General features: G+C 36.4%; 1 protein-coding gene across 3 annotated transcripts; it reads left to right on the forward strand.

Moving 5' to 3' along the window:
* Window positions 1–2,360: 2,360 nt before the first annotated feature.
* LOC131044888 (protein PHR1-LIKE 3) lies at window positions 2,361–60,118 on the forward strand. 3 transcript variants are annotated; one of them, XM_059219738.1, is made up of 8 exons: window positions 2,438–2,454; window positions 2,544–3,092; window positions 3,471–3,695; window positions 5,495–5,571; window positions 5,929–5,986; window positions 58,841–58,913; window positions 59,002–59,071; window positions 59,172–60,118. In XM_059219738.1, exons 3-8 carry the CDS (start codon window positions 3,491–3,493, stop codon window positions 59,853–59,855), a joined length of 1,167 nt encoding a protein of 388 aa, XP_059075721.1. In that variant the 5' UTR covers window positions 2,438–2,454; window positions 2,544–3,092; window positions 3,471–3,490; the 3' UTR covers window positions 59,856–60,118. The 3 variants fall into 3 exon arrangements, with proteins under 3 accessions (XP_057834346.2, XP_057834345.2, XP_059075721.1); XM_057978362.2 differs by having other exon boundaries at window positions 2,364–3,092; XM_057978363.2 differs by lacking the exon at window positions 3,471–3,695 and having other exon boundaries at window positions 2,361–3,092.
* The last annotated feature ends 84,061 nt before the right edge of the window (window positions 60,119–144,179 follow it).

Genomic DNA, 144,179 nt, shown 5'->3' on the forward strand with positions numbered 1-144,179 from the left:
TTGATTACCTCTTTCAATCCCGACCATTCATTGCCCTATTTTTGCTATAAATAGAGCTCTCATTCCTCCATTTTCATGATCCAAGTCTTTAGCATCATACTTATACTAAAATCCATCCAAAATTTAATATATCATTTGTGCTCATCATTTAGCCTCTCTTTTCAATAGGAATTAATCTAAATATGCATGTTTAGAGTATTTTCCTCATCGTTTAGCTTAATCATAGACTAGTATATCATGCTAGGATAGTCTTGTTACTAATCTTGTCATCTTATAATCTAGTTTATTGCATTTATAGGATCATGTATAGCTTAGGATGCATTTCATCTTAAAATCAACCAAAGCATCCCTCATTCTTGCATTTGTCATCCCTAAACCACTTTGCTCAGTGATCTGAGAGCAAAGACATTGGTTTGAGGGACCTTAGGAAGCTGAGCCATACTTCATGACTCCATAGCTTGCACCAAGAAGTCCTGTGGGTGTGTGAGCAAGGCTCCTTAGGCTTCATTTTTCATATTTTAAGTTCTACCGATCCACTTTTCCCACATACAAGACTAAGTCAATTTCCCTTAGCTCTAAGGGTTGGAAGTCAGAAGCTAAGAAGTCAGTGGGTCTGCATAATTCAAGGCATGCAAATAGCCCTATTGTGGAGTAAATCCTCCGTAGACTTGTACCAGCAGAGATGCTCGCCCCTCTTTTCCTAGAAATTTGCAAAAGGACTCCCCCTTCCTAAGAAATGATTGTGAGGACTCAAAAGATCTGCTAGGGGTGGTTATAGATGTTGTAGTTAACCAATTCAAAATGTCCAAGTGGCTCTTCTTAGAAATTAACCAAATGAACATTAACATTTGTTTGCTGAAGAGCAAAATTGTTGCTCTTGAGAAAGCAGGTATGCATAGATCAGAGGAGGATGAGAAGAAAAAGGCTTGCAATCCTAGAGCATGTGGCAAAGGATGTTAATTTTTTGAAGATTAATTATGAAGGCCACATTGGCGTGCTTGAGGCAAAGATGAAAAGAATTGATAGTAATCTCATCAATCTTATGAATATGAGTTACAAGCCCATCCACAATAGTGCTCATCAATCTTGTGAGTATTAGTTATAGGTTCATTCACAATAGTGCCAAGAGTATCAAGGTTTTGGTGGATAATTGGCAGAAGCTTCAGGTTTCTAAGTCATTTGAGAAGACTTTTATTGATCTTAAGAATGCTGATAAGGGTAAGTAGGTGATGGATGCTAAGGGTCCTTGTGCTTGTGCTTGGGGAAACCTTTAAAAATCTAATGAGTAGGCTAAAGTTGACTTGTAGGATATGTAGAACCCGTCTTAGAACCTGGAGTAGCTTGAGGCTGAGGTTGTAGAGGCTTTGAAGAATCTTCATTAGAGCCTTGGTTTTTTTTCCCTTGTTTTATCTATTCTGGTATGGTTTAGTGTTCAGGTATGTATTTTTTGAGTTTTTGTTGTTGGCGGGCTATTGTTTGGCTGTGTGTATCCTTATGGTAGTGTTTTGTAAATAGGGTTTTAGGTCCCTTCAAAACTTGCTTTACCTTAGTCAAAAACATATAAAGTAACGAACTCGACTTTACACACAATTACACTATTTATGAATATATAAAATATTAAATCATTCTCTCAAAATAGACCCAATGCTAAATTTGAATCACCATTAATATACAAATTTCATATGCTAAATAGAAATCAACATTAATATACAAAAAAAAAAAATTATTATAAAAACAAGAGTAAATACAACCCTTCAAATACTACTACCCTTCATATAAAAGTGAAACATGATTTCAAAAGAGATTCCTTAATATATACATTCTTATTTATATTTAGATATACTATCTTAACTTGAAAAATAAAGAAAATAAATTTAAGATCATCTAATTATATTAATAAACTTATTCTCCTAAAATATAATAATATTTTTGAAAGACCATGATAAATTTTAAATAACTATAATTACACATGTATTTAAATGTCAAAGGACATCTCAACTTCAATGAATAATTGTGCCCAAAAAAATTGCTTCACATACTGTCAAATTCAGGGTTAGCTTAGCTGGATCAAAGATGGAAAAAAAAGGAAAAGCATTTGATTAGTGGGATTTTGTTTAATTGGAAAAACGTCATCTGTGGAAAATTTGAAATGGGTCAAGATATACTTAGATTATGGACCCAAACTTTTGGGAGTTGGTGAGTTTGCCCAACTTAACATGAATGCTTTACACCTCTCTTTATCCATCAAATTGTCACTATATGGCGAAGCTTAATTAATATATGCAAGCAAAGTTGCCAATTTTATATTCCAAGAAGATGCCAAAACCAACACACAAACATGGTTTTCACTTTACTTTTGAAGAAAAATAATTTATATTTTTCTTTTCATTTGGTTTCACGTAGCTATTGTTGTTTAGCAGATGCACAACATGCAACCAATCCCATACACAGCAGGTAGTAACCAAAACAAAGCTCTCAAAACACTCCAAAGAAACTTTTAGCTAGTCCAATCCTTAATTAGTACTTTTATATTATTGTTGCAGGCAATTGCTGCTCATAAACAACATATTAAGCCTTGCAATAAGTCAGTAATGTGAAAAACAAGTTTCCCTCTTTTTTCTGTGCTGGGACTATACAGTTGTCTATTGGGCAGGCAATGGGAAGCTGTGCTTTTATTTGGTGGTCTCAGATTTTACAATGGGGGACGCTAGCTGACTTCAAAATGTATATATGTGTCGGATAGCAGAAGCTCTGTAGCTATAAAAGGATGAATACATGATCTGATAGTGATAACCCAATTGATCAAAATCCTCACTTGGGTTCTCTTGGATTGGACAATGGAGCACAGCTGACCTGTACCCACTTTCTAGCAATGAGTTCTTAGGGCAAACAATACTGGTTATCTGTTTGGGCCATGTAATACTGCTCATTGATACCCACTTTTTAGTACAAGTTTTTGGTTTGAGCATATCAGGGTGAAGTCCTCTGTCTGGACTGCTATTGTTATGGACAGGGTTTGCAGTTGCAGAAGAAGAATATTGCACTAGTCTGAAGCGCTGCAGAGCACCAGTAATCAGATACTCATTCATGAGGCAAGCTGCTATACCATTGTGGAATCCCCAGTAACTCCTACACTAGAATGATTATATTGTACTCTTTTAGCTTTAAAAACAAGCTCCTGTTTTTCAGGGTTCTATGGAGAAAAATAAATCTTGTTTTACATTTTACCTTGCAAAGAAAAAATATTAGTTTTCACGTTTCCGTGCAAAAAAAAAAAATAAACCTTGTTTAGGTCTTCGTGCAGAAAAACTGATGCAATTTAGGTTTCTGTGGAATTTTTTCCTTTTCCGGTTTCAGGTTTCTACGAGAAAAATAATAAAAAAGCTCATTTTCAGGTTTTTCTTGTTTTTTTGGGTCTCTTCAAATGTTGTACTAGATGCTAGATTTTGAACTCTTTCCATGTTGTGTAGTTTTGGGCTTTTTGCAGAAAATGTATCAGGTAAGCAATTCAAGCATTTCTTCCCATGAGAAGCCCCAATCTTTTGAGGACTCACAGGGAGGATCTCTCGAAGGAACAAGTCTTCCTGTAGATGCTTGCCTGGTTTTAACGACAGATCCCAAGCCACGTCTCCGGTGGACTGCAGAGCTTCACGAGCGTTTTGTTGATGCAGTTACTCAATTGGGCGGTCCTGACAGTGAGTTTACAAAATAGGCCTTACTTGTTTTGTACTATACATTTGAAAGCTTGGCCTAATTTTTAGCCTGCAAGTATTCAAATTTTCACTTTTGAGGATGACAATATAGCACAGAAAAAAATACATGAAGAAAGGGAAATAATTTAAAGTGATCTAGCTCAAGTTAAGAAGACAAACTCCGTTTTCTTGTGCATTAGCCAAGTCTAGAAGATTGGTCCTTTTATTTGTGATTTGATCTCCACTCCAAAAGGCCTGAGCAGGGCCTTAATGAGAAACAAACTTCTGTCAAAGCTTTTGGGCACTCCAGCAGTGCGGTATCTTAGACCAGGTGCCTACAGCTCAGTGTAAATATGTCGTGTAGCTGGATGTTAATATGCTTCGTATCTGAAAGAAAATTGAGGTGTTTATTTTATCTGATGGATGCGATGGTTGCCTCCACGGTGGGGCATAGAATACCTGTCAGACGACCAGAATACCCAAGCTATTCAACTCCAGGTGTTAAACTGTAAATATGTTTGCCTGTCAACTAACTGTATCTAACAACTGGTCAATCTGTCTTTTAATTTCATCAATCAAGATATGCCTCTGCAGTCTGCACTACAATCTTTGCTTCTTGCTGTAACTTGATTCTCACTTTTTCCATTGGAATTGCAACATATTTGGGCTAGATTTCATGAATCAATATTTTAAATTTTTTGCTTCGGCAAAATTCGTATCTTTTGCCAAATCTCTTTCGGAGAATATGTGTCGAAGTTTTGTGGATAAGTAACTTATATATTATCCATAAGAAATTCAGAAAATGTCTTCCTTCTAAAATCTTTGTTCTAAAGAATTCATATGTTTTAAAATAATTATTTTTATGAAATTCTAAAATCTTTGTTCTAAAGAATTCATATGTTTTAAAATAAGTATTTTTATGAACATTTTATCAAATTTCCATTTTTTCGGTCTTCTTCTCATTGAACATTTTTGAATAATTCAAAGGAAAACAACACATAGTTGTATCATGAAAATTGTCAGGTGGTTAGATTATGGATATTTTTGAGTTGTTTAAACATAAGTGACCATAACACTCCATAATTATTTTTGTTCTCTCAATTGTGATGACAATATGTTGACATGCTCAATGCCATGGAAAACTCTCCAAAATTATAACTGTTATTAATATGAATGTTAAGATAAAATATCTGGGAATGATCTCTCATGGAATAATTACTTTTTATAGCTCATATTCAGAACATGGATTAGTGATTAGTTTGTCAACATTGGCAAGGTTTATAAGTTGCCTCTAGTCAAATTTGTGTTGAATTTTCATATGTTCTAATAAAAAGTGAAATTTATTTTCAATCATTTTAATTACTGACAAAGTTGCACAATTCTCATTTCATAGGTTTGGGAGGATGTGTACATAGCTGTATAGCTTTTTTTTCAAATCCTATATCGATTGTTGTAAATTGTTAGTGATTTTGAAACTGTTATAATTCTGATTTTTTGGATTTATGCGGAAATTGTTGATAGCTCGAGGCAACTCACTATAATAATTATTCAATATAGTTCAGAACTGAAGAACATTTTGCATAAACATTTAAAATTGCAATATAATTGTAATTCTCCATAATTACGTGTTTCAGCTTTACTGCTATAATTGCTGTGTTGTTATGTGATGGGTTCTTGTAAGTGTTTCTGTTTCATAATTTATTTTTGGCTAGATTGTTTTTAAGTGAGCCTTTTGTTAGCGTATAGCACTAGCATCGGAGATTTCTTTTTTGCTCTCTCTTATAGTTTGCACCAATCTGCAGAAGCTACACCAAAGACTATCATGAGAGCCATGGGTGTGAAAGGTCTCACTCTTTACCACCTGAAAAGTCATCTTCAGGTATATGCTCTTTTTCTTTGGAATGAGCTTGGGCAAGGTCAGTCATTCATTTCTTTGATATACATTCTTGTAATTTTACATGGTTCAATGGTAGCAACAAGATAAATTCCTTAAGCTATGTACGACAATGTCAAGATTGTTAATTTAAATGCAGAATGCATATTCTTTGCCCTTAATGGAGTTTGAGTTTATGCAAATAATTAGTTACACATCAAAATCTTCTTGGGTTCTTTAACTATAGTTAGCATGGTATTCAAATCTTTAAGCACTTCTCTTCTCCATCAATGCACTTGATTTCCCTCATTATCCAATACACTATTAAAATTGTGACTTTTTTCTTTTATTATGTCTTCACAGAAATACAGGCTTGGAAAGCAGTCATTTAAAGAGCTAAATGATCCATTGAACAAGGATGGTAATGAAAATTCTGAATCACCTGACTACTTGTTTTCAGCATCTATCTATCAAAGTTTGTTAGAAAACATTGTTGTCTAGTTGGTTGAAAATTTTTAGTGTTGATCATCTGATCTGGCCCATTGGCTACCAAATTGACCTGATGGATAATATTTATGCAATAATGAAGTACAACTACAACCCAAGATTGGGCCATGTCGTTTGAAGTAACCTAGCATCTAAACAAAATACAATGGGCTTGTTAAAGATCTTGAGGAAAGAAAAAACAACTTTCTATAAATTAACCTAAAAGCTTAATTTGGTCAATGTTCAGGGTCACCCTCTCGGCAGCCAGAGACAATAAGTCATTGTGAGTGGGAAATGCCAATTCAATGGAAGGCAATTTTTTTTGAAGACATTATGATAGTTGAAAAGGTTTAAAATTACAGGATTACTTTTAGTTTAAACTTATTTGTTGGTGCTTCAACGTTAATTTGGCATCATTCCAAAATGGGGAAGCATAGGGCATATCTTTTCGCAATTTGACATTCCTGTGGTGATTTGACAAGATAAAGACATTTTGAGGAGACATGTTTTCAATACAAACTTAACTGTTTCCAAAGACACAATGACAAATTTATTTATTTTGTTGAAATTCTCCATAGTTTACTTGCCTTCATCTTCATTTAGTAGTTACCACCATTAAAAATTTGATTTATTTTGAAGGGTATTGTGTTACTAAGATTGAATGGGTTCAAAGGTATGGGCACACAATATCTAGTATGCCCGCCACAAAAATACAGCTGGGGAGCATGCGTATGCATCTAGCATTGCATAACTGGAAATGGAAAAAAGAAGAAAATAATTTAGGACAGATGTAAGCTGTAATCATGATGTGGTGTCACATTTGTGTGTGAATGTGCATCATAAAAGAAAATGCTGTGTGTTTGATGGTTGAATTAGAGTAGGAGGTGATAGGCTACAATACTACTTGAGTAGAAGATGAAAAGAGAGAAGTAAGATCTTAGTTATCTGAGTAGAGAGATCCTTATTGCAAATGTTGAAGTGAGTGCTCATTCTTGAACTTTGCATGGTCAGGTAGTGGTGGAGGATCAGCTGAGAGTTCATTTGTGGGATTCTCCTTGAAGGAGTACCTTTAGGATTCATATCCCGATGCTGAGAACCTTCTTTTTGCAAGATTTTGATGTGACAAAGTAAGGACTGCAGCAGATGGAAACCAAAAGCTCAGCTATTTTCAATTGAATAAAACCATACATTTTCAAATTTCTCTTGTGAATAGAGTAACTAGCCACTTGAGAAACTAAACATATGGCATAACTGCCATTCTTTACCATGTATAGAATGAAATGTCCACTAAGTTGCCAGGACACTCACAGGTGGTCAGGAATGTTGATTTTCCACGAAACCCCTGGATATGGTACAGCATGGGAGTTTGTTTACATAAAATATGAAAACATAAACAAAAATAAACTTAACCTTGTTTTGTGCATAACGAGTATTAAAGATTAAAAATCACACATATTACATATTTAATAAACAAAATAAACAAAAATTCACATAATTTCATGACATCCCATATCGCATATCATATTTTGAAAATATCAGAGATTGCTGAAACTTAAAGCATAGTTCTTGCTGACTTTTTTTGTAAAGTCTGAGTCCAGTCAGCAATCTACTTGCTAAGTTCTCACTGAGTTCTTGACTTCTAACCATGCTTCAAAGTTCAACCTTGCACCCTTCTCCTTTCTGCAATTGAACAAGCAACAATAATGGTGCACCTTGCAGCAGTAGTTCGATAAGGTATGAACGATGAGTAGGCAGTCACACTCTTTGGATATTTGCAGCAGCAGCAAGAACAATAAGAGTTTGAGATAGTTGCAGTTGTAGTGAGGTAGTATGAAATGTGTTGTCTGTTTTTGGTTATAATTTTTTTGTTTTAGGGTTAAGACTGGGTTGAGTTGGTTTATGTGAGTAAAGGGTGGATTTGTTTGTGTTAGCTTCTTCTATTTGTTTTCTGTTTGTCAATATCTGAACTGATTTGGGATGCAGGCCTGTTCTAGAAATGCCAGGCTGTCTTGGAAATCCAGTTCGTATTTTTTAGATGTTTCTGGTAACAGCCTGTTGTTCATGCATTTCTAAAACAGAGGGGTTTCTTCTGTGTTCTGCAAATTTGAATGTCCACAAATATGTAGAACCATCATTGCTCACCTTTGCCTTTGCATTTCTAGATCTGAATTCACACTATCCAAAATAATGGTTAACAGGTTGTCTATTAATGGCAATGGAATTCTCTCCAGACTCTCTACCTGAAATTTTATTTGCACATTGTAGAAAAGCAATTATCGCTTCTGATAATTCAATGGCTCACATTGTGTTAGCTTCTTAACCACTTGTGTTGGTGGTCCACAGCTGTATTGTATTTTATATCCCTTTGTTGTTGTTTATTCTGCTTTGTGGCTCTCTTTAGGTTTTTCTCAAGTTCTAGATCTTTCTATCATAAGCTGGTGTACTCTTGAGTCCCATTGACCTACTTTTGGTCATCTGTGGACATTAATATTATTTCCTTCTTTTTGTTTTTCTTCTATGTTTTTTCTGTTTCCTAATGCTTTGGGTTCAATGCTGAAATTGTCATGTGTAGCTTGTTTGTTACTGACTGACCTATAGCAAATTTTAAGTTCACTCAACTCATATATTTTGTAGTTCTTATACTTCATGCAAAGTCGGTAGGTTCACAAATTTACCCCAAGCAAGGAGAATTTTCGTTTGTAAAGGGGCAGAAATCTATCACAGACTCCACCATATCAACAATAAGTTCCAGCTCAGATCAACATGTATTACCCTAAGTTGTTTTCTGTGTGTCCGTGATAGTCTCATCATATTTCTGCATTCAGTTAACCCACGTTACATTATTAACCAAACCTCAGAGAAATTCAGAAGCTGAATACAAAACCTTACAAAATGTAACGCATTGATTTACATAGAAACGATACATAGCTCGGGCTTAATGGCAGTTACATGTAAGGTTTAAGTATTTGAATCATCCGGCCATGGGCAGTGTAAGGTGTAGCTTAACTAACTCTTGCAGTGTTGTCCAAGATTTTCATTGTATGAAGTTATGAACACAGCAAGGTGATTGACAAATATTCTCATACTTGTGTTGCAGTAACAATGTTGTAGCTTAATATACAAGTGTTTCTTTTGGGATGACCAGCAAAATATTATAACGGCCAACATTCTCTATTGTCTCACAAAATCTGTGACTGGAAGATGGAATCTTATCTGCATGCATGCAATTATTAGATCTAGAATACAATCTAAAATTGCCTCACAAAATCTGTGATTGGAAGATAGAATGTTCTCTTCAACCATGCAATTATTAGATCTAGAATACAATCTGAAATGATAAGAAATGATTTCAACAAGGATCTGTTTGTGGTGTTCCATATTCTTTATGATTGTGAATCCCTTGAACAATTGCTTTTAATGATGGGGGTGTTTGTTAACCTGTGGTTTCATAAGCAGTGGGTTTGTAAAATCTATTATTCTTATTTATAGTTTGCACTATCTTAACAAAGACAAGATAGTGTACTTCTTTGAGGGTAATCTAAGGTGTATGTCACTGTCTAACATCTTCCTATCGTTGCGAGTAAAAACTTTTTGATTGAATAAACAAATTACCTATTAAGATTGTGCACTTCTCAAGAAGATCCTTGTGGAGGAAGACTAGAATTAGTTCAACACAGGCTGCAATGGAATTTGAAAAGAAACAGCAGAGTTTCATGATTACAAGTTTGAAAAGAGTTTTTCATTTCTTGTAATTTACTAATAAATAGTGGATCTTATGGTGTCACAGCATACAGTTACTATTTAACAATCATGTTTTGTGTCTGGAATGGTTACCTCACCAATGAACACAATGCATATTAAATTTAATTCCTTTTGCAACCATTCCTTTGTTTATGTTAAAATCAATTTAGCATTATTCTTATGGGGTCTTGAGGCTTGTGTTGAAAGCAATGCTAGTAATGAAAAAAATGATTTTTCGAAATGCCAAAGTAAACATTGTTCAAACAAAAAAGGCTTGTCTACATGTTTTTCAAGAAAAAAAGTAGTGCCTAAAATATAAAAGCATCCTCCATTGTCAGGATCATAGTTCACAAACTTGGACTTGACAAAAATTTGATAAGCCCAAAATTGATTCCAATTTGGCAGCTCGACAAAACTTGACAACTTAAATTCTTTAAAAATCATAAATTTTATGCAAAACACAATTACTAAATGTGTCAAATCAACTTGTAAAATGTTGGGGAAATGTTTTGTATTAGATTTGAATACAAAAAGAGTATAGTTTTTTTAATCATTGTGTACATACAACAGCCAACTGATAATTATGGTATGTATTATAAATTTATGATGATGGTCACTGAAAATTATCATCATAAATTGCATATACATTCAGGTTACAAAAATTTCCAATTTTCTCATTTTGTTTTAGTGAAAAAATGGGGTGAGAGTCTATTTCTTGTAATCAGTTGTGGCTCCACTCTTTTAATGGATTGTCCTTTGCCTCATGTTCAAAATCATATGTGATGTCTTCTGCTTTTGTTGGAGCAACACCCTTTATGGCTTGTCTCTTGAAATCAACAATCTTGTCTTTTGTAAACAAGGGGGTGTTCTCATTTATTACAGACTAGTATCTATGCAGATCATCTCTTCCAAGTTTATAAGTTCTTGAGCATTTGTGTCCACATTTCTTGTGCAAACTGTGAAGGTTGTATTGCACAAAAAACTAGGTCATTGAGGTGTTGTTGAGTCAATGTATTGCACTTCTTTTTGTGAATGGCCTCAAATGAAATTTCTTTGTGCTCACATCCAAAAGTGGTACAAGGCTGAAACAAGACACAAAAGACTAACTTTTAAGGCTCAAGGTATTTTCATTTCAATTTTTTCACAAACAACTGACAAATAAAATATTCAAACATTTGTAAATAAGCAATAATTGTAAGGTTAATGTCAACACTTAATTATTACATGATGTTTGGGTTGAACTCCCTCATATAACTAGTGACAAAGAAATATGGCTCCCTTTAGTTTGCTTATAAACTTGCAACTCTGAATGATTAGGTCCCTAACTCAAATTTGGGTATAATATTTTTTATTTTGTGTTGAGAGGTCCTCAATAACCTCCCCATTAATATATGTGAAGTTATTTGAATTAAAAAAACTTGGGGTGAAGGTAGTACTTTGTTACATAAATGGGTTGGTAGAGTTGATTGTTCTACCTTTGATCAATGATCTCCCAAATCAGATGAATTTGTCTTTATCTCCCTTATACTTTTTCCATCAGATTTTGTGCCCTATTTATCAAGCACAAAACTTTGAACAAAGATTTCAACACCTATGAATAAATTAAAGATACAATTAAAGTAAATGCTTTAAATATTAAAATTAAAGGATTCAATTTCAAATTTGAATTGAATTTAGAAGTTACCTTAATATTTCTGTAGCTCTATTTGTTAAGACATCATTAAAATTTGTTTTTTGTGATTCTGTCTCCATCAATTTTTTTGAATACAATGAATCTGGTCATATTTGATTTACAAAAAAGTTGCTTCAAATTACAAATGCTTGGTTATGTAAAAAATTTACATGCAAACTTTGTCACACTAGCTTGCACAAGTTCTTTCCTTTTGGTGTGATCTCTCATCAAGTTGAGAAATCAAGGGTGATTTTAGATGTATTTTGTGGCATTCCTTGCTTCTTCCACAATTGGTCAGCCAATCATTTTTGTCCATATCTCCCAAAAGAAGATCAAAGCAATGGGCAACACAGAGGGTTCAAAAAAGTGATGGATGCCTCTCCTAAAGCAAATTTTTTGTCTATATGTATATTAATGCATCATTGATTACAACCTATACTACATTTTTAATGTTGACCTCTTAACATAATCTTCTTTAGTAGTAGACTCATTTTTTACTTTATTGGAGATGTTGGACATTGTTTAGTGCTGCTAAAGTTAATGAGACTACAATTCTTTGCATTTGTTCACCCATCTAAAAATATAGTACATCCAAACTTGCCACTACTTTATTCTTCTGAAATTGATTTTGCATTTGTGACAACATTCTAGAGTAATTGCTCAATTAGGTCACATAAAAAGATGCTTTGTACTCTTTTCTTGCAATTGCAAATGTTGTGACTGAATACTCCCTGTAATCTAAAGTTAAGCATCTTTTGTGCCCTAACAAAACATCATAATTGTTGGCTTTTGCTCTCAAACAGTGAACCTTGGGTTTAAACTCTTATAGGAGAGAGAAATTGGTTCCTTCCCAAAGGAACCATTGTGAGACAATCTCATTGCCCCTGACTGTCATCCCCCCAATAGGTGAGCACATTCTTATTCAAAATAATGGAATCATCATAGTCATCAGCTAAATCTCATTTGAATGCACAAAAATTGAAGCATAATCATTATCTTATAGGCTTATCCAGGGAATCGTCCTCGGGCCTAAAACACCTGCCATAGTTTACGGGACATCTTGGTGATGTGGGGAGTTAGATTTTGCAGGAAACATCCTCGGTACTAGTGGATGTCGAGGCTTGACGTTGGGGACGTCTTATTGCTCCAGGGATGACAAAGGATGTTTGGGATGTCCCTCTACTGTCCAGTGGATGGCCGAACATCTCTAGTGTCAATCCTCTATTTAAAAAAATAAACAGTTCAGCCTTTAAAAAAACATTTTTTTATTCTTTATGTGGTACCCCATGTTCTGGCTTGCCCTAAAGGAGGAATAGATGTTCATTTTCTTTCATTTCAACATTCGTTTGTGAAAAAAAATGGAGCAGCAGGGTTTGAAGGGAGAATTTCTTCCTTTGAGAAAGGACAGAAGGAGCCAACTGCAAAGGAGATTCAATCTAGGGCAGCGGGGCTGCAAATTCTTCAAAGGGGTAAGTCTTTTATCCTTTCATTTGATTTTTTTCAATTTATTTTCAAAGCTTGAAGCATGAAATGTTTGATTTTTTTTTAATTTTTTGCATTTTTCAGTTTAAAGTTTCATTAAATCTCAAAAAAAAGAGCAGCAGTGAGAATGGTTTTAGTAGTGACAATGAAGTGGAAAAAGTTGGAGGAGATACAAGTACAAGTGTTCAGAGTGGTAGTGGACAGTGCCAAAGGGTCCTTTTAAATATATCTCTTCTCCAACTTTTTGCACCTATGGATAAAAGGGAAAAAAAATCAGGGGGAGTAGGGTTTGGCTTTGTCACATCTGCAAGAAATTTTTTAAAGGTAGCTACACAAGGTTACGGTCTCACTTTTTGGGTTTTACAAGCTGTGGAGTAAAAGATGTCAACAACTAAAATAAAATGAGAAGATAGAGTGCCATAGATTGCACATGGAGGTGGAAATGAGGGCTCAAGGTGTGGCAATGTGGGCACTTCTTTTGTGAGTGCACAATCATCTATGCCTATGCCATCCACGATTGGTAGCAGTGAAGTTGTCACAAGAGGAAGGAGGAAGATGAGTGGTGGTGAGAAGCCAGGGACAATCGAAACTATGTTTAATGTGTGAGCACGAGATGCTAAAGAGTCCTCCATTACCAAATTATTTTTTGCTCATGCTATCCCATTTCATGTGGCCCATTCCTTTTATCTCAAACAAATGATTAGAGATGTAGCCTCTATGGGTCCCTCATTTGTAGCTCCTGGAGTTCGTAAGCTGTGTGCTACCCTCCTAGACAAAGAGTATTCCAAGGTTAATTTTCTAAAGGAGGATATGAGAAATTTGGATCAGGATAGGCTGTTTTATTGTGATGGATGGGTGGACTGATATTAGACATCAACCACTCATTAATATCATAGTCATATGCCTTGCTGACTCTTATTTCTTAGAGTTGTGGATTGTTTAGGGAAGCAGAAGGATTTTGACCAGTTTAGCCTTTGAGAGATGCCATAGGGGAGGTTGGGCTCGCCAATGTTGTATAGGTAGTCACTGATTCAACACATATGTGCAAATTGGCTGTTTTGATGTTGGAGGGTGCTTACAAGCACATCTTTTGGACCCCATATTGTGTTCATGCATTGAAAGACATAGGAAAAGTAGATTGGGTGAAGCAAGTGGTGGTAAAAGCTAGAGACATTCAAATGTTCATTTGCAACCACCACACCTCACTTGCTCTCTTTAGGACATTTTCAAAGGAGGAGTTCTTCAAACCCGTTGAGACAAGATATGTCAATTACTTCATTTTGTTAGAGAGGATGCTTGAGGTGCCTAAGCCTCTACAATTGATGATGGTGAATTCAAAGTGGAGTAGATGGCTTAATTTAAGCTCTACCAATAGAAAAGCCACCAAACAAAAGATCCTTGATGATGGTTGGTGGTCCAATGTGAGTTAAGACATTGCTGATTTTATTAAATTGTTGATTTTCCATATTAAATTGCTGATTTTCCAAATTAAAACTCTGATTTTAATTTTTTAATTTTATTGTTCAATGTTCCATTTTTCGAGGTTTCTAACATGTCAATTAATTTATTTGAACTTTTTGTAGATATTTTCTCTCTTTCATCTCACCTATTGTCGATGTTATTAGATATGCTGATACAGGCTCTCCTAGTCTCGGGCAAATATATGAGACATTTGATAGCATGCTTGGTAAGATAAAGCAAACAATTTTGGCTAAGGATCATACTTTGAGATTATATGAGCAACATATTAAACCCATTGTGATGCGGAGGTGGAACACAATGAACACCCCATTTCATATGGCAGCCTTTTCTCTAAATCCTTGATAACATGTATTTAGAGGAGTCTTCAATACTTCACACACAATTCCTTGACTTTGCAAATCTTCAAGGTCCAACATTCAGTAGATCAAAGGCAAGGTTGGATAGAGCTATATTAGCTCAAATTGATCCTATTGGATGGTGAACACGGCATGGGAAGCATACACCTCAATTGAAGATGCTTGCCACTCACCTCCTTGCATAGGTTGCTAGTTCCTCTTTTGTAGAGAAGAATTGGTCCACATATGGCTTTATCCACTCCATCAAGAGAAATAGAATTACCTCTAAATGAATAGAGAAGCTAGTGGTTGTGCATAGTGCTCTTTGACTTCAGGATTGTCAGAGTCCAGATTTACAATGGGATGTTGATCTTGAAGATGTCACCTTGGTTGATGAGGAGACGACATTAGTGGGATTGGTTGGGGTTTCATTGGATGAGGTGGACCACCATAGTGGGAATGACTCAAAGGAGGACTCTAATTTTGATGCAGTGCTAAGAGATGCAAATGAGGAGCAACAATGTACTTTGTTTTTTCGTATTTACTATTTCCATATCATAATCGAAAGTGAAACTATATGGCAACAATGTAGCCTTTGAGCATTTTGTTATAACTTATAAGTTTATAACTTGTATGCTATTTTATAATATCACATGCATATTGATAATGATTTCTGAAAACTCTGAAAGAAATTTGATTCTTGAATTAAGTATTATAATTAAGGTTTGAGTTTTGATAATTTGTTTGACTTTGACTCTCATGTGAACTCTCAATCTAACACAAATGTTATATATTAAGGTTTTATAATGTATATATATATGCTTTATCAATGTTTTCATATGAATATTTAAAATTTCCCTATATTTTATACAGCCGTCACCTTTGCCGTCCCCTAGCCGTCCCCAAAAATGGCTCAAAAAATTGGGGACACGGGAATAAGTCCCCTTGTTCCCCCATCCCAAAAACTTTGGGTAACATAGCTATCTTTTGAGAAGTCTTTTCAACTGAAAAGCCATAGTGAAGAGTAATGAAATGTTCCCAAAGACACAATGAGAGCCAATCAATGATGACCATTTTTTGAAGAAACTTGTGAATTTGAATAATAATTTGGTCACTTCAAGCTTCATTACATAAACAAGCACCAAAACCTTCAGCATCCAAACCCATGTGACCAAAACTTGAGACAAGTCACTGAAAATAGTCATGCAAAGACATCACAATGTTAAACACGAAGTGTATGTGCTTCAAAAGGTGAAGAAAAATGCTATATCCATTCCTTCTGTGAAGAACTGCTATGTATGCCTCTTAATCTTGAATACCCTCTCCAAGGTAACAAACTGGGATACACAATGATCAAAGATAATTGAAGTCAAATCCTCTTTGGATAAAAGACCTCCAAGAAAGGAAAGAAACAAGTCCTCTTCGGACATATAACCTACAACATCCTCCCAAACCAACTCTTGGAACTTGGAGGCAAAAATGAAATCAACTTTTTAGTGCTTACTCCATGGGATGGCCTACACACACGAGCCCCCCCATCTATTAAATGTAGTGAAGAGCTCATCACTAAAGTCAAATACCCCAACTCATAAAAAAAATGCTATCTTGATCATTGGTTCTGTCACTCTGACCAAAAACACATCTATGCATGGTTGAACCAAGATGACAAACATTTAGGATTATGCTAGCCCAAAATGATACCTCTGGGCTAAAGCACATCCCTTGGCAGGTTGAAAGATAAGGCCTAGGCAATAAAGTAGACGATCATCCTAAAATAAGGGAGGCTCATATGCTAGATTCATAATATCCCAAACAAGAGTATTCAAATGTCTCTACACTAATGCTTGTGGGTGTCTCAAATGTTAGATTCACTATATGTGAAACAGTAATATTCAAATTTCTCTATTCTAATGTCTCAATTAATGCATTTTATATTAACAATCTTATCTATGTCTGAAGCCTTCACTGGAACAACAGGAAGACTCTGCAAACAGGACCTAGGTGACTCCTCTTATACATCAACAATGTGAGCACTAGAAGAATGACTGAACTTGGGTGCATCCTCAGCAGAAATTTCAACATTACTAGAAACAATCTCATCATTCTGTGAAAACATCAATGATGTAGCTTATCTTGAAATTGCATTGTCACCTTATGAAAGAACTGTTACAAGCTAGGGTTGCCGTTGCACCAAAAGATCGACCTGTCAATGCCTGATACAACCACTAGACTTATAGATTCCATAGGAGGCTGTTAAACCATGTCACGAATCCCTGTGAGGGACGCTGCCCCACTGCCAACAATCCCCCTCACAGCATCACTCGCTGCAGCTGCGTGATTTGAAATTGTGACCAAGCTTTGATACCACTTGTTACAAGCTAGGGTTGCCATTGCACCAAAAGATGGACCTGTCAATGCCCGATACAACCACTAGACTTATAGAATCCACAGGAGGCTGTTAAACCATGTCGCGAATCCCCGCGAGGGACGCTGGCCCACTGCCAACAAGAACCTTAATAATACGACTAAATAAATCTCTGCACTAGAACCTGGTGTCTCAATCTTATCTACATCATTAATCTGAATGATGGGGGTATCAAATTGCTAGGTGTATTCACAACCGAGTCTTGACATAACAACAGTTGTCTTGGAATCTTGAAAGCTTGTAAGTCTTAGCTTTCCTAGCAATCTTATCACTAGCAGTCACTTAAAAGTTGTTGCTTATACAGTTTACCACAAACTTCTCTGGTCAAAACTCAACCTTATAGACTAACCGAAATATTTGATAAATAGATAACAGATTCAGTCTCAAGTCAGGTACATGATAGATATCCTTAATTATGCCATCTTGCACAGCATTACCACTACCAACATTGGAAAGAGCTGAGTTATCTGTTAGATAAAGCTTAAGAGATTTTTTGTTAACATAGTCCATAATATTGAAAAAAATACAGTTTCTGGTTACGTACTATGTGCAAAGTTTGATTGTCATCAACATTTTGGGTCGCTCAAGTGGGTCAACATCAGGATGGATTCATATGATTGGAACCTTGGTATTATTTGCTTTGCTAAAATTTTGGAACAAGTTACTATCCTTGGGTAAATGATGAGCAAAACCAAAATTCATAATAAACTGACATTTGGAAGTCTGCCCAAAAAACAAGAGAAGTATGAGCTAAAGAACACCAATTTAACTTTTACATTGTGCTTTCCCTGGCTTGCTTCAAGCTCCTTGATTTCTTCTGTATGATCTTTTTCTTCTTATAGCAGGCATCCTCAACATGTCCAAGTTTCTCACAAAAGGCACATTCCATTCCTTGTATACCTTCTCTTTGTCATGATGACCAAAGTAATGACCATACCGAGAAGTGAGAATTTGTCATATTCTTAATGTCATTGTCTCCTTTGGTTTTCGTTTGAATGTATATTGCTATCATGTTCATGGTGTTCCCTTGATTGTGTATCTCTATCGTGGTCACTGTTTTTCAAAAAATTCTACGTACGTTTCCCCATAGTAATTTGAGATAGCTGTTTTGAACCAAGCACATATATAATAGCGAGCCTTTCATATTCAGCAACTGATATAGAAGAAATGGCATCAAATGACTTAGTCTTTTATCTTGTCTCGTAACAACCTCATTTAAGAAAAATGTGGAGAGAACATATGATGGAATGGTCTCCATTTAGCATGAACAACCTCAATCATATCTCTGTATTTACTCCTTGTCACTTTGTTGCAATTGAAACAATGGTTACTCCTCATGAGACAAATAGTTCTCAATGATTTCAGTTTCAAATGATAATGGATTAAATGTGGATAGCATGGGGTTCAAGCTGAAAGTTGTTGATCAGCAGTTATTGAAGACAATTTCGGCTTATCAAACATCTCATTAGGAGTTTGATTTCTTTACATGAAAATATAACTTAGGCACAACATGGCTCAACAGTGTGCCGAATTTCAATGACCTAATCCACTTCATTGTAGAAAGCATCCTACTTATCCCCAATAAGTGAGACTTTTTCAACCTCACATCCTATTCTCCACAAACATTCGGTCTAGAAAAAGATCTCAATAGAAAGAAGACACAGACTGACAATTGTATCCTGGCGACAAGAGGATCAATGGAACTCCCCAGAAGGATTCTCCAACAGCTAACAAAATATGTATCATTTCTACTTCTAGAGCTCAAAACCAGCTTCCCACTATTTCTAAAAGTGCTCAAACAGATTTCGCATGTGAAGTTTAGGGCCTCTAGAAAGTCAAGTGCTTAGTGCTCAAACAGTACAAACTGATGCTCATGCAGTTGTAAATTTTAATAATATCCAGAAGTTAATTTATATTTTTAAATTTTCACAAAAGATAAAAAATGGCAGGAAACCACATGATTGCAACGTGTTGCATGCATTGATCTGCTGACTAGATGTTGACTGCACCAGTTAGACTGCTCCTATGGACTCGAATAATGATTGGGGAAACTAAACAAATACGTATAAATGGGCAAATGTTTGGCCACTAATGCTTAGGCATGTCAATTGACTCAACCTGGGAAATTTCTGGAACATGCTACCTAGCCCATATGCCCAATCAAAACATGCCTTGTGACACACAAAGTATGGTACTCCACCACTTTGCTAATGCAAGCAATCTGATTATTTGAGAACTTTTCTGATAAATAAAAAATGGACCATCAACATTTTTATTTTCAGGAATCCAAAATTGTAATCTGATCTGGTTCCTGTTGCATTGAAACAGGCTTCCTCTATAAATCCTTTATTTCTTATATAGACAAAATCTTGCACCAGAGGAACTATATGAATCTAATGTTTTTAAATCGCTCCTTTCTCTGCAAAAACTGCAGAACTGAAGTAAAAATGTTTCATTTGCATATGAAAAGCATTAGATCTCTCTTATTCATAAAATCGACTCTTTAGAGAATAAAAACTGTAACCTAACACATGAGATATTGGCACTTCCTGCTCTCACTTTATAGCAGCAAAGCACCAGAATTCTGGGAGTTTTAACTCCTAAGCTCTGGTACCATATTATATTATAAATACAAACACAGGTCCATACCAATCAAAGATATAAATTCCATAAGTAATAAATGCTTGTACATAGCAGTGTTTAAAGACCAAAAAGAAGAAATCACTTGATAATATAAGAAATGTAATTGGAATAAATTGGATGAAATGGTGAGGCATTGCCTCTTTTTATACACCACTCAAATATATGACTTGAGGATAGGCTGATCTATGGGGGACTTATCCCAATACAATAGTAAAGTATGACATATATATTGGTCCATTAACACACGTAGGCCCACTAACATATTTACCATAGACAAGATACATAGATCCAATTAGATGAACATGACTCAAAGTTATACTGTTAGCATTGGTAACTCAATGGGATCCAACAAGATGTGTTTTACATATTGTTTAAAAAATATTTTCATTGTACAAATTTAGCCCAAACGAGCATCTGAGTCGACTGAGACAAATACTTAGCTCCTAATGAGTAGTACAGTACCTAGCTCCTTATGAGCAGTGTTGTGACGTTTTCACACATCGCCCCATTGCAAATGGGGACCCCCTACTTTTTAGGCCCTCCTGGGCTTTTGGCTTGCGTTTTTGGGGTCTTTTCGCAGCAGTCTCGCCAGTTTCTCTACTTTGCAAGTGTTTGGGGGTCATATTGATTAAATCTATTTTTCGTTTGAGCGAGTTTGGTGAAGTCTAGGGCTCGTTTGTTAATTTTAGGGTTTCTGCCTTTAGTCCTAGATTTTAGGGATTTTTGTTAGGGTTTTGGAAAAACTGAACTTATAACTGGAATCAGGACCCTTCAAGGAACCTCCCAGTAAAATTTGAGCCAAAATGGAGCAACTTTCTATTTTTAGAAAGTTCCTATTTTTAGGGATTTTATTGAGTCCCAAAATGTCTTCATTTTGCCAAAAATCAAACTTACTATTTTTAGTAATTTCTATTTTTAGTAAGTTTTTATTTTTAGTAAGTCACCCTGCGTCTTGTTTTGGGCTCTAACTCTGACATTTTGGAAAGTTTCTATTTTGGGAAAGTCTATTTGTGGCAGGATCAGGCTAGTAGACAACGAAGAATCAACATGCACAATCACTTCTAAATTTGGAAAGTTGAAAGCAGACAGGCAGGGGTCTAAAATGGCTCAATGTGAGAATCATCCCTAAAGTGGAAGGCACAAAATTGTTCTAAGTCTGGAAAATCCACCTTCAAAGTGCCAAAGTGGCATCTCAGCACAAACAGTGGTCAAAATTTGGCTAAGTATGGGAATCTGTTCAGGGATGGAAAGCTTGAAAAATCATCTAAGTCTGGAAATTCACATCAATCCACCAATGTCATCTTGATCCGAAAATGGCCTGAAATTTCACTGAGTCTGAAAATGTGAAAGATCTTCCAAAATCCAGAATTTGCATCATGATTCCTATGGACCTGAAACCACTCTCAAACATCCTAACAATATATATGAAATATAACTTAAAGTAAAAGAAAGGAAAAAGACATACTTAAATGTTATATTTCATATATATATATATATCCTGATGAAGAGCTTGGAACTTGTGAAAAGCATCAAAATCCTCCATGCATGAAGAATTCCGCCCAAGGAAATGATTGGGCGCTAGATGGGGCAAGGTCAGGAAATGTTTAGAAATTCATGAATCCCCCACAATGGTGAAATTCTGTCCAACTGTGGATTTGGGCGCTGTTGACGTGTATTTTATACACAATCATACACAGAATAAAATACCAATAGGCATCTTATCCTCTCTTGAGAAAATAGTCTCTAACTGCTGAAGATTCGCGTAAAGGATCAGTTAGGTAGACTCCAAGGTTCTTTTAGTAGGGTCTCTACGTGTGGACAAGCTTTTTTAGTGGTATGATGTGATTTGTTGTTTCCTCCAAGGGGTCTTACGCATTCTAAAGCTCGAAAATTTTACTAAACTAAAGGGAATTTTCAAAAAAATAGCAAAAAGATAGGGTTTAAAGAGGTCTAATCTAGCCTAACCCTATGAATGACTTAGTATGGACGAGATTTGGCAAGACTCAACCAACTTCAATTTTGCCATAAGATAACAACTCAATTGAAATTAGTGCGATCTTCTAAGGTAATATAATGGTATTCAATACATCAAAGATCAAGGACACTACTACGAAGGTATATATCCAAGACACAATGATAATTGAAGATTAAGGACTCATAATTGAAGATTAAGGACTCAAAGTGTTCTCCAGTCGACCACACAAGGCGTTCCTACAATCAGCAAGAAGCTAGTGGTTTGGATTACGAATCCTACCAAATATCAAATCTCACACTTAGTCTTTCAAATTAACAAACTACTTCGATTGAGCACGATTCAAGTGTATCAAACAACCATGAAGATAACTCAAGAAATTTGCAACAAAACACCATAACTTCAATATTTTATTGATTTCCAAGTCATCATGTACAACAATTGCTTGAATTTCTCTCTTCAAGACTCAATCTTGCTACAAAATAAAATTGCTTCTAACTCTAATCTCTCTTGACTATTGCTCTATTCCTCTATTATCTATTCTCTATTACACTATTACTCAATGAAATGAAAAATGGGGGTATAAATAGCATCCCCAGTTACAATGAAAGGTCCAGATTGAAAGTAAATCAACGGACAAGATCATGACACCTAAACCCTAATTAGGGTTTGTTACAAATGACCTCCTTTTTACTGAACAATATTAAATACATAGCCAAATATTAAATTCGGCACAAAAACCTAGGAGGTATCAACCAATGAGAAATAAGATGTCATGTCATCTGTAACAACCTTTCATCTAGAATCTTATTCCCTTTCCAATTCTCTTTCTTAGCATATGCAATGAATTTTGTCACGATTCCTTCGATTTCTGTGATTGGAATCTCGGGAAGATTCTTGATACTTTCTTCTAAGTGGATGACCTGATCGAATGCATCTAGAAGAGCTGCGTCCCAAGTAGGTTCAAGTTCCTTCGTTCTATCAATCAGGAGCATGGTGGCAAACATCTGATCATACTGCTCATCTGTAACATCTGCGTCCTTGCGAAAGATGATCTTGATTCTATCCTCAAATTCCTGCATATCCACATCTGTCTCGACCTCGATCCTTCTGCCAAGAATGGTACGAAGTACCTCAAATACTCTGTCCTGGATCGGATTGATCACCTCCTCAACTTGACCACATCTAACACTGATGTCCTCGAAGAGAACACTCTTTATATGGAGTAAGGTTGACCACTGAAATAAACTGTGAGAATCACCTTCCAAGATCCTCTCTTGCGCTAAAATTCTTCTGGATGTATGTCTTATTACTTTCAAGACAGGGATGACAACGTCCTTGGTATGGGCAAATGCAGCTACTGTTGCCATCAATCTGTGGATTATCTCAAGAACTTGGATAGCCTGATGAATAATCTTCGTCATCCTTGTAACAAACTCTATAGCTACTGTATGAGATCTATCCATCCAACTACATGTACGCTAGACCAGGTTCCTGAATCTTTCTGCTTCATTGATCGATTGAAGGGGCAATGCCTGCACTGGTGATCTAACTGGATCCTGACGTCCCAAAGGTTCATTGATGTGACTGAAATATGTCCTCCATGCACCTCTCTCTCTCTCAAGCTTTCTATTCTTTTCCACTTCTTCTCTAAGCTTGTCCTTCAATGCCTCAAATGTGTCGGTGGCATCATGTAAAGTCTGCTCTGCTGTGGATGGTCCTAACTCAATAGTCTGTATATCATAATCCTCTGCTAGAATCTTACCCTCATATTTGTCTGCTGCCGGCGTAGCTATCTGCAATTTCCTAGATCCAGTCTCATCTCGAATCATCTTGGACATCTTTGTAGCCTTCTTCTTCTCTGTTATCACATGTGAACATCCAACAAGGCTCTCTAAATCAATTGCATTGTCCTCGTCCTCAACTACGATCACCTTAGTTAATCTTTCCTTCAACCAATCTGGGATATTCGATCTTGTCTCTTGAACTTGAATTTCTTTATGTACTATTTCTTCTTGTCTGGGAGGAGATGTTATTTCATTATCTTCTTCTAAATCATAGTCTTGGAGAGATCCATCTGATGAAACATGCTGTGCCTGTCTTTCCTCCTGCCTGTCATTCTGTACCATCGACTCCATGGACTCTTCCACTCGAATTGTTCTATCCTCTGGTCTGGAAGAAGTACCTGGTGTTTGATCTTTGTTGGCACCTTGCTTTTTCTTGGAAGGCTCTTTCTTTTCTGATCTTTCCTTTCTCTTCGAACCTCTCGGATGGAGATTGCCCTCACTGGCACATCGAAGGTTACCTTCACCTGAATTCCTAGGATTAGGATTGCCTTCACTCACACTTGCTCCACCTTCGGCTGGTTTCTCTTCCAAAGTAAAAGACATAGCTATGCCTTGTTCTCTCAACTTCTGATGCTGAACGTCTACCCATTTGCGAGTACAAGACAAGACTGGTGCCATCAAAGCATCTAAATCCACGACCTCGGGCTCATTCCAATCCAACCTTATTGTTTTGCTTTCTCTATCATAGGAAGACTGGATGTGCCTGCCATTGTCCTGAGCTTGGTCGGCCACTCTGTAAATCCTGCATTTCCTGATGAAATCCAAAGGCAATCTAGAATGTATCTTTCGTTTCACTTCAAGATCATCTAGGAGGTTCATCATAAAATCTTCAATTTGGTGCTCATGTTTAAATCTTCTGCCGACTGTCTCCTCTAAATGTCCATGTGGATCAAAACTATATCTCCAAGCAAAAGATGAAAAAGAATACAAGGCTAACTCCTTCTCTGCGTCATCCATGGCTAAGACGTTAGGACATACCTCAACTGAATTACCCAAAATAATAGGTACCTGAACTCCATTCTGATGTCTGTGTCTGAATGCCTTCACATATGCTGCCAACTGCCTTGTTACCTCAAGTAACACAATTCTATCTGTCGGATACCTCGGCAACATGTATGGAGGTAAAGGACATCCATGCACTCTAATGTAAGTGAATTTGGGAAACTGAATGAACCAAGCACCGTACCTCTTGATGAATTCCTGGGCATCCTGAGATAATCTGTTGTGAATCCCTCCTTGCAACGTCCTTGTGATGTTCATCGTGAAAGTATCATTAACTAACTTGTAGTTTTTCCCTGGCGGATGATGCAAGTAGGAATAGGAATCACAAGCTCTGACCTCGCCGGGTCCTCTTCCAATCATTCCTCTGTGAGGTAGTCCTGCGTACTCAACACTCCTGATCAAAGCATAGATGACGTATGAACTCATGTGGAAGGACTTAGTAGCCCTGAGTCTCCTCAACTGTACGTCTAAGCAATGGCTAATCATCCTAGCCCAATGTATCGTACCTTTACCCTGAACAATCACCTGGATGAAGTAAAACATCCACTTCTCAAAATAGAAGGCATGAGGTGCTCCTGTAACTCGGTTGAGCATAGTAATCAAATCTCTGTACTCCTCCTGGAAATCAACCTGGTGCGGTGTGTTCGGTACCTTGCTTAGACGGGGACGACTCTTGAGTAGCCAGTTCTTGTTGATTATGCTTAGGCAAGCATCCGGATCATCATCGTACACTGATCTGGCTCCTTCAATGCTCTTGTATATCATGTCCCTGTGCTCTGGAAGATGGAAAGCTTCACTTATAGCTTCCTCTGAAAGGTACGCTAAAGTGTTTCCCTCATTGGACACAATTGTCCTGGACTGTGGATTGTAGTGACGGGCACACTCGATCATCAACTCGTGGCACTGAATAGCTGGAGGAAAACCGGCCGCCTTAATGATGCCACTCTCTATTATTCTCCGGGCGACAGGTGATGGCTTGCCAATGTAAGGGACCTCTCGAAACTTCTTCGTGCTAAAGTTCCCCAAGTTTGTATCTCCAATGTTGCTCCACTTCGACACGATCTTGGTCTCCACTTCTTCGGTCTTCTGATCTTCTTTCATGAGAGCCGAGCGACTGGTGGATGCTCCCGCCTTCGGGGTCGCCATACCTACACAACATTTCATTATGAGAACCATATTTTGCAATGAATAACGTTGATTAGAGAGATAAAGTTTTTAGGAAACCTCATGATAAGTCTCTAGAGTTATCATTTCCTAAAAACAAAAGATTGAGCAATGAAATTCAAAATTCAAAACTTCAAAACTTAAAATATGACGATGAATAAATAAAGCAATAAAAATCAAATCGCCATACCTTAATAGAGAGCTAGCTCTAGAATGCAAAAAGACAAAAGATCGCCTAGGCAAAATTGATGTATAAATGATCTTTAAAGTTGTCTCCTCAAAAGATCAATTTCGCCACCTTTGTCTTCAACGTGATCTTCAAGTTCACCTTTGGTGTGGTCTTCAAATTCGCTCGAATTCGCTCAAATGAAGGTCCTTAAATATCGCACCACCCTTGATGTAATAGCGCCACCTTGGATTTGAATGGAATTCGCACCCCTTCAAACACACTTCGCACTATCTTCCTTCTCCTTAATTCGCATGTAGAGGGATAAAAATAATGATGTGAAAATAATAGTTTTCACTCTCCTATATATAGCGCTTGCATCTCTCCATGCCCTTAGGCCGACTTGGAGATAAAACAATTTTTTAAAATGATTTTTTAATTAAATAGCAAGGCCGACCTCCATATATGAGCGCTCAAATTCGATTTTATTAATTAATTAATGATTAATTAAATGCCTTTCGTTTTAATTTATAAATTTCGATTTTTAAATAAAGGCAAAATAATTAATAAATGATCAACGCCATATTAAATGCTAATTTAAATAGGATTTTCAATTTTATCGAACTTAGCATTTAAGGAAAATTTGAAATGCTTATTTGGCGCCAAAATTATGAAAACGAAAGGGACGTACCTCATCGCCCTGGTCCCTTGGAGAGGGACAGGAGCGATCCATGATTTTGTCACGTTTTCAACGTTCATCTCCTTCCTTTCCGCGTTCAATATCGATCATTCTGATGGGTCCTTCGAATTTGATTGCCTTGCATGTGCGCATAAGTGCCTTTGGATGCTCATCGCCCTGGTCCTTGTCCAAAGGACAGGAGCGATCTCCATATTTTCACGTTTAATATGCATCTTTGATCTTCGATCTTTCATTGTGATGTCTTCCAAACGCCGTCCTTCACCTTGCCCATCCTCGCCTTGCCTCAACTTTGAAGGAATATGAGTGTTTTTGATGGGATCGCCTTGGTCCTTGTCCAAAGGACAGGAGCGATGTGAGCCTTTTAGCATGTTTGACAATGTTTGGACGTTCAAGACTCTTGCATGTGATCTTCAAACGATGTCTCGAACCTTGTATGATCCTATGAAGTCTTGACTTGGCATGAACTCGAAACAAAACGAAGAGTCCAAGGCAAATCGCCCTGGTCCCTTGGAGAGGGACAGGAGCGATATGGTCCCTATGTACATCTTGGTGATCATTTTACGTTCAAAATCTTTGTGTATTACCTTCAAAAGGCACCATGGACCCTCTAAGACCTTGCAAACCCTTGATCTTACGTAAATCTTGCATGAAATGGCCAATATATCCAACATCGCCCTGGTCCCTTCCTGAGGGACAGGAGCGAACTAGGCATTTTGGGACCCTTGTGGACGTTTTAAAATATTCAATTTGTATTCAATGAGTTCATCTCACGCTCTTCCTTGCCTTTGGATGTAAACTTGTCTTGATTTTTGCCTGGATTTTGCCCAATGAAGGACATCGCTCTGGTCCCTGGGAGAGGGACGGGAGCTATAAGGTACTTCGCCCTGGTCCCTTGGAGAGGGACAGGAGCGAACTTTTCATTCTGGACCATTCTCCTTTGTGTTAGCACTTCAAATTATATTCATTTGGTAAAGCATCTTCCTTTGGACCTCTTCAAATCATCAAGTCGTCGAAATTTGACAAGGACAAGGCAAAATTTGATTTGTAGCTCCGGTCCTTCACTGAGGGACAGGAGCGATTTTGCTCCTGGAGGCGTTTCTGTGCTCATGGAAATCTTCAATTTATATTCAATGGAAAGATCTCGCCGTTCTCCATCACTTCCAATTTGAAATTCGTCTTGACTCTGCAGGAATAGCGAGATATTTGAGAATGAGCTCCCGTCCTTCACTGAGGGACAGGAGCGATTTTGCTCCTACAGGCCAAAATAACATGATTTTTCACATTTTAACATTGCACAAGGCAAAAACAAATCATTTCCAATGCCCAGGATCAAAAATCAAGAAGGTCAAAATTTAGTCAAAATATTCAATCGGACAAAAATTCACATTTCACTCCAACACTTAGACAAATTTAAGCTCTGCATCAACATTCCAATTGAACATTAGACCATTCTGGCGAATTCATTGCATTCAAAATTTGCATCCTAGAAAAGGAAGCTCAAAAACTCTCAAAAACGACTGGATTTTGGCCTGAAAAGACAAAAATAAAAACCCTAAGGCTTGACCCTAAATCCAGACAACTAACTGACTAACAAAATCCTAAAAACGAAGGCGAAAAACGAGGGAAAAACGAGCAAAAAGAGGGGGTCCCCATTTTCAATGGGGCGATGTGTGAAATGGTCACAACAGGCGCTAAAAAGAAGGTTTCAAGGATTCACAAAAAAGTTGTGAATTCCACCACTTAGTGAAAATTCCGCCCTACTCCAAGGGAGGGTGCCAAAGTGGAGTGCTCAAGGAGGGAAGGAAAAAGTATGAACTCCATGACCAAGAGCAAAATCCGCCCAAGACATTTGCGCGGTGCCAAAGTAGGGTATGCATGGAGAGATGGAAAAAGTATGAATTCCATGACCAAGAACAAAATCCGCCCAAGACATTTGCATGGCGCCAAAGTAGGGTATGCATGGAGAGATGGAAAAAGTATGAATTCCATGACCAAGAGCAAAATGTGCCCTAGCACCAAGGAGGGGCGCCAAAATGGAATGCTCAGGGAAGACGGACAAGGAATGGAATTCCTTCCACAGAGAGAAATAGCGCCTAGACATGAGGGAGGGCGCTAAAATGGATGACTCATGGAAAACTTTGAAAATCATGAATTCCTTAGCCAAGTCAAAATGGCGCCTAGGAACAAAGGAGGGCGCTAAAGTAGTATGCTCATGGACAATAGACAAAATGATGAAATCCTCCTCCATGTTGAATTTCCGCCCAAATCCTGAGGAAGGCGCCAAAATTGAGGTGTCATGGAGGAAAGAAAAGGTTGTGAATTCCTCCTCCATGGTGAAAATCTGCCTAAGCACTCAAGAAGGCGCCAAAACACACAAGGCGTGGAAGATGGAGAAATTTCAAGATTCAAGGGATGATGGATAATTCAAACAAAGTATGAATTCCTCCTTCAGTGTGAAATTCCGCCCATGTATATGAAAGGGCGCTAAAATGCCTAGGCTTTGGAAAATGTGTAAAGGATGAATTCCTTCATCAAGCCAGTTCAGCACCCAAGTTCAAAGACAGGAAAGGAAGGTTTAAATGATGAATTCCACCATGCAAAATGAATTCCATGCTCAAGCCGGAAAACTAAGAAAATTTGTCTAAGACATGAAAATTTCTAAGGCAATGAAGGAATAAAGGATGAACTGATATTGAATAAGAAATTTCCCCTCGGGAAAAAATTGAAAAATCCATTCTCGGGCATCAAGAATCATCCGAATTTGAAAATGATGGTAGATTTGGAGTCGTGAGGGAATTCTCTCCCTTTTGGACTTGAAACCCTAATTTGTTTAAAATTCCTAAAAAATAGGAGATGGTGAAAATTGATGGAAAACCTTCTTCAAGCGAAGAAAGTTGAGGAGACTTCAAGAAAATTCTTCCTGAATTGAATTTTCCCTCTCCAACAATTCCAGATATGCAGGAGCAGATATATGACGGCGGGGTCCACTTGCATGGCGAGGATCTATTGAACACGTGGCAGTAGAGTGGCGCATTCATTACCGGAATATTTGATCAAATGGCGACCTGGTCATTGCATGTTGAATTTATGGCAAATTCCTTTTGCATGCAGCCGCCACATGTGGAAATGATGGAGCATTTATGACATAATGGGGTGATTTTTGCATGGATGAATATTCAACGCATGTTGGGCGAATTTGAAGGAGGTGGTGCATTTAATGCGCAATGGATGCTATTTTGGGTACTTTTGAATTAATTGTATATGGGCATGATGGGTTATTAATTGGGGATTCCCACCTTGTTGCATCTTGAGTGGAGAATCTTTTAGGGAAAACCCTAATTAGGGTTTGCATGTAATCATGGCTTGAGGCCTATATAAAGGGGTGACCCCCCTCATTTGTAAAATAGGAGGGAGACTTGTATGAAATTGTTGCAATAAGTTTCGAGATAATAACAGTGAAACATTGTTCTCTGATGGTGTCCACTTAAATTATTTTTTCAAAGCTTGCATGGTTTCACCTTCCTCACTTAGATTAGGCATAGTAAAGTGCTTTGATTTCAATGGAGAATGTAATGGTGTTTGATGAATTTCCATGGTTCATACTTTTTGCATCTTGCTGATTGTAAGTTGCAGTGTAAAGTTAGTCTGAGCCCCCTAAATTTGTGCTAAGTTTGATTGTGGATAGTCGTTTGGATTGTGCCGTTTTTGGGTATTCAAATGTACTTTCTCAATTTGAAAATCCTCTAGCATCCCCAGAAGATTGCACCGGTTCTTGCGGACTGCAGAGTTGTAGTTGATCTTGGCGAAGCAGAGCTTGGTTTATTTGGAATTTGTCCACTAGAGCACTATTCATTGTTATCACTGCCCTTAGGAGTAGATTTAGATCCTTCTATAACCCTTTCCCTTTTACTTTCAGTTCATTTTAGTCCGTTTGAAGCAGCAGCATCGCAAAATTGCCATATCCTATGATGGAGTTCCAACCACAACAAAGAAGTGAAAGAATGATGCAAATGTAAGGCCCCTTGGATTACCAGCAATCACATCAGCCAACTAAGTCACGTCCGTAGCATAAAGGAACCTTGGAGTCGATTGTTTGAACTTCTTGCAATCTTAGCATGCAATCGCACTTTGATCAAGAGAGAGTGAAGTGATCGTTAGGCAACTTTATTCTGTGTTCGACGTTGTCATAAAAAAACACGTCAACAAGCAGTACAATACCTAGCACCTTACAAGCAATACAATACTTAGCTCGTAAGAGCAACAACTTGTAAATCATTAGAAGAAGCCATTCAGTGGAAAACCAAGTCATGACTCAGAATTCCATCTTAGATATCACTTTGGGTATTTGAACTTGGGTCTCCACAATGAGAACCCAACATTTTAACCACATAATCTCAACCCTTGGACATTTTGCATTTTTAACACCTTATACAATTTGTATTTAAGATGTCTCTCCACATCACTTGGGTTGTATGTGGATACAAATACTACTTGTTTATGTGTTTAAGCAATATTCAATCTAGAATCTAGATTCCAAGTGAATATTGGTGTTAATATTTGGTAGTGGGGGTGGAAAATCTTGCACTCATTGAAAAAAATGTATTTTCTTCAATACGTTAGTAGTAGATAGAGAAGGAAATAATGGTAAACATCAGATTAAAAACTATTTTTGCAGTCATGGTGATCCAAATTATCTATATCTTTTCCTTTCAGATAAATTTAAAATGGTGCATAGTTTATCCATAACATATGAAGAACAAGGGATCAGTGAAGTTTGTATTCTGAGAGAGTAGCATGAAGAAACATTGAGGATGCAAAATTAGAGCCAAATATTAGAATGGGAAAGATCCTGACTTGTGTAGCCTTATAAAAAGTCAATTATTTGGTGGTTTCATACACCTAATTACCATAATGATAATTGTAGTATATCAGTTAAAATCTCAATCAAAATATTGGTCAACGCTATTTTTATAAAAATTGCAATATTTTTTTGAAAATGTCGAGAATTTTGCCAAGATCTGATTTATCATAATAGTTTGAAGATATATTTTTCTGTGCTCTGTTCCACTTCCGATCAATAATGCTTCTATGGTTTACTCATGCAAATGCTAGGTGGTGTCTTCAGCCTTGCCCATGGCCCCATATAGATAAATCATGGGGGTTTTTGTCTCCATCCACAAACCATAGAACTCTAACTAATGTTCTGACACCTTAACAAGAGAGCATTTAAAATCAGAAAATCACATTAAACCAAGTTTCTTTTTTCCCCAAAAATTAGCAAATCAGAAAATAAAAATAAATTGTAAAAATAGAAAATTAAAAAACAAAGATTTTATTTTAATTTAAACTTACCTTGATGAACTTATTTATGTGCTAGGCAAACGAATCATCAAGAAGGGTCTTCATGCCTCTCTACCCTTTGGCCTCTCTTTGAGTAAGGATTATTGAACCACTTGTCACTCACAACCGTTTGCTTAAGAGATGGAAATGAAGCTACAATACTCTACAATATGATAAAATTGGTGGCAAATTTTGTGATGTCCAACTGCATAAACTCCTCTCTGGTGGTGTTCTTCTCATAAGATTAAGGACCTGGGTGTGGTTGTAGATGTATTTTGTAATGTTCCTTCTGTCTTCCACAATGATTTTGACCCAACCAAGTTTGCCTATATCTTCAAGAGGCCAATGTAATGGGCAACACAAGGGGTCCAAAAAGCCATAGGGCGTTTCACTTCAAGAAGTCTATCTGCTGCTACTTGCATTAGCCATCACAACCTGCAAAACATACTCCAAACCAACTCCATAACCATCTCATCCAACATGTTGCATTAGGTCTTGACTTTTTCACTTAATTAGAGGCATCAACTGACCTAAAAAACACCAATTGTTCACTTGAAACCAAAAAGAAGTTGATTAGTGTGTGGTTTTTGCTATTTGTCCACTTGCCAGATAAAAATGGTGCAGCCCTACTTTGCCAAACTGTCGTTTGCTCTTCAACTAGAATGTATGTATTTTTAATCTCATCCTCCAATAATGAGCCACTCAACTCGAGAAGGTTCAATGCCTTGAACACCTTTCTTGCTACTATCAATGCAGTGATCGATCCCTCCCAATAAGGGCTCATCACAACATAAGGTGGTATGTTGTTGTAGTACCGAAAATTGCACATGCTGACTTGGCCTCATCATGCTTTTCTTGATTCCTAGCAGTAGCTTCCAATGAAAAGCCATGTGTTTTTTATCGTGAACTATGGCTGCTTGCAGCATGGGATTCATGGGCAAATGCAAGATGAAGAGCCTCCTAAATTTGCCTCTGACTTTGTAGAACTTAAGACAGTTGCAAGTGCATCAGTTGCACTATTTTCTTTTGCCTCTAAGATAAAAGGAAAGCCTTAACCTCTTACTCAACTTCTTCGTCCACCAACATCTTGGCTACTGATCCATATAAGGTAAAATTTCTTCATGCAACTTGAGCTCAAATTACAATGCATATCACCATTCTTGGCTCTGGTCTTGTTTTCCTGCCATTTTTGTTTCCCACAGATACAATTTTTCTTTAAATAATTAAATGATACCCTAGCAAAAAGAAAAGTTACAAAATTTAAACAAAAACCCTAGTAGCTATTGTTGAGACATGGACCAACTAGGAGTCGAACCTAGGACCTTCCATACACTGCTGGAGTGCTCTACCACTGAGCTACTGGCCCCTCTTGGACCAGTCCATCATCGGTCCGGGTGTGGCTTATTTCCAACACCAACAGCTATGCTAGAAGAAAATAACTGAAAATCAGAAATAAAAGAATTAAAAAAAGTGTTACATACCTATCAAATATAGATGATAAATTCACTAAAATTGATCAATGCTCACTCAGAACCACACATTATTGCCTGCAAACAAATGCGGTCTTCTCACATATTTCAAAAGATTGAAAGTTCAAACAAAATGGTGCGAAAAATGACCAAATTTGAGTGTTTTAATGAGCAGTCTGATCTTTTTTTTCCCCCTCTCGCAACTTTTCCTGTTAGACTCTTCAAGTTTTTGGCAAATTTTCAGTGGTATTTTTGGTGAGTTATCATCATGAGATTTTGGGTGAGTACTTGCCAACCCTGTTTGCGTCAGGAGTTACAGATTTTTTTAAAACAATGCTTTGGATTATAAACCCCTCCAAAATTGAAATTTCTTTATTTGCACAGATTACCTAAATTAAATTTATAGTCTTCAAATATTTGCTTAAAAAATTCAAATTTATTGCCATGATACAGGAGCTCTTTTTGCCTAGCTTTTTAAAGTTGCTTTTAGTATAGTAAAATGTTATATTTCCTTGATACATTCCACCACAATCATCCTATCCACATATCCATCACCCAAGACAAAATATCTCCATTCAGGTTTTTCTAGGCACAGGTACATGTTGTGTAACATGTAATATTCTTGGGAATGTTATCATGACACCATGATATTGTTAAGTTTATTCAAATTCTGTGATCAAGAGGATAGAAGAGATGAAGATATAATCTGAAATTAAATTTGAACTGTTGTAGTGTGAATGGAAGGATGCACAACACTTATCGATTGCGATATTGTACTCCTCATTGTATGCATGTTATATGTATGTGAATGAGAGGGTACATAGTGAAGAGACGTGTCTTCCCACGTACACATCTCTTCCTTACGTACCACTCATGATAACACAACACATTAACAAGCATTAAGATCATCGCTTGCTTGGCTGATCGTGAGGAACGCGATTTATTATGAATCGCTTAATCACAGTTCGTTAACATGAAAGGGTGTGACCGGTGGCAAACACCATAATTCGATTTTGATTTTATTTATTATTTATTGTTAACATATATACTAATAGTTTATCTATTATTATATATGTTAACATGTAATCAATTCATGCATCGGAATTATGAAATTGTACGGCCGACGTTACAAGAATTAACACTCCCTCTTAGCTAGGGAGGACACATTTCATGTTAGAGAAAACATCACAATTCATCCATTGATTGTGAAGAGAAGAGATATCACACCATAGTGATATTCAGAGATATGGTTCAACAATGAATATCAAGTCCCATGATACTCACCATAACTCATAGTTATCAAGTAAGGTATGTGCACTGGCATCAAGTCACATGATGCCTACCATACTGATAATGATTCATGGCATGTCCACGAATATTATGTCCATAATATTCACCATGAAGATCTCTATCATAATTATGGTTTATTTAATGATATCAACCAACTGATATCTACCATAATGTCTCAGAGATATATACTATCATGACATGTCCACAGATATCAAGTCACATGATATCCATCAAGATAGATAAATTGATAATTGTAAAATTGTCACCTTACAATATCAATTTGAAACAAGTGTTCATTATTGAAAAGTCGTCACCCCTTAATAATGTTCACAGGGGCCCCATGAAGTCATGGAGTCACACACATGACAAATAGAAGAGTTTACACATTAAACATCTTAAATATATTAGTATATCAGAATAAATGAGAGACTATCTCAAAATTAAATAACATTTTCAACCATACCAAGTTTATCTCTAAAGTGTTCAATCTTGATCCTGGAGAGAGGCTTGGTAAGAATGTCTGCAATCTGATCACCTGTACTAATATAATTCAGTCGGATCACATTCCTTTCCACCATATCTCGAACATAGTGATAAGGAATCTCAATGTGTTTAGACCTGTCATGAAATACTGGATTCATTGAAAGCTTGATGCAACTCTGATTGTCATAATAGATGACAGTAGGATTTAAGGGCTGACCAAACAGTCCTACAAGCAATTTCCAGAGCCATACTGCTTCTCTTGCTCCCATGGAGGCTGCAATGTATTCAGCTTCTGTAGAACTCTGAGCAACTGAAGACTGTTTTCTACATATCCATGAGATCATTCCTGATCCTAACTGAAGCAACATCCTGATGTGCTTTTACTATCAACTATGCTTCCAGCCCAATCAGAATCAGTGAATCCATGTAGATCAAGGTCTACATGTTTATATTTCAGACCAAAACCAATAGTTCCTCAAAGATATCTCAGAATATGCTTTGTAGCAACAAGATGTATTTCCCTAGGTTCACACATGAACTGACTTAATGTATTAATAGCATAACATATATTAGGTCTCATGTTTACTAAATACATCAGAGATCCAATAATCTGTCTGTAGAGGGTAGGATCTGCAAACTTTGATTCTGCAGCTGCTTCCTTTAGCTTGTGCAGATTTGTTTCCATAGGTGTGGTCATGGATCTACAATCCATCATTCCAAATCTCTTGAGTATATCAATGGTGTATTTTCCTTGATTAAGGATTATACCATCTGCCTGCTGCCAAACTTCCAATCCAAGGAAGTAGTGAAGAATTCCTAAAACCTTCATATCAAACTGAGAGGCTAATTCTTTCTCACACCGAGAAATACGATTATCCTCTCCTGCGATTAGTAGATCATCAACATAAAGAATAAGAATTAATAATTTACCATTGGTTATCTTGTAGTAGAGATTTGGATCTGCTTCATTCTTGGAAAACCCTAATTCCAAAAGATAGTGATCAATTCTTTCATACCATGCTTTGGGGGCCTATTTCAGTCCATATAGGGCTTTCTTTAATCTGTAGACATTTGATTCAGCCTTATGAATCACAAAACCTTCAGGTTGCTCCAAATAAACTTCTTCTTCAATCGTACCATTCAGAAAGGCAGTCTTAACATCCATTTGATGGACTTTCCATCCTTCAGATGCTGCAATAGCCAAAACTGTTCGGACAGAAGTGTATCTGGCAACAGGAGCAAATGTCTCTTCATAGTCAATACCTTCTTTCTGTGAGAAACCTCTGGCAACAAACCTTGCTTTGTGCTTCTCAATGCTGCCATTTGCTGCATGTTTGATTTTGAAGAGCCATTTAGAAGATACCACAGATTTGCCTTTAGGCCTAGGCACAATATCCCAGACATCATTTTTCAGAATTGACTGATACTCTTCTGACATAGCATCTTTCCAAACTTGATGCTTGAGAGCATCTCCAACACAGGAAGGTTCAATGGACTCACTCATCAAGGCAACATAACTGGAAAATAGGTTAGGTCTCTTACTTTCTCTGAAGGTCCCCTTTGGAGCAGCATAATTTTCAGCTTCTTGAAGCATCTTTTTAGCCCAAAGTGGCCTCTTCCTAGTTTCGGGATAATGTTCTTCTAAAGGTAAGTCTTGAACTTCATGCTCAGAGTTTTCAGGGGTCTCCCTCTGAATCTCAAGGGTGGGATCCTCATCCATGCTTGTAGGAGGATCTTGGTGTTCTAATTCATTAGAGCTTTTGGACCTCTCGAATGTTATGTCTTTTTCAAAGATGACATCTCTGCTTAGTTCAATTTGCCTTTGTCCAAGTATGTATACTCTATAAGCCTTAGAGGTTTCACTGTACCCAACAAATACCCCTTTCTTTCCAGAAGGTTCTAACTTTGATCTCTTTTCTTTGGGAACATGAATATAGACTGGACACCCAAAGATCCAAAGATGACTTATGTCAGGTTTGTTACCAGGGCTTCTTCAGGGGTTTTATTATCAAGAAGAGAATGAGGACATCTATTTTGAATGTACACAGCTGTCCTAGATGCTTCAGCCCAAAATGAGGTTTCTATATTTTGGTCAAACAACATAGCACTAGCAGCTTCTACGATAGCCCTATTCTTTTTTTCAGCTACCCCATTTTGTTGTGGGTTATAAGGTACAGTTAACTCCCTCTTAATCCCAACATTTATACAATAATCTTTAAACATATCAGAAGTGTATTCCCCCCCATTGTCTGTTCTTAAGGTTATGATTTTCTTACCTATCATGTTTTCTGCAAGAGCTTTGAATTCCTTAAATTTAGAAAGGATTTCTTCAGACTCTTTGTACCTCAAAAAATATATCCAGGTCTTCCTAGAATAATCATCTACAAATATTACATAATATAAAAATCCCCCAAAGGAGGGTACAAACATGGGTCCACATAAATCAGAATGAACTAATTATAATATTTTTTTGGATTTACTGTTGCTAGAATTGAAAGACCCTTTAGTATTCTTTCCCAAGGCACACCCCTTGCAGGCTCCTTCAGAATTGTGACTTAGCTTGGGTAAGCCAATCACCATCTTCTCTATCTTAGGTAGGTCATGGAAATGAAGGTGCCCTAATCTTCTATGCCTGAGTTCATTTGAATTTGGAGTCTCATGAATCAAGGCTTGAGGTGGAGTGGTGCAAAGTTTGTAGAGGCTCCCTTGTCTTACTCCAATGGTGTGGGCTTTCTTGATGATGGAGTTCTTTGGCCAAGCAAGTACCTTTCCTTCCATAAAGGTTAATCTGTAACCCTTATCTTCAAGTGCAGAAACTGAGACAAGGTTTCTCTTTATACCAGGTACAAATAGAACTCCAGTCAGTTGTAGGGATATGCCTGACTTTAGGTTGATATTATAGGTTCCTATTCCCATAACTGGCTAATTTGAGTCATCACCAATTGTCACTTCTTCATTTGAATTTTCCACAAGTGTATCTAGGTGCTCACGAAATCCAGTGATGTGTTGAGATGCTCCGCTGTCAATCACCCATGTGTTGGAACTGGAGGTGACTTGACTAGAGAGGGCTGAGTAGAAGACTAGTTTCTCAGAATCACTCCCTTTCTTAACTTCTACCATTGAAGCCTGTTGCTTGATCCTGTTTGGACACTTCATTGCATAGTGCCCATATTGGTCACATCTGAAACATTGTACTTCAGAAATGTCTCTCTTCTTCTTTGAAGACCCCTTTCCATTTGAGCTGTTGTCCCTCTTTCTCTTAAAGTTCTTCTTCTTTCCTTTCTTGTGGGAATTAGAGTTTAGAACTTGAATGTCCTCATTACCATTGTTTTGTTTTATTCCTCTTGTGACAAGTCGAGATTCCTCTTGAATGCAATCGGTTTTCGATCTATCAAACTTAGGAAATTTAGAACGAGCACTAATTCCTTGAATGAACGATTCCCATGAGGTAGGAAGTCCATTTAGGGCCATCATAGCAAGTTCTTTGTTGTCTACTAGATGTCCAATAGTGGATAGTTGATCCCTAAGCTCAATGATCCTCAAGAAATAGGATGCAATTTTCTCTCCTTTATTCATCTTTATATGGTGTAGTTGATTCTTCAAGGTGAGAGCCTTGCTAGTGTTGTTGATTTCATAAATGTCAGCTAGGGCTTTGAACATCTGAAAAGCCGTCTCATATTTAGAAATAACTGGCACAATGTGGTCTCTCATTGAATCTACAATTATCTTAAGAGCCTTCTCACTGTCCTTGCTCCACTGAATTTTCTCCGTATCATTAGAGGGTTCAGGAATTTCACTTTTGAACTGCTGTAGTGTGAATGGAAGGATGCACAACACTTATTGATTGCGATATTGTACTCCTCATTGTATGCATGTTATATATATGTGAATGAGAGGGTACGTAGTGAAGAGATATGTCTTCCCACGTGGGAAGACACATCTCTTCCCTACCTACCACTCATGATAACACAACACGTTAACAAGCATTAAGATCATCGCTTGCTTGACTAATCATGAGGAACGCGATATATTATGAATCGCTTAATCACAGTCCATCAACATGAAGGGGTGTGACCGGTGGCAAACACCATAATTCGATTTTGATTTTATTTATTATTTATTGTTAACGTATATACTAATAGTTTATCTATTATTATATATGTTAACATGTAATCAATTCATGCATCGGAATTATGAAATTGTACGATCGACGTTAAAAGAATTAACAGATATGCGCCAAACTTGTTGGGTTTGAACTTCAAGTAAAGTGTAACGACATTGCCTTTACCAAAACTCTTTGGAAGGGATGTTTTGAACTTGATCTAATGCCATTTTTCTTTGTAAAGAAATGCTTGATAGGAAATCTTTTGAACCTATGTTTCACCAAGTTTTTGGGATGAGGGGACATGGGGGGACATGGGGATGAGAGGATGCATTTTGGAGAGATTTTTTTGAGGCCATTTTTGGGGATGGCAAGAAACGACAGAGGTGACTGTTATATAAAAATACAGAACATTATGAAAATGTAGGGAAATTTCAAATAATCCTGTGATAACATTGATAAGGCAATCATCATATTGACATGTATGTTATAGAATCCTTTATCCATGACAATAGAGTTCACATGAGAGTTGAACAAATTAATATTTAATTGCTTCATTGTCAACGTGCATATGAACACAATTAAGAAAATGATCACAAGGGAAGCCATTATATGTATATATTCGATTGAGTACATATCAATGCATTCTGAAGCCGCTAAACATTTTTTCTTTCAAGACATAATTCTTCACACGAGGAAAAAAATAATTAGGAAGGAAAACATTAATGATTAAAAACTAAAAATTAAAAGATAAAAACATAATTATATGTAACTCAAAACAAAGATATAAATTCAAAATATATTTTTTTCTAGAAAGAACTATAAAATTATCATAACAGATTAAGATCCATACCCCTAAAATAATAAGATCGTGAGTAGAAGTTCTCCCTATAAAACATCTATTTCATACCGTCAACTAAGACAATTCCAAGGTTTCTACGGCCAGTTCTTGATATGTGGGTAACTCAATGGCTTGATGTGAATTGATGTTTTCACTTGGGGACTTACACAATTGTTCTTGATGATGTCAAACTTATCACGAATGGAGTAGGCTTGCCAATGATTTCAAATGACATGATTTTGCAATTGAGCTCTCAATCTATTCTAACAAAGATTTTAAATAAAGTGGAAAAGGATGAGGGTTTAGAAGTTCTAATCTAATCCTATCTAAACCTAGAATGCAAGAGGCAATGAATGATTTAATGAATTCAACTAGGCCAGGTTTCACCATCAACATCAATACCATCAATGCTATTCAATGCAAGCTTAGTGCAATCATCTAAGGTAAATTTATAGATGTTCAAATTATTACCATCAACACAATGCATACCAATGGACGAGCAATAATTGAAGTTAAGTTCAATTTCAATTCCAACTGACCACACAAGGCAAACTTACAATCAACAAGAAGCTAGTGGTATGGATAAACGAATTTCATTCAAATGCATTCAATACTTCTTTCATCCAATCTAAAATACTTAGAAACAAATTACAATCTAAATTTGGAGGAAATGAGAACCACAAATGCTTTAAATCTCAACAAAATCACCAAACTTCAATGATTATATTCAAACTTGCAGCATGTAGATGATAATTCTCAAAAATCTCTCCCTTACAAATGAGAGGCAAATGGGTTTATATAGAGTCTCATATAGAAACGAATGACCAAGATTCATTTTGGAATCAAGGGCCAAGATCATGCCAACACTGCCCTAATTAGGGTTTACATCAAAAAGTGGAATCAAAAAAGTCCAATGGGATGACACCTAGTCATCAAGTAGGGAATCTGCTAGAAGATTCCGGCTTGCATCTTTCTCTCTAGTTGCATACTCAACGAATCTAGCGAAGACTGAGTTGAGTTCCTCCATTGTAACACTGGTAAACTTTCCCGTTGCAAATCAATCACATCCAAGGCATTCGAGCAAGCATAAAAATGCTCTCCCAATTTGGCAGAAGCTTCTGCAAGTTGCTGATGTGAATCATGAGAGAAACCAAGTCATCTAGTTGATTCTTCCTTAAAGATTCCAACTGCTTGAAGTAAATAAACTTCATCTTTTCTTTCAATTCTTCCAAGTTCAAACTATTGGAAGCGTGGACATCCTGTCCCAATAATTCTTCAGATGTAAGGATCTTGGATTGTATCTCTTGAATGGATCTTTCCTTCTCAATGCACTCTTGCTTTGCATGATCATACATTGACTTCCGCATGGCCAAAGAACAATACCAACCATGGAAATCATAAACATTGCCTTCTTGAACAACTCCCTCCTGGATCAATGTGGACATAGTAATTTGCTTCAATACCTTGAGGCGAGGAATAGTCTTCTCTTGCACTGGTTGGAAATCTTCCCAAACTCCTTCAAGTACCGCATCCTGAATATAAGCATTGCGTTCTTATCAAATGCCTAGACAAACTAAGCTAGGAAATCATCTGCTTTTTCGAAACATCCTCTATCTATTTTCCAACCTTCTGATATGTATTCCTCATGATCAAAGGGGGATCCATGAGCAATAGCAATGGGTGAGACAAAAGTAGGATCCTCACACCTTAGGGAATTCATCCCTTCAATATACTCCTTGAGTCTCTTGTTCTCACTTTCAAACGTCTCTTTCTTTTCAATAGTCCTATCCAATCATGCCTCAATTGCTTTGACTATATCATCGAGCTCCTGGAACTCTTGCTTCTTTGTAGTAGGTCCAAGGATAATTGTGGTAACTTGATAATCCATAGGAGTGACCACATCTCTAGTCTTGTCTAGAGGGAGATCTTTGATACCTTTAGAGATCACCACTTGTGCAATACATGCTCCTGTATTATCTCTAGTAATCCTAGGGAACATCTTCGCTTTCTTTTGCTCCTTTTCCTTGCCAACCTTGGCGAGGAAGTCATCAATATCTTTTGCGGGCTGCACCTCTATCACTTTCTTCTTCTCCATGCTACTCAATAACCAATTGAGAATGGTAGAGAATTCCATCCCATCCTCAAGGTGTTGATCTTCATCAAGTCTTCTCGAGGCTGAAATAACATCATCATTTGTATCCTTATCCCTAGTAAAATCTACCACATTGTTGCCCAAATCGACTTCTAGCTGAACTACGGGGGATCTTGGCTGTTCTTCATCATCTTCATGTGTTGTCGATTGTGCTGTAGCATGTAATTCTCAGTCATTCCTTGGTAGGATTTCCGAGTTGGAACCCTATTCGGACTCATTGTCCTTCTCTGTCATATCATTCTCCTTCACAGATGAGGCACTCATGGTAGACTGGGGGGTGCTAGACTTGTGTTTCTTGTGCATTGACTCCTGGCTAACATCTCCTTGCCTTTAGCTTGTGATACTCTAGGCATACCTTTTCTCCTTTTTTGAGCCTGACTCTCCTCATCATTATGTTTTCTAACATTGCTTATCGTTCTCTCATCATCATTGAGAGAAGACTCCTCATATCTCCTCTTCTCATAGGTAAAGGTGACCTTTAGTTTTCTCAACTAGTTCATGTACTTTTCCACCCATTTCCTGGAGTAATCATTCACATCTCATCAAAACATTTAAATCTACCAACACAGGTTGTGTCCAACTAAGCAACGGGATAGGCTTCGTCTTTCTCATTTTCATACCCCTGGTGGATTTGATCCCCATCATCTTGCACTTGATCCAAAATGGAGAAGAAGTTGCACTTCCTCATGAAGTACATTGACATACGAGACCACATCTTCCTTCTAACTGCTAACTCATCCATGAGATTAGCCCAATAGTCTTTGATGTCAATCTTATGTATAAACTTCCTTCCCTGAATCGTTACAATTCTTTGAAATGGATCGAATCGATCCTTGCCTCTATTTGATATCAATCTTATGTATAAACTTTCCTCCCTTAATCGTTACAATTCTTTGAAATGGATCAAATCGATCCCTACCTCTATAGATTCCAAGATGATAGAATTCCAATTCCTCATTTAGTCTTCGATGTTAATCTTATGTATAAACTTCCCTCCCTTAATCATTACAATTCTTTGAAATGGATCAAATCAATACCGGCCTCTATTCGATGGCAATCTTATGTATAAACTTCCCTCCCTTAATCGTTACAATGCTCTAAAATGGATCGAATCGATCCCTACCTCTATAGATTCCAAGATGATAAAATTCCAATTCCTCATTAACTATCTCTATTACAGATGCAGTGTGGCATACCTCCTTCATCTTCCCAAGTGAGATAGGAAAAGTTATCCTTGTTCTGTGCTTCGCCTTCTGGATGAAATCATATTCTAAAAGCTGTCTCACTACCTCAAGCAAAACCATCTTGTCTGTTGGATACCTAGTAAGCTTGTATGGTTTCAATGTGAATCCCAAAATCCTTAAGTACGCGAAGGTAGGAAATTGGATATGGCACGATTCATACTTCTCTATAAGTGTTGTTGCCTCCTTCCTCGTGATGTACATGGTGAAAGCATTGTTCACCCTTCTGTCATGTTCAATTTCATGTAGATGGAGTTGCGGATAGCATTCATAAACTTTGTATTGTCCTAGACCGTTCCCAACTTCGCCCTTGCGTATCAATCCTTTGTGCACAACATATTTGACAAGTACATAGACAAGGTAGGAAGTCATATTGAATGTCCTTGTTTTCTCCAAACCTCTCAATTGGATGTCAAGGTCATCACTTATTATCTTTGCCCATTTGATCACTGTTCCTCCCACTATCTCCTCAATAAAATAGTACATCCATGTCTCAAATAGCGCCCCTTGAGGTGCTCCCATGACTCAGTTGAGTAGTATTATTAGATCATTGTACTCCTTGAACTTAGAACTTAAGAGCCTCTTGGGTAGCTTGGAGTGGTGACACCTTGTCTCAAGAACTCACTCGCTATTGATAACTGCCATACATGACTCCGATCTTCTTTCAAATTTTGCTTGCACTTCTTCCTTGGTTCTCTTTGCATGTCTGTACATCTAGGGATTCCAAATATTTCCCCAATTGACTCCTCAGCCAGGTATGCAAGCACTAGCCCCTTGGGTGTTTTGATCATTCTAGTTTGAGGATCATAATGCTTCGCACACTCGACTACGAGCTCATAGCACTAAATGGATGGTGGAAAGCCAACTGCCTGGTAGATTACACTCTTCATGATATTAGTCGCCAAAGTGGATGGAAGATGATTCTTCGTCCCAAACATTCTCCGCCTCATCTGCTTCATGTTCAGGTACTCTATGTTTGTGTCTCCAACCTTCTTCCATCGGGATGTTATCTACGACTCTGGATAGTAACCCTCTTGTATGATCTTCAATTGATTCTTCCTCGCTGATATCCCAGCTAGAAGTTAATATCATGGTAAAAATAGCTCTAACAATTTATTTTTAGAATTTTCCAAGTTCTGATTTTTGAAGATTTTGTTGAAGAATTTTCCAGGTACTCTATGTTTGTGTCTCCAACCTTCTTCCATTGGGATGTTATCTACGACTCTGGATAGTAACCCTCTTGTACGATCTTCAATTGATTCTTCCTCGCTGATATCCAGCCTTGGACATAGTACCTGTACGAAGCTAGAAGTTAATATCATGGTAAAAATAGCTCTAACAATTTATTTTTAGAATTTTCCAAGTTCTGGTTCAAAATCAGAAATCTCAACAAGGAACATAAATTCTGGAAATAAATGAATTTGATCAAAATGAGGCATATCGCCTCTCTTTAAACCTGATTTTCAAACTTAATACAAGTCTGATCACAATTGGTAAGTCTGAGGACACCCTGCAAACACTCAGAAAATGGAGTATTTGATGCCCACAATATGTTTCCAGGTCTGAACACACTTGTCAATGCTCAGAAAATGACTGATTTTGGATGTCAAAATGTTGTATCAAGTCTGATTTTCTGAGTATAATATCTGAATGCACCCTCTTAAGTTTGGAAAATGTGGAATCTTGATGCCTTTAGAATATATCAGGTCTGATTTTGTCACTTTGAAGTCTGAGAACACACATTTGAATCACATTTCAATGGCTGGAAGCTATCACAGCCATGGCGCACCTCCACACACAAGGCAATTTACCCTTTTAGACCTGAAAATGACCATGCCTTGGCACAAAGTTGATAGTTAGAAATGATTGCCGGTCTGAGAATGATGCTGGAAATGGAGTTTTAGACCTTGGATCAGCAATGGCACCCCCTTGAATGATGTCACAATTCTCCAACAATGTCGCCAAACACACACTTGGGAAAAATCGCACCTCTACCAGCAATGGCGCCACACACAAAATGTTCACAAATCCTCTTCAATGGTGGCCCAATCAGCCACTTAGCAAAATCACAGCCCCCCTTGAATGATGGCGCACCTCCAATTAGCTTCCAAACAGTCACATCAATGGCAATATAATATTACATATGTGCTGGGCTGGGTCTTTTATTATTGTTTTTGCCTTGCAAAATCACCACGCAACCAATGTGGGATAAAACTTCTCTTCTTATCAGCCTAGTGGAAAAACGTGGGTCATAGAGATTCCGCACTTAGCATTAAATTCATTTTGTTTGATCATTAAATGTTTGTGGTAAGGCAAAATTAATATCATTTGGGTGCACTTTGTCATTAAGGTTTCATTTGAATTCAATTCCAGCCACCTGGGGGAAAAATGCACCCCATCTGGACACATAAATTCACTTAAATGCGTCTCCATTCGCCACATATACCCTTGAGGGTAAATCGACCCTCATCTAGACAAATAAATTTCATCACTTGTCTCATTTTTGCTCACAAATCTGTCCAGGGGAAAATTGATGGCCATCTAGACAATTAAAATTCATCATTTCATGTAAAAACATCCTCCAGTGGAAAAATGTCCTTCATTTGGACACCAAAATCTCATTAAAACTTGTCAAATTCCATCAAGATACCTCTAGGGGAAATTCAAACTCCATCTGGACAATTAAAATCAACCAAAATTCATCATTTTACCTCCAATGGAAAAATGCACTTCATCGGGACAACATAAATTTGTCCAGACTTCACTTCGTATCACTTTTTCCCCTTTGGTGGAGATTCTAACCTCATCTGGACACTCAAATTCACTTAACTTAGTCACTTACCTATTGGTGGAAAAACATGGGTCATCTGTACTCACTTTCCTTGTACATTTTCGCTCTAGAAGGCCTGGTGGGAAAACGACCTCCATTGGGACAACCACAATGGAGAATCCAAATGCATCAGGATTTTCCCAAAAAACACTGTTCATGAGGGGAAAAGACACACCTCATTTGGATTGAGACTATTTTCATCATAAAAATCACTTCTTTATGCTCAAAACGCAATGGAAAATCATGCTCCATCGGGACAAAGTTCGTTTTCACCTTTAAAATTCAGTGGAAAAACGCCTCCCATCGGGGCAACTGACTTTTACGCCTTAATTTCATGGGGGAAAAACGTCTTCCATCGGGACTATGATGATTTTCACATTGTAAAGTCCCAAACTTATTAAATTTTGCCATTTTGCTCAGTGGAAATTCTATTTCCATTGGTACTTTTAACCTTTTAATTGGATTTGAGGGGTGTAAAACTGGGGTCCATTGGGACTTTGTGCACATTTGACTTGTTTAATCTCCTAGGAGTTGGAAACGACTCCTATAGGGACTTTTGACGCTCTAGCACAAAATTCACACCAATTTGCAACACTTAAAACACATTTTACGCTCACATTTAAAACTTGTTGCAACCTCAACACTTGGACATAATTAGGATTACTTTGACATTTTAACATTTTTCTAACACTTGATCCTATTGGCTTCAAAATTAAAATTTAAACATTACTCACATGTTGGAGATCTTTGGGCACGATCACATAAAAAATGAGACTCAAAATTGCCACCTAGCTGCCAAAAACCCTAAACTAACAAAACACGGAAAGCAGGAGAGAGGGGGTCCCTGTTTGCAATGGGGCGATGTGTGAAAAGGTCGCGACAATATTGTGGAAGATTTGAATTGCCCACAGAAGTGAAAATAAAAAATAAACAAAGAAAGCACGGTTGACATCCATTGGAAAGAAAATCCAAAGCACTAAAATTTATTATGAATGACTTATAAATGGAATGCTGTTTTTTTAATTTTTATTTAAAATCACCTCTATAAGTCGTGGGGATGGTCAGGGGAGGTCCCCAACATGTCTTGGGGACAGCCGGCTGTCCTCTTGCTGACTTGCCATCCCAAAAACATTTTGGGCAAATTTTAAAATTTTGGGGATGGCTAGGAATCATCCCTGAGGCATACCCATATCCTTGGTGCGGGTACGTGGGGAAAAATGTTGGGAACACATCCGCATGTACCCCTGTTTTGAACTTATTGACTGTCCAATCATTTATGTAATACGATAGGTGAAAATGGAGTAAAATCAAGCCAAAAGGTTTTTGAGAAGAATGCTCAGGACTAGAACAAAGGAAAGTGGCAGTGTCTCACGTACATTAGTATGCACAACGACTAAATGGTCACATTGGTGCTGCACTGTCCATCTTAAACAAGAGAATTCATGTTTCATCATCAGCATTTTGACACTTAGATACCTCTTAATCACCACTTTGCATCCATTCAAAGACTTGCCCTAGGATGTTACTAGCATATTATGCTTGGACTAGCATTCACATTCTTATATAAGGCTGCATGTGATCTATTTGCTTCTGCTTTGAAAGTCTACCCTTATTGTGTGTGCAAGGGACATTGCCATAATTCCAGTAAGCTCAAGTTGCATTTTCATTACCAGGAAATTTAATTGGCCTCATATAATGAAAATTTCTTACCTGGAGACAAATCAGGAATGTAAACTTGGTTTCTTGTCGGTTTAGGAAATATAATTTTTATATTATGATTCGTCATGGAACATGATGTTTCTTTAGCTAAATGATCTAATAATGTAGAAGGCCTATTGGAGGAAAAATGAAAATAATTTTTTTGTGAATCATTGAGTACCAATTCATGAAAGGCTTCTCCATGGGACCTAAAATAATCATTAGAAGGTTTGGATTTCATAGATCAAATATGATACAACTGGGATCTTTAAGGTCTATTCTAAGTAACCTTGGCTTTATTGCCATGTGTTGCGAGGTATTCACACATCGCCCCATCACAAATGGGGACCCCCTTTTTTTTCCTACTTTCTAGAATTGTGTTAAAGTCCTTAGCTATTAGCCATTTCATTAGAGGAGTATAGGTGGTCAACAAGCCAGGTTTCAAGTGGATAGCCTTGTGTGAGGTGTGAAATGAGTGAGTTTGTTAGCCTTTAGTAGCATCCAGATCACATGAGAGTCAAGTCTATCATGAGTTTAACTGATGAGTATGAAAGTCTGCTAGTTAGTGAAACTTCAAGTGCTCGACGCTGAGGGCGAAAATTTCAAGTGCTCTTCATGAGGAGCAAAATTCATTTTGGAAGCCCTTAGTTGAGAGTGAAGTTGTTCGATGAGCCTTATTTTGCAAGTTTGAATAGATGAAGCGAATAAAGGTAAGTCAGAGTTCTGATTTGAAATTCACTTCATGTGCTTAGCCTCAGGAGCGAACTTCATGACCATCACTTTTTAAAGCAAATTCCCTTAGAAGCCCTGTTTCAGTGTGAATTGGAGCGTATGAATGAGGATAGTGAGTATGGTTTCAATTTGACATCACATCAAGAACTTCTTCTTTAGATCAAAGTTTACTTAATGTATTCTTTGATAGGAGATTCTTTGTAGGAGCGAATTTTGCATTTTAGGCCTTAATAGGGAAAGTTTGAATGGATGGAGTGAAGCGAGATGAAGACTTGGAAAAAGAAAACCTAATGATTGAATTGATAAAACAATGAAGTGATTGGAGGAAAGTTTGTTTTAGTTTGAAATTCACTTCATCTTCTGGCCTAGAAGAGCGAACTTCATGTCCAAGGCAGGGAGAGCGAACTTCATGTGCATGTGATCAAGAGTGAATTTGCAAGATTGTTTATAAGAACATTGCTTTGACCCAATTTAATGCTTGGAAAGAGTGATTTTGAGATAAAATGATGATGAGAGGTGAGATTTAAGACTAACTTCATGAATTGAGGTAAGGGAGTGAACTGAGGTAGAGGAGCGAACTTCATGTATTCCTTGTTGAGAGCGAAATGCCTTTCATAAGGTGAATTATGTCTGAATGCACTTCAAAGACTAATCAAACATGAATTTGGTGCCAAAAGAAAATATAAATTTCTTTAATTTGTGTCAAGTCGGCCAGCAAGGGAAAACAAACTTCATTTTATTTTTATTAAGCCAGGTTGTTCTACATAGGGAGAGACACAACCTTTCCTTTAAGCGCCTATAAGAAGAGGATCAAGATCATTCATTCAATCACCAATTCAAAATATTTCTCTCCTACAGCAAATCTGATCAGCAAACAGCAAATTTCACAAGCAAGGCAACGATTTCAATCAACTTTGGCAACAAAGTTCATCAAGAAGAAGGCAAATTAACTCAGCAAGGAAGCATATTGAGCGAATTTCATCATAAAGATAGCAAATTCAGTCATCAAAAGGAGTGATCTCCCCTAGATACACCTATCAGACCTGCAACACATGAAAAATCAGAAATTATATTAAGGTGTGTAAAAGCTACATATCATGAGTATTTGATACCATACTTGTTTTGTTTTGCAGATATGAAAGGTAGATGATGCAAATTGCAAAGCAGCACCTTGAAGAAATGAGAGAGGGAAGATTGCAAGACTCCACCACCATGCAAGTTCAAGAGGAAAACTTCATCAGCAAGCAAAAGGGTATCAAGGAAAGAAGAATCTCAAGTACTTTCACTGCATTAAGATGCCATGAAAAGGTCAAGACCTTGAAGTATAAAGAAATATCACACAACTATCCCAAGGCAGGATAAGCAAGCAAGGATGGATGAATGATGCTTCACATCATCACACCAAGCATCGAGCAAGCTTGTAATGTTGGGTATCAAATCTTCCAAGTCTACAAGCGAATTGAGGTGGCATCCCAGTCACTCTCTCCACCAATCGAAGGAGTACTACATCAGCGTGTCTAGATGCAATGTACCTGACTTGTCTATGAAGGCACAAACTTCAAGACACCTACCCCAATTATCTATTGGTCGAATATTTCAGAGGTGACATGTGTCAAAGTGTTGTAATTATTTCATTGGCCAGAATTGAGTTTGTTGTAACAAACCCTAATTAGGGTTTTCATTTTAAAGTCTCGGCCATTGATCTCAAATTGACCTAAGCCATTGAATTGTATTGAGAGCATTATAAAAGGTTCAAGCTCTCCATTTGTAAGGGTTAATGGTTAGTGAATAGAGTAGTGAATAGTGAATAGAGCTAGGAGAAGAATAGAATAGAGAACAAAATAGAAGTTAGAATAGATTAGGAGAAGGAGGAATTGTTGTTAAAGACTTGTAAATGAGATACTCTTTTCATTGAAGTTATGGTGAAATGTATTATTTCAACAAGTCTCATGGTTTCTACTTCTCATTTGCTTTCATGTTGGTTAGATTGAATAGAGGAATTTGTTGAATGCATTTGTGTGGAATCCGTTTAGTCCATACCACTAGACTCTTGCTGATTGTAAGTGCGCCTTGTGTGGTCAACTTGAATGATATGAGCTTAATTTCAAATTGTTATGCGTCCATTGTTTATGCATTAACTTGAATGGTGATCAATGTTTGATGGTAATGATTTGAATATCTTTGAATTATCCCTTAGAAGATTGCACTAAGCTTGTGTCAAATTGTTTAGTTTAATGGTGAGACCTCGCTCAGTAGGATTCCATTGAATCATTCACCCATTTTCTTACATTCTAGGTCATAGAATAGACTCTCTCAACCCTTTATCTTTTGCCCTTTTTTAACTCAAACTAGTTTAGGATAAAAAACATCACCATATTGCAACATCAGATGATCAATTTCGAGCGATTCAAGCATTCAACAATTTAACGTAAGTCCCTTTGTGATTCCAACATAATCACATCAAACCATCGAGCTCATCCACACGTCGTAACCCAACATACCAGAACCTTGGAGTCATCTCAAGTGATCCTTAAGCTAATCTTCAGCATTTGAGTAACTTTGTTCAAGAGAGGATAAGATACTTTTGGGTATTTTATTTTGTGTTCGCATGTGCGTAAAAAACACGTCAACACATTGTACTATGGATGGTATACTAAGTAGGAAACCATCAATTTAGGGGTAAAGGGGTAGATTATTCATTATTACAAACCCTTTGAGGGATTAACCCAAAGTTCCTCAAATTCCAAAGTATTTCAAATGACTTAAGCAAGACAGACTTCAAAAGCTAAGATTTTCCCAATACTAGCTGATGTACCTCAAATCCTATCCCTTCATCATTTTTTAAGTAATAAGGAGTGTCAATCGCCTTTTGTGTTACACCGTCAAGAATGTGAGAGATCACGAGTGCCACTAGAAAAGGTGCAGCATGGCATCTTCTGTGCAATGTGTGATTATAAATATCTAGTTTAGGGGTGCCATTGGAAAAGGTGTAGTATGGTATCTTCTTTGCAATATATGTGGATTATAAATCTTTGGTTTAGTAGCTGAGCCTTGATTTTTTTCGCAATCCAGCTTCTTGGGCTTTGCTCAGCAGGCTCTTGTCATAGCCTCTCAAACCTTCTACACTATGTTATACAAAATGGGGTAAAACAAAAGTAGTTTTTGAAATAGATATAGAAATGCCATCTTCAGGATTATTGACAAAGGGGCAATGACATTTATGTATAATGTAATATTTTACGTTAAAGATGTTCCAAAACTATATATGGCAGAGTTATACAAATTGCATATTATACAATATAAAATAAATAAATATGATATACTAAATATTATTAACAAATTTTCGTAATTCCATATATGATAAGGAATGGGAAAAAGATAGTAAACATCTGTTTTGCATTTTCTAGCACTGGAAACATGCAAAGAAGCTTCATAAAGTGAGAAACACTAGTCAAGTGCTTCTATGCAATAGAAATACTAATGGAAAATGTACCCGTCCCAACACGTCTGATAAGGGAAGATTTTAAAGCCAAAAATACATTTTTATTTTGGAGCTTCTGCAGTGCCGGAAATTTATCCTAGAAAGAATTACTGACTTACATACAAAACATTGATTCAGTGGAAAACAGGAAAACAGTCTATTATGTGGGCTTCAATGGTTCCAATGATTAACATTTGCAATTTGGTTTGACTAGCATTTCTGTTGACAACTAGCTGCATTTCTTGAGAGGGTTCTTAGGGCACAAAGTGTTGTTTTTCTATGGTAATTTTTTTTCAAGGTTTTGTTAAGTCTTCTTGAAATTAATGAATATTGGAAATTTCTAGGGTTTGGTTTTCTACCGGGCCTATAATTTTGCCTGGTACTGTGCCCATCCTTGTAATTTGTAGAGCACTTGAAGGTTGATGTTAGGCTTTGATTGTGTCTGTCATTGTGCCCTTAGCAGTTTGTCCGTAATTCTTTTAGGCCTGATATTTGGCCCTTGATTGTCTCAGTTCTTGTATTTGTTCACATACTACCCAACCCAGCCTACCATTTAGTATATTAAGGCTGTTCTGGGTTATTTTATCTGTTTGGGAGGGTAGTTGCCCTTGGTATGTGGTCTTGAACCTGAAGCCAGCTACTGGGCCTTGCAATAGGTCCAAGAGGAGAGACAACCTAATTGTATCTATGCCACAAACTGATCAGTTTCTTGGTGTGTGGGAGCTTTGAGACCTTGACTTTTAAGGTACGCTGACTACATGTGAGTTGCAATAGGAAGCCAAATTTTAAATTCACTATGTATTTGCAGAGCCATTAATGCGAAGACATGGCAACCGAAGTCATTCAAGGCTGAAGAAAGAGCAAAGCACAAAAGGGAATGATTGCTTTTGCAAAGTTTGTGTCAAAGAAGAATCCCTATTGAAACCACCAAACCGGCTTGAAGGTGTTTAAGATAATTGTGGGCTGAAGTTGAAGTTGAAAACCTATTCCAGTCAACTGGGAAAGTAAACCTGTTGAAATTGTAGAAGAGTGCTAAAACCCATGTAGCCATGCCACGATAATGGAGGGAAGCAACAATAGTAGAACTCATGATGTTACAGCAAGAAGAACTGATTACATACTCCAAATATTGATTTATTGCCAAGTAAGGGTGCATATGATTTTGTGAATCGTGCATAAGTTTTAGAGATTTGTGGAGGAGAGGTGTAAATTGTTGTTGTAAAAGATTCAGGTTTTAACAGTTTTGAAACATGCCCTCCCCAATTGGAGACCAAGATGACAACATTCCAACACTCCAATGTGGCTTTGCTTCTTAATTTTGATGGCCCTGTTGATCAAAAGTTTCAGGACAAGGTCAAGTCACCTGCTGGCAACACAAATTCATCAAGACCAATGGTGCATTGTTCAGTTGACTCATTCTTTCTAATTTGACTTGTCACTATAGAGTCATAGACAACATGACCTGCCCGGTCTAGTCACAATAGACAATGTGACCTGTCTAGTCTGGTATGGTCCTTTATTGCATGACCTACTAGTTCCACATGGCTCTACATGTACTAACCTGGGAGGCAAGGCAGTTTTTCTGCCCAAAATACCTGCTTCTCTTCTCATTGCTGGCTTCCTCCAAATTCAAAGTGGTCCAGTAGAGAGCTCAACACATGACCAAGCATGACAGACTCCTTGGATAGCACCATACAAAGTCGTCCCTGCACACAAGTGGGCAAATTGTCTCACTGTTAACTGATTGAGCATTAGATTGGGCTGCCCTAATGAGTTCAACACATGAATAACTATGACCTTTTGTGCATCCTTTCATCCCATTTCAGCTTACAAGCCTACCCCCTATTTCACACCCTCGCCCTTTGACTGAACCTAATCCTTTTGTGCAAATTAGTCTGTTCAATTGACTAACGGCTAAGTCGTCTGCTAAAACTAAACTTACTATTTGTGGAGAAAATTGACCTGGTTGCTTCACTCAATTGCCCAATGAGCACAGATAGCCTTGTTCTCAGTGGTTACAGCCAAGCTGAAATTTCACTATTATTTGGCATCAAATTGATACCTAGTTTGACCTAGTTCCCATGCCCAATCTGACCTGGCTAACTGAAGAACTCTTCAATTTGTTTATCATTTTTTTCACTACTAGTGTTGCATTTGGAGTCTGCAGTCACTTGGTGATGTGGATTCGATGGGGTCAATCATTCAAGTGCATGCCTTAGCCTTATATGATCCTAGACTGTGATCAATTATCATTTGGTTTAGTTATTAGGTAAAAAGTTCTGTGATAAATAACTGGATCTTTGGTTACAAATTACAACGATTCGCATGTTGGATTTAGTTTGCAAAATTCAGCTATACTTTAGGCTCAGTCTGTTCTGATATAGGACCCACCTATAAATGAATTGTTTATTGTTATATTCTTCACATGAGTGTCAGAGGGTTTATGAATCCATTCTACTCACTCTGATACCTTAGGCTCAGCCTGTTCTGATATAGGATTCACTTTGATACCATATTATAAATTTAGGCAGAGAAAATTCACGGGATAATAGTATCTTTCTAATTCACACTATTCTTCAATGAGCAAATTCTTCATTAGCATCACTTCTGTCCATTGAAAAGTAGAAAATCTCAGCAGTAAAATCATGTGACAAGGGCGTCAAGGCCTAAGATAGTCATCGAAAGGGCAAAGCACAGGAGGAGAGGTGTGAGAGATAAAGGTTGAGGATGTATGATTCCAACGCTCCTTTGGCTTCAATATAAGATTGTTTCTCAAATTGTTTGCAGAGGGTCTTTTGCTGCTCAATATCTTCACTCATCCATTCTTTTGTGCAGAGATAGAGAAAGCAGAGGAGGAAGGTGGATATTTAGCTTCTTGTCCCTTCTTCTTCACCTGACCCTTTAAAATGATTATTTTCTAGCTATGCTGAACAAATTTCAAGCCTGCTTCATATAGTCAAATTCTACGTGCCCTGGTGCAAGTAGTAGTGAGCTTTAGCCCATGTGTATGCTACGACTATGATGTGTTTGAAAGGAGAAGTTACTTTGGCAAAATTTGATGGTACGCAAGTAAATGATCTAGCAGAGAATTTTAGTGTGCAAAGGATTATTAGAACATATTTCTTTGCCAGTAAAGTTCACAAGCCATATCTTGGTGAAAGAACAAAAGAAGGATCTGTTAGCTGGATCAAACATAAAACTGGATGGACGTCCTATCGACAATATTTTTTATGTAGATTTGTTTGGTTGACAAGTCAATAAAGAGCTAAGTGTAAACAATCCTTGGAAGCACTAGAGAAGATATCTCATGAATTTTTTTCTACCTACCTTCATGCTGGTGGTCTTATGGTAGTGTTGCCTTATTTACACTGATTTGTAGAGTAGCATTTTCTATTGTTGTGACAATCTAGGTGGCTATTATAATTTGTTCTCTCAAAGTAATTATTAGTTTTTATGAGATATTTGTGTCAGTCTAAAAGTTGGGTAAAAATATAGTATGTTGTCGAAGTCAAGGTGTATTAAATTTTGTTCAGAATAGGGTCCATTTCATGAGTCATTAATTGTCATGTCGTCTAAAATATGTTTGAATTTAAAAATATAAAAAAATGATAAAATTGTTGGGCATTATAAAGCTGAGCTTCAAAGTCAAATCTGCTAAAGTAGCAAGCTCAATTGGAGGATGGAGGCACAAGACGTTGGAGGATATTCGACATCTTCTCATTAGTCACTGGTGATGGGGTTGCAGAATTGTTTTTGACAAAACTACTTGCACCAAATTGGCTAAAGTCAATGATAGCTTCCAATAGTAGTGACGGTTTCCCATGCTGTTAAAGATTGAGTGGCAACAATCAACAAGTGGCTACAATTGAGAAAATTACCTCTGTTATGTTTGAAAGGAGAAAAACATAGACATAATTGATATTGCAAACTTATGCAAACAATTGTTTAGGAGAGCAGCTGGCTATAGAGATCTTCTGACTGTCAGACTTCTTGGAAGTGTGGTCGGCCGATGATAAGTTCATTGGAAGTGAAAGTGGGATAAATTCTCGTATGTAGGTGATCATGTGCAACAAGATCTAGATAGCATTATGCAGACCTAAAAGTATATGATTCTATTTCTAGTTCATGTGATGTACTTCCTCTTGGCGAAAATTATTATTGTGAACAAACACACTAGTGTAATGAAATTCATGGATCTTAAAATGGTTAGTGGTAATCCAGAAAACCATGAGGTGAACAGATGAGAGTGTTCTTGTTTGTGTCTAGGTTTGTGGTAAACTTAGGTGAAAACCATGAAAAGTTGATGAGAAGTACCTTTTGTTTGAATCAAGATCATGAGCCAAAATAGTTGGGATTAATATAGTTGAAAGTGTGAGTTTTAACCATGTTCACACTAGGGGGAAATATTGGGAAAACTATTGTTAGTGTTTATATGTTTGTTAGGATTATTACATCATTTGTTATCAGTATCAAATATCATGTGATAGGTTTGTTAGAAACGTAGGATACATATGGAAATGATTTGTTGGTTTGTTTAGGAGTTTGCTTATTTACGTGTGTATTTGTTATAGTTTGGCTATTTGTTATCCTGTAATGTAAGGGGGTCGTTATAGGAATTGTCCTATAATATAGGAGATTCAATTCCTATAGGTTTGCATATGTATTGTTGAAAAATAGTATGAATTAGGAAAATATTATTATCCTGTGTAAGGGGGTCGTTATAGGAATTGTCCTATAATATAGGAGATTCAATTCCTATAGGTTTGCATATGTATTGTTGAAGAATAGTATGAATTAGGAAAATATTATTATCCTGTGTACTTGCTCTGCCTAAATTTATAATAATTGGGTCCTTACCGTTTCAGAACTGGAGTGATTCCTCATGTGATTTGATGTAATCCCTAGGTTGTTGGGATTGCTTCAAGTGCTTGTTGCATACCTAGGTACCTTGTAGAGATTGCAAGAGAAATTTTCACCCTGTGCATTTCTTCAGTGGCTTTGTTCTGTACATGAACATGCTAATAACTGTGGGGAGTGTGCTTCAGTCCTGAGCTTCAGGAACTTAAAATTAAATAAAAAGCCAATGAGAGATGGGACAGAATAAATAAACACTAAGTATAAAGATCAAGCCTTCAGAAGTTTTGAAGTATGAGGTGAATGCTCCCTTTATGATATCAATAAGATCTTTACATTAATGTAAATATCATGTGTATATTAGCATTCAGTTATAAATTTATAATATTTGTTGGAAAACAAGCTATATTATATTATATATTATATATAGCACATATTACACACCACATTATGTGCGGATTCAATGTTGCCAATTGAATCAGATCATTTTTAATATTCCTACCTCCACGCTCTATGTATATAACTACAAGAACTAATGTGTATATCAATCTTTTAGGAGAAACATGTTGCTTTCGGGCTCTCAGAAAAGGAAAACGATCTTTTTTAAGTTCATAGGAGTATAAAGAGAGGCAAAATTGTATGCTTACTATTTTAGTTGATGTTTTATTGAGATTCAACTGCATATTTTGTCACTAGAAATTGGAGACTCATCTGAAGACACTATTATGAATGATTGAGTCAGCTGTGGAAGGTGCTAAAATGCTTGTGCTTCTGCATCTTGTTCAGAGAAAGCCTTCACTACTTGTTCAAATCAGGTTAGGCCCAAATTGGGTAGTGTTGTTGGGGAAGATATACAAGTTAGACTATGGTGATGTCAAGCATGATCGTTAGAGGTTAACTTCCCAACTTGCCTTTTGCAATGTTGGAATTCTTACAATTGCTTTGTAATTTTACCTTATTTGATGTATAGACACATTGATTTTGACCAATTTATTTTCATTATGTTTCCAAAATTGTCAACTGAGTCAATGAATTTTGACTTGATTTTTCTTCCTGTTGTGTTCAAATCAACTACTCAGGTTGATTCATGATATATATTTGCAGTAATAGTTGAAAACTTGAGTCGCTGTAATTTTCACATATTATTTTCTTTGTACTTTATTCAATACATGTACTGACCATACTCTGATACTGAACTGTGAGAAAGCTGTCACCCATGCTGCACCTGCGCCTATGCTTCTATTAACTAGACAAACATTTCTTCCTCTGACATACACACTTAACACCAAATATCAAAGTGGACACCTTGAATGCAGCCAGATGCCGGACACAAAACTGCCTTATTCACTGATACACAAATGTAAACAATTATCTATAGGAGTTACTTGACAGATATATTCTGCTGTGTACTCTTTTGTCTGGTACTACTTTTTTTTATTTCTCTGGTACGATTTTGAAGCCCCATGATTAAGTTTATTGAATAATTATGTAACATACACAATTAGGTTGGGGCTGCAACAAAATAAGTAAGCAAAAACTTAGAATCATACAACTTCAGGATTATTCAGGCTTTTTAATTTTTGATTTCTTCATTCTATTGCTATGCAAGTAATCATATATGTTTTGTAATGTTGTGAAATGGCAGCTTCCTGCCTTAGCGAGGGGCCAGGAGCAAGTACATGTTCCTCTTCAAAAATAATGAACCAAGATATGAACGAGTAAGTGAGAGAGAGATGGATGTACTTTAGATAGATTGTACCAGGCCTGAAATTGTACTTGTACTGAAAATCATTCTGTCCTTGGCAGGAGCTTCCAAATAACTGAGGCACTACGAATACAGATGGAAGTGCAGAGGAGATTGCATGAACAATTAGAGGTATTACTATTAATAAGAATTAATCTAATTTGTTGTTACATTGGTCTGAGTTCTTGCAATGTCATTTGATGGAGGTCATATATTTCTATTGATCAAACAGGTTCAGAGACATCTGCAACTCCGAATAGAAGCTCAAGGAAAGTACTTGCAATCCATATTGGAAAAAGCATGCCAAGCCCTTGCTGATCAAACCATAGCCTCTGCAGGCTTAGAGGCTGCACGGCAACAACTCTCTGAACTCGCAACAAAGGTCTCAAATGGATGCTTGAGCTCCCCATGTGAAGCTTTGAATTTACCCTCACTACCAGAAATACATGCAATTCATGTTGATGAAAATGCTTTCCACCAGCAAACACAGTTAACAGACTGCTCTGTAGATAGTTGTTTAACATCAAATGAGAGTTCTGGGAAGATTTCACAGGAGAGCTTTCAAGCTATGAGGAAGAAGAGATCAAGACCCCTCTATTGTGATAATGACTTATTTGTCTGGGACAATGATGTCCCAGATGATATGAGGTTGCGGGAACTCAGTTCTGCTTGCTTAGCACAGGTGGGAAACCTGAAGGAAGAAGTATCTGTTTCTCCTGTTGAGAGCAACTCTGAAAGGATGTCAGTCAAGGATGAATTTGAGGCCAGGATGGCTCAAACAAATGAATCTATTAGTAACCCAGCAGAAAGAGAGCTAAAAAATTCACCCAGGCTTGAAAGGCCTGCTGCTAGAAGAGCCACAAATCTTGCTGATAGAATGTCCCCACATGTGAATGGCGGTACCTTTTTATTTTAAGAAACTGAATCATTTAAGATGTAAGCTATAAACATATCATGATTGCGGATGCTTTCTGGATATAAGCAACTTTTTTGAATGTTTCATGACATTTTACCCCCAAGTGTGAAATACTCTCTTGAAACATGAAACTTTATGTGAACATTGTAGGGTGATTTAGGAAATCAATACCTGTGTGAAGCTGACAATGATTGGCAAAACATAGTGTTTAAAAGTTAGTGTACTTTGATTTTGATCATAATCTTACATTTTATTCGTGTCTCTTTCACATGCTAAAATGGGCGTCGTAGATATATTTTAACTTATTGGTTGTGGTGATTCTCAAAACACTGACGCCTTTCTAAGCAGGTTATTTGTTAATATGTTATTTAAAGTTGCAGCATGAAAGTCTACTGGGGAAAGCTGTGTTTGGCAACACTAAGAAGGTTTCTTTCCTCTTGGGATTTACTATGACTATAGAATTGAAAGATCTAATTTAAAAAGAAACTTCACGGTAAGAGATGTGTCTTGCAGGCTATCATATGTTGGGAATAAGAATATTAGGATTTTTTTTGTATTTTGACATTTATATTATCTGCCACTAATCTTGATGATACATATTGTAAAGTTATTCTGAAAGACTGAAAGGATTGAGAACTAACTACGGTGGAATTCTGAGTTCCTATTGGTATTTCTCGGGGAGCAATTTATAAAGACTACTCTCCCTGTCAATAGTAGTAAATCAATACTGAATAGAAGCTAAAAAATATTGTCATGTTATGTTACGCAAGCCATCTACATAAGAAGAATGAAATGATGGATTTTTTCCAACAGGTTCGGTAATTTTCTGATAGCCAATTTGAAATGAGATTAGATGGTGCTTACTTGTATAAAACATCCATGTAATGATCCTCATCATGATGATTTCAAGCAAGAAGATCATCTTTGAGGCAAGTCGTAATTTCTTTTATGATTGATGATACTGAATTTATTACCTCGGACATCTTTACAACAATGGAAGTTTGTATGCCTTGTAAGATCCTATTCTCTTTTGGGTATACAATTTGTTCCCAAACTCTTTTTATTGCATTCAGTTCTCGACTACACGTTCATGCGTGTAATGAAATAGGCAACTTGAGCTACACTTAGGCATTCATCGACATGGATGTTAAATGGCACCTTGATGCCCTCCAATCATTTAAATCGTTTACAAAAAGATTTAGAATCAGTGTGTTTAACTTCATGCTTAATAGGTTTTCGCAGACAGATGATGACAGCTGATTTTTTAAGCATGGCAATCTTGGATTCTGGCTATATTTTAAGCTGTTTACATATGGGTATGTGTTTGGTAGGAGGTTCGCTTCAGATAAAATTCTCAGTCGATGCTTCACATGGTATTGGAGATAAAAATAATGCTCCTTTTTGTTGGATACTGAAAACAATAAAACATGAAAATCATAAAACAAATCTAATATTATCTTTAAAAAAAAGAGATTTCCTTTGAGAAAAAATTCCTACTTTCTTTAAAGGAATAAAATTGTTTTTTTATAGTTTGGTGGTGGTTATCATCTTGAAGATATCCTATTTATCTATGTTGTCTTGAAGGCAAAGTTATTGTCATTGTAATTGTAATGGCAACATTTATGAAGATTGTAATTGAATACCAATACTTCGCCTTGTGGATGTTTCCTTGACATATCATCAAAGTTTTACCATGCAAATCTGTGTTTTATTTGTTTTGATTAGATAAACATGTGAAGAGCCCGGACCCATAACAAGGTAGCCATCAAGGCAAAACGGAGTAAATCTTACAAGAGGTGCTCGATTGGGAAAATAAAGAGGAGAAGAGAGAACACTTTTGATTGCAGCAAGGAACCAGTGGGAAACAGGGTTTTTCAATCCTAAGCAATATGTTTCTCTTTCACAACCACCGAAAGAGAAGGGGAGGAGGACCTTTCCTCCTTAACAACAATCCAAGCAATACTATTGTTCAAGATTCCATTACTATGGAAACAAGAGGTGGCCCTGCCATAGGGCCATCAACAATTGAAGAGGAGATAGGATGGCTAGGTGGGAGACAATTGTCAACCATAGGAGGAAATGCGATTTGGGTTGGACACAAGGTGGGAGGAGTTGGGAGATAGTCATCAACCAAAAAAAGAACTGCTATATGAGTCAGACATGAGGTAGAATGAACTACGGTAGGGGCTTTGGGACACGATAAAGCCGCACTTGAAGCAAGACATTAATTAGAATCCTGGGAAGAGCAAACCTCAGAGGAGGAACCTCGACTATAAAGTGATCATCCTTCGCATTCTTCCACCAAGAAGCAAAATCTTTATGACATGAAAGAGAGCAATCCAAAGCTAGGTGAACAATAGTGAAACAATGACGACATTTGAAGGGGAGACCCTCATAATCCAACGACTACGTCCAAGGTCAATCTTCAACCATTAGAACCACATCCCCATGAAGGGGTTTAAAGATGTCAACATCAACTAAAATGTGAGCAAATGTGGAGTGACCCATGTGAGAAGTGGAATCATCAATCTTCAAAAAACAACCAGCTGAGTTGCCAATGGCCACATAATAGGAATTCTCCCAAAACTAAAGGGGAAGATTTGATAATCTAACTCAAACTAGGTGCACATGAAGTGATTCTGTGAGGGGATTAAATGTAGAAGACCAGGGTTTAATGGAGAGAGCATGCTCTTCGCAGGCCCAAAGTTTCCCCAACACTAGATTATGATCCTCAAAAGAAGCAAAAGGTGCAATAAAGGAACCCTTAGCACAAGTGAAGTGCTCAATCTTATTGGACACAATGATCTTCCAAGAAGCTTGTACCTAGTCGTGTAGATTTGGAAGAGTGGGCCAGGGGTTGGAGAAATGACACACCAAGCCTTGCCATTGGTAGAAATATTCATTCTTAGCAACATCTTCACCACAAACAACCATTGGTGAGGATTTAGCATAACAGAAAGGTCGATTTATATGTGGAGGGTGAACAAGACCAGATTTAGTTGCTTGAGCAAAACTTCGTGGAGAAGGGATAGAGGAGTCCATAGGGCTACCTGCACTAGGATGGATACTAGTAAAGATGTCACCAGAGCTTGGAGGCACCACCTGCAAAGGAGGCACAAAGCCATTAGTTACAAAGACCGACGACAACTCCAGACTAGACTTCTCTATAGATATCCCAAACACAACCCAAGTAATTGGGAACAAGGGAAGATGATGTTCAACCAAGAAGACGAGTAACAACGTTGGAAATTCCTAGAGTTGCATGAGCTAACATAGGCCCAATAGAAGGTGCGAGAGCAATGGCAAAGAGGATGGAGGTGAGAGCAAGAGCACTTATTTTATTTGTTATTTTGTTCTATTTTTTTTTTTAATGCAACTAATTTGTGCTTCAATATTTTTTTATTCTAAGTTTATGCTTATACTTACACAACAAGTGGTATTAGAACAATTATTTTTGCAGTGATTGTGTTAGGATATGGTGCTGATTTTGCAACATCACATGACAAAGGTTTCAAATGCAAGGTTTAAAGTGGAGAAATTTCTTGGAAAGAATAATTTTGAGCTATGGAAACTCAAGATGCATTATTTGTTAGTTCAACAAGGATTGCACAAGGCATTGGCAAGAAAGTAAAAAAAACATGCAAATATGACTCCTGAGGTCCGACAAGATCTCGATATGAGAGTTCTTAGTAGAATTCGGTTGTGTTTAGCAGATGAGGTTCTTTTCAATATGTTGGAAAAGAAACAATTGGCTTATGGAGCAAAATAAAGAGTCTTTACATGACAAAATTCTTAACAAACCAAATCTACTTGAAGAGGTAATTGTATAGTTTGTGAATGAAGGTAAAAAAATTACTAATCATTTAAATGTCTTCAATACTCATATTTGTCAATTAGCTGGTATGAGTGTAAAAGTCAAAGATGAAGACAAGATAGTCACACTGTTGTGTTCATTGCCCAAATCTTGGAATCACTTAGTCACTTTAATTATCTTTAGCATAATTGACACTCTTGTATTTGCTTCTATTTTGGGAGCTTTGTTGTCTTAAGAGGTGTAAAGGAAGTCTAATACAAAATCCTCCACACCAGAAGCAATGGTGGCTAGAAGTTGATCCAAAGAAAAAATGAAGATTCAAGAGGTACATCTAGATCTAAGTCAAAAGATAAAAAGGGAAAATGTTGGTACTACAATAAATCAAGGCATCTCAAGAAAGATCGTTGGAAGAGGAAAGAAGAGAATGCTGACTCAAAAAAGGAAACTAATCTAGTTGAGACAATTTTAGGTATGGTTGGTGAAGTATCATCTATTTGTAATATCTTACAATACCATAATGAATGGTTATTAGATTCTAGTGCTTCTAATCACATGTGTCCACATAGGAGTTGGTTTTGTACTAACCAAGCTATTGATGGTGGTGTTGTTCTTATGGGAAATAATGTTTCTTGTAAGATTGTTGGCATTGCCAACATTAAGATTAAAATGTTTGATGGTGTTGTAAATACATTAACATAGATAAGACATGTACCAAAACTAAAAAATATAATTTCCTTGGGAGTTTCGGATTCAGGCATTTTGGTGGTCATGAAGGCTAAAAAGGTTGGAAAACTTTGTAGGGTAGATGGGAGTATTGAGATAAATGAAGCAACAATGGTATCTAATGAAGTGGATGAATCTACTTGTTAATGGCATTAGCGATTGGGTCATATGAGTGAGAAAGGGATAATGATATTGGTAAATCGTAAGTTACTTCTAGATTTAAAATCTTTGAATTTGAATTTTTGCAAGCATTGTGTTTTTGGGAAGCTATGTAGATAGACATTTAAATCAGGTAATGATACAAGTAAAGGTGTTCTATACTATATTCTTTCAGGTGTTTGAGGCCCATCCCCTATAGTTTCTTTTGGAGGAGAATCATATTTTGTGAGATTTATAGATGATTACTCTAGAAAGGTGTGGGTATATTTTATTAAAAGTAAAACTAATGTGTTTAGTATTCTCAAGCAGTTTACAGTGTTGGTTGAAAAGAGTACTTGCAGATCAGTCAAGTGTTTAAGAACAAATAATGAAGGTGAGTTCACATTTTTGGAATTTGAAAATTATTGCAAGGAAACTAGGATGGAAAAGCATAAAACCACAATTTACACTTGGCAAAATAGTGTTCTTAAATGCATGAGCAAGACTTTTCTAGATAGATCAAGGAGCATGCTTAGTAATGCCAAGTTGGACAAGATTTGTGGGTAGTATTTAATACAACATGCTTTCTGGTAAGTCGGTCACCATCAATTGCAATAGATTGTAAGATTCTTGAAGAGGTCTAGACAAGTCATTCTTGTAATTAATGAAACTAGATTTTTTTGGTTGTGATGCATATGCTTTTATTTCAAAGGATCAACATTCTATATTAGACCATAAATCCAAGAAATACCTTTTTGTTGGTTATGGTGATGGAATTCGGGGATATAGATTGTGAGATCCTTCTACCAACAAAATCATCATTAGTAGAGATGTAGTATTTGACGAATCTTCTCTTATAAAATCTGGCATTGCATATTTTGATATGAAATAGGAACAAGTACCACAATCTCCCTCTTCATTTCTAGGAGCCTTCTTGTTTCGAGGCCATCAGTAACTCCATTGGCAACTTCTTGAAGGTTGATGATGCCACGTTCTCCATGGGTCATTCTACCTTTGCTTGTCTATTAATTGATGTCGACACATCTCTAGCCCTCCCTAGGGATGTGGTTCTTATGGTTGGGGAGAGGCCTTGGACTCAGCTGCTGGATTATGAGGGCCTCCCCTTTCGTTGTCGAAGGTTCTTCTCAACGGGTCACTTAGCTTCAGACTGTTCTCTCTCTTGTTGCAAAGGTGTTGCTACTTGGTGGAAGCGTGCTACTGAAGATCACTTGACTATTAATGCTTCAGACTCTATTTCGGTTGAATCCTCTCGAGATGAGGTGCCCCTTATTGCTAATGAAGCCTTTGCTGATATTATCGCTATCGTGGACTCTTCTGCCCCCTTGTCTCCTACATCTGTTGCTCCTACGCCTTTTCTTCGCTCTTCTCCTAGAAATTCTGTTCTTGCTCCTGTTCTACAACAACATTCTACTGTTGATTTGCAACAATAGTCAGGCAGTGTCTTTGCGGGGTCTTCCCCGCCTAATTGTTTTTTGAATATTCCTAATGACAATGGCTTTACTGATGATTTACAAGCGGGATCCTTTCCGCTTGGTCATTCCCTTGATCGCCCTAAGAGTAGTATCGCCTAGACTGTTGTTTGTCGCAGGCGGAAGGGGAAGTCCTCCCCACCCCCCCATGGATTGGGTGTCCACACCCCTCCCTGAGTTGGGTTTGAGTTGTTGAAGGTTGGACAAGTTCCCTTTGTTCGACCTTGTTGGTCCTAGGCTTGGTCCGATGTGCTATTTTTCCTGCCTGTGGGCTTTTCTTTTTTTGATAGTCTCTATCTTTGTTAAGGGCCAGCGCTCTAGTTAACACGACTTTTTTAATAAAAAACAAGTTAATTTTTTTAAATTGATAGTCAATTACAAATAGTATTCTCAAAAATATTAGTTTGGTTACAAACAATGCTCATCAAGTTGAATACCCCATATGAACCCCAACTATGCTAAAAGCTAAGTGTTAACAAAAAAGATAAGCCTATACAAAATACATATTTTTTTCAGGTTTATAAGAATAGCATATAACCAAAGTCTATGGACAACATTACAAAAGTACATATTTCAAAGTATCCTACCATTACTCTAATCATCACTATCATTTCTACCTTGTTGCTTTCCTTCTTCATCATTTCCCTGCTCATCATCTTCAACTTTCTCTTTGCCTTTTACTTTGTTTTAATCTTTGGGTTGTACCTTGCTTACTTGATGGTGTGAAACTTCCAATTCACCAATAGTTGTATCTCTTTTTAGTTGGTCTTGATGCTTTTTTATGTAATTGTTCTAAAAAACTTGGTACTCATCTTGAAATTTCTTATCAATCATCTTGAGATCTTGCGACCAATAATCAACACCTTGTAAGACTTCTTTGAATAGTGGTGAAGCTCCATTCTTGAGTGCTTTCAAAGACTTGTTAGTTGGCAATTTGAGTGTCAATTTAAAGACATGTTCCATAATCAAAAGGACTGTGAGTATTCTATTAGACTTAGTAAGGACTTTATCCTTACCTCGGTAAATATGCTCATTTCTTCTTTTCCACAAAAAAACATAAGATTTCAGGCGACAAACTAAACCAACAAAAATTAGACTTCTTACTCAACCCCTTAACATACCTAGACATAACCTCAAACCAAGAACTATTATCAGTTGTATTCCACCCATTAATACTCCCCATGAACAAAGGTCACATAGAGGAATCATACTTAAATTGAAAGAAGAGATGAAAACAGTCCTCTAGATAGCCACACATGACACAATTGATAGGCTTAGAATTCAAAACAAGCTTTTGTAAAATAAATTGTCATCTAAAACAACATTTTTTAGGATAAAATCTATTAGAGCAACAATTGACAAATATTTTAGACCACACTTTGTAACCCAACTAAAGATTCCATATCTTATTCACATAATCAACAATTTTATAAGAGTGAGCCAAGATCTTGTATAGACACTTAGCTTTTAGGTTATTGAAAGGGAACCATCAACCAATTTAAAAGTAGAAAGACATTCATAACTATTGATAAACTTGATAGACTATCTCAACTTATTTAAATTGTTCTTCACAATAGAATATATTCTTTTGCTTTTATCAGGCAAATTAAATTCCTTTTGAAGAGTGTTTTAGTCCTTAATTTTGTTATTGAGGAATAGATCATCAAGGGAAGAAAGCCCTTGCAAATACCACTTTTTGGCATAGAGGTTCTATAGCAGAGACAAGAGTTTCCCATAGCATTCTATATTCCATCAAGGAGACTTGAAACTACAGACTTCCCCCTTAGGATAGTTTATGGCCTCAACACACTCCACTTTGTCCTTGCACCTCTCCCAAGCCCTCCAAATACTGTAAAATACAATAGAGCATTGTACATATGAAACAAAGTGTCAAACATATGATTATTCTTCCACCATTTGTTTTTTTAAGGATGTGCTTCTTGAATATTCAACCTCATTAATATCTTCCACAGTTCGTTTCCTACCATGGCCTTGACAATCCATTTGGTTGATAAAGATACACGTTGAAGATTCAAATATTTAAGGCCAAGACCCCCAACCTCCTTGCTCATGTAGCACCATTCCTATTTGACTACATGCATTTTTCTTTTACCCTTGCCATCATACTATGAAATTTTTTGATCGCCTTCTGAACAATTCTAACCTTGTAATTAGCAAAAAGCCAGACATAAGTATAATATATGGAGTATGTAGAGAGTACCTTTTAGCACACTAGCAATCTACTAGCAAGAGAAAGGTAGGTTCTATTCCAACTATTTAATTTCTTATCAATTTTTGTGTACATCCACTTCCACATATTGACCAGTGTAGAAGAGACAAAGAAAGGTATACCCAAACATCTTACAATCTTATTAGGACCACCCCATTGCCATTCAAATCTGCTCATCCTCTTAGGGGCTTTATCGGACCATCCTGACAAGATGGATTTTGATTCAGAGAATTTTGCCCTAGAAGCATTACAAAAGAATTCCAATCCATTGATTAAGTTCACCATATTCTCTTGATCCATTGTTGGAAAAAGAGTTGTATCATTAGCATATTGAATGTTTAGCAACAAAGATTTATATGGGAAATTGATTCCTTGAAGTTTAGAGCCTAATAAATTAGATCTTAGTGCATAGTGTAATGCTTTAGATGTAAATCAATGAGCACAGGTGCCAATGGGCACTCTTTCCTAATGGATCTACCCAATGGGAAAGCCTCAAAGATTTCTCCATTGACTTCCACATGGAAATTAACATATTTGAACATAACTCTAGCCATTTTTAAAAATGATTGAGGAAAGCTCATTGCTTCCAACATTGTGAGGATAAATGACCATTCAACTCGATCATAAGTTTTTTCAAAGTCTAACAAAAGAATGCCAACTTCCTATCTACTTCTCCTTACCCAATTGAGTTCTTCCCAATTGGTCAATAGGTTTTCTAAAATATACTTTCCTTAATAAAACTTGTTTGTGTTGGGCTTGTAATATTGGGAAGAATGTCACTGAGCCTCTTAGCTAGCAACTTAGCCAAAATCTTGTAAGATGCATTAAGCAAAGTAATAGGTCTCGAATTTTTGATATTACTTTTGTCTCCATCCTTAGGCAATAGTTTGATAGTCCATTTATTGATCTCTTCACTTAGAGTGCCTACCTTAATGACTTCTTCATATACCTCATAAAGATCATCCACAACCCAATCCATATTGGCCTTACAAAATTATGTTGGCATGCCATCAACCCTTGGAGGCTTCCCATTCTTGAATGAGCGAACAACATTAATGATTTCAGCCTTGGATAGTTCTCTCCCCACTTCCTTAATCATGTTGGGAGTAAGTTTATTTGGAATCATTTTCTGCACATTGCTTGAGCATATTGGCACTTAAGTAAGTTATCTTTTGCAAAAAATGGGTTTCTATAAAACTCTTGGAATACCCTCTTAATATCATTATTATCATGCAACCACTAGTTTTCTACTTGGAAGGGGCCAATAACCCCTATCCTCTATTTTAATTTTAGGATATTGAAGAAAAAATTTGTTCCTTTGTCCCCTTTCCTCAACCAGTTCAGTATTTCCCCAACTCTAGGTTCTGGGTCCCTCCTGGTTTGATATTTCCTTAGACAATGTTGGATAGTCTTTAGATTACAATGTAGGTCAGCATTGTGAGAATCACTTTGCATTTTTGTTTCAATGTCAATTAGATCTTCTTGTAATTTAACTTCTATTCTTCTATTAATAATGACATTCCTTTTGTTAATAATACTCGAGTTTTTGCACATTCTTTAAGAGAATTCCAGTACAAAATGGAACCATCTTTTTGGCAGAGAGCCTTAGTTAAGCTCGTAAGGGTATCTACTCCATCAAGGTAGTCCTAATTACCAATGCAATCATTATTAAGTTTATAAAGCCTTAATCTCTTATTTATTTTATTAGAACCATTTCCTTTAAAAATAATATTAGCTCTGATAGGATAATGGTCTGATAGTGCTTTGGGTTCTACCAACACATTGTTGTCATTACTGTTGTTCTCAAAATAGAAAACATCTTGCAATAGATTCTCTTCCCACCACTTTGGTTGTTACACCAACTATACCATATACTATTATTTTCCCTTTTTTCCCTCAAGAGGATCAAAGAGTTTGAGAATAATTTTCATTTGATCCCAAAAAGAAGTTCATTTCCTTTCCAACCCCAAGGGTTACCCCCATTCTTGTCTTCTTTATTCCTTGTCAAATTGAGGTCTCCACCCATTATCCATGGTATTTTGGCTAGATTGGATGTCATCCATTGTCAAAGGGTAATTCTCTCTTTGTAGTCATTATAGGCATACATTGAGCAAATCCCAAAATGGAGATTAATTTTTAAATTCAATCCACAAACATCTATTACATGGAGAGAGTCCATATTTTTTGATAAATTTGCTCCATTTAATACTGACAAGAACTGCCATTCCCCCTTTCCCCTTTTCTTTCCTAGTGTGGAATGCTTTAACATCCTTCCAAATGAATCTTCAATTGTTATCTAATTAAAATTCAACTACCTTCACTTCTTAAATAAGGAGAAGGTGTAAATATTTTATCTAATTTCATAGGTTTCTAACAATGTGTTTCTACCTAGGATTCTAGACCCCTAATGTTCCAACTTAAACATTTCACCATGAAAATGCTATTCAAAAGGGTTGGTCTTATTGTACCTACATAACCTTTCAAAACACACGAGGATATCATTCCCTTTACCTTTCTCATCTTCTTTCTTGTTACTATTTGTTCTACTTATTATTTTCCTTCTCCTAGATTTATTTGCTACAAATTCATACCATTCTCCCACATCCTCTATTTATGAGTCAAAGGTTGGAGGGTTAACATTATTTAAACTTACCATCATGGCCATTACACTCAATGTTAGAAACACATCCTATTAATCCAATTGAATATGATGTATCAGTTAGGTTTGTTGTCAAAGCATTACAATAGGGTGCATCCTTTTCCACAATGGAAAGTGTAGTATCTTGTTTAGGTTCTTTAAAGGGTTGACCATTTAATGCCATCCCTTCACCTTCTATTAGATTGGAGGTATTAAGGGGGTAAGAGAGAGTTTTTTAATTTTTTGCCTTACTTTGTTCAATTCTTTTAATTTATCCAAAACCAATTCTTGAGAATTCCTATTATGAGGAACATTGGGTCAAGAGGGTTGCTCCTTATGATTCTTCCAACTATGCCTTTCATTTGGCATTCCTTTCTTATTCTAGACTCTATTCCCTTAGGGAATGCATCCTTGGCACCCCCCTTGACCTCACCAGCTAGTTCCTCTTTTTGAGAGGACTCTTCAATCATTACTAGGGGTTCCATGCGAAGGTTTTTACTAGCATGTTGAACAAGGCTAGCATTCTCCAAAGGGGTTGGAGTCTCCATCTTATTAAATATTGCTTTAGGAGGGTTTGTATTTCTTTATTAAACATACTTTTAGGACACTCTCTTATGATGCCCATCACAAAAACAAGAATTTAATCCATCCATGGCTTCTATATCACATTTGACAATTTGATCCATTATAGAAAACTTAATAATTTTAGATATTTGTATTCCTTCATTGAAGGAGATCATAATCCGAGCATTCATATGAGGCAAGGCGATATGAGATTCTTCCACTTGCAAGGTTTTACCTATCAATGCAAGCAATTTTGGTAGAAATTTCCAAGCTTGGACGAAGATATTTTTTACCATGATCCACCTTGGTGTCGAACATAATAAAATTTCACTTTGAGAAACCTCTACGACCAGGGAATGACTTTAAAAATAGAGTTCTCCACATAGCCATTTACTAAAAAGAGCAAGTTGGCAGTCCTAGAAATAGTAAATCGGGACCTACTGATAAATTGAGAAATATCATCCTTCATGGTTAAATGACCAAAATAAGATCTAATGTTGAATTAATAAATATATGAATTGTTTTGGAGGCAAAATATGGCTTGGGAAATTAGAAAGCACATTTTGGAATGTTAAGTGGCATTTGGTAACTTTTGATAAAATGAGCAAGTGACAAGTTACAACCGGGAAAGTTGAGAGGTGAAAGACAAGTGGAGGATTTATATTTGTGGAAATGAAAAGAATCTCCCCTCTTGTTCATGTGTCTTCATTATTATTGTTATATGGTGCAGTGTCCTAAAATTGCACCCCTTATAATTTTGACTACATTTGGGTCTTCATCTTAATGTTTGCGCCCCTTGGCCTAATTGAAGACCTGATTATGCTCATACGCATCACAAATGCCAATTTTTTTTACTTTGCACTTGATCTGCACCTTGATCATGGCCTAAAATAGGGCAGGACCAGGGCGTGGTGCCCTGGTCCTCACCAGGACTAGGGCGTGGTGTCATAGTCCTCCCTAAAATGGGCCCCCTCAAAACCCTTTTTCCCATTTCAAATTTGAGTAGGATTTTCTCCTTTGTGTTGGCTCATGTCGTAAAATCAATCAATTAACCCGACAAGAAAGTATATAAAGAGGATTTCCCCTCTCATTTGAACATCCACAATCAATCTAACATATCTATCAAGAATCCAACAATCACATGAGATCAAGCATTCAAGCATTCAAGAGAAATTGAGCATTTTTCAGTCTTCCTTCAAGCCTTGGAGAAACAATAAAGTCAAGGATCAAGCATTGGAGTGGAAATCTACATCCTATTTCATGAAACCCTAATTCCATGTGGAGGCAAGAAAAACTTCACAAGGAGGTATAATCATTTCATTTCCAATCATAATTCAACATCTCCCTCAAAAGGAGAACATTTTCGTTCAGTCATTTCAATTACATTTATCTCAATTTCATGGTTAATTCCAAAACCGGGGTTTGACCGAAGGCAAGCCCCTATTCCCAACCCATTTCCCTTTCTATATGTGTGTAGGAAACATGTGCGCAACTATACTTCTGGAAATAAGATTCACACACAGAGACAAAACAACCCTTTTTGACGTGCGAAAAATTCAAAGGACCAAGAGGCAGCACCACGGGCCCTGCTTTTTTGAGGTACTTTCATAGGATAGATCCGAATCAACTCATATTACTCAGATCCGAGTGCACGACAAAATCCTAAACCTGTAGCTCAGTATTTTCTCACTTTTATCTTCAATTTCAACACTTTACCCTAAATAAGCATTTCAACTTACAAAAGAGGGAAAAACTCATCATAATCAATCAATCCACTTAGTATTCAGTCCTTACCTGACTTGTGATTGAATCTAGTGGACTCTTCCCCTATTTTGAATGTAAAGGAAATCTCCCTAAAAGTGAAAATTGATTTGGTGATTCTCTTTCCATGTTGTAAATTGCCAAATCAAATTTTCACCTTTACATTTTGGTGAACCCAAGGTGTCCTATGCTTGCTTTTGATTTTTGTTTTTAGATATGAGCATGTATGCAATTTAATTTTTTGTTTCATTTACAAGTTTGATTTCATTGCAAATTTGAAAAGTTTAGAGGTTAATTACATTAAAACCCTAATTTTCATTTTCAAAATTGAGCTTGTGAATTGCATAATTTGGGTTAATTATTTCAAATATTAATATTATTCAATTTCAAAATTCAAAATTTCACTTGCATGTCAAAATTTCACATCTAAATTTTAAAATTAAGTGGTTAATTGCAAAAACCCTAATTTTCAATTTTTAAAAAATTGATCTTGTGGGTTTTTAAAATTTTGAATTTCCCTCTTCAAATTTGGTTGTTAATTTCAATTTCAATTCATATTGCAATCTTGGACCAAATTTCAATTTCAAATTTAAATTTTAAAATTAAGTGGTTAATTAAAAACGCCCTAATTTTTAAATTTTGTGCATTTCCTAATTTTCCATTAATTATTCCAATTTTTAAAATTTCAACATTGGCTCTAATTGCAAATTCAAATTTCAAAATTAAGAGGCTCTTTCTACAAGACCCTAATTTTAAATTTAATTTATTGTGGATCATTTCAAATTTAAATTTTAAAATTAAGTAGTTAATTACAAGAGCCCTAATTTTTAAATTTAACATTTCATATGATTTTAAAATTAAGCGGTTCTTTTTACAAGGCCTTAATTTTAATTTTTCTTTTAAATCACTTTCAATTCATTTTTTTTAAATTAAGAGGTTATTTTTTTAGCCCTAATTTTAAATTTGAATTTCTATCTCCTAGTGGGTAATTTTTTTTTTAATAAGTAAATAGCTGCAGAGGGGCAACACCCTTGTATTAATCAAAATAGGAGAATACAAGGCTTGGTTTAGTGAGAGCGGTAGGGGGAAAGAACCAGGAAGAAAACCCCTTACCCTAGCTCTATTCCACATACAAGAAGAAACCAACAATGGAGGTTGGACAAGTACAAAACACCAGTCGACAAACGCTGGAAGTAGATAACAGAACCGACTAGAGGCCTTCAAACAAACAACAATAAACATAAAACAAAGAATCATGAGAAAGGTGAGACAACCAGAATTATTGGGAGTCTACAAAGTCATCATCCGCAGGAGCACGAGCCGAATCTAAGATTATTGGGCATTCAGTGCCACAGGTTGAGTGAGCTGCCGATTCAGCCTTCTCCCTAGGGAGTCGATAGTCATTTGGGAACCACTCCTCACCAATTCCAAACCCCCAAATATTTCCATCAACCAAATCTCCATTCTCCAGAATGCCAAATCCTTCTACACCCACTAACCCTTAATCTCGAAGATATTTTTGCCTCCATTCCGACGTGAAGCCATTTTGAATGCCTGTCGCCTTAAACAGAAATTCAATATTCCTAATGATGGTAGGCCGGGTTTCTTAAAGAGCATCATAGTCCAAAGAGTTCACAATCACAAACTTTCTCACCTTCGCCCCGTTGCCCAAGGACATATAGTAATTTTGGGGAAGCAGTATTCTCAGGTTGCCATCAATGTTGTCCAACACGACATCAATTTCCCTCAGCAGGCGGTGTTTAAACACCATTTGAGTTAAAAGCTTCGCTCTCTGCTTGCTAGTCTCCATGTATATCACCATTGCAAGGAAAAAGGCTGGGATAACAACATTGGTTCTATACCTGTGATAAGCCATAAGGAATTCCTTCCCCAGTATCATTTTAAGGCTGTGAAGTATAAGAGGATGTCGAGAGTAGAGGACCTCCTGCAAACATTTGTCAGTGATTTCGCCCAGGAAGGCCATCTGTTGACAAGTAGCTTCAAGGAGAATTGGGGATTCCATTGCAAGTCACCGAGCAAAGATGCAATTATTTGATGGGGAAGTGAGGGCATTCCTTTGTTAAGTAGCAAGACATCAAACAAGGGGACACGAGCACCTAACAAGTAGTTCATGCCTATTGAATACACATACGCATGAAGTGACAGTGTCCAATCATCTTCTGAGACAAAGTTCATCAACTTAATGTCGACCGTCTTTATCCATCAAGTAATTATATGCATATCTTGACAGGATCTAGTCGTAACTAGATATCAATTAAAGGTTTGCACATGTCCAATTGCCATGGGGCGCATACCGACATAGACCAATATTGCCAACAGAGAGCCATGTCTTGGTGGCAAGAAGAATCCTTAACTGGTGAACCAAATCAATCGGTCGATCAATCCACTGGGAACCACGACCATTACGCTAAGTAAAAAATACAAAGGCCCAACCCGGGAGGTAATACAACCTTTTTGCGCCACAACGAGTAGGTCAATCAGAGAAACAAATCAACCGAAAGGAGAAATGGAGACCACAACCGACAAGTAACTCAACCGGTAAGCACCACCACCGGTAAGATAATCAGGAGTCCATATCAACTGGTGGAGGCAATACAACCAGTTAGCGCCATCACCGATAGGTCAATCGGAGAAAAATATCAGCCAGAAGGAGAAGACAAACAGTTGAGACCACAGTTGACAAACTCAACTGGAAAGCACCATCACCGACAAGATAATTAGACCATATCAATCGGTGGAAGCTCATCTAGAATAACAAACCAGTTAGAAAGACCCAATCAGAGTGCCTAGGGGGGGTCACCATCAACAATCGCCATTTTAGAGAGTCTGTCAGCCTCTCCATTGCCTTCCCTATATATATGGCTAATCTAAAATTCATCAAAGGTGGCTAGCAACACCGGAACTAGTTGAAGCCACTGGTTAAGGAGCCAACTAGGGGTGTTGTTATAGCGGACAACATTAACCATATTTAGTGAGTCTCCCTCTAGATGAATTCTCTCCACCCCAAGCTCCATCCCTAGCTGCAGTCTGTTAGGATTCCCACAGATACTGAGAGGGAGGGGTGAATCTGTATCTATCCGGTAAGGAGATTTTCTTAACTTAAAACATGTAGAAGATATTAATGTAGTATACCGGTAAATAGAAAGTAATGCAATAAACAAAGATAAAAGCAACCACATGAAAAACACACCATAACACAATAGTTTAATGAGGAAACCCAGTGTGGGAAAAACCTTGGTGGGATTTGTGACCCACAATATTCACTTACTGGCCAATAAGAGAATATTACTGCTACAAGAGGGTCCTGCACATGCATGAAGGCCAAGTGCCTAGAGCTCACTGCTCAATTACAAAATGGGAAGTCTCACTGACTTACAAAATGGATTATATAAATCCAATGTCTTGTACTGCTTCAAAATAGCATCTACTATGCCAGATCCAATACCAGTTTATAGCTCTGCTTCTTACATAAATCCTTAACCTATAATTCGCATAATAGGTCTGCCTTATTTTGCCTAATTACATTCCTTCATGCTTACATAATTGTTCTACAATGATCTCTTCTATATATGAGTCATTTCACAATTTGCCAAGTCGGCTTACAATGATTTTTCAATAATAAACAAAATAAATTACAAACAAAATTCCTATCGGCTTCTGTGTCGGTATGCTTCCTTTCACTGCTGGTGTCGGTGGTCTGCGTGCTGGTGTAGAATCTGACTTTGCTGGTGCCAGTGGATTTCCTTGCCAGTGGAAAAGGATTGTAAGGTTGCCATCAATGACAAAACCTTCAATCACTTACAATGTCTCATTGGATTGTGCATTTGCCAACAATCTCCCCCTTTGGCATTGATGGCAACACTCATGAGAAAAATTCAAAAAGTGTATCAAAAAATTGAAGTCCAAAAATTGTTACCAAAAATGTGTGCTCCCCCTGAGCAGATGAACCCTAAGTTATTGGATTTTTCTCATACCACTACTTCCCCTTTGGCTTCAATGACAAAGGTTGTCAAAGTGTCAATAGAGTGTAGTTTCTTGTTTCAGCCTTGTAACCAGTTGGTTACAATCTGAAAGATCTGCCAAAACTAGATTCAAGCTCTCAATGAACTTTTTGCTATCTTTTATTGTGGCCTCTATCCTCTGAACTGTACCGATGAGGTGTTGCATTTTCTTTGCCGTTGTTTTCTATCCTTGAATCAGGGCATTAGATATTTCTTTCCTTAAGGTGGCGAGGTAGTCCAGTTTTGGACTTAGTCTCCATTTAAGATCCTTAGCCTTACCTTTTATTCTTTCCTTTTCTCTTTCCAGCTTTAATTGTTCTTCCTCAAAACCTGTTATCTTCTGTTAAAAAACTGATAATGATTCAGATGAGTTAATGAGATTGTCAGCTAGTTGATTTATTTCCTTCTATATCTTGTTGATCTTTATGTCTATGTCAACTGTCAAAAGGTTAGTCTTACAAGTATCTCTGTACAAAGTTTTGAATTCCTTTAATGTGCTACATAATTCTGGTAGAAGTGTGTCAAACTTCCTTGTACACTTCTTTATTTGTTCGTCAAGGAATTTGCGTTTTTCCTTCTCTAATCTCTCCTTGAATGCGTCCTCTTTTATTTGTTCAACTATCACAATGTTTTTAGTAATATACTTAGACAAAGTGTCAAGTTGACTCAAAGAATATTTATTATCTACATTACATTTTGGAGCTATCATCTTCAAAATTGGAATTGTATCATCTATGGCCTTGTATGCTTGTGAACTACAATCTGTTATTTTCTTTAAGGAGTCCAAAAGAACTTCTATTACATTAGTTGATTTGAATCCTGCAATTGAAGTGCCAACTCTCTGTATCCCACCGGTGGGAGCAATATCCTTGCTTGTGGTGACCTCTGGTAGGTCAGTTTGTGTTTCCATTTCCTTAAGCAAAGGTTTGTCTTGCTTAGCTAATGCCGGTGGTATTGACTCTGTGTGAACCTGTTGCTGTGATGGAGCCTTTTTCTCTACTTGTTGTTCTATGTTACCATCTACCGGTTTACCTTCTATGTTATCTGTTACCAGTGCCTCACTAGCCATATCTGTCTTTCCAGTTGTGTCCTTATCTACCACAATGTTAACTTTCTGAGTATCAATGTCAACTATGTATAACACCTCAGAGTTTGGATTTGTGTCCTCTTGTGGTATCTCCAGACTCTCATTAGCCGATTGATCTTCAGTTGTAACTACCGATGGAGTATTCAGAGGCGGTGGGGATAAGTTATCTTTTATTTTTATGCTCGAAGGTCCACCAACCTTTCCTTTACCCTTATCCTTATCTTTCCGATATACTTTGGTAGGTTTAGGATTTCTGTACTCATCCTGCTTTTCTTTCTCAACAAGGAATATGTCTCATGCATTAGCAGTTTCCTCTGCAACCTCATTTACTCTACCAACCATAAGTGCTACATGCCGGTGTGCAGTTGAGAATACTATCCAGTTAGCCTTTGAGATCATATCATCTATCTCCTTTGGTGAGTTAACAGGATAAACAACAAGTAGTTTCTCAATTTTTTTTTTCTTGTCAAGCTCTATAACAACTTGTCTTCTAGCTGTTAGGAATAAGGTGTCTCAACCTTGGATAATTCCTATTCTTATTATTTGTTTTGTAAAATGTATTTCTTGCAAATAATGTAATTAAGTGTGAGTGTACATGTCTAGTTGACATGTTGATGTGTCACTCCACTTGATGTGTTGGCATCTTGAATTGTGTGTAAGGAGATCATGGCTGAAACCGTTATGACGAATTCCTATGACACGTAAGAGCTATTTCTAGGAGATTTCAATGACGGGTGAAGACATGCAAGACATGTGGCAACTGATAAAGTTGAGTACTGTACACTCTTCCTCAATCGTGGGGTTCGGGCGGAGAATGGTAAAACCCTAATACGGCTATCTTTGGAAGTTGCCCTAAAAAGGAAAGCGCATAAGCATTTTTTAGGGTTACAGACTGTGATACGAAAAGAGTGTATTGTTGGTATGATATCATTCTACTGGATTTTGTCTTGAAGTGTCGATTGTCTCCTGAAAGAACTTACATTGCAAGTGTGTTGTAATCGTTGTGTTGAAGATAATACATTGTGCAGGTTTTGGAGTGCTGGGGTTTTTTACCGAAAGGTTTTCCCCAGGGTAAATCATTGTGTCATTCTCTATTTTCTGTATGCATAGTATATGGCTGCAATATCTTTGTTAAAGTAGTTAACGAATCTGAAATTGTAAGGATTTAAAAGAATTTGCACAATACTTTCCTCTAGAGATTAGTGTAGGAAGCTGTTTCCGCACCTGAGTTTCCTTACACTAGCTTCATGTCTCTTAAACAGTTCTGCCGGTAATTCATCTACAACTTGCATCAAAAATTTCTTATAGATATCCAAGTGTAGAATTACACCATTTTCAACTTTTTCCTTGTCATCAACTGATAATGTATCATATAATTTGTTGATGTTTTTCAACTATCCATCTTCTATTATTTCATCTAGTAGTTTGTCAATTGGAGCAATATTTTGTTGAGTCCTTTTCTTTGGTGTTAACTTTTTCTTCTTTGGAGTTGTCTTCTTAGCCGAGGGTCTTACTGCTTGTTGTTTTTGTCTGGTTCTTCTAGGCGAAGGTGTAGATACCGGTAAAGGTTCTCTTTTCCTCACAACTCTTTTAAATGCAGCTGACATATCACTCTCCAAAGAAGTTTCTACCGGTGAAAGGTGAGTTTCTGGTTGCAGTGTTTCTAACTCATCTTCAGTGATACCAGTTTGTTTAAGTACATCTTCTTTGATAGCCTTTGCTTGCCTAGATCCTCTTCTTACTGTTGCTTCTACCTTCTTTACCCTTTTCTTTGATTGAATTTGATTCTCAATAGTCTCAACACTGCCAAATACCTCTTCTTTAGGTTCCTTGGGTGCTTCTAGAAGGGCTTTTGCATATGTTTCAATTATGTTGTCATCAGTTTCATAACCCATTTCAGTAACCTAAATGGTTCTTGGAACAACTGCCTCCATCTAGATCTCATCCTTCTTAATAACAAAGCCTATTTCATCCTTATACTTATCTACAATTGTTTGTGATAATCTGATTCCAGTATTCATCCGAGCCTTCAATGCCTGAAAGTACTCATTTAAATTATTTTCTCTGTTTTCACCCATGTTGTGCAGTAAATCAGATAGTTGTTTGCCTACCGGTATGTCAAAACCTAGATTTTTGTTGCCAATACCGGGCACCTATTTTGTTATGTGCAACATTAAATAGACAAGTAGGTTACCAAATCTAAATGTCCCCTTTTTGTCTTTCTTGATCTTTCCAAGGTTATCAATCAGTTCATCCTTCAACCATTCACACACATCTATTTTTGCATTATCTTTGATCATATCATAAGCACTCTTTATGCATAAACTAGAAACTGAATTTAACTTGTTTGCATGTGTTGTTTTGTAGCCTAGAATCATGCTCATGAATCTGACATTGATGTCAGTCACATCATTTAGTCTTAAAGATCTCTTGTTAGATGTTGCACCTGTCAGGTTAGTCATGAGGTCATTTGAGACCTTCTTTGTCTTATCAGGTCTGTTACTGGTGGAGGGTAACCCTGTCACAGCCCTTAATGCCTCTTTAGTTATTTTGTGAACTGAGTCTAACTAGACAAATTCACCATGAACCCTGATTAAAACTATCCTTATCACTTCCTTAGGGAAATCCGAAATACTGAGGATTTCAGTGAATCCTAGGGTTTTGACTATTTTGTGTTCAGGTTTCACATTACCGGAATCATCACAAATTACAGTCTTATACATGTTCTTAATTTCCTCATCACCTAATTCTTCTATGTGGCAATGAATGTACATTCTAGGGTCTTCTACAAAAACTACTCCTTTGGGAATTTGAGAAAATGCACCAACATTATCATCCTTTTTAGCAATTTCAGGAACTAACTGAAATATGGGCCTAGAGCGTTCAATTACTTCGACTACAGTAGGGTTTGCTATGAATTTAGTTACAAAAGAAGATGCCATGATTATAAATACCTTTCTCTACCTTAGGAATGATTGATCATTGAATTGCTTCGCTACTTTTCTCGAAATGTCTTTGCTCGGAATTTTTGCGCTCTTCGAATGTTTGAATGCTTGGTGAAGTAGAATGGAGCCAAAAACACTGATTTATAATGTTAATTTTGTCAACCACCATATTTAATGCTTGTTGGTTAAGTAATGACTTAACTTATTGCCGGTGTAGAAGTAATTTCAACTTCTTACCATCAACCGAGTGAATTATAGCATGTTTCACATTTGATTGTCAAACCCTCAAAGGAATTTTCTTCAATTAGATGAAGAGTCTCCTGTCGGTGGAATGTTACTCTCTTCTACCGATGGAGTGTTACTCTGTTCTTCCAGTGAAGGAGGGTTCCTATCAACATTTAGTTCTGATTTCCTAATCCATTATTTTGAGAATTCTTGCTTTACTTCTTCAACCTTTTCTTTACCTTTCAAACTAGGACCTTTTTTATTTACCGCTGAGGACTTGCTTCTACAAAATTTTGCAATATGTCCAATCTTGTTACAAGCATAACAAGTCACATTATTTTTCTGAATAGCTTTTCCTTAACCTATGCCGGTTTGTGTTCTGCATTGATTAGATAAGTATCCAAATATTCCACAAGCATAACATCTCACATTCATTCTGCAATTTTTAGAATTATGACCAACTTTGTTGCATTTTGAACATTGACCGGTGGGTGTATTGGTATTTTGATAATTTCTAGATCTACATTGATTTGCTCTATGACCATACTTGTTACAGTTAAAGTATTTTCCATTGAATTTATAAGCAGTAGGTTGTCTTACTGGTTTGCCATGATCCCGTGTGTTTGTAGTACCAGAGCTTTCACCATCTTCAAAGCCAAGACCATTAGTGTCACCATTAGGTTTTTGATTCTTCAACAAGTCACCAAGTTCTTCTGAGCTTTTCTTGAATTTTTCTTTATGCTGATTTACAGCATCTAGTTCTCTTTCTAAGATACCTTTTTGTCTCATGAGTTCATTTGAGTCATTCTGTGCATGCAGCAGATCTGTCTTCAACATATCATTTTCATAGCTAAGTTTGGTGTTATCATTTGCAGCATCACTTAGTCTTCTAGTAAAATCTTCTTCATTCTTCTTTCTATCTTCAATTTCTTTACAAAATCTCATAGTGATATCCTGCATCTCATTCTTTGTTGTCATGTTTTCTTGTTTCAACTTATTCATCAGATCACTAAGAGTTTCCCTTTCATCATTCTCATTTTGCATCTTTTCACAAATTTCTCTTCTCTTATTTCTTGCAATAGTAAGATTTTCTTGAAGTGCTTGAATAATATCTTGTGCAGCCTTTAGATCATCTTCAAGTTTGATATTTTTCAAATTTTTTGCATCATAGTCTGAGACAACCGCTTCTAATTGCTTCATCAAGTTTTCCATCTCTACCGGTGTCAAGATATTCCTCAAGCTGTTAGGCTTCTAAAAATAGAGGACCAAACTCTGATACCAATCGTTAGGATTCCCACAGATACTGAGAGGGGGGAGGGGGTGAATCAGTATCTAACCAATAAGGAGATTTTCTTAACTTAAAACATGTATAAGATATTAATGCAGTATATCGGTAAATAGAAAGTAATGCAATAAACATAGATAAAAGCAACCACATGAAAAACACACCATAACACAATAGTTTAACGAGGAAACCTAGTGTGGGAAAAACCTTGGTGGAATTTGTGACCCATAATATTCACTTATTGGCCAATAAGAGAATATTACTGCTACAAGAGGGGCCTGCACATGCAGGAAGGCCAAGTGCCTAGAGCTCACCGCTCAATTACAAAATGGGAAGTCTCACTGACTTACAAAATGGATTATATAAATCCAATGTCTTGTACTACTTTAAAATAGCATCTACTATGCCAGATCCAGTACCGGTTTATAGCTCTGCTTCTTACATAAATCCTTAACCTATAATTCACATAATAGGTCTACCTTATTTCGCCTAATTACATTCCTTCATGCTTACATAATTGTTCTACAATGATCTCTTATATATATGAGTCATTTCACAATTTGCCAAGTCGGCTTACAATGATTTTTCAATAATAAACAAAATAAATTACAAACAAAATTCTTGTCGGCTTGTGTGCCGGTATGCTTCCTTTCATTGCCGGTGCCGGTGGTCTATGTGCTAGTGTAGAATCTGACTTTGCTGGTGCCGGTGGATTGCCTTGCCGGTGTCACAGGATTGTAAGGTTTCCATCAATGACAAAACCTTCAATCACTTACAATGTCTCATTGGAGTGTGCATTTGCCAACACAGTCCTCTTAAAGCCGCTCTGAATTCAGTTTCGTTATTAGTAGCAACTCCAATATTTTCAGAGATTTCTTTTATACAAATACCATCAAAATTCCTCAATATACACCCAATACCACTTTGACTCGGGTTACCAGCAAAAGCACCATCGAAGTTTACCTTGAACCACCTTGGCTTTGGTGCTTCCCATTTAACACCCAATCTTGGATTGACTTGATCCACCAAGGATCCCTTGCCAAAAAGTGGTGGAATGAGCAGATTTGGAAGTGCCAACTTAATCTTCCAATCCCAGTCCGTATATATTTTTCTTTAATAATTTGGATTGAGTAGCCTCATTCAGGAGCTCAGACAGATGGTTCTCAATTTTCCCACATAGAGTCGTTAAGCTCATCTCTTTACCCTGGAAAATTCTATGATTCCTTTCTTTCCAAATTTCCCAAATTAGAAGAGATGGTAAAATATTAAGTAAATCAGCAAATATAGCCTTTCCTTCCAGTTTAGACCATTGCAGAAACCACTCATCCAGCCCTGATGGGAAGTGGCCAAAGATTCTCAATTTTCCCATGAAATGCCACCAACAGTGACTGGAGAACTTGCAGAGGAGAAGTAGATGATCTACAGTCTCTTCTTGCTCTTGACATAAATGAATCTACTGGGTCCATTGATGCCCATTGAATGAAGTCTTTCTTTAGTTAGAATCTTTCTTTGACAAGCCAGCTAGGCAAATGAACCTATTTTGGGTAGGAGATGTTGATGCCAAAAAAGATTAACAGGCCAATCTTTTTTGTCTATAGCCACTTCTTTCAATTTGTAACCAAAAAATACCTTGTATTTAACATCAGAGGAACCACACCACCTAATAATGTCCTTATCAGGGGAAGGGAAAATAACCCTTTTGCTGAGAATGTCGGCAAACAAGTCTTTCTGGTGTTGATCCAAGTCCAAGGGATCCAAGGAGTTCCATTTCCACTTAGCAATGCCATTTTCTTGAATAGGGTAACCATAATCACAGATATTATGACCCCAGAGGTGGAAAGTTTCTACCATAATAGGTTGCAAGGAAGGGTTGAGACATAAGGCAACTTCACCAACCCAAGAATCAATCCAAAAGGAGGCATCCCTTCCATTCCTGACATCCCAGGTAACCTGATCACTTATGATTTCCCCGCTTTCCACAATAAAATTCCAGATGGCCGAACCTCTAGGGGGGTTGTTTATAGTGAGAATCCTTTTTGGCTCCAAGGAGTCCAAATATTTATGTTTTAGAATCCTTGAGCATTTTTGTTTACCACCACTGCAAATTTCCCAAACCAATTTAGCACCCATAGCTAAATTCATAATCAAAATTTGTCGAATGCCAGCACCCCCTGCCTTTTTTGGTTGGCAGATCTTTTTCCAAGCTATTAGAGGAAATTTCCCTTTGTCATCTGAGCCATTCCATAGGAAATTTCTCAATATAGAGATCAATTCGTCTTCAATTGCCATCGGTAATCTCAGACATGCCATGGAAAAAACCGATAGCACAGAGAGGACCGATTTTATCATAGTGAGTTTCCCAACAGAAGATAACCACTTGCCTTTCCAATTTGCAAGCTTGGATTTACACTTATCAATAAGATGCTTCCAATAGCAAGTTCTATTACTGCCAATGAAGAGGGGGGTTCCAAGAAATTTCCCTGGAAAGTTTGCAACTCTGAGATTAAGAATCCTTGATAAGACACCTTGCAAGTTAATTAGAGTGTTGACAAAAAACACTTCAGATTTGTTCCAATTGATTTTCTGCCTGGAAGCCATACATTAATCATTGAGGCATGATTTTATTGTCATTCCCTCTCTCCTACAGGCCGAGCCAAATAGAATGGTATCATTGACAAACTGCAAGTGAGTCATTTTTTCAACCCCTATTGCCACATTGACTCCAAGCCATCGATCATCTTGTTGAAGAGCTCTTATTGATCGACCTAAGGCTTCAGCCATTATGATAAACAAAAATGGTGACATTGGATCACCTTGTTGTATTCCTCTTGACATGGAAAAGAAGCCATGATATGAGCCATTAACCAAAACAAAGAATTTGGGGGATGATAAACAACTCGTGACCCACGTGATCCATTCCTTGTAAAAACCAATTTTTTTTAATACTTCAATTAAGAAACCCCTGTCCACCATATCATAAGCTTTCAGAATATCCAGTTTTAAAATCATGCAAAAATTCTTGGTTTTCCTAGCCGTGTGAAGTGTTTCATGGGCAATGATAATGCCTTCCATAATGGATCTTCCAGGGGCAAATCCACTTTTTTCATCCGATATGATGTGTTTAAGGAGGGGCTTCAACCTATTGGCAATGATATTTGTTACAATCTTATAGACCGTGTTGCATAAAGCAATGGGCCTAAAATCACTCATCTATTGAGGGTTTTTCTTTTTCGAGATTAAAGCCAAAAAGGTGTGATTAATAGCACCCAACATAGTCATTTTCTTTCTTGATTCTTCTACTGCTAGGTGCAGATATTGAGAAATGATATCCCAAAATTGTTGGAAGAAAGATGCAGGGAAACCATTAGGGCCAGGAGTCTTACCAGGATTCAGTTGGAAGGTAATTTTCCTTACTTCATCAATTGTAATAGGATTAAAGAGAGCTGCATTTTGACTATCAGATATTATGGATGGGATTGAGTTAAGAAGTCTGACTCTTGCTTCATGATCATTCTGGCAGCCACCATTCATTAAAGACTCAAAGTATGTTACATCTTCCTGCACAATGTCCTCATAGTTTCTGACAATGTTTCCATCCGGTCTCTTAATCTTTGGTATTCTGTTCCTATTGCGAATGGCAATGGCCGATCTATGGAAGAATTTGGTATTTCTGTCACCTTCCTTAAGCCATAACTCCCTTGATTTTTGTCTCCAATGGATTTCCTCACACCGAAGGATTTCATTTAGATAAGATTTGAGGGAAATTCTTTGTTAAACAAATCCTCATTCATTCCTGAAGTAATAACAGAATTGGTTATTTCTTCTAGCTCAACCTTAATTCTTAATTTCTCCATATGAATATTCTTGAAATGGCTCATATTCCATTCTTTGATCTTAACCTTAATATACTTGATCTTCTTATTGAGTTTGAATAATCTTGAATTATTCCCTAGAACCGGTTCATTCCACCAAACAGGATATAAGATCATATAGCTCAGGCACTCTGAGCCATATTTTCTCAAACCAGAAAGGGATACCTCCCTCTGATTGTCCCTTGGCAACATCCAAACAAATCGGGTAGTGATATGATCCAATAAGCAAGAGAATCATTGACTCTAATACAAGATTTTGTCCTAGCCAATCACCAATAACAAGAAACTGGTCTAGCCGTTCAACAATATTAGTAAAACTCGATCTCCTATTCGTCCATGTAAAAATTCCATTTTTAGGAACAATGTCTATTAGGTGATTCTTCTCAACAAATTCCAAAAAATCCTTCTAGGACGTACCAGTCCTCTGAATGCCCCCAATTGTTTCATTACTAGAAAGGATCGCATTGAAGTCCCCAACAACAACGCAACTGCCCTTGGTAATACTGCAAAGTCTGATAGCTAAAAGATCCCAGAGAGCACATTTATCACTCGCAGAAGATGGTTCGTAGACATTAAAAATATTGAAATTCTGATTCCGTCCTAGGATAGTTACCAAACAATGTTGCTAATACTTGTCTTCCCCAACAAGAGAGACCCTAACATACATGGGATTCCAGATGATTCCCAAGCCACCAGAGGCTCCATCCGATTGCCTAAACAAAACATTCCACTATTTCCAAACTCTCATTTTTATATCAATCTCAGACTTACTCCATTTAGTCTCTTGTAGTAGCCAAATATCTCCTTTGGTGTCATCAATTTGGCTCTTAATCAAGTGCCATTTGTCAAGGGCATTGATGCCCCTGACATTCAAAGATAAGGGCTTCATTGCTTCTGGGGAAGGGTGTTTCCCTTCCCTAAATTAAGTTTGGTTTGACCACTAGCTGCACTAGCAATTGCTAGAATTTTTTTTTTGACTTGTGCCCCCGTATTCCTTTTGGCTTGAAGTTTGTTTTGTCAATGGTTGAATCTGACTTCCCAAAACCTTTTGTGGAACCCTCCAATATAAGATCAGAGTCAAGCTCAAAGTCTTCTTCCCACTCCGAAGAGGAAGACTCAATTTCTCCATTTTCCAATTCAATACCCAACGAAGAGCAATTCTTATCTCCCATATCCCCCAAATTACTAGTAGCATCCTTTTCCTGAGTGATAATTTTGTAGTCTTCAATTACCAGCTGACTCCCAGTCTCAAGAGGAGAGGATGGTGTAAAGCAGAAAAATCGAACCCTAGTTGTTCTCCCCTCCCCAACTCCAAGGAGAGAGAAGGGAGAGTCACTAGGGTTGATGGTTTTCACTTAGGAGAGACTTTACATTCAAAAGAGGGGATGAAACCCACAAGATCCAATCCCACGCAATGCAAGATTGGATTCTATATGAGTTTCAAGGGTTGTGACATCAAGGATACCCTCTTTTGTAAAGAATGTAGATAGAAAGATTGAACTAGGAATGCATGTAAAGTAGGAAAGATTCGCTTGTAAATAGAGATAGGGATATGGGATGAAGCTGCGAACCTGGAATTAGCAGTAAAATGTCGAGACGGTGCTATTCTGCAAATTTGAGCAAAAGTTGACGGGACGATGGCGCCCGACGTGCACACGGTCCTCCGAAAAATCCGCGAAACGAAGGGGGATCTGTTCGTCTCTGCACAAGGATTCCAGATCTTTAATTACAGCCGTGTACCTGCAACCTACACATAGAAAAGAGAGGACGATTGGGGGGTTAGGGATGAGGGGTTTGCCTTTAGGTCAAACCCCAGTTTTGGAATTAACCAAGAAATGAGAATGCTGTAAATGTAAATGTTTGTAATGTAAACAAGTACTGATACCTTGTTGTAAGAATGTTTGTATTCTTACATGCGAAGGTGTAATGTATGTAGTATGTTGTATGTTGTATGTGATCTCCTCTTCAATGGTTGAATCCTTGTCTTGAATGCAACACCTAGCCTTGAATGGAGACTTAGAATGCTCAATTGCTTGAAGGAATGCTTGAATGCTTGAATGCTTGAATGTTTGAATATCGTTTCTGCCTTTTTTCCATCTACCAAAATGGGAGAGGAAATGTAGTTTATATACTTGTCAATTAGGGTTGATAGACTAATTTTCCCAACCTTAGGCCGACCAGGAAACATTATTTTCCAATTTGCAAACTTAAAGACCCGAAGCCCCATAAGAGACCGGGCCCAAAATAGGGCCAGGGACCAAGGCGCTAGGCGCCATGGTCCTGGGGGACTAGGGCGCTGGGCGCCCTAGTCTTGAAGGACTAGGGCACTGGGCGCCATGGTCCCACCTCCCGGGACAGCAGGGTGCAAGGAGGATCAGGCCAGGGTGTTGAAAAATGCAGTTTTTGGTGTCATAAGCAAGTTTCGGGGTCTCCATTCAGGTTCAGTGTTGCATCGCCATCGTGAAGACCCAAATGCGGTCGAAATTGCAAGTGTCACAATTTTAGGACGCTACATTTAGCCCCCACTTTAGCGGGAGTATAAGCGTATGCTCATACTTCCGGTAAAGTACAAGGAAACAACATTGAAAAACTTTCACCACGTCAAGGAGGCAAGATACACCAAGCCCCCAGTGGAATAAGGATCTTACGACTTCGATTGACAAAGTAAAAGGGAAGATCACGAAGGAGAACCATGACTGTCAGTAGTAAGGTTCCCTCACTATGAGTCATGCAAGAAAGATATCAAAAATTTTCAAGGCAAAGCTAAATTTGTCAAGAAATTTTCAAGTATCTTGAAAAGATATGAATGGGATGTATGCCCCCCTACGTTAGAGCGATCGCACACGCCTCACCGGGGGTGATTGCTTTAAGGTAGTGATACATATAAGAAATGAGAAAGGAGCACGTTATCACAAGGATTTAGCCCCCAAGTGTGAGATAAGCCCAAGGATAATAGACACAAAACACAAAGCACAAGGTGACTTCGCTTTCCTCGGGGTCAGTATGCTGTATGATAATTCATGTATATCATATGTATGTATGCATAATTGTTCTTCATTCCCTAATCAAGGAAGGTCACCTAGAAGAAGGGAACACATGTGTCTTTTGAGTCAACATGAGAGAGACCAAAAGTGATCTCAATGTTTTGCATCGTCCTCAAGTAGACAACACTAAGGACAACAAATAGAACAATGAGAATAACACATAGAAGAAGTAACAAAAGAGAGGAGGAGAGAATCTGCTATGCTAATGAACTAGTCTAGCACGTCATCTACCCCCCGATCTTGCTGATCAATATTTCGGGAAGGTAGGAAACACGCTAGAGGAGGAACATCCAACACAGCAGATGGAGCTATCAAAAGATCCAAACAAGGGCTATGTTCATGTTCCGAGCCACGTTGTTCTTGTCTAGGAGCTAGGATAAGTGCTTTAGAAAATTTGTTAGATAGATGGTTATTAACATCAACATATTCATATTCACTATCAGAATGAACAGGAGTAATATTTTCATCTATATCATCATCAAGATTTATAAAAATAGGATCTTTAACTCGCACAAGATCAAGACCATCATGCATCTTATGTTTAGGAGATTTCGGCTCAATTGTTGGCTGAGGAGAAAATGGAATAATATTGGCTGAAGGTGTTTTTGGGGATTGCAAAGTTTGAGCTCTAAGACGACGCTTTCGTCGGTGTTCACGTGCAGAACGATTCCGTCTAGTCTTAGTAGGAAGTTGAGAAGATTGAGGAGGAGGAATGTTCTCATCCTTATCACTTGGGTGTTTAGGTTGTGGTCTCTTAGGTTGAACTATAGGAGAAGAGGAAGGTCTCTTCTCTCCATAAGAGGAAGGAGGAGGAACTGCTCCATATAAGGGAGGAATATCTGGTTTAGGAAGGAGACCAAATCCATCATGACGAGGAGGTATAGGTCTACTTTTAGGAAGTTTATTAGTCATAGGCATAGTCACATTCATAGGGATGGATTGGGAATCTTCTTGAGGAAAGACATTAGTTTTATCTTTCAAAGGAAGAACTTCCTTCTCAAGAACGATAGGAATGTCAAGTTTGGGTGTTCTAGGTTCACTTAGAGATAGGATCATATCTTTCTTCCACTTTTGATAAGATTTGAAAAGATGATCACTTCGCCGAGGAAGAGATTGAAATTGTTTAGGCCAAAAGTAATCAATAGGAACGCTAGAAGTTCTTTCAGCTGGTTTAAAGAGACTATGATTGATAGTAACAACTTCACCATTATGGGGAGATTTCAAACACTTGTGAATAGGAGAAGCAATAGCTTTCATGGAAGATAGCCAAGGATAGCCTAGCTTCACACGAAATTGTTCGGATGATGGAATAATAGCAAAATCCACATCAAGGGATTTGTTATGGACCTCAATAGGTAATGTAATAGAACCAATTGCAGGAGAAGAAAACGCATCAAATAGTTTCACAACCACATTTGTTTCATCATAGATCACTTGATTCAATTGCAAAGTAAAAAGAAATTCTTTAGTAATGATATTAACCATACAAGAAGGATCAATAAGCACTCCAGGGCAAGGTGTATTCTTGACTTTTGCAACTATATATAAAGGACCATCAGGTGCCCTGATAGTTTCACTAGAATCAAAGGTGATGGAAGGTTCTTTAGGGATTTTCTGCTGCTCTACAAAGTTAATCACATTCGGAGTCATGGACACAAGATCATCAGGTGAGACAGAGGAATCAGTTGTATCGATCGCATTAGAGGTGTGAGAAGGTAATGGATCAGTAAAAATATGAAGATTTTGGTTAGGAGGAGCTACAGATGTATTGCCTTTATCATTCACTCCAGAAACAGAAATAGTATTATTATCAATCAAATCTTGAATTTTACCCTTTAAAGCAAAACATTTTTCAGTATCATGCCCAGGATGATGATGAAATTGACAAAAGGATTTGTTATCAAAATAGGGTGAGTTAATCTTTGCAGGATCTATTTGCCTTATAGGAGGAAGAGTAAGCACATTTTGTTCCAATAACTTATTCATAATACTATGCAATGATTCATTCAAAGGAGTGAACTTTCTTTCTTTCTTGAAAAACTTAGAAATAGGAGGCACACCTGATGCCGCATTCACATTGTTGTTGATGATGTTTTCATTGAATTTAATGGACTCTCTGTTCGATTTAAACTTCCCAAATGGTTGTTGACTACTATCACCCTTATCACTCGGAGCCATAGGATTTGCTTGTTCCATTTGACTCACAGTCAGTTGATAATTGTGAAGAGTTGCACACAACTGTTGGAAAGAAGTAAACTCAGAAAACAAAAGTTTTTCTCTAATATCTTTTTGTAAATTAGAAATAAAGATTCTTTGAATATCATTGTCAGGCACTAGAAAAGAAATTTGAGCATACAAATGCTTATATCTACCAATGAAATCAGTCACTTTTTCTTTAACACCTTGTTTACAATGCATTAAATCAATCAAAGTAACTTTAGGACTTATATTGTTTTGAAATTGTTGAATAAAAGCATTTGCAAGTTGTTCGAAAGAAGTAATAGAATAAGAAGGCAACGAGCAATACCATTGTAGGGCTTTATCTCTTAATGTTCTAGTAAACAGTTTTGCAAGCAACCTTTGGTCATAAGCACAATCAGTACATATTGTTTGAAAGGTCTTAACATGTGTTAGAGGATCACCCTTACCATTATAAAGCTCCAAATGCGGAATTTCAACATGTTTAGAGGGGATAGCTCAAACAATGTCAAGAGAAAGTGGGCTCGCAACATCAAATGTGGGCACACTAAACTTAGATTGATTCATAGAGGCCATTTGTTGCTGTAAAGAAGAGACAGTTTGTGCAAGATTGTTAATGGTCGCTTCAGTCGAAGAGTTCATATTAGACGTGTTAGATTGTGATGGGGGTGTTATGTTATTGAAAGAAGGTAGAGAGTAAGGTGGTGGGACACTATGATAGTTAGTCATAGGAGATGATTGGAAAGGAGGAACACTACAAGGAGGAATGGAAGGGTTAAATGAATTGCCCCCTTGCGTCATGTTTATTTGTGGAGATATAATAGGAACACTCATTGAAGGAATGAATGAAGAAGTTGGATTGAATGAAGGAAGAGGGTTGATTGAAGAAGAAGGATTGCCCCCATGACTAGTGATCATAGGAGGAATGTCTTGTATTGAAGTAGTCATTATGTTTGATGTAAGAGTAGGTATACTAGCAATAGGAGTTGTCAAAGGAATAGAATGATTAACTTGAGTAGGAGGTTGTGTGTAACCTAAGGTTTCGGCAAAACTTTTCATAGGCATCACATTCGAATCCACAATGTGTGCAATACCACGCAAAATATCAATTCCATTCTTATCACTTTGAACCATACGTTTTAGACCCTCAATTAATGAAAGAGCTTGACTATCGGGGTATTCTTGAGACATCCATTGTCGAAAATCATCAAATTGGTTATCCAATTTTGAAAGTTGTTCTACAGAAACCTCATGGAGAGAATCTTCATCATTAAGAGGATTAGAGGAATTACCCATGTCCTTGTTAAAAAGGCCATTCAAATTAGGTTCCATCTCCTCGGTAATTACACCTTGGAAAGACTTAATTCTAAGGCTTCGTCTAATGGGAATAGTGTAAGTAGGGCTTATTGTTGTAAAACTCATGCACTAAAGAGAGAGAGAAGATTTTGAATTTTAGAGGTAGCAAATTTCAATAAAATCAGCCAATCTCCTAGATTTAAGCTGTTAAATGCAATCAGGACAATCTCCCGAAATTTCGGAAAAAATGTCCGGGACCATGGCGAACGGTGTGCACACGGTCCTCGCAACTTTTTTCGAAATTTTCAGGGATGACAGTTATGATGATTTTAAAGCTAATCTGAAAAAATTGAGTGATTTTACGATCTGTAGATAGGCCAAATTAAAGTTGCAATCTCAAAATTGAACCCTACCAAGATTGTTGAAAAATGCAAAATTTGAATTTTGGAAAAGAGGGGGAAACTGAAATTTTGAATTTTATGATTTTAGAGGGAATGCTGAAAGCAATGCAAGTTTTGAAATTTAAAAGTTGACTCGATTTCATGCAAAATTCAAATTTGAAAGTGGAAATCAGAGTTGTTGCAATTAAACACTTAATTTCAAAAGTCACAAATTGTAAAAATTTGAATAAAACACTGAAATTTCGAATGAATGCCAACACACTTTTTAGATTTAGGACTGTAAGAAACACAATTTTGATATGAATTTCAATTTCAACAATTTTTGAATGATTAGAAGCGTCAATCCAAGCAATCGCTAGACCAACTTTGACTTTAATTTTGAAAGTGTTAAAATTGATAAAATCAGCGAAAATTCTGGATTTTAGCAGAAAAATACAGTAAAATCTAGCTCCCGAAATTTCAGAAAAAATGTCGGGGACGATGGCGCTCGGGGTGCACACGGTCCTCGCAACTTTTTTCCAAATTTTCAGGGATGAAAGATATTGTGATTTTATTGCGGAATCCAAAGTTACAGCCGATTTGGAGGTGTTTTGATTAGTGAAATTATCATTCAAAGGTTGAATCAAGAAGGTCTTAAAAATTAGGGTTTTGACATTTAACCACTTAATTTTTAGAATTAAAGCACAAATATGAATTGACAATTTGCAATAGAAGGGTAGATCTGAAACAAGCATTAACAATTAAACATTTCACAAGTTTAATTACTAAAAAGAAAATTTTAGGGTTTTTATGCAATCAACCTCTAAAATTTGCAAAAGATCAAACATGGAAATGTAATTAAGGAAACAAAATTTTTAGATCTAACCATGAATAATCAGAATGAGGATGTTCACGTCGGGTTCACCAAAATGTAAAGCAGAAAAATCGAACCCTAGTCGTTCTCCCCTCCCCAACTCCAAGGAGAGAGAAGGGAGAGTCACTAGGGTTGATGGTTTTCACTTAGGAGAGACTTTACATTCAAAAGAGGGGTTGAAACCCACAAGATCCAATCCAATGCAATGCAAGATTGGATTCTATATGAGTTTCAAGGGTTGTGACATCAAGGATACCCTCTTTTGTAAAGAATGTAGATAGAAAGATTGAACTAGGAATGCATGTAAAGTAGGAAAGATTTGCTTATAAATAGAGATAGGGATATGGGATGAAGCTGCGAACCTGGAATTAGCAGTAAAATGTCGAGACGGTGCTGTTCTGCAAATTTGAACGAAAGTTGACAGGACGATGGCGCCCAACGTGCACACGGTCCTCCGAAAAATCCACGAAACGAAGGGGGATCTGTTCGTCTCTGCACAAGGATTCCAGATCTTTAATTACAGCTGTGTACCTCCAACCTACACACAGAAAAGAGAGGACGATTGGGGGGTTAGGGATGAGGGGTTTGCCTTTAGGTCAAACCCCGGTTTTGGAATTAACCAAGAAATGAGAATGCTGTAAATGTAAATGTTTGTAATGTAAACAAGTACTGATACCTTGTTGTAAGAATGTTTGTATTCTTACATGCGAAGGTGTAATGTATGTAGTATGTTGTATGTTGTATGTGATCTCCTCTTCAATGGTTGAATCCTTGTCTTGAATGCAACACCTAGCCTTGAATGGAGACTTAGAATGCTCAATTGCTTGAAGGAATGCTTGAATGCTTGAATGCTTGAATGCTTGAATGTTTGAATATCGTTTCTGCCTTTTTTCCATCTACCAAAATGGGAGAGGAAATGTAGTTTATATACTTGTCAATTAGGGCTGATAGACTGATTTTCCCGACCTTAGGCCGACCAGGAAACATTATTTTCCAATTTGCAAACTTAAAGACCCGAAGCCCCATAAGAGACTGGGCCCAAAATAGGGCCAGGGACCAGGGCGCTGGGTGCCCTAGTCTTGAAGGACCAAGGCACTGGGCGCCATGGTCCCACCTCCCGGGACAACAGGGTGCAAGGAGGATCAGGCCAGGGTGCTGAAAAATGCAGTTTTTGGTGTCATAAGCAAGTTTCGAGGTCTCCATTCAGGTTCAGTGTTGCATCGCCATCGTGAAGACCCAAATGCGGTTGAAATTGCAAGTGTCACAATTTTAGGACGCTACAGATGGTAGCGAAACCACTAATTTAGTTTCAATATCCGCCTTTAAGGCTTTAGTCTTTTCAGTAGCATGACCAGATCTTGTTGGATCTCACTTTGATTAGAGGATGGAGGAGCTATATTCAAAGGAGTTGCCTCAGTCAAGGGAATATTCTTATTTTCATGAATTTCGTTTCTAAAATCCTCCCCAGTATCAGTGGAGATAGGAGGTTCTGATTGCAGATTTTCTTCAATATGAAATTGCATACAGGAATAACTTTTCTGTATCGTAGCCGAAACATCACAACCTAAGCCAATATGATCCAAGGAGAAGCATTTAGGGCAAATATGCAACTGATCTTCTCTATCAATCTTTGGGATCCAAAACTTCCCTGCACCAATAATTTTAACTTCTTCGGGGATCTTGGTGATTTGATATGTGCAAATGCATATTCTGAGGAAGCTTCCCCATACTTGTCTTCCAAAATATCATCAACCGATACAAATGTGCCAAGATCTTTGCATATTTCCTTAATGAAATCAATATGCCAGTAATATGAGGGACAGTTATAGAGTCTTATCCATACCTTACTGTCCGGTAATACATGAGTCCGAGGATTGAAATTGGGTTGCCATTCAATGACGTGAACTTCAATACTATCCAAGATATATGGACCTTTGTTTTTTGCTTGCCATTTCTCCTCATTACTCATAAATTTGATCATATAGAAGTCATTTGGGAGAATATTGATGTTAACATCCTTTCCCCATTGTGCTCTACACCAGGATTCAAAGTTACCCTTAACTCGTTTTCCACCTCCCCACTTGATGAAAAAGCAAAACTCAAGCAAATTCGACCTAGCAGAGTTAATTTTATTTTCATCCAAAAAGATAGTAGGTCTTGAAGTTTTTCTTACCGATTTAGGATGATGGGGATGATGAGGTGGAAAGGTCCATCCTCAAAAATCAGTATTTCCCACTCGATCTGAACAAGGGTTCTGATTTTTAGGATGAAAATTGTATCTCCAAAACTTGGCACCATCCGCCCTAGAGTTGTCTTGCCCGAAACACCCATTCCGCTTTTGGAAATTACCTTGAGATTTTGGAGGGACCAGATTGGGTTCTGAATGTGGATTGACTCACTTGATTGCTGCACTAGGGATGTTACATTCAAGCAATGGTTGCCAGTTTCGGGGAAACTCAGAAGCATGATACTTGGCCTTGCGAAAGCAGCCTTTGTTATTCCAGATGAAACCATTTTCCTTCCATTTTAGCGGGTCAATAGGGCACTGGTTGCCACTCAAATACGGATTTTCATAACTCATCCGCGTTCTGGAATATCTGTCTCCATGGAAAATTTCTTTTCTTTAGAATTAGCCGATTTCTGGGAGGGTTGAATCCTACTTGCTTCAATGGGAAAGGGAATATCTGCTTCATCGCTCCATGAACCGATATTTGGAGCAACTTTGTTTTGATTTGGAATCTTCGTAGCCTGAATGCCCAAACCTCGCACATCGGCATCCCTGCTCCTGCTACCGCTGTCACTCCTGCTGCCTTCAAACTCCACCATTCTCTCCTCTGCTCGTTTTTGAGCCTTATAAATTGTGTAATCAATTTTTTACCTAGTGGGTAATTTTAACTTTAAATTTAGAGGTTGTTTTAGCAAAGACATAATTTGAAATTTCAATTTCCTAGGGGATTGCATCACAATTATTTTCTATATTTTCAATCAATTTATTCATTTAATTGAGTAATCATTTTTCCTAGAATTTTGCATTATTCAATTATTTTGCAATCCAGATTCAAAAATTCAAAATTCAAATTTCTTTCAAATCTCCAAATTTCGCTCCCTTAGTGCATGAGTTTTACTACTATAATTAGTCCAACCTACAATATCCCCATGAGAAGTTGTAGAATTAAGGCTTCCCAAGGTTTAATTACTGAGGAGAGGGAGCCTAATTTGGATAACTTTTTCAATGAGGATATTGGTGGTTATTCTAATCCTACAAATGTCCCCATTTATCCTCATTCTTTAGATAATTCACATGATGTGGAGGAATCACTAACTAGGGTTTTCGTTGACCAATTGGAGAAGATTGACAATCAATTTGAAAATCTTCAACAATGGATGAGTCAACAATACCTAGAATGTGAAGTTCTCCCATTGAGTGAAGGATTGAAAAGAATGATTCAAAATGACAAACTTGGTGTTGATATCTTGCGAGTTATTGCTCTACTGTTGATTCTAATATATGCCCATGAAGACTTGTGCTGAAGCCCTAGGTTATACACAACCTCCCAGTCAATTTAATCATTCCATTCCTTTGACTGCTATGGCTAGTGTTCCCAAATTTACATCAAACATCATGGTTACCTCTAAACAAAATGTCATACATGTGAATATTATTCAAGGGGGAAACTTCTCTTCTTTAATTCCTTCTACCATGAGTCTTCCATTTGTCACCCAATCCTCTCCCATACCTACCTATCATAATGTTCCACCTCCTTATTCTCAACCCCCACCTTCTTATAACACTATCCCTCATTATTCTCAACCCCTTACTTTATTCAATAATATTAACCCTCCTCAATCCAACATATCCAATTTCAATCCTTCTACATAAGCTACCATAAATAATCTAGCCCAAACAGTGCCTTCCTTGCAACAACTAATAGCTTCTATGAATCAATCTAAGTATAATATGCCCACATTTGATGTAGCGAGCCCATTATCCAATGATATTGTCTGAGTTTTCCCTCTTAAACATGTTGAAGTCCCTCAATTGGAGAATTATAATGGAAAAGGTGATCCCTTGACTCATGTAAAAACATTCCAAACTTTGTGTAGTGACTTTGCTCATGACCAAAGATTGTTGGCTAAATTGTTTACTAGAACATTAAGGGATAAAGCTTTGCAATGGTATTGTTCTTTTCCTCCTTATTCTATTACTTGTTTTCAACAATTGGCTAATGTTTTTATTCAACAATTTCACAATAATATTGGTCCTGAGATTACTTTGACTAATTTGATGCATTGTAAGCAAGGTGTGAAAGAAAAAGTGACTGATTTTATTGGTAAATATAAGCATTTGTATTCTCAAATTTCTTTTCCTGTGCCTGATCAATATTTTTTATTTCTAATTTGCAAAAAGATATTAGGGATAAACTTCTCTTTTATAAGTTTACTTCCTTTACGCAGTTATGCGTAGTACTTCACAACTATCATCTTACCCTGAGTCAATTGGAATAATCATCATCTTCAATGGCTTTGAGTGATAAGGGTGAAAGCGCTCAACAACCTTTTGTGAATTTCAAACCGAATAAGGGATTCATTAAATTCAATGACAACAATAACACTCAAGTAGCAGGCGCAACATGTGTTCCTCCTTTGTCCAAATACTTTAGAAAAGAATTCAATCCTCTTAATAAATCTTGAATAGTATTATGTCTCAATTGTTACAAAGGAATGTGTTGAAACTTCCCCCAATTAAACCAATTGATACAACTAAGCCTTTTCCAGCTTCTTATGATACCAAAGCCTTTTGCCAATACCATCGTCAACCCAGTCATGACATTGAAAAGTGTTATTCTTTGAGAAGTAAGATTCAAGACTTGATTGATAACAATATCATATATGTGGCTAGTGTGAATGATAAAGGAAACAAATTAGTAGCTCCTAATCAAAACCTTCAAATTTTCAGTGATCCTTTAGCTTCCCTTTCCACTAATGTGATTGAGACTGATCATCTTTCCTTCTCTCCCAATGATGTTGGCCTTGAATCTAATAATATGGTGAACCTTGTTGACAAAAATGACACTCCTAAGGATTGTGTATAAAATTTGATCCTAGTGAAATAATTAAAGCACCTGATGGCCCATTATATATAACTATGAAAATCAAAGGCATACCTTCTCAAGGAGTACTTATTGATCCAACTTGCATGGTTAATGTGATAACTAAAGAATTTATTTATACTTTGCAATTGCATCAAGTGACATGATAAAACTGATGTGATAGTTAGATTTTTTAATGGCTTCTGTTGTCCTGCTATTGGTTCTATCACACTTCCTATTGATGTTGGCACTAAATTCTTAGATGTTCTCTTTGCTATCATTCCTATAGTCGATCAATTTCATGTGAAGTTGGGACATCCTTGGCTCTCTTCCATGAAAGCGATCGCTTCTACTATTCATAAGTGTTTTAAATTTTCTCATAATGATGCAATCATAACTGTTAATCATAGCATATATCAACCTACTGTGAGTCATGGAGATGTTTGTCTTGATTTATTTTTGTCTGAATAATTCCAACCTCTTCAACCTAGAAGTGATGCTCTCTTTAAATCATATCAAAAATGGAAAAATGAGATGATTTTGTCTTTGAGTAAACCTAGAAATCCAACACTTAGCCTTCCTCTTGATGATCATATACCTCTTCTTGAGGATAAGATTATTCTTCCTCCCAAGGAAAAAAATAATCTTCTTCCTAAAGAGGAATCTATTCCTTCTCCTATGGATGAGTCCACTCTTCTTCCCAAGGATAGAAATGCTCCTTCTCCCAAGTGTCAACCTATTCATCCTAAGGGTAGACCTATTCCTCCTCCTCATGATGGACTCAATATCCTTCCTACACCTCCCATTCCTCCTTTATATGGTGCAGTTCCACCTCCTACATCTTACAAAGGGAAGCGACCGACCTCTCCTATTGTTCAACCTAAAATACCTCATCATATTCATCCTTCCTTAAAAGAAGAAAACAAGCCTATAGTGGATGAACCTAAACCTTCACATCCTTTAGCTAAAACTAAAGAAAACCATTGCGCGAGAGAACGTCGATGAAGACATCGTGCTAGAGCTCATGAACTTGCTTCCCCAACAATTTCTTCTCCCAAAACACCAACTATTGACATAATTCCATTTTCTTCTAATGAGGATGTTCAACCTAATTCTCCAAGATGCAAAATGCTTAATCCAAATGATGGTTTAAGTTATGTTTCTATTAGAGCTCCTATTGTTATTAATCTTGAGAAAAAATGGGTGATAATGTTGTTAATGACGAAATGTTGATTCTAATATTTTTGATGATGAAAATGAATATGTTGACGTTGACAATGATTTATCAAGAAATTTTAAAAAGCATTAATCCTAGCTCCTAGTAACGAGCAAAGTGATCCATCTATTGTGCTCAATGTGGCTCCTCTTGCATATTGTCCACCTTCCCAAAATAATGATGAGAAAGATCAGGAGGTATATAAGGTGCTTGACCAACTTCATTAGCACTGTAGATTCTCTCTCTCTCTCTCTCTCTCTCTCTTGTTTGTTGTGACATTTTTCTATTTGTCTCTCCATTCTTCTATTTGTTGTCCCTAGTGTTCTCTACTTGAGGATGATGCAAAGCATTGAGATCTCTAGTTTTGGTCTCTCCCATGTTGACTCAAAAGACACATGTGTTCCCTTCTTCCATGGTGGTTTCCTTTCTTTGGGGATGAGAAAAATTACACACACACACACACACACACACACACACACACACACACACACACACACACACGATATACATGAGTTATCATAAAAATCATACTGACTCCAAAGATAGGTGAAACCACCTTGTGTTTTGTGTTTATTATCCTTTGATTTGTCCTCTCTTGGGGGCTAAATTATTGTGATAACGTGCTTGTCTTTTTGGGTGTATCCTACCTTAAAGAAATTGCTCTCAGTAAGGCGCGCGCAATCACTTTAACGTGGGGGCATACACTATGCTCAATGATTCTCTCTCTTGCATATCTTGATACTTAAAGTTACTTAGCTTTTGATTTGTAATTTTTGGTATTTTTTCTTTTCATGACTCATAGTAAGAGAACCTGACTAGTTGTAGTCATGGTTCTCTCTTTCTCTCTCTCTTGATCTTCCCTTTTACCTTGTCATTGAAGTGTGAGATCCTAAAGTCCATTGGGGGCTTGGTGTTTCTTGCCTCCTTGATGACTTAGTGAATGTCTTTCAATGTAAACCCTTTGTACTTTACCGAGAGTATGATTGACTTCATACTCTCGCTAAACTGGTGGCTAAATGTAGTGTCCTAAAATTGCACCCCTTGTAATTTTGACCGCATTTGGGTCTTCACCTAAGTGTTTGCGGCCCTTGGCCTAATTGAAGATTGACATACGCATCACAAATGCTAAATTTTTTGACTTTGCACTTGTTTTGCACCTTGATCTTGGCCTAAAATAGGGGGTCCTCACCAGGACCAGGGCATGGCGCCATGGTCCCCCCTAAAATGAGGCCCTTCAAAACCCTTTTTCCCATTTCAAATTTGATCAGGATTTTCCCTTTTGTGTCAGCTCATGTCAGAAAATTAGTCAATTAACCCGATAGACAAGTATATAAAGAGGATTTCCCCTCTCATTTGATCATCCACAATCATCTAACATATCTATCAAGCATCCAACAATCACATGAGATCAATCATTCAAGCTTTCAAGATAAATTGAGCATTTTCAGTCTTCCTTCAAGCCTTGGAGCAACAATAAAGTCAAGTATCAAGCATTGAAGTGGAGATCTACATCCTATTTCATGAATTCCATGTGGAGGCAATAAAAACTTCACAAGGAGGTATAATCATTTCATTTACAGTCATAATTCAACATCTCCCTTAAAAGGAGAACACTTTCATTCTATATTTATCTCAATTTCATGGTTAATTCCAAAACTGGGGTTTGACTGAAGGCAAGCCCATATTCCCAACCTATTTTCCTTTCTTTCCGTGTGTAGGAAAAAGGTGCGCAACTATACTTCTGGAAATAAGATTCACACACAGAGACGAACAACCCTTTTTGACGCACAAAAAATTCAAAGGACCAAGAGGTAGCACCACAGTCCCTGCTTTTTCGAGGCATTTTCACAAGACATATCTAAACCAGCTCATATTACTCAGATTCAAGTGCACGAAAAAATCCTAAACCTGTCGCTTAGTATTTTCTCACTTTTATCTTCAATTTCAACACTTTACCCAAAATCAGCATTTCAACTTACAAAAGAGGGAAAAACTCATCATAATCAATCAATCCACTTAGTATTCATTCCTTACCTAATTTTTGATTGAATCTAGTGGAATCCTCCTCTCTTTTGATTGTAAAGGAAATCTCTCTAAAAAAAAAAATTGATTTGATGATTTCTCCTTCCATGTTGCAAATTGCCAAATCAAATTTTCCCCTTTACATATGGATGGTTTTAATACCATATTCTCATTCATTCACTTGTTATTTTGCTAATTGTTTTGATGTTCTTAAAAGGATGTCAAACTTGTGGAGAAGGAGGCTCAAAAATGATATATTTGAGGGTTTCTAGGTGGAATAAGGATGAGAATCAAAGGTTCACTATGGTGTACTCTCATATAGAGATTATCGTTGGGTTGAAGGTTTAGATCTCATAGTTTTATTTATGTATTTTGTGAGGGTTTGGTTAGTAGTTTGTTGGGTTTGTTGTGATATTGTGTCTCCAGATTTTGTTGTAGCTTATTAATATAAATGAGTTTATATTTTATTGTTATTTCATGTTAAAATCAAATATTTTATGTTTTATAACTCTGGTCATAAGTTGGGCAGAGTTTCTATGCATTTTGTGTTGTCGGATAGTTGTAGAAGTTGCAAGTATTTTTGTTCTTTGTATTTCTAAGTTAGAGTAAACCCTTGGAAGCCTTGACGCCATGGGTTTTGTTGTTGTTAGCATACTTTCTAATGTATTTTGATGTTGAGAACAATTGTGAGAAGTTTTTGAAGTCTACTGAGAAGTTGTAGTTATTTATCTGTGTTTGAGCTCCAAATTTGGGGGTTTGTTTGATGTAATTTGTAGTAGTTGTGCATTGATGATATATAATTTACTCGATAGAAATGATGTTGTAAAATCATGTTAAAATTAGTAATAAATATTTTACATCGGTTACACTAGGTTGAGTTTCAATTTTTTGTGCCTTTGGTGAACATTTTGATATACTAGATTTCTTTTTTTTCCCATTCTTTGTAAATTTGAATTAGGAGTTAAAGGAAAGTCTCCAAATCTGATCTAATATTTTAAAAGGGTTATTATAGTGGTACCAAAGCTATGATCCAGCTAGCTTGAGTGTTTCAAAGATGTAGTCCACTTAGTCTAATATATTTCTTGAAGGTAGTTATTTCACATTCACTCAATCTTCCAACCCTATTGAAGAAATGGTAGTAGAGATGGTTGCTATGAGAGCTACATATGACAAGCTAGATGAGGGATTTAGGAATTTACTCCATATTGATGACTTTCTATTTGACATGCAAGGTATGTTGATAGTAAGAGGCTATGAACTACACCAAATTTCAAGTGAGAAAGAGCCTATGGATAATTTTAAAGAAGTTGCAAAAATAAGGGGCAAGAAGAACAAGTGAAGATTGTAACATCGTAAATTGTACTCACTTACAATTTTGTCCTCACCTAGACCTCACTTTAGTGCTTCAGCTTCCAAGGTTTTACTCAAGTGTTGATTCTACGAGCATATAACCTACCAAACATGCTTTTTCACTATCTCCATATTCTCCCCCCAAACTTAGAGCCCTGATTTCTAGGACCATGGCGCACAATGCTATGGTCCTATAAAAAAGGGCCCAATTTGGGGCCTCATGATGGTCACATAATTTTAGTGAGAACCTAGATCCCATGTCGGCTTGTGTTGGAAATTCAATTTATTTTTTGACTAGAAAGTATAAAAGGAAATCTACCCCTTTCATTTTAAACCTAACAAACATCATTCAAGATCTCAATTACACTTTAGTAGCAAATTCAAGTGAGAAAGCAATTAGTCTTTCATCAAGCATTGGAGAAAAAGTGAAGTGAAGTTTCAGAATTGAAGATGACATCCATGATCTATAAAGACAACACACATGAAACCCTAATTCCTTTGTGAAGATCAAACAAAACTTTATTGAGGTATATCATTAGGTTTTCAAGCATTTTCAGCCTTTCCCTCAAAAGGAATGTATTTTACTGTAGTCTTTCATTACATTTATTAATTCTATTTCATGGTTAATTTGAAAACTGGGGTTCAACCTAAGGCAAAACCCTATTTGCAACAATTTTTCCTTTCTCTGTGTGTATAGGAACAGGTAGAGAGTTGTACTCAGGAGGATTAATAGAGTTCATAGCGAAAAACAAGTTTAGTTTTTTACGACAAAAAATTCAAAGGACCATGGCAAATTGATATTACCCGCTCTCAAAAAAATCAGGCCAAACTTCTGAGAGCAGATTCCAAACAACTTATTTTGCCCAGATCCGAGTTAGTGGCTCCATGCAACATTTGTGGCTTACTATTTCTGTCAAAATGCTTCAATTATCACCTATTTTTCCCTAATTATCAAACAATAAAATCAATTCAATCTAGGAAAGAGAAAGACATTATACAAAGAGGTTGGAATTTGATCAGAATCTCGATCTTTTGAGGTTAGATTCCCTCTCCTTCCCAAATGTGTTGTTTAATTAGGCCATTTAGTGATTTTATTATCTTAATTTAAGCCTAACCCTAATTTTTACATGTATACAAAGATTAATTCACCAAACTTCATAAAACAATTCCACAAAGTTGAGGGTATGTATGAAGAAAAGGACCAAACATCAGCTTTGGGTCAAATCTTAGGATTATCAAGCGATGTTTCTAAGGTTAATAAATTTCATGATGCCACTTTTGTATTTTAAATGATGACAACAATTATGATTATGTTTTAAATTTTGAGCACAATGCACCCAAAGAGTATGGATCTAATAATATTTATGAAGATTCAGGAAAAAATTCTAATTTTTTACTAGTTGGCACTAATTATGAGCATGGTCTTCATGTGATTGATGATCCACATCCTATTGCAAAACACTTTCTTGAAGAGGAGAAAATGATTGTTCAACATTTTCCTCAAGAGGAACAAGTGATATGGGACAACTATATTAAATTTTTGTTAACATGTATAATAAATTATCTAATTTTGGTGTTCATCTTTGCAGGAATTCACTCTCCATGTTACCACAAAATTCTAGTCATAAAGATAATGCAAAGGAGGTATATCATTTTCGCACACTTCAAAGTTGTTCGTATAGAACAATGCAGGATCCAGGTGAGAAGATAAGACAGATGAATGCTAAAAACTTTGATGGGTTGAATACCACATTGATAGATTCACTTTATAGATTAGGAGTATCAATTTCCTATTATACCAGGAAAAAACTATGAAAGCATGTTGGTATCTCCCCAACTTTGAGTTTGGCAAAAGAGGATGAATTCCTTGTTGGCAGCCTAAGGTATGGAAGGAAATTTTAATTTTCAGATTCTTTTCTTTATGCCAATAAAAAAAATTATCATTGTGGGAAGTATGCAAGGATGGGTGATAGATTAAGAGATGCAATTAGTAATATGGGGCATGCATAAAAATTATTTGCTTCAAATTCAAGGTTGTTCCTACATATGGGATCTTGGTACTACAAATAAGGATGTATTAAAGAGAAATGTTGAGAAGCACCCAAGTTTTGAACACCTATGATGTTGAGAGCAAGCGTGGTCATAGGAGTTTGGCAAGAGCAAGTAGTCGAGATGGTTAAAGGTAATAGTTTCATTCATCTTGAGGTTTCATATAGTGCTTTTCTAATTCACACAAAGAGTTATGGAGGTTTGCCTTTTAATTTTGATAGTGAATCAAATTTGATTATGTATGTAATTCATATGCTTAGAGAGGGAGAATGGAAGGGATAATGGATGACTTCTTTTCATGATTTATTTTAAATTTATAAATACAAGAAGTTCAATTTTACTCTTGGAAGGAAATGTTTCAATATTGGGTTGATTTATATCTTATGCATTTGCATACAAGTTGGCATGATCACATTCATGAGTATTTATTTTAATAGTATGTTGAGCATCACAAACATGGGAAATAATGATCCACATTTTGTGATTAATTATGGAGATTTCTCAGTCCATATATTGTCGCCCACCTATTTTACAAAAGACACATTGGTGATATCTACTTAGGCTTGTCAATTTTGCAACTGTTATATCACGAGTACAATGTTGAATTTGATGACTTTATTTTTGGACAACCATATATTGTTGCACTTGGAGGTATTTTATTGCATGATGAGAACATGAGAAGGACATCATTGTTGAGATTTATTAGTCTAAATAGTCATGCTAAAGGAGCTGATTATATAGTAGTGACCTTGACAAAGAAAGGAGTTCTTTCTTGGATGGACAAAACACAAAGAGAAATTTTCAAATGTGAAAAGGAATTTTTAAAGTTTACTAGGGGCTGCAATATGTACTTGGCCACAAATTTTTTTGCACTATGTGTTTTGAAGGAAGAGTTGCAAGATGACCCTATTGAAAATCATGTGTACATGACAATATGCAAATATTGTTTAAAGCACACAAAGTTCAAAGAATTGGATAATATTTTCTCAAGGTATGATCAAATATTTACTATCATTAATATTTCTAAAAAAAATGCAAAAATCCGTTGGTTTTTGGTGCACATGTGTTGGTGATAGATTACTTTGGTGGATAAAATTTTGGGTTCAATGTGATGGGAACGTTGTGTCACAAAAATGGGAACTAGAAAATGTAGTTGTTGGTGTAATTTCCAAAATACTATCTATTTTGCATTTTCCTACCAATCTTAGAAATTGGAGCAATTCAATCTTGTCGGGTTATGACAATGATATATTCATTATTGTCACTTTACTATAATTATTAAGTGTCATGTACTTGTGAATGGTTTGAAGGAGAATATGGTATTCCATCAAAGTAAGTTGTTTATAATTTTTGTATCTCTAGTGTTTGGGAATGAATGTTGTTATTGTATGGATTCTTTACCACCATACCTAAGCACCCATAGATCAATTTATGAGGTTGAAAATGATCACTCATAGATTGAGGTAATCATTAAGTCTTTGGTTATGCATTTTCATGATATATATCTTAGCAACATAGAGGTGAGTAGAAGATTTATTTCCAAAATGTATAATGGTTTTGATATAAGATGCAATGGATATTATAATGGTCCTAATAGAAAAAAAAATCAAACCTATAACATTAGCAAAAGTTTTAGAAGTTTAAAATTCAAATTTTAGTGATAGTGCACTTCTAGCTAGAGAACCTAGACACTATTTGACATTCAGAGTGAGTTTGCTTTAGAAGTGCTTCAAGATGGTAATTTACAGGCATATCAATAAGACACCAGATTTAGTAAAAGATGCAATCAAATTATTTTCTATTAACATTTTGAAGATTCTATTGGGTGATCGGTATGTGCTAGTTGGAGGATTCACAAAGTACACGGATTATCATCAGAAGAGCCTATAGTTTGCAAAATCAATTTTTATTTTTTGATGGAATTTGGAATTTTGTTATATAATATTTTTTTTGTCTCTCAAATGTTCTATTTTTATTCTAAATCATATCCTAAATCTACATCTATCATCTGTCATGTAGAGACAAATTTTGGAGAAGTTAGAGTTGCTTCTTGCAAGGACTGCTACAAGGCAAATGAGGCAAATGGTTCCAAGATTTAAATTACTTTAATGAAGGATCTATTTATTGTTTTTACCATCTTATGATTTGAAAAAATTATATTTATGTCTTTGAGAAAGATTTCATAAGTTTATGGGTTAGCATCCTTGCTGACAGTGCATGTAATCAATCTTGGAAAGGACATGATAAAAGGAGGTTAATAATTGAAAATAATAAAATAAATACTATAAAAAATATGATAATGGACTAAGGGTTTGTGAATTGGATTTAATCTTCTCAATATTACAAAGAACAAGTATAATTTTTAGGAAATATTTAGGATGTTTTGGAGGAAGAAGCAACATCAAGCAAGTAAAGGATTAATATTTGTTTTGTAGTTTGAAATGATTGAATATCATGAAATTGAAGCATCATGGTTGAAAATTTATTGACGACAAGAAATTTTGGGAAGGTAAGATGTGTGATGTCCCTTTTTCATTATTTTCTAAAGATAGTCATTTACTAAAAATAGTAAGTTAGTAGTCCTAGAAATAGTTAATCAAGACCTACGAATAAACTAGGAAATATTGTCCTTCATGCTTAAATGACCAAAATCATATTTAATTTTGAATTAATAAATAACATTTGAATTATTTTGGAGGCAAAAAGATAGCTTGGGAAATTAGAAGGCACATTTAAGAATGTTAAGTGGCATTTGGTAACTTTTGACAAGATGACAAGTGGCAAGTTTCAACCGAGAAAGTTAGGAGGTGAAACACAAGTGGAGGAGGAGTTATATTCTTGGAAATAAAAAGATTATTCCCTCTTGATCTTGGGTTTTGATTATATATGATTCTTATTTAGCTAGTTTTGGTACCATTTTCTCATTCATTCACTTGTTATTTTGCCAATTGTTTTGTTGATCTTTAGATGTTGTCAAACTTGAGGAGGAGGCTCAAGAATGAGATGTTTCGGGGTTTCTAGGTGGAATAAGGATGGGAATTATAAGTTCACAATGGTGTAGTCTCATAGAAAAAATTCCATTGGGCTAAAAGTTCATATCTCAGTTTTATTTATGCATTTTGTGAGGGTTTGGTTAGTAGTTTGTTGGGTTTGTAGTGAGATTCCATTTCCATTTTTTTTTTGTAGCTTAATAAGAGAAAGGAGGTTATATGTTGTTATTTCATGTCAAATAATATATTTTATGTTTCAGAACTTTGGTTATAAGTTGGGTAGAGTTTCTATGTATTGTTTATTGTCGGATAGCTCTAGAAGTTGCAAGTAGTCATGTTCTCTATATTTTTGAGTTAGAGTAAACTCTTTAAAGTCTTGAGATCATGGGTTTCACTATTGTTGGATTTTTTCTAATGTATTTTTTAGTTGAGAAGATCTATGAGAAATTTGGGAAGTTTATTGAGAAGATGCAGTTGTTTATTTGTGTGTTTGAGCTCCAAATTTGGGGGTTTGTTTAATGTAATTTGCACCAGATGTGATTTTTTATCATTTGATTTATTTGAAAGAAAAGATGATGTAAAATCATGATAAAATCAGTAATAGACATTCTACATTAGTTTCACCAAGTTGAGTTTTAGTTTGTTGTGCCTTTGATGAATATTCCAATATACTTGATTTCTCTCTTTTCCCATTCTTTGCAAATCTGAATTAGAAGTTAAAATAAAGTCTTAAAATATGATATAATATTTCAAAATGGTTATTAATTAGACTAATATTATTGAAATTAATAATATAAGAGACTTATATTTTTAGTTTCTTGAATTTTTGACTTCATTTTGGTTGAAATGATAGTTTCATGAATGAGAAAGAAGAGCAAATAAGAAAAATAAAGAATTCATTCAGGAGAGAATGTCTCTTCTTGGAACTCCTCCTGCATTTGAAATGGTTCTCAAAACATTACAATTCTCTTAATTAGTTCAAATCACTTAAGATTTAAATGAAATAATGTAACTTGGAAGTCTTTAATTCCAAAGGAAAATAAGTTCCTTATTAGATTGAATATTATAAAATGCATTATGATACGTTTTTTCTTGTGGGAACTTGGAAAATATGTATATGTTGGATAATTCTATCTTTCTCCTATCTTTCCTTCTTTAGCTACTACCAATGGAGAGCTCTACACCTTGATAGTACTTCAACAAATTACCTTTTGGGCATGTCACAACCTCTAAAGTTGAATCTTCACTACTTTATATTCCACTAAAAAGTACACTTTAATTTAATACAACCCTAGTATCCACTAAACATAATTTTGAGATAGGGGTATACTAATCACAATCATTTTTACTATTCTCAAGCATCCTACAAAGTCATTGTGTTGAACTGTGTGGATTTTTATTGTTGGTGTATTTTGTAATTTGGGTCACACTCGTTCCATGAAGTACTTGCAAAACCATTTTCCATCATCCAAAATCTAAGCTCTCTTTTAGCTCAATCTTATAAACTCAACTTACTATTCTTTTATAAACCATGTTGAATTTGAAAGTTATAGAAATAAAGTACAAATACTAGTTTATGAACCAATGTCAACATTAGAGAATACCTTGCTTGAGGTAGGTCAATCTTTATCAGGACATATTATAACAAACCAATTTTGGAGTAAATTGAAAGATAAGAATGAAGGCCCTATCATTCAAAGAATAATTGAGTGTGTCTCAACAAACATAACTAGATTTTTGATATTAAAACAATGCTTTGATCTAGTCCTTGCATGTGTAAAATTGCATGACCTTCACTATATAGATATGAAACTAGATGACAATATTATAACCTAGCTCAATAGAGATTCAATTAATACTACCACTTGATTGCTCCATGTAGACACCTAAAATTGTCCTAGCCTATTTATTTAATTATTTTATCCTTAACTTTCTAATTAATTATATAGTTTATTTGATTAATTCACTAATTGTTTTCTATCCTTTCCCCATTTAAATGAATATTTTTATTTATTTAAAATGATCTTTTCCCTAAATTAAATAAATATTTAATTAATTCATTCATTCATTAGCTTTTTCCATCCACAACACTTGTCATTCATCTCTTAATTTACCTTTAACCACCTCTCTAATATTTTTCATAGTTTCTATACATACTCTCTAATTTGAGCTAATCATTTATCCCTCCACCTCTTAATCCTAGTCCTCCTATTCTAGGGCACTCTCTATAAAAGAGGATCATTTCTCTTTATCCATCCATAATCCAGAATGACCTAATAAGCAATCAATCGCTCAAGCATCTACACAGCCATAATTTGTTCTTTATTGAGCTTTTGAGCACACATAAAATCTGAGAGCAACCATAACATCAAAGCAAGATCAATTAAGATAGGAAACAATAGAGATCAAACCCTAATGAGCGTGTAAATGGTATAATCTTTCATATTTGTTGCTTTGCATGTTTTTAGGTTCTTCATCTTTATCCTATGAGGATCTGGTTAATACTGAGAGGGGGGGTGAATCAGTATTAAGTCCAATTGAAACTTTAAACCCAAAATCAAACTTATATCAGATATGAAATTATTTATCAAAATATCTCAACTTCTTTTATCAGATCTAACAACCTCTTTATCAAATTTTCTTAACACATTAATCAAATCATTTACCAAATCTATCAATTCTTTCACCACTTAAGAAATCATATAGTTTTGATCATTTACCAAATTATTATCCTTATCAATCAGAACAAATACTTTCTCTATAAACTCTTATCAGTATCGGTACCTTTGATAAACTTATGATAAAACATCATAACCGATGTCTCATAAATAATGCATGAAATGAAACATAAACAAGAACATCACATGAAAAACATTCCACACATGAACACCATAAGTTTTTGACATGGAAACCCAAATAGGGAAAAAACATGATGGAGTTGGCACCCACAAATGTTTATACTCTTTTGAAGTATGCCCTGTTAGGAGCTTACAATATGCCCTGTTAGGAGCAGATCCTATTAGGAGTCACCTGATTAAGGGATTTCCTTAGCACCCTGGTTAGGAGCTTGATGATCTATTAGGATCAACTTCGTGAGAGGATTTAACACTCTTTTGAGAGCTTCCCTGTTAGGGGACTTAAATGTTTAAGGCCTGTTAGGACCTACCCAGTTAAGGGATTTAACCTGCCACAACTATTAGGGAACAATAGTGAATAAATGATTTATTACTTGTACTTCCCAGCTTGCTTGATTAGATCTAGTTATGCACAACACTCTGCAACTCTCGACAAGATCTCACACTTCACTTGGATGACTCAACACATTCTCTAAGACCACCGACATCAAAAACATCAACTGTGCCATCTTAAATAGCCATCTCAACTAGGTTGGCCACTAAACTCTAATTGCATCATGAATTTACAATTCAAATCATAAGAGATAATCACATATCGATATACAAATAATTACAACAAATCACAATGCAATATCAATCGTTGGTTGATCGTAACCCTTCACGAAAATCCGATCTGTACCAAAGTCAAAACCTTAAAACACTCTACTAAGTGTTTCACTGATTCCCAAGAAATTCTTCCTTGAATCGCACCAAAATAGAAATCAAACATTTCATGCGGGTTGTGTTGTGTTACCAACTTCATGTAGACTCGTCGTCGATCACTGTCATAACAAAAATCGGTTTGATGATATCTTCACCGATCCTTAAACCCTACTAAAACCTTACCAAAAATTTATCAGAAATTTGAAACAAGCCTTCCGGTAATCATCACAAATTCCAGTTCTGGTCAGATACTCCTTTTTATGATACAAGTTCACATTCCAAACCACAAATCACCAATCATCACCGATCGTCTGATTCAATCAAAACATCTATGCTTTACCAATTGAAGTCCTATTTCATAGACTTCAGTTCTCTACCAGTAAACCCTGTCTTCTGATAAACCAAAACACTTAGATGATAAAACAAAACATCAGGAACATCAAGAACATTAGTTGACATCAGATGCCATCAATGACAACACAAATAACTGATCATGTCATCTAATCACAAAATCTCAATCTCTTCATCACAAATAGACTTCTACCCTTTGTCGGTGCAGTCATCAGTCTTCAACTGCATCACTCGCATATGTATCAGTTATGCCAAATTCCAACAATCCCCCCTTTGGCATTGATGGCAACACTAATGAGATATAAAATCAAAGTAACATCATCATCTGCAACTTGCTTGCCGGTATTACATCATCTTCTGGTTCTCCTCCTTTTGTCTTCTCCCCCTTAACCAATGCTCCTCTCAATCTAATATTTTGATCTTCAACTTATCTCATATCTTTTCTTTTCTTTTCTTCTCCCATATCTGATTTCTTTTCTTCTCCCCCATTGACAACAATGCCAAAGATGTAAATGCATCACTTGTCTTCAATTCTGTTGCTGCCTCTTCCATCATCTCTGCTAATCAAATCTAGAAAAATTATATCAGAGCATTAAATCAGAACTTTACATCAGACTTGCTCCCCCAAAGGAGTATCATGCACCTTCATCAATCCTTAGTGAAAGATAAACATGAAATCCATAGGATTGATGCATCTCCAGCATTCTAGTTCTTCCGGTGTAGGGGTCTAACCCCTAGTTTACCTCTAAACAACTCAAAGGTAGCCTTCAATAAGGGCTTAGTAAAGATATCAGCTAACTAATATTTACTCTTCACATATTCCATTTTCACCTATTTTTCTTGAACTCTTTCCCTTAGGAAATGATACTTCAATTTAATGTGCTTGGTTCTAGCATGAAGTACAAGATTATTAGAAATGTTTATTGCACTTGTATTATCACAATAGATAGTCACCGGTTCAGACATATCTATCTTGAATCCTTCTACGACATGTCTCATCCATATTGCCTATGTGCAATTCATGGATGCAACTACATACTTTTCTTCGGTTGTAGATTGAGAAACACGAATTTGTTTCTTGCTCGTCCATGCCACTAATCTTCCACCAAGTAGAAAAGCTCCACCGGTTGTTCTTTTCTGATCATCCACATTACCTTCCCAATCAACATCAGTAAAGATATCCAAAGTAAAATCTCCTTTATAGGGATACCATAAACCATAGCCTAATGTTCCTTTGAGATACCAAAAAATTCTCTTCACAACCACCATGTGACTCTCCTTAGGTTCTTTTTGAAATCTAGCCACTAATCCAACAACATGAGCAACATCTAGTCTACTATGAACAACACAATGTAGCTTGCCAATCATAGATATGTACTCTTTTTCACTAACAACAAGGGAATCATCTTCCTTGGACAACTTGCAGCCAGTTACCATCGGTGTTCCTACTGGTTTGCAGTCTTCCATGCTGAAAGTCTTCAATACCTCTTTGATATACTTGGTCTAACAAATAAAAATACCACCATCCAGTTGTTGGACCTGTAAGCCAATAAAGAACTTTATTTCACCGATTAGAGACATTTCAAATTCCTTTTTCATTATATCAGCAAAATCCATACACATATCATTATTTCCACCAAAAATTATGTCATCTACAAACACTTCTGCTATCAACATCTTGTCTCCATCAGTCTTCAAATAAATGTTGATGTCCTCACTGGTATGTTGGAATCCAATTTTGATCAAATGTGCATGTAATATCTCATACCATGCTCTCGGTGCTTGCTTTAGTCTATATAGTTCTTTATGCAATTTACACACCATGTCCTTATCATTAGTCAAGGAAAATCCATCTGGCTGTTCAATGTACACTTCTTCTAGAATCCTATTTAGAAAGACTGATTTGACATCCATTTGATAAAATTTGAATCCCTTGTATGTAGAAAATGCCAGTAGCATCATTACTCCTTCTAACCTAGCAACAAGTGCAAATGTTTCACCATAATCCTCACCTTCTTCTTGAGCATACCCTTTGTAGACTAATCTTGCCTTGTTTCTCACAATTCTTCCTTCTTCATTGAATTTATTCCTAAAGACCCATTTTGTTCCAATTACATTCTTATCCTCTGGTCTAGGAACAAGTGACCATGTCTGATTCTTTTCAATTTGATCTAATTCTTCATTCATTTCATTCACCCAATCATCATCTTTTAGTGCTTCCTTAACAGACTTGGGTTCAATTGTAGATATCAAACATGATTTCTCTCGGATCTTTCTCCTAGTTTTCACACCTGCATTCTTATCACCAATTATCTTATCTTGTGAATGATTCAATCTGACATATCTAGGTATTTCCTGTGTCGGTTTTGCATCTTCTACATCAATTTCTTCATTTTGTTCTTCACTGTCATCGCTTACCAGTTGAGAATCTAATTCTGCATCTGCTAGTTCTTCATTTTTCTTTGCCTCTAGTTCAATGATCACAAACTTTTCTTCATTATCATCATTTTCAGGTTCTAGTCTGCTTGTACCTTCAAACTTACAAGATAGATCATCAACTTTTACATTATCACTTTCAACAATTTTCTTAGTTCTCTTATTGTAACATTTATATGCCTTACTCTTAGAAGAGTAACCAAGAAAAATTCCCTCATTAGATTTTGCATCAAATTTATCAGTGTAGTTATCTCTCTTAATAAAACATTAACTTCCAAAAAATTTAAAATAACTTACACAAGGGGTTTTTCCATACCATAGCTCATAGGGTGTCTTATTGTTACCTCTCTTCACTGGTACTCGGTTTAAAGTGTATACAACAGTACTGACTACTTCTCTCCAAAACATTTTAGATACATCACCTTGCAATAACATGGTTCTTGCAGCTTCAATTATTGTTCTGTTCATCCTTTCTGCTATGCCATTCTGTTGTGGTGTCCTCGGACTAGACATCTGTCTCTTGACACCCTGTTCATCACAATACTTAACAAATTCATTAGATGTGAATTCACCTTCTCGATCTAATCTTAAACACTTCAGGTTCTTACTAGTTTCATTCTCAACCAGAGCTTTAAATCATTTAAATTTACTAAATGCTTCTGATTTCTCCTTCATAAATGTCGCCCACATCATTTTAGAATAGTCATCAATGAAGATCATGAAATACCTATCATTGTAATAAATCTTTGTTCTCATAGGGCCACAGAGATCAGCATGTACCAAATCTAAAATATTCTCAGAAATACAATTCTTGCTCTTGAAATAAATAGAGGTCATCTTACCGATTTGACAATCTTTGCATATCATACTATCCGGTTTGACAATTTGGGGTAATCCTGTTACAACACTTGACTTGCTTATCTTAACCAAATTATCAAAATTAACATGACAACATATTTTATGCCATAACCAATTGTCTTCCATTCCTGCAACTAGACAATTATTAATATTACTATTCAAATGGAATAAGTTACCTCTAGTTTTCTTCCCAGTAGATATTAGCTCACCATTACCTCCAAGAATTCTGTAGACTCCACTTTTAAACTCAAGCAAATAACCTTTATCATTGAGTTTACCAACACTTAACAGATTATGCTTTAGACCATCAACCCAAAACACATCATCAACATTACTCTTCCCATTTAGAGAAATTGAACCTTTACCTTTCACCATGTAAGGAGAGTTATTTCAAAATATAACAACACCTCCATCAAATTCATTAAGGGTTATGAACTTAATTTTGTCTTTGGTCATGTTGTGTGAGAAACCACTGTCTATAATCCATTCATCACTATTCTCCATATGAGATACTAGTGCCTTTTCATCTGTCAGTTCCTCCTTCACAGCTACAAACACAATTTCTTCATTGTCATCTTCATCTTCAGACTCTTCATTGATCACACCTTAATCTACTGCAACATAACAATGTTTCTTGCCCTTTCCTTTTAATCTTCTAAACTTCTCTTTCTTATTGGTGTTAGGGCAGTTAGTACCAATATGACTAATTTTTTTTACAAGAGAAACACTTCAAAGGTAGCTTTCCTTTTTACTTACCAGTGCCTCTTAGAAATCTCTTTGCTAACAGTGCCTCAAGTTCCATCACTTGATCTTCATTGTCTTCATTTCCCCGGTTACTTCCATGACTTGACCTACACTCATGATTTTGATATATTTCTTTTCCTTTTCTAGCAGATGAACCTGTAATAGAAGATTGAAAGGCAGATTCAGTATATTTTGTCACACTATTGTCAAAACTATTTAACTCAAAATTTGTAAGCTTACCAATCAATGAATCAACGGTTACCTTATCCTTTGAAATAGATCTAAGTTCTTGGATTGCAAATAGTCTTATAGCATATTGAGGTTGAAGAGTTCTTAGCATTTTACTTAATATAGCATCATCTTCCATTTTACCTCCAACACTCTTTATGCCGCCAACAAATTCTTTGATTCTCTGACCATACTATGCAATATTTTGTCCTTCAAGCATTCTCATGTCATCGAACTTTCCTCACAATATTTCCTCTTTGGCTCTTTGAACATGCTCATCTCCTCCATAGTTTATCTCTAACTTTTCCCAAACCTCACCTGTAGTTTCCAATCCTTGAACATCAATATATTCTCAATCAGATAAAGTACTTACAATAGCTTCTAGGGCTTGCATGTTATCTTGTTGCTCTCTGAGTTCATCCGATATCAAGGGAGTAGTGGTAGGAGCAACATATGTTGTTTCAAATTGTTTCCAATATTGTGCACCAAGACCTTTGATGTAGATCTTCATTATGTCTTTCCAGATCTTGTAGTTATCCTTGTTGAACTTAGGACCCTCTTTCTTCATCATCTTGACTTCCTCATAATCTTTCCCTCAAGCGATTAGGCTTTTTGTACACAGAGGACCAAAGCTCTGATACCAATTGTTAATCCTATGAGGATCCGATTAATACTGAGAGGGGGGGTGAATCAATATTAAGACCAATTGAAACTTTAAACCCAAAATCAAACTTATATCAGATCTAAAATCATTTATCAAAATATCTCAACTTCTTTTATCAAATCTAACCTCTTTATCAGATTTGCTTAATACATTAATCAAATCATTTACCACATCTATCAATTATTTAACCACTTAAGCAATCATATAGATTTGATCATTTACCAACTTTTTATCCATATCAATAAGATCAAATACTTTCTCTATCAACTCTTATCAGTATCGGTAACCTCTGATAAACTTCTGATAAAACATCATAACCGGTGTCTCAGAAATAATGCATGAAATGAAACATAAACAAGAACATCACATGAACACCATAAGTTTTTGACGTGGAAACCCAAATAGGGAAAAATCATGGTGGGAGTAGGCACCCACAAATATTTGTACTCTTTTTAAGTACGTCTTGTTAGGAGTAGACCCTGTTAGGAGTCACCCAGTTAAGGGATTTGCCTAGCAGCCTGGTTAGGAGCTTGATGATCTGTTAGGATCAACCTCGTGAGAGGATTTAACACACTTTTGAGAGCTTCCCTATTAGGGGACTTAAATTTTTAAGGTCTATTAGAACCTACCCGGTTAAGGGATTTAATCTGTTGCAATTGTTAGGGAACAACAGTGAATATGTGATGTGTTACTTGCACTTCCCAGCTTGCTTGATCAGATCCAGTTATGCACAACACTTTGCAACTCTCAAATAGATGTCACACTTCACTTGGATGGCTCAAAACATTCTCTAAGACCACCAACATCAAAAACATCAATTGTGCCATCCTAAATAGTCATCTCAACTAGGTTGGCCACTAAACCCTAATTACATCATGAATTTACAATTAAATCATAAGAGATCATCACAGATCGATATGCAAATCATTACAACAAATTACAATGCAATATCAACCATTGTTTGATCGTAACCCATCACAAAAATCCGATTTGTACCAAAGTCAAAACCTTAAAACACTCTACTAAGTGTTTCATTGATTCCCAAGAAATTCTTCCTTGAATCATGCCAAAACAACAATCAAACATTTCACGCATGTTGTTTCATGTTACCAAATTCATGTAGGCTCCTCGTCGATCACTGTCATAACAAAAATCATTACCGGTTTGATGATATCTTCATCGGTCCTTAAACCCTACAAAAACCTTAGCAAAAATTCATTAGAAATTTGAAAAATGCCTTATGGTAATCATCACAAATTCCGGTTCAAGTCAGATATTCCTTTCCATGATACAAGTTCACATTCCAAACCACAAATCACCAATCATCGCAAATGGTCCGATTCAATCAAAACATCTTTTCTTTACCGGTTAAAGTCCTATTTCATAGACTTCAGTTCTCTGTCGGTAAACCCTATCTTCCAGTAAACTAAATCACTTAGATGACAAAACAAAACATCAGGAACATCAGTTGACATCAGTTGCCATCAATTACAACACAAATAACTAATCATGTTATCTAATCACAAAATCTCAATCTCTTCATCACATATAGACTTTTATCATTTACCGGTGCAGTCATCAATCTTCAACCACCTGCATCTATATCAGTTATGCAAAATTCCAACACTTCATTGGTGTATGGTGGATTTCATTATAGAACTAGGGTTTTATATGGTTGAATCTTATTGAGTTTTATAATTATTTGAGTCCCAATCTCACCGTATATATTTTGGTGTGCCCAATGGGACTAATCCCTATTTTCTAATATTTTAGTGTTGTTTTAGTGTTTTTAGATTTGCAGATCTAACATTTGCTACAATTTTAATTACTACCGCGTCTACAATCTTTTTTGTCGTGTCTCTAGTTTTATGCCATGTTTTTGTTGTTGCAAGTTTTTGCAGTTCCTGATCCTAGCACATTTTCTATCATTGTTGTTGTATTTTTGGCAGATCTTACTGCATTTATGTTTGATCTTGATGTTTTATTGGTTTTTGAGCATTTAGGATATCAGATCTTACTATGTGTGTGGCTAGTCCAGTCGTGTTTTTGGTTAATATTGTTTCATCTGCAACTAGTCTTGACGCATTTATGGTTTTGACAGTTTTTTGTTTTACAGGTTTCTATTAGTTTCACTAGCATCTATGGCCCATCCTACCATGTCTAGGATTTAGATATTATATTTTTTTTTATAACTCTTAACACGTTTTTGGTCTTTTTTATGTTTTTTTGTCCTAAAGGTTGGTTGAAAATTGAAGATTCTAAAATCATTTGTAGAAGGCCCCTTTTGATTTCATTTTGTGATCTAATCCTTGTGGTTGCAAGTTGGGGTAATTTTTGAAACTATTAATACATTTATGCTTGCAGAGGTAATTTAGGAGAGTGCTTGTTTTTATTATATTAGAAAATACTTCCATTGGTGCACTAAAAATAAAAATTGTTTGAAGTGTTTGGAGCACTTTTCCAATCTGTTGTATAACACTAGGTGTTTGATGAAAGTAACCTATCCCCTCACCTTTGCAAATCTTGGGTGTAAGAGAAATCATTGAACATCTCTTTTTTTGTAGAATTTCTACCTCCCTTTGTGAGAGAGAATGACCTAAGTGGTACTTTCATCTGGTCCACTATATAAAAAAGGGTGTGATGAAATTCATAGCCCAACCGATATTAGCTTTTGTTGTACTCTTCAGTGTTAAAGGGATTTCATACTCCAAGTACAGTTGATTTGGACACAAGCAGGGTGTTGGTGACCTCATATTATCACTAAAAACCTTATTAGTGGCCCACCCTATTTTTGTATGAACATCACAATAGCTTTAGTGCAAGGGGATAGTTGGCTTCCCCCCAAGATACTCACCATAAGACTCCCTTGAGATGAGACAAAAGTCCTCGACTTAGAATAAGATACTTTTAGCTTTCTGAGGAGAGGGTGATTTGGTCATCCATCCAGTCCTAGAGGCCCCTAGTTGTCCTCTCATGCAAAGAAAAAATAGTTAACACACCCATTAAGGTGTCCCTACATTTGAGTCTACAAAGATTCTAGGTCATGAGCTGAAATTATTACCATGAGACCTTGACCTTAGGATTAAGAAGAGTTTGAAGTGTATTTGATTGTGATAAGACCCATGGAAATTGGATTGTTTTGACCTATTGAATATACACATTGTGCTCAAATTTGGACAACAACAACTTCAAACATTGTGTCTTCTTGTTTGGTATGTCTTCTTGTCACAAAAACATCAACATTAAGATTTGGTGAATTTTTCACAACTTCAAAATTTGGACAGATGTGAGAAAACATAAAATTTTATCACAAAAGTGTTTGTGTTCACTTTCAACGTATATATGATCATTCTGGTAACATCTGTGTTCATTTCCAACACGTTTTTTTACTCATATTGTCGTGTCCATGCAAATTTCTGGCACATTTATAGATAGAACTAAAACAACGTTATCAACTGTCACGTCTGTGCAAATTTCTATCGCATTTCTGAGACATTATACTACATATTTGGCCAAACTAAGATGTACATTGCAACTATGAAACTACATTTTTGGATTCTAAAACTGTGTATTTGAGATCTTCTAGCACATCTATGAATTCTTATTGTGTCTATGGTTTTGAGATTCAAAGAGCTTCTAAGGATGATTCCATTTTAGTCAACCATTATCTTTTCATAGCTTTTCATTCATTTTCAAACATCACTTTCAATATCCCCATTTCCACTTTTCAACTAAGAGTTAAAAGGTTGTTTATGTTAGACAGTTCTGATAGCGGGAGAAAACTGAGAGGGGGTGAATTAGTTTTCTCACAAGTATAATAGTTAATGCAGATTATAAACTTAATACCAAAGCACAAAGAAACCAACATAATGAAAGATAAAGCATGAAATCATAGTACACACAACACCAGTATTTTGACGTGGAAAACTTGGTAAAGGGAAAAACCATGGTGGGAAACCCTACTCACAATCAGATAATACTTTTGTAGCAGTATGTGAAATAATTACAATGGGGATTGCACTTACAATCAAGCCAACAACCTAGAGTGCACTACTCATCACAAAAGGAAGTCTCACTGACTTACAAAAACATCGGACTATAATCCAGAAAGAATTAATTATGGAAGTAGCATCTCCTAATGCTTGAAACAGTTTCGATTAAGTACAAATGTCTACCCTGCAACACCAAATCCTTCACAACCTTTCGTTGAATGATATATCATTGTTCACACATAAACCTTTCTCTGATAATGCAGACATAACCATTGACACCAAGATTACATGAATAAGTCACCTATAAATACATTTCATCAACCTAAATGATAAGGTCTGCTAAACCATAAACCCGTAAACCTATAATTACAAAATTACATCACATGATATCACTAGACCAATATTATGATTTACATTACATAGCATGGACCTAATTCAAATTCCCAAACATTTACATGCATCGAAAATCATGCTAATAGCAATCTCCAACACATTTCACCAACTGGTAGAAACCCTTAATGCAATAACACAATATTCAATTGGATCCAAATAGGACCACCAAACCAGCACGTTAGCCAATGCAAAGCCACAAATTATTAGAACAAGATCAAGAACACCTTACGTGCGTTAAAAACCATATCCAGAAGCTAGACCAAAATCACTTCACCAGTTCATCAAGTATCACCAACTAGTAAAGCTAATTGGTACCAAGAAATCTCAACCGGGAACATAAGCGATAACTTCCAAAGCACCAAATCATGAATCAATAGAATATGACAAGAATATGACCTTCCTAAATAACCATCCAAGGATCTAGTCATACTAGATCAGAATTACAGCCAAAACCAAGACAAACACCAAGTCTAATCGGGATAGGTCCAACCGGGATAAGTCCAACCGGGATAAGTGTTGACATCAATGACAACACTTAACCAAATCCAACATATTGCCAACAATCTTCCCCTTTGGCATTGATGACAACACTGAATGTGAAAATCATTCGAGTGCCAAGGAATGCCAATAATCTCCTAAAGACTGATCTGAAATATATCTCCCCCTTTGATTAACTAATTTTCACATGAACACCATCTCCCCCTTTGACATCAATGACAAAGGACAGGTACCGCCAAACAAAAATACTGAACTAAATAGCTGACTACTCCCCTTGAGCAGCAACATCATCTCATCAACCTGGATTAAAAAATATGTTTGATAGGCTTACCAGATTGATGCATTCCTTCATCTCTAAGTCTCTTTCGGAGGGGTGGTGACCCCTAGCTGATCTTTGAGATATTCAAAAGTATCTTTAGGTAATGGTTTTTTTAGAATATATGCAATTTGTTCCTTAGTAGGCACATAAACCAATTTGACTTCCTTTGCTTCAACCTTTTCTTTCAAGAAATTATACCTTATAAAATGTATTTTGATTTGGAATGAAATTTTGGATTCTTTGACATATCAATAGAAACAATATTATCACAATGAATAACTATAGGCTCATCATAACTTACCCTTATATTCTTCAACATTTGTTTCATCCATAAAATATGAGTACAGTTAGTTGCAACAGATACATATTCAACTTCAGTAGTAGATAATGAAGTGCATGATTATTTCTTGCTAAGCCATGAAACCAATTTCTTCCCAAGAAAGAATGCACCACCTATTGATAGTTCTGATACTTAATATAAGTACAGATCCAATAGCCAACAAGATGAAAGGGGGGGGTGAATCATACAAACTTATTCATCCATAAAAACATCAGATTCAACCTCGGTAACATATATCAGTCATATAATCAAAAACTGTCAAACATGCAAACTCAAAAGCATATGAACAATATAAACCTCATAACACTAGATTTAACGTGGAAACCCAATTAGGGAAAAACCACTGTGGGATTTCGGAACCACTAAGAAATATACTCTTCTAGAGTATGCTCGGTTAAAAGCCAAGCCTGTTAAAGATTACAAAACACATTGCTAGATGTGACCCGGTTAAGGGATTTCCCTTAGATCTGTTAGGATCTTCACTTTGTTAGAAGTGACCTTGTCAAAGGATTTCAAACACTCATTTAGAATGTCACCTTGTTAGAGGATTTACATATAAGACTGTTAAGTCCACTCGGTTAAGAGATTTCCTGTCACTTTCACAAAATAACAGTAATATAATCTATCTGCAACTTCACATCTAAAATGCTAAAGCAGATTCTTATTTGTTCAATACAATCTAGACATAGAACTAATCTTGTCTATCTGTTGGGCATCAATACTCTGTTATTCTAACAGGTCTTCAAGCTTCTATGCTCGGTAATCACTATGTAGCATCCCTGTGCATACACTTGCCCGCATACATTGTTTATCAACAGTTCCTTATTTATAAACAATCTTCTAATTGCTTAATTCCCATGATCAATCATAGCCATCATATCTTCAATCTTGTCCAGGTTCATTGTATCTTTCAATCTGAAAAACATTTTACCCTGCCTCGGAACTTGCACAATCATCTTGGAACTTGTGTTAGGGTAATGCAGTTCAATCTGAGCTGTAGATCTTCTTGCTGACTTTCCATTGCCTTAGATTCGTTAACAAACTTCTTCCATGGCTTGCCAATCATTGATCCACTCCAGCTCATCAACATCTTTCATTAAATATCACATGTAAACATTTAATGCATTCTGTTATAGCTCGGTTACAACTCGGTGAATACTAAACTTTACTCGGTAGACATTCTATCTTCATTAACCGGCTGCGATAACCTTAGGGTTTACTGACTAGGTTCCTTAGGGTTTATCGACTAGGTTTTTTGCTTGATAACATAGTATAGTATTACCCTTTACATTTTACAACATATGTATGATGTTAAAACAATCTAAAACATCAAGATCTCATCATTGTCTGACTCGGTAGAGTTGCCCATTGAATAACTTATCCCTTTACTCATCATATTCTTTCCTGTGTCTTTACCGACTTCTTTATAATCTTCATATCATATTTCTTAAGATATGGCAACATCATACTGAATTAGAAAATCAATTTCTTGACATCAATGACAAAATAATAATATCAAGACAGTAAAACATCTTTAATCAGTTATGTCCATAATCATCAACAACCTTCTCAATATCCTTGTTATATTGCCAACACCTATAGTTCTCTTTCGGTCATCCACATCTCCTGCCCAATCAAAGTCTGTATAGGCACATAGTCAAAAATCATCATCCTTTGGATACCATAACCCATAATCTAGTGTACCTGCCAAATATTTGAATATCCTCTTAACAACAATATCATGAGTTCCTCTAGGATCTACCTGAAATCTAGAAGCAATACAAACATCATTCATTATATCAGGTCTATTCTGAGTTAAGTACAGTAATCCACTAATCATTTATTTGTATCTAGTTGGATTTATTCTAGGAGATTCATCATCCTTTGACAATTTGCAACCGGTTATCATTGGAGTACTGACAGGTTTAGAATTTTCAAGTCCGAATTTCTTAAGCAATTATACTAAGTTTGACAAATGAAAATACCTTTATCAGACTGAGTAATCTGTAAACCTAATAAAAATTTCATCTCTCCAATCATAGACATTTCAAATTCATTCTTCATATTGTTGGTGTAAATAATTATTCATGTTGGATATTATTACACTATACTTAAGTTTACTTAGGAAATGCATTCCATAGTAGTTTGGGTATGAGACACTTGGGTGTTTGTGCCACATTGGGATAGTGTGTGTAGGAGAATTTCCAGCTTTTATGGTGTTGATCTTGTTGTTACATTCCACATTCAGTGGGTGATCCACCTCATGTGGAATATTATATTGTTTCTCCTACCTACCACACGTATTTCCTACCTACCCTTGTTTCTTATTGAGCCACATGTCATGTTTGTGTGTTCACATATCCATATAGCCTTGCCTATATAAGCAGGGTCATCTACATTGTTTGTATGGACATTCATTGAACATCCTGTAATGATCCAGTTGATCAGTATTTTCTTGATGGAATACAGTTTATTTCTATCATCTATTTTCTTCTCTCTTATTTGTGCTTTCCATTGCCTCTAGATCTTGGCAAAATCTCACATGGTATCAGAGCCATTAGAGTTGATCATATTTTGCATCTATTAATGAGAATATAGTTTATTCTTGTCCTATATTTTGTCTCTCTTATTTGTGCTTTCCATTGCCTCTAGATCTTGGCAATAATCTCACAAACTTTTAAAGTTTATTTTTTTATTATTATTAAAAAACTTATTTAAAAAAAAAAAAAAATTGCCTTTTTTTATGGTTTTTCTTTATTTTCTAATAAATTTTTTTTATGGGCATCTAATAATTGTTTTCAATGGGATTTTTTTTAAATCTTTTAAAAACAAAATTATCATGGAATAAGTCAAATTGGGAACACAATTTTTTCTTTTCGCTTCATACCTGTCTTGTAGTGCTTCCAACTGGTATTCAAAGGGGGGGGGAGGGTTGATTTGCTCCTTTATATCTCTTGGCTACGTCCCAATCGAAGGCCTCTTTTTCTACAGGGCTTCTTGGTGGCATCATTTTCATGTTTCCAGATTTGCTATATCATGTTGTACGCTCTTGCATGAGCAATGTTGTACTTACACTATCATAAAGAGCCACACCTCTTTGTATCTTGTCATTGTTGACATATTTGATGCAATCCTCTTGTACACGTAGATTAGGAATATCTTGTGAGACTTGGTGCATGGATCCAGTTGAGACTTAGATTGTACACATTTGTTCATGGCTCCCGTGAGACTTAGATTGTACTAGTATTTCTGCCATTTACAAGTATCCAGATGATCCTCAAAGCAGGTTGTCTCCATGTCTGATCTTCATTTTGTTGCAGTGAGTGATTCATCATCATCAACATTGGTACCTGGTTTTGTCACACTTTGACATTATTGGTGCATCATAGGCTCTCTTTCTTCTTTATGGGGAGGTATTTTGGTCATCATCATTGGACCATCTTTGCAGGAGATTCGACATTGAGGGGGGGGCTTCATGGTCTCTTCTTCTCTCTTATGGGGGGACATATTTTGTTCTTCTCATTCATCATTGAGAGCATTGTGTGCTTTCATCATCTCTCTTTTGGGGGAGGGTTTTTTCCCATTTGGTTTTTCTCTCTTTCTCCATTTGTGGGAGATTGCATTTGCATTTGTACATGGGTACCTAACATGGCCTTGTAGTCGGGACCCATCTTGCATTGCTTAGTTTCATTGTAGACTTTAGTGTATTCCCCTAAGTTGCACTCAAGGGGGATGTTGGTGTAAATAATTATTCATGTTGGATATTATTACACTATACTTAAGTATACTTAGGAAATTCATTGCATAGTAGTTTGGGTATGAGACACTTGGGTTTTTGTGCCACATTGGGATAGTGTGTGTAGGAGAATTTTCCACCTTTTATGGTGTTGATATTGTTGTTGCATTCCACATTCAGTGGGTGATCCACCTCATGTGGAATAATATATTGTTTCTCATACCTACTACACCTATTTCCTACCTACCCTTGTTTCTTATTGAGCCACATGTCATGTTTGTGTGCTCACATATCCATATGGCCTTGCCTATATAAGCAGGATCATCTACATTGTTTGTACGGACATTCATTGAACATCTTGTAATGATCTAGTTCATCAATTTTTTCTCGATAGAATACATTTTATTTCTATCATCTATTTTGTTATCTCTTATTTGTGCTTTCCATTGCCTCTAGATCTTGGCAAAATATCACACATATCATCAACAAATTTCATGCATAGACTTTCTTCTTCACCAAAAATGATATTGTAGTGTCATAAAATTGTGACCCTTGCAATTTTAACCACATTTGAGGCCCTCACCTTGGTGATGGTATCTTCTTCTCCAACCGAGACCCCTTTCTGCACCTTCACCCTTGAATTTATCTTGTTTGAGCCCTAAGATGTCCTCAGGACCCTTTTCGAAACCCAAGATAGGGCATGATAGGGGCGTGGCACCCGTGTCCCCCCTCTTAGGGTGGCCCCATGATAGGTCCCCCATGTCTTATCTGCATTTCAGGATCCCAAACTTCCCCGATGTCGGCCTTTGGTGAGATGAATTAATTCTCTGAGACATGTATAAAAGGGAGTTAGTCTTCTCATTTGCAGGGACAAGAAATACACGATAGGCTAAATTCAAGTGAAAGGTCTTCATCGACAAGCATTCACATCTTCAAGCATCCATCAAGTCTTCTTCTTCACGTGTCTTCTTCATTCATCCATTGGAGAAACATTACAATATTAGTTTGCAAGCATATGTGTGTGTTAGGGTTTTGTCATGTTACATGTTATTTCCCGCAAACACTTGTGATTACATTCAAGAAGCAAATCAATAATCATCAACAAATTGCAGATCTACAAGGTATACATTTCCATTATTTACATTTAAGCATTTGCAATTAATTTCTTTAAAGGTTGATTCCTTAACCAGGGTTTGACTGAGGAAAACCCCTATCCACAACCCTTCTTCCCTTCTTTTTTGTGTGTAGGTTGCAGGTGCACAGCTGTAATTGCAAGTTTGGGCTTCATTTACAAAGATGGAAAATCCTTTTCATTTCATAGATTTTTTGGAGGACCGTGTGCACTTTCAACACTATCCCGATGAATTTTCTCCAAATTTGCAGGGTAGATCCATATCAGTCTAAATATCTCAAATCTGAAGTTACAGCGTGATCCCGAACCGATAGCTCCTCATTTCACCCAATTTATCTCTCTTTTCTGCATAGTCAACAAGTCAACTCTTCTACTCTTGCAATCCACTTAGAATTCACATACTTGTATCCCTTGGATTTGGATATAGTGCATTCAACCCCTCTTTTGAATGTAAAGTATCTCCCAAGTGAAAATCATTCTAGTGATTTCCTTTCTCTCTCCTAGGTGGGGAATCACTAGGGTTCAATTTTCCACTTTACATTTTGGTGAACCCAACGTCTTACACTTTAATTCTGACTTTTTACTATTAGATCTGAATAATAGCAATTTGAATTTCAAATTTTCATTTCCAAGTTTGATCTTTTTGCAAAATTTGGAGGTTAACTGCATAAAAACCCTAATTTTTAATTTTGAGAAAAGTAAGCTTGTGAAGTATAGCATTTTGGTTGCTTGTTTCAGATATGATTTCTATTTCAAAATTGCAATTCAAATCTATCTTTTCATTCTGAAAATTAAGTGGTTAAACAGTAAAAACCTAATTTTTAAGAATCTCTTATTTCGACCTTTGACTGCTAATTTGACCTATCCAGACATCTCCAAATCAGTTGTTTTTTTGGATTCTGCAATAAAATCATAATTTCTATCATCCTTGAAATTTTCAAAAAAAGTTGGTCAGACTGTGTTGAACTTGCACACCTCCTAGCTTTTTTCTTAAAATTTTGAGACTCAGAATTGACTGTATTTTTCTACTTAAATCCAGAAAATTGGTAGATTTTATCAATTTTTAAACCTCCTAAGGTTGAAAACAAATTCAAAATCGAATGTTTGATTTTCTTGCAATTTACAAAAAATCTAGATTTGAAATTGAATTTGTGCAAAACTTGGATCTTACTTCAATTTTCAGATTTATCATTGTTGTCAGACTTGTCTTCTTGCCTAAAATTCAAATTTTCAATTTCCCTCCTTTTCCCAAGAATCAAAATTTCAAAATTCAGTGGTTAGGTCCTAAAACCCTAATTTTCAAATTTAATTGGATTTTATGCAAATTTCAATCAATCTCAACCAATTTTAGTCTTCTAAATATTACTTAAGGTGGCCTTGTTCATTAGGTTTGACCTTTTTCAAACTTACAATTCAATTACTTATCTTTTTCAAAACCCAAAAAGGGTCCTATTTCAACATCCAAACCTTAATTTCACCTATCTAGAGATCGTAAAATCAACCAATTTTGGGGGGTTATCTCTCAAATCATCGTAGCTTTCATCCCTGACAATTTCCGAAAAAAATTGGGAGGACCGTGTGTACTTTCAACATGGTGCCCGACTTTTTCCCAAAATTTCAGGAGACTGTTATGACTATATTCTTTTGCTTAAATCCATAAAATTGGTTGATTTTGTCAAATTTTGATCCCTCTAAAATAAAAAACAATCTCCACTTTCAACATTTCAAGATATAGTTTAAAATTAAGTGGTTAATTAAGAAAAGCCCTTGTTTTAAATTTCAAATTTTCAATTCAACAACTTTCAATTTTTTCAAATTGTTTTTCAATAGGCCCTAATTTTAATCTCTTTTGGATAAATTTAAATTTTAAATTAAGAGGTTTTTTTTTTTTACATAAACCTAATTTTAAATTTTAATTTCCTAGGAGGTTGCATTATTATTCTTTCAATCAATTTGTTCATTTAATTGAATAATCAATTTTCCTAGAATTTTGAATTATTCAATTATTTTGCAAGTTTTAAATTTCAAATTTGCAATTCAAATTTCATTTTCCCTCATTTATTCAATTTTCTATGCATGCATGGGGTGAACATTATTATGGTTAAATGACATATGAGTTTCTTGTTTGATCATAAGTGCATATGGAATTCTTATCTTATTTTGCTAATTGAATTTCAAGTGACATTAAAGATGTTCATGATGTTCCCTTTCATGCATATGATGATAATTTAGTTCTCCCTTTCATTCATAGCTATGATTTACCCTCTCCCAAAATTGATCTCATTAATTAGGGCACATTGGTGCAAAAAGGGAATATGGACACTTCTTTCAAAGATCTCCCTCCTAAAGATGAATCTTTGGAGAATTGTGTTCCTTATTCTCCTAAAAAGTACCTCTCTCATAAGGACTATGTGGTGCAAGAGGATCATATTATGGCTATGTATCCTAGTGATATCATACCTTCTTTTCCCGATCTTCCCTCTAAAGATGAAGCATTAATTACATATGATAGTCCTTTTCCCAATGAGTGTCTTGAACATAAATATACCTTAGAACAAAAGGATGATATTATTTTTCATCATAATTCTCTCTCTCTCCCAAAAATCAAGAGCCTAACAAAAATCAAATCAATTTCATTCATGTTACTAGGAAACCAAAAATTCTTCCTGAGTGTCATGTTGTGCCTTACACATATACTAATGAGGTAGTTGATGAGAACATAAGTCAAACAAGTCAAACATCATATGATTTCTTAGTTCCTACAATCCTCTCTTCAATTCACTCAAATACACCATCTCCTACCAAAGAAGTTCCTAAAGAAGAACTCTTAGAGGATGATTGGGGGTCCTTATATTTCACTCCTACCTTTTCTAGAAAGTCTAAGATGCCTGAATTTTATATTCCAAATTTTTCTCTTAACGCAAATCTTGAAATTGATTGGGCCTCTTTAAACTTCAATCCAATTCCCCCTAAGAGTGAACTCTTTGACCATACACATGGATTCAATGGACAAATGCTTGAATGTGAGCGACAAAGTCATGAGAAATCGCACTTCTCTTTGTCTTGTAAGTCCACAACTTCTCATTCTAATTTTGAGTTACAACAAGAAAATGTGCTGACCAATCTTCTAAATTCCAACTTAATATCTCATCTTTGTCCTAAACGAAGAAGAAAACATAAACAACATTATGAAAATTCTTCTTTTTGTAAATATCATCAAACCCATGGCCATTCTACTAATGAGTGTCAATATTTGAAAACACAAATACAACATTACATTGATTCAGGCATGTTAAAAATAACATCTGACAATGAATCATGGCATATTCATTATGATCATTTAAAATAACATTCAAGTTCTTGTTACGTTGCTCCTCACTATGTGACATAGTTAGCCTACCTATTGGGGGCTCCTTGTCATTCATGGTGGTACAATTTCAGGTGCAATCATACTTAGTGAGCAACATAATAGTCTATTTATTCTTTCCTCTATGCTTGGGGGGCAAGAATATTCCTTTTCCTCTTTCTAACGTTTTACTATTTTCTTTATGAAGTACATTATTCATAAACTCAATGTCCTTTCTTGCATGGAGTTCTCCTTCATGTGAGTGCATGTTTGTTCCGTGAGTGGGATCTTCTCCTTGCTTGAAATGGTACGTCTATTATGAGAAATCTCTCCTCATAGAACTTTTGTGAATCTTCTTCTTTCTCTCTCTTTGCAAACTACCTCTTCTATTGTGTTATTCATAATTTTATGTCCTTTCTTGAATGGAGTTATCCTTCATGCGAGTGCATGTATGTTCCTTGGTTAGGATGTATTCCTTGCTTAAAATGGTACGTCTCTTATGAGTAGTCTCTCTCTAGAAGTTGTGTAATTCTTCTCATTTTCCTACACTTGGGGGGCAATTATCTCTCTCTCTCTCTCTCTCTCTCTCTCTCTCTCTCTCTCTCTCTCAGGATCCACTCTTTCCTATGTTGTGGATGGTGTGAGTTTTATTACTTGATTCCATTCTTTGTGTGGAATTGTTGTTGTTCACTCAAGGGTTCTCTCTTATATAAGAGGTGTAAGTCCTTGACTACAATCTCTTTCACACTTGGTAATGTACATCTATAATTGTTGGTATTATGGATGACCTTGTCAAGTGTTTCATTGGTTTTGTCATTGATATCAACACTTGTCTTCTTGGAGGTCTACATTGTTGATTTGGCTCTATGGTTCACCAATATGGTTAGTGGCTTATGCACAGTCACCGGTATATGTTCACCAGCAGGATATATGCTTCACCAGCAGCGATGATAACATGGAGATCATTTGGTTATGTCGAAGACATGGATTGGAAGTTTGGATTTAGTGTTTTTGCTTATTGGTCTAATCGGGTTGACAGATTTGTCTTAACCGTCAAATAGATCTAGGTTATGGACCGGTGCGCCAGATCAACACGACATGTTATGGAGATGGTTTATTGATTGGATATTGTGGTAAATTTATTGATCCGACATGTTGTATCACATCAAGACTTATTTGTAATTGATTTTTATTGTAATATCTTTAGTGAGCCGACCTATACATTTGGTCTTAGGTTTTGTATATATGATTGTAAGATCTTATTGAAGATCGCGATATAGGTGTAGACACCTAAAATTGTTTAGTCTAATTAAATAAATATTTTATTTATTTAATTATCTAAGCTTAATTCTTCTATTAATTAAATAAATCTTTATTTATTTAATTAATTCATTTATCCTCTTCTAGCCTTATTTCTCATTTAAATAAATACATTTATTTATTTAAATTATCCTTTTCCTAAATTAAATAAATATCTTATTTATTTAATTGATCCCACTTCTTCTATTAATTAAATAAATCTTTATTTATTTAATTAATTCATTAACCTTTTCTACCCATGACACATGTCATTCATCTCTTAATTCATACACTACCTACCCCTTTCATTATTTTATTATTTCTTTTACCTACCCTCTAATCATAGCCGACCTCCTTTTACACCTCTCAATCTTATTCCTCCATTTCATATTGTGTCTTCTATATAAGGAGATGCTTCCTTCATTATCAAACCCTAATCAATCATTCTAATCAATCTATGCAAACCCCCCCCCCCCCCCCCCGTTGACTACTTGACTACACTACGCTTTTGAACATAGGCGATCCTACTTGCAACCACATTTCCGTTCTTTGTTGAGCTCTTGTGCACATAAAATCTGAGAGCAAATACATCAAACAAGATCAATGGAGATCCAAACCCTATTGGACATGTGATGGTATAATCTTTGTGATTTCATTTGATTTGCATTGTCTTAGGTAATCTTCATATGTTATGGTGGATCTTTGTTGTTGTTAGGCTAGGGTTTTGTCGTTGAATTCATTTAGCCTTTCAATATCGATATTGTTGTATCCATTTTCACCATATACATTTTGGCACACCCCGTGGGACATGAATTTTTGTTAGATCTATATTTTTTTTGCCGATTTTTCTAACCCTATATTGTTGTTTTGTAAAACAATTTGGAGAATAATCTTGTGCAGCTAGGGTTTTGGACACAAAGTCAAGATCTTGGAGAGATTCGATCATATCTCACAAATGGCTAGGAAATTTTGCACCAAATTTTTTTTGAAAGTTGAAGAAAGTATCAGGAGCTCTCAATACAAAATTCAAAATTTTTGGAGCACATTTTCATTTTCTATGAATTTTTTATGATTTTTCATAAAAAATTAATTTTGAGAGTAACTGAGAGAATTTTTCAGGTTTTCTTACATTTTTGGAAATCACTCAGAATTATACATAGTATTTGTTATTTGTTATTTTAATTCTGATGAAAAATATTTCCCTAAAAATCGGATCTTTAAAAATTAGGGTTTTTCCTTATTTTGATCAGATCTCACAAACGGCTTCAAATTTTGACATAAAATTTTTTGTGAAAGTCAAAAAAAGTATTAGAAGGATGCAGTAAAAATTTCCAATTTTTTGGATCATTTTGTCAATTTATATGAATTTTTTATTATTTTTCATAAAAAATTAATTTTGAGAGAAAATTAGTGAATTTTTTGGATGTTCTTACATTTTTGGAAATCTCTCAAAATTATACACAGGATTTGTTCTTTGTGATTTTAAATTTGATGCAAAATCATTCCTCAAAAATCAGATCTTTGAAAATTAGGGTTTTGCATTATTTTACTCATATCTCACAAACTACTTGGATTTGTTATAGAAATTTTTTTATACAAGTTTAGAAGACCATCAGGACTCTCCAGTAAAAATTTTAGATTTTTTGGATCGATTTTGAATTTTATATGAATTTTTTATGATTTTTGATTGAAAAATTAATTTTTGGAGCAAATTAGCAAATTTTTTGAATTCTCTTACATTTATGGAAATCTCTTGAAATTTTAAAGGTGGCCTTTTTTTATGATGAATCAGATCTTTGAATTGGTTAACAAAATGCATTGTTGAAGGCCCCTATTTCACAAAGTCTTTTGGATCTAAAATTTACCTAACTTGTGTGCTTGCAGGAAGGGGTGATCGTTTGAAACAATCCAAACTACTAATAAATTTTTGTTGCAAGTCCTTGGAAAGGGTTTTTGGATTTTTATTATATGCCTTGTTTTCATAGACTAGCAAACACTTCAATTGGTGCACTAAAATTGAATCATTGTCTTTTGTGTCTTGAGCAATAGGCTTTTTTTGTTTAATCTTTAGAGGTTTTGTCTTCCCGTGTGGTCATTAGGACTACTAGTGAGAAGAGAATGACCCAAGTGGTAGCGAGGAAAACCCACCTCTTCTGAACCACTATAAACAACTGTATTCATGGTGAAAACTATGGATAACATGTGCTGATTAGTTCATACCGACACTATGTCTCCCCATAAACCCGTTTGATCAAATTTATTTGATCAGTTGTAGGGCGTAACCCCTACTGGCTGGGAGCCTTCTGTATTTACAGAGCTGAAAGTGCCACATGTATGGCCACATGAGCGGATGCCCTTACTAGCACCTTTTTTTTAGAAGCCAAAATCCTTCTAGTTGTTGACGCAGGAGGTCGGACCTCTGGTAGCGGCCCACACACATACGGTTCTTAGTAGAGATACAAAGTTCACCACAGGGAGTTTTTGTGGGGACTGATACTTGGCTGACCCGAGAAGTGAGTGCCGAGGGTGGAGCCAGTGAGGTCAAGCATCTAAGTATCCGCTCTAAATAGTGTAGCCTCGAGGGTAAAACCTCATGTGGGATCAACAACTATTGTCTTGGCCAGCCATAAGAATTGTGCTTGACTTATTTTAAACATTCAAAACATTCAAGACCAAACAGCAAAACATTATGTCTTTTGTGTCTTCAAGTGTATGCAAAACATTTTTACATCAAACAACACACTTTTCTAAGAGTCATTTTGAGTCTAAACACTTGCAAACATTGAGTCCTCATCAACATTGTGTCCTCTTGTCACGAAAAACAGTCAAACAGTCAGATTTGGTCACAACAAAACAACTTCACGGATTGGAAAAAATTGCACAAATTTTGCAGAAACGCGTCTGTGTCTGACATAATAGCATCTGTGTTGTATAACCGCGTCTGTGAAGGGCAAAAACGCGTCTGTGTTTCTAGAATCAACAGTGTATTTTACAAAAATATGAGAAGCACGTCTGTGTTAAACAGAACCACGTCTGTGTTAGGAAATCGCGTCTGTGAAATATACAGGCACGTCTATGTTCAAAATTGAAAAACTTTTACAGTCCAGCAAACAAACACAGTCAGTTTCGGAATTCTTGAGCTTCCTAGGTCATTTCTCCAGGGTTCATCTAGCATTCAACCTGTCTTTGGGTCTCACATAGTCCATCATTGCTTCACACCTCACATTACATTCACATTTGTCTAAACTTGAGTCAAAAGGTCACTTGCTTGTCCTCATCATACTTTGTCAACATACTACATACAACAACACTTTGCTGAGTGGTCCCTCATCAAGGTCTATCACCTTTGGGTCTCATTTGGTCTTACTTAGAGTCAAGGTTAACTTACCTCATCAAGAGAAACTATCCTCTCTTTGGAAGTCGCACCTACTCTACTACATACATACTTGGTCTTACACTTTGGACATTGCAAGTAAACCTCAGATTCATTTACATTCCATCCAACCCTTGGTCTTCCATACTTTTTCCATTTTCATCTAGTCTCACACATCTCGGTCAATACCTAGTTCACGGTTGAAACCCGTCTTCAAAAATCTAGGAGAGAAACTAAAGAGGCTCAAGAGTCCGCAAACATGACTTCTTATGAGTTTGACAATGATATCTTTTTCAATTCTGATCATACTACATTACCTGACATGGATGCCTATAGAAACATTCCAAATGTTGAGAACATGGACACTACAAACAACAATGATACACACAATGACAATGTGGACAACTTTTCTGTACATTTAGCAGATGTGGAAGAATCCGTTATGGACCCCCGCTTCAATCGATTGATTGAGAAAATAATGAGGAGAGATAGACAATACTTCTTACAAATGGTGGCACAAAGTGGAACCAAGATCCCTCATGATTTTGACATGTCTCAAATAATGGAACATAGACCTTTGCAACAAACTCACCCCAACATGGATCAAAGGAGGCCTAATAGTGGAGGCAATAGAGGACCACATATGGTGCCTGAATCACCATCATCTTTGTTTCAAAAACCAGAGGTCCCATACACACATGGTCAAGCATATGATACTCACCTTCGCAGACCATTATGGAAGTCTTATGCAGAGAAATATGCTCAATCACATATCAATGCTAAGGATCAACCACCAAAGCATTTGGATATTCAAAGGCATGCTCAAAATTTGGACACAAGGAAACCTCGTGTCAAATTTGGGGGCAACACATTAGAACATGACATGCCTGTAGAGTATGGTATACATGGACAAAATAGATATTTCGTTCCTCAACATGAATCTATACCAGGTGGTCCATATATGCAGCATCACTATAGACCTCCTCCATATGAACATGTGTATGATCAATATCATCCATATATGCAACATGCTTCTCCTCCAATTGGTGCCTCAAGCATGGGGTATGGTCCAAGAAGTTGATCTCCACCTAAAAAGAAATTTGGAGCAACAAATCAGGGACTTACAAAAGAAAATGGAGGACATAAATACACCGAAGCCAACATACACAATGAGAGACATATGTCCTTATCCATTTGACAAGAGCATTCCAATGCCTCCTTTTCCTACACACTTTGTGACGCCTAAGTTTGATAAGTATAGAGGAAAAGGGGATCCTAAGGCACACATAAGACAATTTTTCACAGCTTGCATTGAGGTAGCAGCAGAAGAGACATATTTGATGAGATTATTCCCACAAAGCCTAGGTGATCAAGCTATGGAATGGTTCTCCCAACTCCCACCTGGTATTAAGTCATGGGGTGATCTAGCAAAGGCATTTATTCAACATTTCTCCTACAACATAGAGATAGACATATTAGTCACTACTTTGTGCAACACCAAGCAAAAAGAGGGAGAGTCTTTTGCATCATTTTTACAAAGATGGAGGAATCTAGCCAGCAAATGCTCTTGTGAAATTCCACAAAAACAAATGGTAGAGATGTTCACCCATAATGTTAACAAAGACATTGGTTATGATTTAAGAAAAGCTTGTTTTTCCACCTTTAAGGACGTCATTGAAAAAGGCTTAGTGACAGAAAAGGTCCTAATTGAACAAGGAGTCATTAAGATATTCAAGGAAAACAAAGATGACTTTAAAGGAAAAGACAAGCCAAGATTTTGGAATAAAAACAAGAACACAGTCAATGATGGTGTTGTTGATGTCAATACAGTGCGACCCAAATTTGTTTTTTCTAGATGAAATCAGGTGAATACTCAAACAACTTCTAAATCACAAAGGAAGTACACTCCATTGGGAGAACCACTTGAGTCAGTTTTCAAGAAGCTAGTGGCAAACAAGATAATCACAATTCCAGATTTTCCTCCATATGAGCCAAAGGTTAAACCAAATTGGTGGAATGATGATGAATATTGTGAATTTCATAAGAGAAAAGGACATAAAATAGGAAATTGCCATCAACTGAAGAACATCATACAAGATCTCATTAATAGAGGTGACATTGAGATTGAAGGACATTCCTCCAATCAAGAACATGAGATGTTTAAGGAACCATTCCCAAAGCATGACAAGGGAAAAGCTAAAGCCACAGATGACCAAACCAACTATACCAGAGCATCTTATAACTATGATTCAACTATCAATCACATTTCAATGGATAATTATGTCTCTACTATTATCATCAAGGAAAAAAACCCTGAGAATTCTACCCAGAGACCCAAGATTGTCCTAAAAGGAATTAGATCTTCTTCCGAACCTACCTCTGAATGTAATGTCACAACTCATCGAGGTAAATTCACTTTGCAAGGTGATCCAACTAAAAATACCACTTCTTCATCAACCAAGCTTGAGTATGACCTTGTAGAACAGTTAGGGAAGACACTCGTGCTCATCTCCATACTTGAGCTCTTACGCATATCCCCTGCACATAAAGCCATTCTTGACAAAATCTTCAAAGACACTTCTGTCCCTACTGATCTGAACGTGGACCAATTTCAAGCCATGGTGGGATACCTTTCCATCCCACACTCCCTTACATTCACAGAAATCGATGACGCCTCCATAAGTCAGCCACATAATGCACCTTTACACATTGAAGCCTTCATACACAAACATCGAATAAAATGAGTCCTAATAGATGGAGGAGCAGGTCTAAACATTTGTACATTGAGCACTATTAAACAATTGGGATATTCAGATAAAGTTGTGAATTCTATAAACAAAATTACCATCAAAGCATATGATGATGAAGAGCGCTCATCCAAGGGCACAGTCATTTTACCTTTTAGAGTTGGGCCAATTACAACGGATGTGGTTTGTCAAGTCCTTGATTTAGATCTCACATACAACATACTTTTGGGACATCCTTGGATTCATGAGATGAGTGCAGTCCCATCTACATATCATCGGTGTATCAAGTTTCCTCACAATGGAGTTGAAGTGATTGTCAAAGCTGACCCAAATCCATTCATGTATTGCAACAATCTATGACCTAGATCAAAAATAACAATTCCAGCTAATCGAGAGGCTATTCCTTCATCGACATATGTGGATCCAGAATCTTTGAAAGCTTTTACATCAAAACAAGCAGAGATCAAAGAAAAGTTCAAGTTTAAAGACATGGGATATGGTGAGTATATCTTCCATGTTGATCAACTCCCACTATCTCCTAAGGTATTCAGTCAACATGAACAATCTATAAACAATTTGCAAGGAATTGGGTGTGAACCACCTAGTGTTGTGGCTACTCAGTCTGAATGCAAATCTCGTCTAGTGGTGCAAGCAACTCTTGATATCAATAGTCCTAAGAGTGGTTCCAGCAAAGAATCTATTGAGCATATTGCCAGCCCTCTTGAGAACTCACATAGCCTTACTATTTCATCCACTCACTCCATTTCCACTCCACTTGCAGACTTGGATCAACAAGAATTACAAAAGCCCTTACTCATTGGGGATCAAAAATCAAGCTATGAAAAGAAAAATATAAAAGTCAAAAATAAAGAAAAATCCTTCAGTCCAAATCAAAATCAAAAGCTATTGGACTCTGCAAAAATCAAGGTCAAGGATAAAAATCCTATGAAGCAAAAAGAGCAAGAGATGATCTCCCCTAATATCAAAATAACTGGGGGCAAAAGTTTGAAAATTTCAAGCCAAAAAGCATACTTGTTGATCCTAAGTCTCCATCATGCTATCCTACTTTCACTTCTTTTTACAATCATAAACTTTCATCACTCATCCACTTGTTCCACACATCCTTTCCCTTCTGGTGATACATCATGGACCTTTAATGGAGCTTCCTCAAGGGACTTTGTTGTCAAGGATGCCCAAACTTCTTTAGGTGACACACATATGGGCCTACGTAGTCCACACATTAAAAATTCTATCTCAGTTTCTTCATCAAGGAAGACAGTCACTCGAGCTACACATCATTCAGTCAAGGAACAATGCAGTTACAATCACAAAGTCAAGCCTCACAGATTTGAGGTAGGTGATTTGGTTCTCAAAGAAAACCCCAAAAATCAGCAAGGCATAGAGAAGGAGGGCAAGTTCGAACCAAATTGGCTTGGTCCTTACATCATTACAGCAGCATATGGATCTGGGGCATATCAACTCTCAACTACATAAGGTGAACCTTTGGAGGATCCTATCAATAGCATGCACCTTCGTAGGTTCTACACATAGCTCTTTGGAATATCCTAATTCAAAAAATACAAAAAATTTAAAAATTTCAAAAATACAAAAAAAAAATTATAAAACACAAAAAAAAAAAACATTGAAAAATCAAAAAAAGTAAAGAGAAAAACATTTCGTCCAACGGTGAAAACCACTTCGGTGGCACCCTGGGCAAGTACCATGGTGAAAACTGGGTCACTAGCGCCATGTGTAGAGACATTGCTCCTCCCTCCTTCAGGATTCACTTTCATCCTTTCACTTTGCACACACTCACAACCTATTCGTTCATAATAAACTTACCCATTCCCATCATGGCTTGTTATTGATCTACCCAAGATTGGTTAGCCATTCATAATAAACCTCCCTTTTCACCTCCCTTTCCATCCATAATAAATCAGATCCTATCTGTGGCTAAGGCAAATCCTACGTCTAGTGATGGGTGAGGAACTGAGAACATCACATGTTTCAAGGAGTATAGTTTCTTCCAGCTTCCTTCAGTCTATCCGCGCACAATCCGCAATAAAGTTTCATCTTCTTCGCAATAAAATTTCAGTTTCATGGATTTAGTCAGTTTCAGATGAGACAGCAGCAACAATGGGCTTCAACAAAATCAAATCTTTCAACAGACTCAGACAACATATGGTTCAGTGCTATCTATACTTTTGTGAAAGTAAACATTGTGACCACAATCAAATAAGACCTATACAAGTGACAAGAGACACTAAACTTGAGGGCTACAGTGGATGTTGGTGTCGAGTCTTGGTTTTCTTTTGATTTCATCTTTTTTGGTGACATGTCTTTTAGCTTTTCCAGGATGTCTCTGACTAGAGATTCTATCTCCAGGATGTCTTTGACTAGAAAGGCGAGGATGGGGTATCGTCACCTATTTGTATTTGTTGTCTATGGATTGTCTCTTAGTAATGCTATGACTTGTCCAAGGATATGAGGACACTGTGAGTCTAGTATGAACTAGGGCATTCTTTGTTTGTGACTGTCTTATCTCCATGCAAACAGGTACAATGACTTTCTGGGTTGAACATATGCCTCAATTGTCATAACCTACTTGCCATAATAAAGCTCAATGATGATAACGCACAAGAAGCTCTTTCACTTTCATATCTTCTGTCTTCCATCCTCCTTTCTTGATTGACTTCCATCGTCCTTCTCAAGTCCGTGTAGCCTGCTATCACATGACTGAGTATAATGACACACCAAAAACATTTGCATTTCATGTAGTTGCACCTGCATTACCACATATAAGCATTTCATACATACATATAGATATCACAATTGCATCACATCCTGCACACAACACCTATTAGCACAATTTACATTTGCATTATCATATTCATCTGCATTACATACATTCACATTTGCATCATGCATACACATATAAAACATAAAAGAACACAAAAATATATTGCATTGCATCATATACATATTTGCATCCATATCATAAGCATCACATAAGAACATCTCATCACATAGGTACACATGCATATAGCTGCCGCAAAGATGAATCATCTCATATATATATAAAGTGTCATGATACAATGATGTCAAAATCATATGGCTACAATCACCCGCAGGTGTCTACATCATCATACAAAAATGGTACAATATTGATACATAGGGAGCCCTCTATGGCTATGATGAATTCCCTACCTCAGAGCCGGCTGGCCTCGACGAAGTCTGAGCCCTAGAAGGACCCACCCCAAGATCATCTCTCCTAGCCCCTGTGTCTGTGTCACCCTATCTGAACAGAGGAACCCACTGATAACTCCTGCCAACACTGTTGGTAGTGCTAATCCTGTCCATGTCATGGTATCCCATGCCATGTGTCCAGCCCTCATCTCTAGTCCTGGATCCTGAAACACTCATCTAAGGGCATCCCTGTCTCTATCTCGATCGTATGGAATTAGCTCCCCATCAGTTGGTATCCATAGAATCCTGTATACATCCTCCAGGGTGACTGTCATCTCCCCCATTGGCAAATGAAATGTGCATGTCTCAGAGTGCCATCTCTTAGCCAGCGTAGTCAGCAATCCCATGTTCACCCAAAACTCAGGCACATACAGAATATGTCTCAATCCCATAGCCTCAATCGTAGCTCGATCCTCGGCTATCAACTCAGGTCGCAACCTCTGAGTCAATGGGAATCTCTCCCGTGACTCCAGCATAGGCAAATACTCCTATAGTCACACAAATCAATCATCTCAGTCCTAGTGACACTCACTGTTCATCACAAAGTGTTGCTTCTATCCTAGTGGTACTCCCTGTTCATCACAAAGTAATATGTGTTTGGCACTCCCTGTTCATCATAAAGTGCTGCTCACATTTGCACTCACTGTTCATCACAAAATGTTGCTCATATTTTAGTACTCCCTATTCATCACAAAGTACTATATCTTGGTACTCACTGTTCATCACAAAGTGCCTTGATCTATCCTATCCTAGGGCCTCTGCTTGAGTGAATCCTCTTGAGAAGTTTCCTAATTGGCAACGTATGTTCTATCACAGAATTGTCAATCCTAGCCCTATTTGTTATCCTAGTCTTCCCTAGAGGACCTGCTTGAGTGTATCCTCTCAGTAGCTTATCCAATCGACAGCGTATGTTCATCACAAAACTGTCGATTTACCCTAGAAGACACAAATTCACATTTTTGGACACAAACGCACTTTCCTGACATAAACATGCATTTATTACATTACCTAGTATGCATTAATGACAACAATAAATGCATCAAAGTACAAGGAGGTTTTGTGGTACTTACTGGCTCTCCTGCCTCTACTAGCCTCTAGAATCGGCGAACGCGGTCGAATCTGTGAACCAAAGCCATCGCTGCTGACTACTGCTGCTCTATTTTTGCTCTGCACTCTGCTCTCGTGGATGTGTAGATGACAATGAGGATGTATTTCCCCTGTGGTCTATCTTATAGACTACCCTAGTCCTAGCCCTCGTCGCCCGAGTCAGTCTTCATTATCCCGTGACTCTGTCACTTTATCTGATCAGTCAATTCTATCCCATCTTTCTTATCGAGAGATTGTCTGCAATCTTTTCAGACATTTTTTTCATCCAATCTCTCGAGGGGGCATATCATTCCCATCTTGGGGCAACTCTGTATCAGTTCATCTTATCTTCTTTGAAACAACGTGACAAGCCGCATTGTCTCAAAGAGGGGCAAAATGTAGACACCTAAAATTCTCCAATCTAATTAAATAAATATTTTATTTATTTAATTATCTAAGCTTAATTCTTCTATTAATTAAATAAATCTTTATTTATTTAATTAATTCATTTATCCTCTTCTAGCCTTATTTCTCATTTAAATAAATACATTTATTTATTTAAATTATCCTTTTCCTAAATTAAATAAATATCTTATTTATTTAATTGATCCCACTTCTTCTATTAATTAAATAAATCTTTATTTATTTAATTAATTCATTAACCTTTTATACCCA

Source organism: Cryptomeria japonica, chromosome 1 (assembly GCF_030272615.1).
Source record: "Cryptomeria japonica chromosome 1, Sugi_1.0, whole genome shotgun sequence".
NCBI classification, from domain to species: domain Eukaryota; kingdom Viridiplantae; phylum Streptophyta; class Pinopsida; order Cupressales; family Cupressaceae; genus Cryptomeria; species Cryptomeria japonica.

Coding starts and splice junctions, on each gene's coding strand:
- LOC131044888 (XM_057978362.2), top strand. CDS start 3,491: ATGTATCAGGTAAGCAATTCAAGCATTTCTTCCCATGAGAAGCCCCAA. Junction 5,987..58,840: donor TGATCCATTGAACAAGGATG/GTAATGAAAATT, acceptor GTGAAATGGCAG/CTTCCTGCCTTAGCGAGGGG. Junction 58,914..59,001: donor ATGAACCAAGATATGAACGA/GTAAGTGAGAGA, acceptor TGTCCTTGGCAG/GAGCTTCCAAATAACTGAGG.